This window comes from Erinaceus europaeus, chromosome 10 (genome assembly GCF_950295315.1).
Source record: "Erinaceus europaeus chromosome 10, mEriEur2.1, whole genome shotgun sequence".
NCBI lineage: Eukaryota > Metazoa > Chordata > Mammalia > Eulipotyphla > Erinaceidae > Erinaceus > Erinaceus europaeus.
The window spans coordinates 117,638,065-117,782,243 of NC_080171.1; the positions used below are offsets into that span (position 1 = coordinate 117,638,065).

Below are 144,179 nucleotides of genomic sequence, written 5' to 3' on the forward strand. Positions count from 1 at the left end.
CTGCTTAGTAGAGGCAGACATGCCATCCAGTGAGTGCACTTGATGAAGGAAAGTCTGTTATGGAATATTCCAGCCAGTCATTCCTTCTTCAGAGACATCATCATGGTTGCAAGTTAAAATGTCTCACTCTCAAATCTGAATGTCTATTAAAAGTTTCACCAACAGAAGTTTCTTCAAAGGGGTGAACAATTACTTCAACAAAGGTCTTCATGGGAAAGAGACCTGTGGAAGTTAATTTCTAGAGACCCTCATTTGTGTCACATAAGATAATCTAGATAAGATATATGTGGATGATGGAGAGGCTGTGGGGACAAAGGAACCCTTCTGCACTGCTGGTGGGAATGTCAATGGGCCCAGACCCCATGGAGAGCTGTCTGGAGAACTCTCAGAAGGCTAGAAGTGGACCTACCCTATGACCCTGCAATTTCTCTCCTGGGGATATATCCTAAGGAGCCCAACACACACATCCAGAAAGATCTGTGTACACATATGTTCATAGCAGCACAATTTGTAATAGCCAAAACCTGGAAGCAACCCAGGTGTCCAACAACAGATGAGTGGCTGAGAAAGTTGTGGTCTGTATACATAATGGAATACTACTCAGCTACTAAGAATAACAAATCCACGTTCTTCACCTTATCCTGGATGGAGCTTGAAAGAAGCATGTTAAGTGAGATAAGTAACAAAGAATGAATATGGAATGATTTCACTCATAGGCAGAAATCGAGAAATACGAGCAGAAGCAGAAACTCAGGCAGAACTTGGACTGGATTTGGTGTCTTGTACCAAAGTAAAGGACTCTGGAGCAGGGGGAGGGGGTTCAGGTCCTGGAACATGATGGCAGAGGAAGACCTAACTGCGGGGGTTAGAACTACCTCTAGGTGAATGTCTGTGAGTTAAGTGGTTATAGACCTGTCATTTATATGGTAGGTCACTGAAGTATTCTTCAACGGTGAATATTTTTCAATATAATTTTATTATATCCTCTAAAGGCACAAATTGTATTAAATAGACCCACAGGTAAAAATGTATTTTTGTGGAAGTATTTTGACCTCTGTTTATTAAACTTAGCAGACATCAAGTTAGTAGTTTCATCTGCAGAAACCCCTTCCGTACGCAGTACGACTTAACATCGATCTAAAGACAGACTGTGGTGCTCAATGCCGTCCTTGGTCATAACTGAGCGACACACTGAGTGCTTCGGCACTTCATAAAGTTCACTATTAAATACAAGTATGACTCTTGACCTTGACAATGGTTTCCAGGTTTGCAGTTTGTGACATGCAGGCTTTGGGGCAGCAGCATTTCCCTACATCAGTCTCTATTGGCAACAGGATGTGGTACTCAAATAGTACCATCTGTAAAATTGCAACAGAATGGCAGACATGACTCTTGAGCCCTTTCAGTGTCTGTGAGAAATAAATTTACAGTCTGCATAAGGTGATCCTGAGACAAATCAAGGCAGTAATTGTACAGAAACTCGGTCAAGCTGATGCGTCAGACGATAAGGGGGTCCTTACATAAAACTTGGGTTTCACCCAAGTTGAGGGTCTAACAGAGCACAAGGCTAGGCGACCCCCACCCCACTCTGGACAACCAGGTCCTGAAACACACACTCCTGGTCTCTGTGTTCATTTCTGAAGCTAGAGATGCCAGAATGAAGTTCCATCAGCTTGGTCCTAGCTAGATACCACTGGAGCCAGGCTGGAGATCCTGTGAACTGTGAAATGAACCACCACTTTAGCATTTATCCCTATTTAATTTGCTGTCACCATCCTGTACCTTTCTGCCATGGCTGGCTGGTAACAGAACTGCTTCAGGTAGATGCCAACCACCACTGTCTGCTGAGCAGGTAAGAAAGTAACATATTTTCTGCAACCACCCCAAACCAGCAGGTAACAAATATCTCTTTCCCCAACAAGTCAAAGCAACAATAGTTTAAATTACTTTAAAAAATTTTAATTACAAATACAATTGCCACTCAACATTCAAAGTTCGGATTCTCTCTCTTTCCCTTTCTTTCTTTTTTTATTCTTTTTATTTTTTATGAAGGTTGTCATCATGGTGGTGAAACTCTGTGTCTCCATATTTACATATCTACACTCAAGTCTCCTCTTTAGTTATATATATATAAAAAAATGTCTTGATGGTGATTCCAGATCCACCGCACTGGAACTCAGGTTGTGCATTTTGGGGAGCAAAGCAGTTTCCAAAGAAAACAGTGTGATGGTAGGAAGAGCTGCAGCTTAACAGCTGTTTCTTCTAAGTTCAACTTAGCCACAGAAGATTAATTTAGAGGAAGAAGAGAATTCAGCTTTCATCCCTGCTGCCTCCACCCAACAAGCTAGCTCCAAACCGTTTGCAAGCTTAAAGTGCAACTACTACCATCCTCGGGGTGCCCAGGCCAGGGATCTGACTGGATGGAGTTCAAAGCAGGAACTTCAAACAGGCTGCTCGTGACACAGGCCTGGAGGAGGCAAGGGCTGAAGAGACGAGGAACAATAGTTTGCTGGCATTCAAGTGCATCAAAAGAATAAGTCTTCTTTCTTTTAATAAAGATCTGCAGATTGTAAGGAATCCTGCTTGGAAATATAAAACTTAGGAAAACAGAAATGAACAAAAATAACTTCTATCTGAGGATGTTCCAGTGCAACACAGTCAAAAGTCCAGCAAGCAGAGCAAGAAGCAGGGGGCAGGCACTCCCCTGAGGGGCCTGGCTCCCATGCTGGGCACGCCTCTGGTCTTCAGAGAAGTCCTCCCCTCTTGGTGTTGAGGACGCGCACTGGACTAAGGGCATCTGGTAGGATGTGGCTCTCTTCTCTGGTCTGTCTGGACTGGATCCGTCGCTAGGCCTCTGGCCATTGAAGAGCAGATAGCGGCCACGGGCATCCTGCTCCATCTTGAAGATCTCATACTCTGTGTGAGGTAGTTTGATTCCCAGCGCCACACAGCCGTTGGTGTGTGTCACATCCTGCTGGACACCCACCTGCCAGGAGCCCTCAGCTCCACACTCATTCCCGTTGAAGACATTCAGGAGTGAGGCTGTGGCCACATCCATGGGGGTGACCTTCATGTGATTCACTGTGAAGGAAACAGGACAGCTCGGTGACTTGGAGGGGTCACAGAGAAAGAAAGACCTGGGCGAATGTTTACAGGATCTCGTCACCGAAGACCAACCCAGAACATGATGTATCTGGTGCGAGATGCTCAAGTAGGAAGAGAAGAGGGTGCTGATTCCAAAGGCAAACACGCCAAACGCACTACAAGTGTGACCAGAAAAAGAAATGCTCTGGGGGGACTGGGCAGTGGAGCACCTGGTTAAGAGCACATAGTACTATGAGCAAGGACCTGCATGAGGCTCTGGGTTCGAGCCCTACCTGTCTCACTACCTGCAGGGGAGCCGCTTTACAAGCAGGTCTGCATGTCTCTCTCTCTATTTCACCATCCTCTCTCAATTTCTCTATGCCCTATCCTATAAAATGGGGGGGGGGGGATCACCTCCATGATCAGTGTATTGGTACGTAGTGCAGCTCTGAGCCCCAGCGATCACTCTGGAGGCAAAACAACAGTCAAAAAAACAAACAAAAACAAAAACCTCTGGTGTATCTGAGCCCAGGTTATAGCTGATCAGGTCCGTGAAATAAAACTATGACCAAGAGTTTCCAAGTAATTGCTTTGATGACACTGACACTTTGGGACTGACAAAATATACAAAACAAGGAACAGGAATTATGATTTTTTTTTTCTATGAAAAAGTTTTGAGATTTTTTTTTTTTGCTGAGGTGTCATGCACCTAGACAAGTGTAGTATTTGTGAAGTTACCACTGACCTATAAATTGATGCATCTAAAATAAATTAACCTTGCAAGAAAAGAAAAAGGAGTGAGCGCTTGTGCAGAACTGCTTATGAAGCCTCTCCCTGAGAAGCAGATTCCATGTCTACCACAGTGGTTTTGGAGAAAATTCAGATAAAGATGGTTCATCTTGGGAGTCGGAAAGTAGCGCAGCGGGTTAAACACAGGTGGCACAAAGCGCAAGGACTGGCTTAAGGATCCCGGTTCAAGCCCCGGCTCCCTATCTGCAAGGGAGTCGCTTCACAGGCAGTGAAGCAGGTCTGCAGGTGTCTGTCTTTCCCTCCCCCTCTCTGTCTTCCCCTCCTCTCTCCATTTCTCTCTGTCCTATCCAACAATGACGACATCAATAACAACAACAATAATAACTACAGCAACAATAAAAACAACAAGGGCAACAAAAAGGAAAATAAATGAATATTTAAAAAAAAAAGATGGTTAGTCTCTTCACTATACCTATGGGAGCATTATTCACCTGAAAGCAAATCTCCTTTAATGAAATAATAACTAAGATGTTCTGGGACTTCTTTGGGTTCACAGAAATATATTTATTTTTTTCCCTATTATCTTTATTTATTGGCTAGAGATGATCAGAAATCAAGAGGAAGGGGAAGATAGAGGGATAGAGAGACAGAGAGAGAGAGAGAGGGAGAGAGAGACCTGCATCCCTGCTTCACCACTTTTGAAATGTCCCCCTGCAGATGGGGACTGGGGGCTCAAACCTGGGTCCTTGTGCATTCTACCACGTGCACTCAGTCAGCTGTGCCACCATCTGGCCCAATATTTTACACTAAGTAGCTGGAGCCATGGAATGCTATTTTGCAAAGGGCCACACACACGGGTCCAGGCTATCCCTCTTTAATTGGTTGTAGGAGGCTCAGACCATTTTAAAGATGTGTGGCTTCAATATATATGTATTTTCTAGAACTAGGCCCACCAAATTTCCCTTGCTGATAGCAGCTCAGCAACTTTAACTTTAACTTCAACTGAAGCTTTTAACTTCCTCACTTAGGTGATTATGCCCCTGGCCCTCCCACCTCTGAAGACACGCTGACTTCTCAAGCACATGCCAACTCAGGGCTGGAAACGGCCCTGCCAAGGCCCCAGCTGTGACCAGCACCTGCTCTTTATTGCCAGCTTGGAAAGCGGCAGGCAGCAAGCACGATGTCAGCCCACGGGGTGGTCAGAATCCATGTGATGAGGAGGAAGCCTGCAGACACCCTGAGTGTTCCTGAGTCGGAGCCTCAGAGGTGACTGTGATCGAAGGCCTGAAGGCACAAAGTCTTTCTCCAACCTCTTAGACGGGGGGTGGGGGGTGAGGGGGGGTGGGGGGGGTGGGGGGGGAACAAACAAACAAAATGTGTGGTCCGGGAGGTGGTGCAGTGGTTAACGTACTGGATCTCAAGCATGAGGTCCTGAGTTCAATCCCTGGCAGCACATGTACCAGAGTGATGTCTGGTTCTTCCTCTCTCTCTCTCTCTCTCTCTCTCTCTCTCTCTCCCTCTCTCTCCCCTATCTTTCTCATTAACAAATAAATAAATTCTTTAATAAAATAAAATAAAAACGAGTCACCAAGCTGCTGTTCGTCCCCTACCCGCAGGCCGTCATGCTGAGATGCCAAGTGGGAGCTTACCTTTGAACACGAACTCTGTGCCTCCCATGACCCTGGAAGAGTGGACCCCACGGCTGTAGCGGCCCTTTGCATAGATGGTGAAAGTGGGGTGCTTGCAGACCGGGTCCGAGTAGTGGTAGTAGTGTCCCTCCCAGGTGTTGTTGTTGTCGTGGAAGATGAAGTGACGTGTGAGGAAGAGCACCTCCGGCCGCACCTCGCAGCGCTGGCTCACCCACTCGCCGTGCAGACCCACGGTCAGGTCGGCCTTGGGGGGCAGGAGCGGGGGGTGGTGCTCGTCCGACCGGTGGATGATGCGGCAGGCTATGCAGGCGTGGTCGTGGTTCTAAAGCCAAAGGAACAAACAGCGTCAGAGACTACTGCCTTCCTAAATGAGCGGTGAACACCAGGCACCTTCAGCAGTGGCTCACCAACGCCAGTCACTCCTTAGGGGCTACTCGAGGCACCTGGAACCATGCTCAGGGGCCCAGACATGGAGTGAGGGTGAGAGAGAGAGAGAGAGAACTCCCAAGTGCATACGAGTGTTTGGCTGACAGCAGGACATTGGCTTTTTTTAGAACCCTATTTTGTGCGAGCTCAGACCTACGGGGATGCAGAGGTTACACAGGCTCCTGTGCTGAATATGGGCCCCAGATCAAATCAATGGGGTTTACAGTTAACAATATTTATATACTTCTTTTTTCCATATTTGGAAGCTACTCTCTGCCCAGATCTAGCTGTCTAGAACTATTCCCAACTCTGACACCATCTCCCCAGACAACACCTTTGGTCCACCTGCACATTAGCCTGTCGGGCTCAGGCAAAGATTAGTAAAGTCATGGGCCCCTTGGAATATACCTAAAATAGACCTACTAGCTTTTTCTAAAATAGAGACCCCAAATCTTCATCTGCAATATTCTTGCCTTTAGATTCCTGATTATTAAACAATTTGTTCTGCTTTATATCTTAATGCTTTTCAACCACCAAGTTGCTGATGCTACCACGACACCAACCTGACTTCCCTGGGCAGACGACCTCACCAATGTGTCCTGGAGCCCCATCTCCCCAGAACCCTGCTCCACTAGGGAAAGACAGAGACAGGCTGGGGATATGTATCCACCTGCCAATGCCCATGTCCATCAGAGAAACCATTACAGAAACCGGACGTCTCACTTTCAGCACCCCATCATGATGCTAGGTCCATACTCCCAGAGGGATAAAGAATAGGGAAGCTGGGAGTTGGGCGGTAGTGCAGTGGGTTAAGCGCAGGTAGCGCTAAGCACATGGACCGACTAAGGATCCCAGTTCGAGCCCCCAACTCCCCACCTGCAGGGGAGTCACTTCACAGGCAGTGAAGCAAGTCTGCAGGTGTCTGTCTTTCTCTCCCCCCCTGTCTTCCCCTCCTCTCTCCATTTCTCTGTCCTATCCAACAACAACATCAAATAACAACAACTACAATAATAATAAAAAACAATAAAGGCAACAAAAAATGAAAATAAATAAATAAATATAAAATTTTTTTTAAATGAATAGGGAAGCTTCCAATGGAGGGGACGGGATATGGAACTCTGGTGGTGGGAACTGTACCCCTCTTATCCTAAGGTCTTATGGGTCATTATTAAATCAATAAGAAGGAGGAGGAGGAGAAGAAGAGTAATCCTGTCTTTGTTTTCAGTTCACATGTGCTGAACACTTGATTTCAAAAGCAAAGCCTAACACCATCTCACACCCATTTGGATGGTTAATAAGTAAATAAAAAGGAAGTAACCCACAGCATTTGGAAAAAGTGAAGATAATAGAATCCTTGTGCAGCACTTATGGCAAAGTGAAATGATAAAGCTGCTATTAAAGATAACAGCCCTGCGGTCCAACTAGTCCTCTTCTGGTTTCTACCCCAAAGAGTTGAAAGCAGAGTCTGGAAGAGATATTTGCACAACCCTACTCAGAGAGGCATTGTTCAAAATAGCCAAACCGTGCAGATCCAACGTCTTATCAGTAGATAAGAGGATACAGAAAATGTGGTATGTATCCTCACAATGCATATTATTCAATTTTTCACAACATAGATTTATCTTAAGGACATTAAGCTAAGTGTTCAAATAATCCAGACACTAGAGGACAAATGCTGTGTGGTTCTGCTCACATGATGAAATGAGACCAGCCAAACTCATAGCGGTTGCCAGGGATAAAGAAAGGGAGGAATGGGGAATTTTGCTTCTTTGAAACTCTTCTTTGAAGAGTTTTGCTTCTTTTTATTTAATATTTTATTTTTTTATCATTATTATTGGATCGAGACTGGGAGAAATGAAGGCAGAGAGAGGGAAAAAAAGATACCTGCAACACAGATCCACCACACTTGAAGCTCCCTCCCCACCCCCACCCACTCGCAGGTGGGGACTATCGGCTTGAACCTGGGTCCTTGCACATTGTAACATGTGCAATCAACCAGAGGCACCACAGCCCGGCCCCAAGAGTTTCACTTTGGGAAGATGCAGAAGTCCTACACGCACATGAACAGTGCTACACAGCATGCATTTTGAATGTTTTACTTAGAAATAGCCAGGATGGTAAATTTTATGTTGTCTTCTTCCACAATTAAGTTTCTTTTCCATAAAGAATAAAACAGAGAGAGACTCAGAGAAAGACACACACACACACACACACACACACACACACACACACACAGCATTCCAATTGCTCCGGATGACAAAGGAGAGACTAGAACAAGCCTGAAGGGCAAGAGCCAGGGGCCTTAGATGACTGAGTGCACACCTGTCATCCATTTGTCTACAAGCGCCAAGATCTGACAGGTTTACTGGTTTTATGGGCTCTTAATTTGCTTCCTGCTTTAGAGCTTTAAGCCATTTAATTAGTGCAAGATAGTGGAGGCTCTGTCTCTCCAGAGCTCTGGGCTACGTCTGTTTTGTCATACTAACATGGTTTCTGGGATAAGGGGGGACTGAAGGTTCGAGGGGAGATGGTCGGGGACTATCAGCTGCCTAAATGCTGCTCGAGAGGCGCCAGACTGAAAGCAGGAAAGCTGGGTCTGTGGCCGGATCTGTCATAGCCAGGCTGTATGACTTTAGCCACAGGCCACCCCTGGGCAGGGTGGCACCTCCGTGCGGTTCTGTTCCCAGATAGAAGGTTGTTAATCAGACCGGGCTGAGAGATACTGGCCTCTAGATGTACAAGTCTTATCAGCACAATGGCTGGAGGACAACAGCTGAAGCTCCGTGTTCAGGTGCAAGGCTCTCCGACACTGGGTCTGTGTTTCCCTACTGGGGTAAGGAGGGGTGGAGGGGAGGGGGTCAGCAGTTCTTTAGTCTGGCCTCAGGCCTGCGGACACGGAACTGACCGGCAGTCATTCTTGGCAAGTACACGCTTGCTTTCTAAAGTCTGAAGTCCAGATCTATAATTTCTTTTTTTAAATATTTATTTTCCCTTTTTGTTGTCCTTGTTGTTTTTTATTGTTGTTGTAGTTATTATTGTTGTTATTGGCTTCGTTGTTGTTGTTGGATAGGACAGAGAGAAATGGAGAGAGGAGGGGAAGACAGAGAGGGGGAGAGAAAGATAGACACCTACAGACCTTCTTCACTGCCTGTGAAGCGATTCCCCTGCAGGTGGGGAGCTGGGGGCTCGAACCAGGATCCTTTAGCCGGTCCTTGCGCTTCGAGCGTTTAACCCGCTGTGCTACCACCCAACTCCCCAGATCTGCAATTTCTTCTCACTTCTAGAGCTCACTAGTGCCACGTGATGCGGCTGTGGTAGTGATGCAGTTAGTTGCTTGGCTTCCTGAGAGGGTGGATGGACAGGCCTACTAGCTACCACTGCTGCATAGCCCCTCTGGAGAAGAACTCGATGCTCACTCGATTGTTTCTGTGCCTCTGAAATGAGCCTGGAGTTGCAAGTGAGGGTAGGAGATGCTTCCTTTGCTAACATCACCTGTGGCTTGTTGGTGATGAGGTCCCATAGGCTTCAGGGTGAGAGGCAGGTGGGGGTTTCACCAGTCCAGGGTCCCAGTTCATTTGCTGTCTGTGCTTTCCAACAAATGACTGGGAGAACATGGGGTGGGGGTGGGGGGGCGGGGAGTGTCTGGTAGACTGTGGTCAGCACTGAGCTTCTGTCCACAAATCACCTCAAGAAAATGGATGACAGGGCCAGGTGGTGGCGCACCTGGTTGAGCACATGCTACAGTGTCCAAGGACCCAGGTTCGAGTCCCCGATCCCCACCTGCAGGGGGAAAGCTTCACAAGTGGTGAAGCAGGGCTACAGTTGTCTCTCTCCCTCTCTATAACCCCCTTCCCTCAATTTCTGGCTGTGTCTATCCAATAAATAAATAATAAAGATAAAAAATAAATAAATAAGAAAGAAAATGGAGGCGAGTACTCCCCCTCCTGCCCCCGCCCCGCCCACAACACATTATGCTCACACAGAAAGAGATGCACCCAGCCTGGTTCTGAGGATTCTGGGTAACCAACCCTTGCTTCCAGAAGTGACTGCCAATTAATAACCAGTGATCTTAGGCAACTCACTAACCTCTCTGTTTCAATGTCCTCCTGTAGGAAATAGGGATTGTCACAGGTACCTGCTTACCTGATGCAAGGGATGAGGGGAGGCCAGCCCCAGATCAGTACCCAACCCCACTCACTCTAGGGAGAGTCCTTCCTGGCAAGGAGCAGGGAGTGGGGGACACACACAGGCACATTCCTTGGTAAGATGACCAAGTGTGGGAGTCGGGCGGGAGTGCAGTGGGTTAAGCGCATGTGGTGCAAAGTGCAAGGACCGGGCGTAAGGATCCCAGTTCGAGCCCTTGGCTCCCCACCTGCAGGGGAGTCACTTCACAGGTGGTGAAGCAGGTCTGCAAGTGTCTATCTTTCTCTCCCCCTCTCTGTCTTCCCCTCCTCTCTCCATTTCTCTCTGTCCTATCCAACAACAACAACAATATCCAACAACAACAACAATAACAACAATAATAACAACAATAATAACTACCTTGAAAAACAAGGGCAACAAAAGGGAAATAAATTAAAAATTATATATATATATATATATATATATAAAATGATAAAGTGTGTCTCAGGGGTGTCTCTGGCTACTGTGTATGCTGTCTGTGTCTTTCAAAGGAACTTCACACTCGCTCCTCACTCTCAGGATCAGCCTTCTCTACCTGCCAGCCAGAGCCATCCTGAGCAGCACCTTACAACTCAGAGCTCACACACTCCAAGTGAAACCAGCGAGCCCAGTGCTCAGATTCAAATTTCCAAACTTACAGACAGGACGGTGGTGTTCTGGCCAGTGCCTTTCAGCGAGGTCGCTGAGATGCTCCAGCAGCCCTCTAGGGAAATCATTTAAATGATGCAGGAGGAGTTGCCCAGCCACCAGCGACCCTGCTCACTGAGGGGTTCCTCAACAGCCTGCTTCTACTTCCCTTCCTCCTATTCCCACCACCAGGTTTGCGAGCTGTAACTATTATTATTGTTATTATTTATTTTATGCCTTTGGGGTTATCGCTGGAGTTCGGTGCCAAGACTATTTTTTTTATTTTAATTTTTTTTTAAATTTTTATTTAAGAAAGGATTAATGAACAAAAACATAAGGTAGAAGGGGTACAACTCCACACAATTCTCACCACCCAATCTCCATAACCCACCCCCTCCCATGATAGCTTTCCCATTCTCTAGCCCTCTGGGAGCATGGACCCAGGGTCGTTGAGGGTTGCAGAAGGTAGAAGGTCTGGTTTCTGTAATTGCTTCCCCGCTGAACATGGGCGTTGACTGGTCGGTCCATACTCCCAGTCTGCCTCTCTCTTTCCCTAGTAGGGTGTGTCTCTAGGGAAGCTGAGCTCCAGGACACATTGGTGGGGTCTTCAGTCCAGGGAAGCCTGGCCAGCATCCTGGGGTGCCAACACTATTAATCTACTGCTGCTGGCAGCCATTTTTTCCATTTTATTGGCTAGAGACAGAGACAAACTGAGAGAAACTGAGAGGGGAGGGGAGATTAGAGAGGGAGAAAGAGCGACACCTGCAGTCCTGCTTCACCACTTATGAAGCGTTCCCCCTACAGATGGGGAGTGGGGGACCCTCACATGGGTCCTTGCTCTTAGTGCTATGTGCGCTTAACTAGGTGTGCCACCACCTGACTTCTGCAAGCTGTAGTTTTAAAAACATCAACTGCGATCACTTCACTTCTGGTTGCTCTAAAGAAGACTGTGTCTCAGTCTCTGAAAAACAAATGTGCTTGTTTCCTCAAATATCAGTATTCAGGTAAAAATGGCCTCCAGGAAGGGGAAGACAGAGAGGGGAAGAGAAAGACAGACACCTGAAGACCTGCTTCACCGCCTGTGAAACGACTCCCCTGCAGGTGGGGAGCCGGGGGCTCAAACTGGGATCCTTACACCGGTCCTCATGCTTTGTGCCATGTGTGCTTAACCCGCTGAGACTCGATTTATATCTGCTTTATATCTTAATGCTTTCCAGCCACCACGATGCAAATGCTACCATGATGCCAACCCAATGTCCTTGGGCAGACGACCTCACCAATGTGTCCTGAAACCCCACCTCTCCAGAGCCCTGACCCACTAGGGAAAGATAGAAACAGGCTGGGAGTGTGGATCGACCTGCCAACGCTCATGTCCAGCAGAGATGCAATTACAGAAGCCAGATCTCTCACCTTCTGCACCCCATAATGATCCTGGGTCCATAGTCCCAGAGGGATAAAGAATAGGGAAGCTTCCAATGGAGGGGAGGGGATGGGATATGGAACTCTGGTGGTGGGAACTGTATGGAATTGTACCCCTCATCCTACAATCTTGACAGTCACTGTTAAATCAATTAAAAAAAAAAAGTCTGGCTCTTGAGTAGAAAGACTTTAATAATGGCTTTACAGGGAGTCGGGCGGTAGTGCAGCAGGTTAAGTGCAGGCGGCGCAAAGCACAAGGACTGGTGTAAGGATCCCGGTTCGAGCCCCCGGCTCCCCACCTGTAGGGGAGTCGCTTCACAGGCAGTGAAGCAGGTCTGCAGGTGTCTATCTTTCCCTCTCTCTGTCTTCCCCTCCTCTCTCCATTTCTCTCTGTTCTATCCAACAATGAAGACATCAATAACAACAATAATAACTACAACAATAAAGAACAAGGGCAACAAAAGAGAATAAATAAATAAATAAATTTTTTAAAATCTTTAAAAAATGGCTTTATAGGATTTTATTGATCTCTATTTGATCATTTTTTCCATGTCTATAAAAAGTTAAAGTAGACTAATAGTGAAAAGTAAATTAAACTTACTATAAAACCAAGGGGCCTCAAGGTTTGGATCATTTCTCTTCCTCTCTCCCCCAAAGGCTTCAGCCAGGCCTCCAAGGCAGGAGGCATTCAGCATAGACTTCCGGAATGGTCAGCTTCCGGCATGCCCAGGCCTTCCCTCTGCCCTTTCAGCTTTCTTGCCTTTTAAGGGATGAAACATTTGCCACTTGCATTGTCCCTGACAATGAGTATTTCCTAGTCTGCTAACTTCTTAAATGAAACAACCTTGCATGCTTGCTAAAATAGTTTGGAGACAAGAATCACAGCAAACTGTTTCTGTACTAAAAGGTCATGACAGACACTGGGCAGTACAGCAGAGGCACGACACTTCATATGTCGGCCCAAATAAAATGTACAAATAAGCAAACCCAGGAGTCGGGCAGTAGTGCAGCGGGTTAAGTGCACGTGGCGCAAAGTTCAAGGACTGGCGTAAGGATCCCGGTTCAAGCCCCGACTCCCCACCTGCGGGGAGTCGCTTCACAGGTGGTGAAGCAGGTCTGCAGGTGTCTGTCTTTCTCTCCCCCTCTCTGTCTTCCCCTCCTCTCTCCATTTCTCTCTGTCCTATCCAACAATGACGACACCAACAATAATAATAACTACAACAACAATAAAAAAACAAGGGCAACAAAAAGGAAATAAATTTTAAAAACAACAAATAAGCAAACTTTTCAGTGTTAAGACCCTGCTGTGCAACCCCAACTGCTATATATATATATATATATATATATATATATATATATATCATGTATATTTGCTGCCTCATATATATATAGTGTATATTTGCTGCCTCATAGTTAACAGCTAGCTCCAGTGAGCTTGCAGTTTTTCTTTGGGACTTATCCTGATATAAAACTAATTCCCGAGGGCTGGGGAGATAGCATGAAAGGATTCAGGTTCAATACCCAGCACCTCCATAAACCAGAACTGAGTAGTGTCCTGGTAAGCGCGCGCACACACACACACACACACACACACACACACACACACACACACAGAGGTGGGGGGGATCTGAAACTGTTCTAGGTCATGATGTCTTCGATCATTCTAACAACTTATCTCCCACCCCTCTGCAAGCCCCTGTCCTTTCCCTACAATGACAAAAAGTGGACACATTTTTTTTTCATAAGTTCTAGGTCCCTTCTATTACCTTGCAGATACCCAATCAACTAGCCATCTATCCAGCAACCCTGCCAAGCATATGCCTAAGGGACCTCTTCCTGCTGGAGACACATCCCCCAAAGCTGAGCTGAAAAATATCTACTGTCTAGAGCCACTTGGTTCAAGTTTCCTCCAAAGTTACAAATAGCGCAAAGTCTCACAATTCATCTGTATTTTTTCACCTGCTCCAAAAAGGCTCTGGAGTAGACAAGCTCCCCCGACCCCCAAACAAATACTGATTCACAGTCTAGAAGACTCCACAGATGTCAAGGGAGAAAGCGTAGTGACAGTTCCCTCAAGCACAGGGGCTCACCTACTCTGAAAAACACGCTGGTGTTTTTCTCTCTCTGACGGGCAGACAGCCACAGCACTGTGTATGTGCTGGGTTAGAAAATTCAAGAAACATGGCTTGAGGAAAGTTGTCTGGGTTTCAGACAACCCCTTTGATTTATGGCTCTGTGGCTGAATCAGCACAGGGCTTTGGAGAAAGACCAGTTCCATTTGCTTATGTGCCTGATCTTGAGGCTCTGGTCCTTCCAAACAGCCCTGGCAATCATTTGCTTTTAATTACTATTTGATTCTCTTTCTACCACTGGGAGAAGAAACCTGGCTGAACTGTCAGCTGTGCAGAACCCAAGCAGAGGATTCAACGACTGCCCTTATGTTAAACTCGATTCAGGAAAAGCGTCTTCTTTCAGAGTTATTTTAGGCCGCCTCGATTTTTTTTTTAAAATGAAGAGTAGACAAATACCCTGAAAGAATCCTCCCAGCACACCTGATTCCCTTCAAACATAATTTATTTGCAAGAAGAAGAAGCAAAAGAAAAAAAAAAACCCTCAACCTCATAGCAAAGCTGCATAAAGCTTAGAAAAACAAGGTGATTTAAAGTTTCTATTTTTACATGGTGTCCCATTTCCAGAGGGGCTGAGACTCGTGGTTTCAAACTCAATTTAGCATTTAAACTAATTTTCAGCCAGGTCTCTGTGGACCTGCAATTAGGGAAGGCAGAGTTCAAAGAACGGGGGGGGGGGGGGGGGGGGGGGGGGGGCTGTGGGTGTCCTCCGGATGTGCTCCCAGCCTCCCTCCGCCCCACTCCCACACTCCCAGCAGGGCAGCGACCTGACCTGCCACAGGCAGCAAGCACCTGGAGCTTTGCGTCCGCTGTGTCTGGGACAGCGCTGGCCAAGACCATTCATTCCTTCTCCTAGTTGTCCTGGGGAAGGATCTAACAGCTTCCTGCCGGCCAAGATGGACATGCCAGGGACAACAAGAGAAGAAGGGTTTCTTTCAGCTCCCAAAGCCTTGTGGACCCAGGAGGCTGGCCCCCGAAGGCCCTCTGCTCCTAGTCCCCAGGCAAGTCAGCTGCTGGGCAGGGCTCTGGATGCCAGCCCTGAGCATTCCTCTCAGTCTAGCCACCATCTTCATCTGTGGTCACGGAACTTCACTGAGATTCAGAATTGCTCCTTTTTTTTTTAATTGAATTTTGAGTGATGATGGTGTTTAGGTATTGAAAGATCATGACACAAATTACAACATGCATGAAAAGGCACACAGTGACATGTCACTATTCCAACTGCCTCTCTTCCTTAGAGGGAATTACCGTCATTTCCTGTATACCTTTCCAGAAAAATTCCTTTATAAGCCACCTTCTTTACTATTGATTTTGAAGGATGGTACCATATTATCCATCCTCTTCTGTACCTACTAGGGTTTTGTTGTTGCTGCTATTTGTTCGTTTGTTTGTTTTTTGCTTCACAGTATCTTCTGGATAATAACTCAGTCCCTGGGACTTTCCAGCCTTATCATTTCTTAAGTCAGGGAATCATATCTAAGGTTTAAAGAGGCTCCTTGTTAGCAGTCAGGCAAAATATTCCCACAGCTGCCTTAGAGTAGAGGGGGGAAATGGAAGGAAACATTTTAAAAGTTGGGCATCATAAAACACTTGGGTAACCCTTGGCCAGCTGTCAACTGTCATTTTCATTCATGGGTCTGTCTGCACAGAAAGGGGTTTACCTCAACCCTGGTAAAGAGAGAGCTCTGTGAGTGTCCCCCTTCCAAACACCACATAGCACTCTGTCCACTAGCCTGCCCTTTGCTTTTATTTTATTATTTTTTTTCACTTTAAAAAAAAATATTTTATTTTATTTATTTATTCCCTTTTGTTGCCCTTGTTGTTTTATTGTTGTAGTTATTATTGTTGTTGTCGTTGTTGGATAGGACAGAGAGAAATGGAGAGAGGAGGGGAAGACAGAGAGGGGGAGAGAAAGACAGACACCTGCAGACCTGCTTCACCACCTGTGAAGCAACTCCCCTGCAGGTGGGGAGCCGGGGTTCGAACCGGGATCCTTATGCCGGTCCTTGTGCTTTGCGCCACCTGCGCTTAACCCACTGCGCTACAGCCCGACTCCCTGCTTTTATTTTTATCCTTTTATATAAAGGACACATGAAGGCTCCAAAAGGCTAGATAACACTACCAACAACTCACAGCTGGTGCCCAAGGGGGGGAAAAAATTAGTTTCCAGGATTAGTTAGTGTTTCCAAAGTCCATTTTGTGGCCAGTTTATCCAGACAGTGTGAAGGGATGGGGGGGGGGGGAGTTCCAACTTTGTATTTATAAAAACTCTAAGGTCAACCTACAACAGTCATCTTTAATTTCCACGTCAGTGTTTAATAATGCACTTCCAAGAGCCACAAGTATGTAACCTTGCTTTGCCAACAGACAAGCTCTGTTCAGGGATGCTGACATCCTAAGCAGGAGGAGAGACAGGGGACAAGTGGAAGGGACTCAGCTGGGTCTGCAAGTCTCAGGAAAACACTGCACCTGTCAGACCTCCTTCTGAGGAGTCAGGCCTGCTGTTCAGCAGCAAGTGCAGGATGAAAGTACTGAGTAATAAGTAAAAAAGGTGGGTAGAATGAATCCTTTTATTTTTTTTTTTAAGCTCTCAAAGAGCTTGAGGAGTCAAAAAGCCCAGGCTAAGTGTTTGCTGGTAGAGAAATAAAATCCGGGGCTGGTCAGTGGCGCACCTGGCTGAGTGCATGTTACTTTGTGCAGGGATCTGGGTTTGGGCACCCCCCATGCTACCGCCGGTTCCCACCTGCAGAGGGGGAAGCTTCACAAGTGGTGAAGCAGGGTTGCAGGAGTCTCTCTGTCTCTCTCCCTCTCTATCTCCCCCTATCTCTGAATTTTTGGCTGTCTCTATCCAACAAAAATAAAGATAATGTAAATTTTTTTTAAAAAAAGGAAAAACAACTTAGCCTGTTGGGGGGGAGGCTGGGCGGTAGGTCACCTGATTAGGCACACATAGTACTAAGCATAAAGACCCGCGCAAGGATCCAGGTTTGAGCCCCTGGCTCCCCACCTGCAGGCGCGATGCCTCACAAGCAGTGAAGCAGGTCTGCAAGTGTTTATCTTTCTCTCTTCTTTAAAAAAAATATTTTGGGAGTTGGGTGGTAGCACAGCGGGTTAAGCGCACAGGTCTGCAGGTGTCTGTCTTTCCCCCTCTCTGTCTTCCCCTCCTCTCTCCATTTCTCTCTGTCCTATCTAACGACAACGATGACATCAATAATAACAATAACTATAACAATAAAAAACAACAAGGGCAACAAAAAGGAAAATAAGTAAATAAATATAAAAATATTTTTATTATCTTTATTTATTGGATAGAGACAGTCAGAAATCAAGAGGGAAGGGGGAGGCAGAGACACCTGCAGCCCTACTCACAAAGCTTTCCCCTGCAGGTGGGACCAGGGGCTTGAACCCGGGTCCTTGTGCACTGTGACATGTGTGTTCACCCAGGTGCACCACCACCTCCACCCACCCCCTTTCTCTCTCAATTTCTCAATGTCCTAACCAATAAAATAAAAAAAGAATAACCACCAGGAGCACATTCATAGTCAGCACGGAGACCCAGTGATAACCTTGGAGGCAAAAGATAAACTAAATAAAATAAATAAAATAAAATAAAAATAACATCTTAGCCTGTATGTTTGCCTATGTCCAGCCCAAGGTGAGATACAGCGGGTGAGCGGTCCAGGCTCCAGTCCAGTTGGTTGCTCCTGGAGCAGACAGATGCTCCGTACTTAGTTTCTCTTCCGCTGCTCCCAATCTGGGTTATTTTGCTGCTCTGGAGTGTCTGTGTTGGAGGGTGAGCCTGGGTGAATGGGTTCTGCTGTTTAGTGGGTCTCCGGAGAGGCTCAGGGTGAGATAGGGGTTAGTGTTCTTGGCTCCCGTAAGATTTCTGTCTGTACTGGGGACCACTTTTTTCAAGACATTCTTACCTCCTATTTCTAGAGATAATTTGAAAGTTGGCTCAACTGTGCTCAGAGTCAGCCAAATAAATGCACATCTGCACGTTTCCTTTGCCCAGTACTATCTCCCAGAGGGGCTTTCATAAGTGTCGCTTAGCCACAGTGCTCAGTGCTCAGGGACTCTGGACCAAGTCACCAACTAGAAGGGTCCCACCAAGGAACTGGAAGCCCATTCTTGCTAACAGTTGCCCCAGGAGGTGTAAAAAAAAAGTCAGCTTAGCACTCACTTCACTCAAGTGCCAACCCTATGGCAGAATCTCTCTCTCTCTCTCTCTCTCTCTCTCTCCCCCTCTCTCTCTCCCTCTCCCTCCCTCCCTCCCTCTCTCCGCCAATTCTATCTCTCCCTCTCCCTCTATCTGTCACTCAGCTTATCACTGGGGCTTGGTGCTTACATAAAGAATCCACTGCTCCTGGAGGACTTTTTTTTTTATTACTATAGAAACAGATAAATAGGGTGAAAGAGGGAGAAAGAGGCTCCTGCAGCCTGCTCCGTTGTTTCTGAAGTTTCCTCCCTGCAAGGGGGAGACTAGGGCCTTGACCTGAGTGCCTGTGCGTGCCCACTCACGGGGCCTTGACCTGAGTGCCCGTGCGTGCCCACTCACTGGCTGCCCTACTGCCCAGCCCCCTCAGATGGTCTTCTGGAGGCCTTTGCACAGACCTGTGAAATGATCATCCTGAGAAGAGCTGATGGAGATGGGCAGGAAGCCACCTTCTCCCTTTCCTGACTCACCTGTCTTCCTCAGCGTATCTGGAATTACAAGGCAGAAATAGCACAGTGGGCCTGGCTCCTGTTCTGCCCTGGAACTACCTACCCCTCAGTGGCATTCTGAGTCATGTTCTCAGTCGTGAGCTGCCCAAATGCAGAAGCCTGGGAAGCACTGTGTCCTCAACCCGGCTTCACCTCATGCGTGGAGTCAGCTCTCTCACACACACATGGCACCGACTGTCCCTCACATATGGAAACAGGTCTCTCTCCCTGACGAGGGGCAATCAGAGGAAACAGCCTCCGCCAAGCTGGCTTCCTCAGCAGAGTTTCCATAATTATAATAAAGGCGACTTTCATTACATGAGCTCACAGTAACACAGATAAAAAGAAGATAACAGAGTGGTCTTTGGCAGGGAATGTACTCCGTGATATCTCCGCCAGCCATGAAAGAGTTCAGAGCACTAAGAAGAAAAAATAAAATGATATCTAAAAATCAAACCCTGAGACAAGTGTTCCAGAGATGAGGTCACATAAACCAGCCTGATGTGGAGAGCAGCTCTGGACACGACCGACCGCCTGCCCCCTTGGCTGGCCATGGCCAGTATCCTGTATGGACCACCTCTCCCTGCCTTGAACTTCTGTGTTGAAAAGGGTCAGGTTACATGCTGACATGGATTCGGGGTCTGTGGGAAGGAAATGCTTTGTGAATTCCAAATATAATTACTGGCCTATCATTTAAGAAAAGAGCATTATAAGGTTTTAATTGTTTCCTGACCTCTCTGGACCCTCTGTTCTCTCTTCTGACAGAACTTCACATCTCACTTTATCAAACAGATAAAAAAAGAAAAAGAAAAAAAAGAAAAAAAGGTCTGGAGAAAGAAGTTTTAGTTTTGGCACTGAAACTCACTAACCAGGGGGTCTTGGGCAGGAAACTTAACCTCTTAAACTCACTAACCAGGGGTTTTGGGCAGGAAACTTAACCTCTTAAACTTCAGGGGGTTTTTTGTTTGTTGGTTTGCCAAAAAGGCTAGTAGTATCGTCTGTACAAGTTACCTATAAAGAAAGCAGGTACGCCATCCCTCGTGTCTCTAAGGATCACATTCCAAGACCCCTCAGTAGATCTGTGGAACCATACATGGGTAGAATCCTGCACACACCGTGTTCTCTCCTCTGTGTACATACTTACGGGAAAGCTAGACTGATAAGCTAGGCGTAGTAAGAGGTGAACACACTAAATCATGATAACACAACAGGAGCTATGTGACTGTGATCTCTCCAGATGTTTTACTGCAGGCCAGGTGGTGGCACATCTGGTAGAGCACACACACTGCCAAGTGCATGGACCCAGTTTCAAACTCTTGCTTCTTCAGTGGTGTAGCAGTACTGAAGGGGTCTCTCCTGTGTCTCTTTCTCCCTCTCCCTATCTCTCTCTCTCACCCTCTAGCAGAGAGAGAGGGGTGGGAGAGGGAGAGGGAGAAGGAGAGGGAGAGGGAGAGGGAGAGGGAGACGGAGAGGGAAAGAGAGAGAGGGAGGGAGAGAGAGAGAGAGAGGGAGAAAGGAAGTCTGGAAAGCACTAAACTGTCCTTGAAAAGATACTTGGTTGTAGGTATTTTCAGACTGTAGTTGACTGTGGGTAAATGTAACTTTGGGTAGGGGGTGACTGCTGTCATGTGGAGTGGGGGGAGATCCTCAGGGTCTGCCGCCCTCTGCAGACAACAGCACTGTCACTTCCCCTCTGGTGCTGGAGTCACTGGTGTTTCCAGTCTTTCCACCGTGTGTTTAGAACACCTCCGTCCTTGTCTAATGCTTTTGACTTAGAATCACAGAAGAGCTTCCTACCATGTTAAAGCTGAATAGGGACTTATGAACTTTCCTTTTTGCTTTTTCTTTTTTGCCTCCTGGGTTATCACCGGGGCTTGGTGTCAGCACTATGAAGCCAATGTTTCTGGAGGCTATGTTTTCCATTTTGTTGCCCTTGCCGTTGTTATTGTTGTTGGATAGGACAGAGAGAAATGGAGAGAGGAGGGGAAGACAGAGAGGGGGAGAGAAAGACACAGACACCTGCAGACCTGCTTCACCGCTTGTGAAGCAACCCCCCCCCCCCATGGGGAGCCGGGGGCTCAAACAAGGATCCTTACATCAGTCCTTCCACTTCGCCCTACCTGCACTTAACCCACTGCGCTACTGCCCAGCCCCCAGAACTTTCTATTTGTAAATGCCTCTACCACACCACCAAACCCACTACTACCATCACCAAGATCAGCAAAGGACATTGTGGGTCCTTTTCAGGAGCAATGTGGCAGCTGCCAAGGTCTCTTGGCCCCAGTTCCCTGTGCCTCCCAGGCAGCCGGCCTCCCTCTCCCTTCCCACTCTGGCCCAAACTCACAAAGGGTTAGCCGTTTTGTCTAGTGGGGAGCCAGCCTGCAGCGGGAAGGGCAGCAGCTGTCACAGATACCTTGGCATTCTGCAGGGGTGGCTGGTAGCTGGATGGCCGGTAGAACATCCTCTGGGAGACGTCGGTGTGGATGTCCCCTAAGAACAGCTCCTCCACCAGGCGGTCCAGGTTATGCTGCAGATGCTGCTTCTCCACGCGGATGAGCTGCAGCTCGTGCATGGCGAAGTTCACGGCCTTGGTGCACTCACAGCCGTTCTCCTCGCGCCACAGCTCATAGGGCACGTCCTGCACCCAGGCGGCCCCCGCGGCCATGAAGCCTGGGCATGTGCGGTTCACCAGCTGGCTGAGCCTCTCTGCCACGGCCTCCGTGTGGCATATGACCTGGACGCTGTGAAGCTGGTAGTCGGCCTCGGTGCCCCCACGTATGATCCAGGAGGCCTGGCGTAAGCGGATCTTGCCCCGGATGACAAGGGTGTAGGTGGGGTTTGTGCAGCGGTTGCCCCCGTAGTAGAACTGAAAGGCTTTGAAGGTATTATTGTGGTAGAAGCTGTAAGACCGTGTGATGAACTCGGGGCCTGACCTCACCTCACAGCTGGAGAGGGAAAGGAGAAGGAAGATATTTTAAGCTTAAAAGGTTTGAAAAAAGAGGCTTACTGGGAGTCGAGCAGTAGCGTAGCAGGTGAAGTGCAGGTGGTGCAAAGCGCAAGAACTGGCGTAAGGATCCCGGTTCGAACCCCGGCTCCCTGCCTGTAGGGGAGTCGCTTCACAAGCGGTGAAGCAGGTCTGCAGGTGTCTTTCTTTCTTTCTTTTTATTTATTTACTTTTATTTATTTTTAAATATTTTATTTATTTATTTTCTCTTTTGTTGTCCTTGTTTTTCGTTGTTGTTGTAGTTATTATTGTTATTGATGTTGTCATTGTTAGGACAGAGAGAAATGGAGAGAGGAGGGGAAGACAGAGGGGGAGAGAAAGATAGACACCTGCAGACCTGCTTCACCGCCTGTGAAGCGACTCCCCTGCAGGTGGGGAGCCGGGGGCTCGAACCGGGATCCTTACGCCGACCTTGTGCTTTGCGCCACCTGCGCTTAACCCGCTGCGCTACAGCCCAACTCCCGGTGTCTATCTTTCTTTCCCCCTCTCTGTCTTCACCCATCTCTCTCCATTTCTCTTAGTCCTATCCAACAACGATGACAATAATAATAATAACTACAACAATAAAACAAGGGCAACAAAAGGGAATGAATAAATATATATTTTTTTTAAAAAAGAGGCTTATCAGAGGTAGGAAGTAATGGTAATCATCTTACAATCCTGTAAATAAGTATTAAATCATTAATAAAAAATGTAAAAGGTTTAAAAATTAAGAGAAGAAGAAAAGGAAAAAGGAGAAAAAGAAGAAGGGGGAGGAGGAAGAGAAGAGGAGGAGAAGGGGAAGAAGAGGCAGTAGGAGTAGGAGCGGTAGTGACAGTGGTTGTCAGTCGTAACGGCGATCCCGGGTGAGCGCACATGTTGTAATGCACAAGGATCCAGGTTCTAGTCCATGGTCCCCACCCGCCGGGGGAAAGCTTTGTGAGTGGTGAGGCAATGCTGCAGGTGTCTCTCTGTCTCTCTCCCTCTCTCTGTCCCCATACCCTCCTGACTTCTGGCTGTCTCTATCCAATAAATAAGTAAAATAAAAGAAAAGAAGTATTGGTAATCCTAACAAAATGCTTTCTCAGATAAGACACAGTTCAAAGACTTTTACAGACACCAGCTCCATGACTTTTCACAACAGCTTTTGTGTCAGGTGGGTATTATCAACCACATCTTCCAGATGGGAAAACCAAAGTCTGAAAGGTGAGTTATTGTGCCCAAGGCCACATAACTAGCAGCATCCCAGCCAGATCGTGAATCTGGGCAGTCTGGCTCCAGGGTCTTCACAAAGAGTCTGGCTCGCAAAGCCTTCCATGCATGCTTGGAGCAAGCCAGGAGAGCAGAAGACCCCTCCTCTTTGCTTGTTTCATGTGTGGGTCTAACTTACAGCATTATTTTTTCTGGCAGGAAGATGAGACTGCAATGCTGGCCTATAAAATAAGTGCCTTTATGTGACTGGTTTCTTGAGCCCTTCTGCTTTATGAACCTTGCCTAGAGGAGGCTAGTGCCACATGTCCTTTACCCTGGAATAGGGGCAGGTTTGGGGGAGGTGTCCATTAGAAGCAACTGAAACTCACTCTCCCATCCAGTCACCATGAATTTCTCCACTTAGCAAAGAATTATCAATCAAGGAGAGCAAAGCTACCCTAACAGAAAAAGGTTTCCTTTTGTGTGTGCTGACAATGACACAATGTTTTATGCTGTGGCATTAGATGCTAAGCCATTTAATAAATATAATACATATTTATACAATACATAATAAATACTTATACAATAAATATAATTCCTAGGCCAGAAATATTTCATCTGTGCCTACAGAGCACTAACTTCTCAAGAGGTTTGAAGACAGGCTCAGTTTTTATGCTGTTCCAAATGTTACCAATTCATAAGCATGAAGCAATAGCCCATGGGCTTTTTTTTTCCTGTCCCCAACCTTTAGCTAGATCCTAGTCTCAGCAGCGTCGTAATTTTCACCAAACCATATCAATTTTGACCTTATAACTGCTCCTGTCTATAATGTATAAATCATATACACTAAGTATAGAACATGTCTATGGAGCATATATGTATTATGTCTGTTCTGTACAATAATTGGGGCTTGTGCTGACTCTCATTTGCTAAATCAAGTTAAAATCCCCATGACTGGTGTCAGAATCTCTTAATTTCCCTATTTTAGACAACAGACCAATGAATCACCATTGTGTTGAAGCGGGTGTCTTTGATAAGAAAAGGCTCTTTATTGGTGTCAAATAATAATGTACGGACTCAATGCTGAGGTGCCTTGAGTGCCTCTCTTCCCTAAGGAAGGAGAAAGGGAAGACCCAGGGTCTCCATACACCATCCCCCTCCCTACCAGCCAAGGAAAGAGAAGTTTAGCACGAGCAGCGATTAATGATCTTAGAGGCTGAAAGAAGATCACTCAACTTCTAATGTTATAGCTAAGCATGGCCAGCTGACGATTTAGCCTTCAAAGCTCAGCGTGTCTTGAGTGCGTCCACTTTCCCCTTAACCCCTCTGCCACTCCAGCGAGGCCTCGATCTAGTCTGCTAGTTCTTTTGGGTAGAGGAACTGTCACGGCAGTCTTCTAATTGGGTATCTCCTTTGTCATACAGCGAACAGTGTCTTGTCTGATGCCCTAAGCAAAGTCCTTGCTGACAACTCTTCAATGGCTTTTCAATTCTCTGAGAATAGGAGTCAAGTTTGGCATCCTGGAGGTTATTTGTCAGGTAGAGTGTCAATACGTATGTATCATACACATACACACACACACACACACACACACACACACACACACACACACACACATTCTCTCTCTCTCTCTCTCTCTCTCTCTCTCTCTCTCTATATATATATATATATATATATATATATACACACACTATGGTTAATTTGTCATGCCCCAGGCTTCGCATGTAACAAATCAGGGCTCTTATCTTTCTCTCACACATTATTGGTTGACTTTGTTTTATTTTATTTTATTTTATTTTTTGCCTCAAGGGTTATTGCTCAGGCTTTGGGGCTAGCACTATGAATCCACTGCTCCTGGTGGCCATTTTTTCCATTTTATTGGACAGGACAGAGAGAAATCAAGAAAGGAGAAAGTGATAGAGAGAGGGAGAGAAAGATAGATACCTGCAGACCTACTGCACCGCTTATGAAGCGACCCCTCTGCTGGTAGGGAGCCGGGGGCTCAACCAAGATCCTGGTGCCGGCCCTGTGCTTCACATAATGTGCACTTAACCACCCCAACTCCCACCCTACACACATACGTAGATCTGTATCAAGTCAAACTGGAGAGGAGACCTGGAGTGCAAGGGGCCTAGAAGGTGGCTCTGCTTCCCTCTGCAGCCTCACTGGGGCTCTTTCCCCCCCCGCTCAGTCGCTCCAATCCAACTTCTGCTAGTTCTTTTGGGTAGAAAGCTTTTCTGTGACTTGGACAGCCAAAGACATCTCAGCTCAAGTGTCCTCTTCTGCGGCAGCCTTTCCTGACCCCACCCTGTCCTGGAATAGGGTCCCCTGGTATCTACCCATAGCATCTGTTGTTTTCTGATCTTCGTAGTACTACTTTGGCTGCTTACTTGTAAAACTCCTGAAGGAAGGGCTATGGATGCCTTTAGTCACTAGTCTGTACACAAAAATCTGTAATAATGCTTGGCCCATAGTCGATGTTGTGGCAGGTGTATTGCACCAAAGTCAAAGACTCTGGGGTGGGTGGGGGGAAGGGTTCACGTCCTGGAACAGGATGGCAGAGGAGGACTGAGTGGGGGTTATATTGTTATGTGGAAAACTGGGAAATGTTATGCATGTACAAGCTACTGTATTTACTGTCGACTGTAGAACATTAATCCCCCAATTTAAAGAAATAAAACAAGTGTTTGGGTACTCAGTAAATATCTGCTGAGTGAGGTGATGAATTATTTAAAAGCACATCACATAATGATGACATAAATATCTGCCATTGGTTTTCTGACAAACCCATTTTAAGGAAAAAGAAAATAAAACTTCTGTGTCTTCATCATCTTACACCATTCGTTTTATTTATTTTTTTCCCCTCTTTTCTCCCTGCTCACTTGATCTCTCCCCAGGGTACCTGGAAGCTATAATGAAATGATGAAGGTGAGATGATCAGATCCCAGGATTTGCCTTGTTAATTCCCAACAATTGAATGGGTAGGGAAAGAACCCTGCAGGTCAGCCTCTAGGCTATTTTTAAAAGCTTGAATAAAAGATAAGCTGGAGCTCAAAACTAGAATCAATCTCAGCTCCATAGCTTGGAAAATGAATCCAAGAACTACACCCTGGCTAGTGAAGGTAGCTTGAGTACCTTTCAGCTTACTCTCAGAAACCTGAAGTCATATTAAATTACCGGACTCTGGCTAGAATATTTAGACCATCAGGAGCTTGCCAGGCATGTTTCAGGGTTGGTGAAACACAGACTCCTAATTTCACTTGCTAATTGCTTTTTTTTTTTTTTTTAATATACAAGTGGTCCCACAGAGTTCTGTAAACAAGGACCTATTCACTCATGCTTGTGGTTAACAGTGGTACAATATCATCTCTACTTTCACTAAGATTTCTACAGTATGTAACTGCATTCTTCTTATTATTATTATTATGTAATTATTTTTAACCAACCAAAGTTCCAAAGAGCAGTTCTGCTTAGTTAGAACATAGACAACACCTAAATCTTTGCAGATCACAGTCCTCTCAGTATTCATGGAGAAATGATTCCTATGGGTACCAAACTCTGGATGCTCAAGTCCCTTATGTTAGTGGGATAAGGGGTCTAACCACATTACGCAACTTCCCATGTACTGTTGACCTGTACAGAAGACCAGCTGCGTACAGAGTCTGCAGGCTCACGAAAGGACTTTGCATGGAAGCACGCTCTCTGGCTTTTTCACTTTTTGCCCCATTGCTCTTACCCAGTGGATACCCAGTGGCCTTCGATCGCGGGTGGCATCTGCACAGTGATCCTTGCACCATTGTGGAGGTGTTTGAGCATATGATGGCACTGGGATTCCTTGAAAGCCCTCCAGGCGCTCTTCTCTAACGATCTCGGATGGGATCTACTGTCCGGATGAAGGAGGGCAGAAGCCTCTCCCAGCCCTGGAAAAGAAAGGTGAAGTTTAGCTGAGAGATGAGCTAGGAGCAGACATCGATCAAGTTGAAGAACCACCTCTACGGCCTGGAAATAAATAAGTGCATCTGGGAAACACTTGCTCTAAGTTTTATCAGGACCTCTGCTTTCAGAGAATTCACATTTCAAAGTGAGAAGACTGAGGCTCCAGGAGGTGACAAACACGACGTCCACAAGGCCATCTGGCTAGTTCTAGGCAAAGGAAGAGTCAAAACAATGCATCTATGAAATTACAAACAAGACTGGACATCTGAATGAGCGCTTGTGCCGCGCAGGCAAACGGAGGCAGCAGGGGTTATGGGAGAGAGAAATGGGTGTGTTTGTCGTAAAAGTCTCAAAGATCTGGAGACGGGAAATGGGGGAGAGAACAGAAAGGGGTCATGAGGAAGAGGGGACATAGTCAATGTCATGTGTGAGTGAGGAAGAGAGGGGGCAAGGACACCAGCGAAAGTGTCAAGAGCAAAGACAGATGGAGAAAAGGCCCAGGGATCAGTTCCAAAGACTGGCAGTTATGACCCCTCCCCTGAGATGGTGTCCCCCATCTCCTTATGACTAGTTGTGCATCTTCTGTTTCTCTCGGTCTCCGAGTAGATGCACTGTATGCGACTGCCCATCAATGGGGTGAAAGTCAAACATCTGCTCTGCAGTGGGACAGGAGTGTGACTTATGCCCCAATTACTTTACAAGTCTCCCCGCTGCAGAAAACTGTTACTAAATTAAGCACTTACACTTTACGATTCAGAGAAGCCACAGGAAGCTCACCTTTTCATTTTCCATGCACCGCTTTTATATTCACTACAAGCGTTATAATTGAGGTTGGCTAAACTTAGACAGGAAAAACTGCAAATAGACTATGCCCTGACTAACGCAACACAAAGAAATGGAGCTTGGAGACTCACCCTTGAAATAATTAACACAACGACACAACTTTACTATGTTTTGGCACTCTCTTAGCTAAAGACACACTTCCAGACAAATGTACAAAACCAAAACAGATACACACAAAATAAAAATGCATCCAGTAAAATGCTAGCAGTGTGGAGTGATTATTTTTATTTATTTTTTAAATTTTTTTTTATTTTTGCTTCCAAGGTTATGGTTGGGACTCGGTGCCTGCATTATGAATCCACTGCTCCTGGAGGCCATTTTCCCCCCTTTTTGTTGCATTTGTTGTTTATTGTTGCTGGATAGGACAGAGAAAAATGGAGAGAGAAGACAGAGAGGAGGAGAGAAAGACACTTGCAGACCTGCTTCTCCGCTTGTGAAGTGACCCCCCTGAAGGTGGGGTGCTGGGGACTCAAACAGGGATCCTTACGCAGGTCCTTGTGCTTCACACCACGTGTGATTAACCCACTGCACTACTGCCCGGCTCCCAAGGTGATTATATTTATATATCAGTCAACATCTGAATAAATTCTTTAGGACTCAGGCCCTATAAAAGGGCATCATTTTCATCTGAAAGTTAAGCATTAGACCCAGAATAGAGTGATTGGTGGCAACAGGATAAAATCTACTAGAGCAATTTAGATTGATAGGTTGATACCATTCAGGCATTCACAAAATTCAAATGTTTGGCATGATTCAGAGGGCTGAAGATATGGACGTTTGGGAGGTCAGAGCAATATTTCACTGGCAGGATGAGTGCCTTCCCATCTACATGGTCCAGGTTCAAACCCCAAGACCCCATGCCAGTGCCACAGCACCAGGGGGAGCTAGTACTGTGATGTCTCTGAATGAAGGAATGAATGAATGAATGAATGAGTGAGTGAGTGAATGAATGAATAAGTTGGCCAGGAAGCATTAAACTCAGCCTACATACACACACACACACACACACACACACACTGAAGTGAAAGGTGACACAGCACAGGTAGCAATAGGTGTATTGTTAGAATGAAGTGTCAACTCTCCAATAACTCCATTTAACTAAATCAAGTAAGTTACACCTGCCTCACTGAGCCAGAATAAGGAAGACAATATAAAGCAGAAATCTATGCTGAGTGGTCTCCATTACTGTGCAAGCCTGGGACACGTGGTCTCCCAGGTCCAGAAGACCCTCCCACTGCAGTGATACTCTCCACGGAGGGCATTCTCTCTCTCTGTCCTCACTCCACACACCCCCTCAACCCCCCCTCTTTTTCAGTGAAGTGGTTTAGCCCAAAGGATCCAGAAGGAAACAGGAAGTCCTTTGACTCAGCCGTGAATATTTTTCTCTTTGCAAAACTATTTGTTAACAACATGAATGTGTATTGATCTGCTTCCCTGTCCTCACAGTCTGAAAAATCAGAGGTGGGGTGGGGGTTGGGCGGCACAGCCGCTGGCGCAAAGCCCAAGGACCAGAGTAAGGATCCCGGTTCGAGACCCCGGCTCCCCACCTGTAGGGAGGTCACTTCGCAGGCAGTGAAGCAGGTCTGCAGGTGTCTGTCTTTCTCTCCCCCTCTGTCTTCCCCTCCTCTCTCTATTTCTCTCTGTCCTATCCAACTGAACAATAACAATAATAATGAACACAACAACGATAAAACAAGGAGGGCAACAAAAGGAGAAAAAAATAGCCTCCAGGAGCAGAGGATTCCTGGTGCTGGCACTAAGCCCCAGCAATAACCCTGGAGGCAAAAAAAGAAAAGAAAAATCAGAGGTAAACTATTAACTAGTTCTGTCATGAACCTGTGTCTGGACTGTGTGGGGATGGCGTCCTCTGCACAGTTCTGAAGCCTTAATGTCCATGTGCCTGGCACCTGCATATAGCTCTCAGCTGGCCTTGGACCTGAGGAGGGAGAGGTATGCTGTTCCCTGTACCTCTGACTACCCCCCAGTTGTGATGATCCTGAATTTCCTATTAGGTGACCAAGGACCAGAATGCAGTATATAGCTTTCTGTCTGCAGGGTCAGTGATGACATCAATGAGGACATGACTAACTGAAAATAGATTATTAAAAAATTGATTTTATATTTATTTTCCTTTTTGTTGCCTTGTTTTTTAAAAATATTTATTTATTCCCTTTTGTTGCCCTTGTTGTTTTATTATAGTTATTCTCGTTGTCGTCGTTGTTGGATAGGACAGAGAGAAATAGGGGGGGGAGAGAGAGAGGGGGAGAGACAGAGACAGCTGCAGACCTGCTTCACTGCCTGTGAAGCGACTCTCCTGCAGGTGGGGAGTCGGGGGCTCAAACCAGGATCCTTATGCTAGTCCTTGCGCTTTGTGCCACATGCGCTTAACCTGCTGCGCTACCGCCAGACTCCCGTCCTTGTTGTTTTATTGTTGTAGTTATTATTGTTGTTGTTATTGATGTCGTCATCGTTGTTGGATAGGACAGAGAGAAATGGAGAGAGGAAGGGAAGACAGAGAGGGGGAGAGATAGACAGACACCTGCAGACCTGCTTCAACACCTGTGAAGCGACTCTCCTGCATGTGGGGAGCCCGAGGCTCAAACCAGGCTTAAAATAGATTTCATAATGCAAGACAGGAGGCACTTGGAGTTGAAAAAAGATTCTGCTTTAAATGTGACATTCAATAAAGATGCCATCATCGGTGTTACAAATAAATACATACATCATTATTAAATTACTCTTTTAGAAAATTATTATCTTTATTTATTGGATAGTGACAGCCAGAAATCAAGAGGGAAAGGGGAGAGAGACACAGACAGACACCTGCAGCCCTGCTTCACCACTCAGTTTTTCCCCTGCAGGTGGGTTTGAACCTCGGTCCTTGGGCATTGTAACCTGTGCACTCAACCAGGTGCACCACTGCCTGACCCCTCACTATTAAATTCTTAATAAAAAGATGTCATCATTCACTATCAACCAAGCCTTGGTCAAAAAAAAAAAAAAAAAAAGATTTGCAAACCCACTGACAACCTGCAAATATTTTCCCATGACAGTAAAAGCAAGGGGCACTGGATCTGGGTAAGATCTCTAGGCTAGGCGGTTTTGAGTTTGAAACTGGATCAGCCACTTAAAAGACTTCACCCACGGCAAGACGTCAAGAACTATGAAGACACACTGTTCTTTTATTCTTGATACAGAAACACGTGCGTTTTAACAAGGACATGACACCCATCCATGGTGCACTGTCAGCCTTTGGATGCTTCCCAGAGATTGGTCAGTGTTTCTTATCTTTGTATTACTTCACACGTGACAGGTAATCTGTTTGCTTTGCATATAGCTCAGAGGGAAAATACCAACCACAAGGAGTCTCATCTTTTCACAAGGATCACATCTTCCGAAGTAACTGGCTGTGGCTGTGTGGGGAAATGAGTGCAGTTATCTCTCCAGTGATAAACACTTGTCTCACTGATGCCACAAGAACACACTCCATTTGCTCTAAAATTAGTCTGATGTTCACAGTGTCTTTCTTTTTAGTGCTGAGTGATTTATAAGTGGGGGCAGGCGGAGGGGGAACACAAGCTCTGAGATATAGGCAAAGCAAACAGATTACCTGTCACAGGCGGAGAACAAGCCTCCTTGCCTCAAATATTGACTCTGTCTTCAAAACTGGGCTATGTGAGATTGAACACAAGATCTGGTGGACCAAGGACGCACATAAAGGAAGTCACACGATGACAGCTTGAGCTGCCTTGCTGGGTTCATACAGGTAGTTAGTTGCTTTGCCTGCATGACTCCTGCCTCTGGGATGCAGGAGTCTGCATTACCCATCAACCTCAACCATCAAGGATGCAAATCCATTACAGAGAACTTCGAAAATGTGCCTCAGTATCAGTGAAACCCATTACTAGTGCTGTGACCTTAAGTTACGCTAACTTCTCCAAGGCTCAGTTATCCACCTGTAAAGAGGGGATAAGTTACTCATCTCTAGGGGTAGATTTCAGTATATATGTATTTAGCGCACTGATGTTCATATGGTTCTTATTAGATGTTAACTGTGATTATTTGAAATAATCCCTAGGCTCTTAGTCTGCCTTCACAGTTAAAATAATGGAAGAAGTGACCTAGAGCCAAAATCACCCTCAGGCTGAGCAGAGACAAAGGACCCCAGGCAGCAGTAACTAGTGACCCAGACACAGAAGAAAGTGAGACCCATGGTGGCAGGTTTGTGACTTGACAAGTTCTACTCAGTTTAACAAAACCCATTCATTATTATTCTGGATATCTTTAGGAGCATAAAAAGAAAAAGAATAAAGATAAAGGTATTCGTTTGTTTTCAGAATTTGAGGTTCTTAAGGCCTCGCTGGCCTGGATGTCAAAGAATTCAAGTAGAAACAAAGGCAAGCCAGCTTTGAGGTTGAAAGTGGGGTTTAAGGGCAAAGGACTTGCCAGGTTCATTCATGAGGCAAGAGTCACTCAGAAAGGGAGTAGCGGAAATGAAGTTTCAGGATCAGCACAATGCAGATCATTAGAAAGCAGGCAGAAGATGAAATTACTCAGCATTTCTAGAATGCAACGTCGATCTCACTAAGTGCTCTCACTGGCCAGCTAGCAGAGCTCAGGAGCCTGGCAAGGCTGTCAGTGCGGGTGAGGCTCCAAAGGTGCGGTCAGGTGGGGAGGTGCAGCTTCTCAGGACACAGGGACTCAACACAGGCTCACGGTCTTGGGTAATGTTGGAGCGGTATTTATTCCTGATTTCTCTTTTGATTCTCTTTGCTACCACCTTTTGACTACTGTTAGGGAACCACATTAAATGGATCAAATGAAAGCAAGCTTGCTTTAAGGGAGAGAATGTTGTCTGTTAGTTATCTAGTCCATGACTGGCATCAGGCTACAATACTTACTTGATTTGCCTGGTATGAAAAATGGCAGGCACTGGAGGTCATTTACTCAGCAGAGTTCATACCTCCCCATGGATAAGGATCTGGATTTGAGCCCCTGCCAACTACATGAGAGCACCATGAAAAAGGGAGCACTGTGGTGTCTCTCTTCCTCCTGTCTCTCTTTCACTTTTCTCTCACTCTGTCGGGGAACAAGGAAAAGAGTCTTCTAGCAGCAATGGAATTGCACAGATCACAGCTCCAGTGCAAAAAAAAAAAAAATTTTTTTTAATTAAGAAAACATGTGAATGGCTTTCTTGTGAGTGCTAGAAACTCAAAAAAGGGACCGGATGGTGGCGCTCCTGGTTGAGCACACACACGTTACCATGTGCAAGGACCCAGGTTCAAGCCCCCGGGTCCCTACCTGCAGGGGGGAGGTTTCAAAAGTGGTGAATCTGTGCTGCAGCTATCTTTCTCCCCCTCTCCCTCCATTTCTCTCAGTCTCTGTCCAATAATTATTTCCCTAATGAAACTATAAGAAGAAGACAACAGAATTTTGGGGCAAGATCACCTGGTTAAGCACACACAGCACAGTGCATAAGAACCCAAGTTCAAGCCCCTGGTCCCCCACACGCAGAGGAAAACTTTTGTGAGTGGTGGGAGCAGGGCTTCAGATGTCTCTCTGTCTCTCCCCCTCCCTCTCTTTCCCTTCCCTCTCAATTTCTGGCTGTCTAGATCCAATAAATAAATATTAAAAATTAAAAAAAAAAAGAAATTCAAAAGGTCATTTGAAGCACTAAGTTCAAATTCGCGCGCGGCCAAGTTCAACAGCTACCTTGTTCACATTTCCACTGTCTGGATCAATCACAATGTGTTCTCCAAGGAAACCAGACTTACACTTCTGGTCAACCTAGGGACACCTGTACCCTGCCCGTGTTCACTGCATCACCCGGACTATGTCAACTTCAAATTTGGGACCAGGTGGTGGTGCACCTGGCTGAGTGCACACATTCCAATGCGCAAGGACCCGGGGTCGAGCCCCCGGTCCCCACCTGCAAGGGGAAAGCTTCTCAAGTGGTGAAGTGTTGGTATGCATGAGACCCCTTCTGTTTCATTTGGTTTAAATCCCCCCTGCTTAACACTATTCTATTTACATAACCTCTTCATTCTATTTACATAACCGCTGTTAACAAGCACCACCCTCCCTCCAGGGCATTGGTTCAATCGCCACTGTTTCATATGTTTTTGCTCCACCCCCTCTCCTTGTCACACCCTGATCCTCTCCTTGTCACACTCTGTCACCAGTCACTTTTCTCTCCACCCTCTCTATGTCACATCCTGTTTCCACCCTACTTGGCAAGTATATATAAAGACAGCATTGTGAGTTTTACAGTACTTTACCTTGAGTTTAGCTCAGCTCGGCTTAGACTGGGCTGCATCCTGCATGAATAAAGAGATACTGCCTACAGCCCAGCCATGAGTCCCTGGTCGTCTGTTACCCGCCCGTGAAGCCAGCCCGGCGAAAACGACAGTGAAGCAGGGCTGCAGGTGTCTCTGTCTCTCTCTCCTCTATCACCTCCTTCCTCTTTGATTTCTGGCTGTCTCTATCCAATAAATATAATAATAATAATAATAAAGCAACTCATTTATTTAGTAAGATAGGATTGCAAGACACTGGTTAGGCACAGAAGCCACAAACATGGATGTCATGGTTAGGTAACAGACCAGGCTCCTAACAGGCTTAAAGAGGGGCACTTAGGCGAGAGGGTGCAGGGCAGCTCATGGGGGGGGCGGGGGGGGGGACTATACCTTAAAGACTTCAGAAGCGGTCTAGGCAGACTTAAAGTCCACTTAGCACAAGGTGGTGGGAGCGAGAGATTCCCACAGAAGGAACTAGAGAGGCTGAAGGGGACAACTCAGGTTGGTCTAGACTAGAGAAGCCGTGTTAGAGAGGCAGGGCTGTCACTGAAAATGTCACGTGTGTCATACTGAGTTTGGAACGAACTAGAAAGCTCAGTACCACCAAAAGCCTTTAAGCAGTGGAAGGGTACAACAAGAATTCCACTTGAGAATGGGCGCTGTCCTCTCTTTGAAGGGACTAGAAGCAGGAAGCTCAGTAGCCATAGCTTCTACTACGGCGGCTCAATATACTCCCTCTTCTTCCTTTTCGTTCATTCTTCTTTTTTTTTCATTTCCTTTTTATTATTTATTTATTTATTTTCCCTTCTGTTGCCCTTGTTGATTTCTGTTGTTGTTGTAGTCATTATTGTTGTTGTTATTGATGTTGTCGTTGTTGGATAGGACAGAGAGAAATGGAGAGAAGAGGGGGAAGACAGAGGGGGAGAGAAAGACACCTGCCGACCTGCTTCACCGCCTGTGAAGTGACTCCCCTGCAGGTGGGGAGCTGGGGCTCGAACCGGGATCCTTATGCCGGTCCTTGCGCTTGGCACCACGTGCGCTTAACCGTTTTCTTTTTTCCTTTTTTTTTTCTGACTAGATGAGAAAGTTAAGAAAAAGAAGTTGCTTTCAATAAATAAATAATGACTTTGTTTTATAGACTTAGAGAGGTATTGATAACATTTTGTATAGTATGAGGTATTCCTAAGAAATTATACTAAAAAAGAAATAAGGAAAGAGAACTAGAATCTATAGTGATTGAGCATTATAGCTGAAAAGAAACATTCAAAAACAGATGTTCTGTTTGAATATATCTCAAATCGTGTGACTCAGTCACCCTGGTACTTAGCAATGCAGTGCTTCAGGTGTGTGATGACTATTACCAGACTTCCTCTCTGAAGACCTATTACTTAGCACAGCAAAGGTTTTTATTATACACAATAACTTCCAGAAACCACCATTTGATTGGATTATTTGTGTAACTGAAATGTTGGCTAATCACAACATCTGGTTGTTGAAAATCTTGCCTTTGCAGGTGGAATGCAGGTCTTTCTCTGAGGATTCAGGTGGTTTTTTTTCTTCTGCAGAGTTTGTGCATACATGATACTACTAAGTGGGGTTCTGCCTTTTTACTTATTTTGACAGATAAAAGAAGAAAGGGAAAGACAAGACAGAAACATAGCAACTCTTCGCCATGGATAAAGCACTCTGGGTACCATCCAAGATATCAGGGTTTGAGCCCAGGGCCTCCTGCACGGTGATGGTGACGGTGATGGTGATGGTGACGGTGATGGGCACATCCTCCTAGGTGCACAGTCTCCTGGTTCTTGACTCAGAATCTTAATACGGTTCAAGGTCATGATTAGGGGCATCAGTACCTGTAGAAAAGGACTTTGGATACAGAGGAATTGAAGTAAAAGAAAAACAAAAGTAATAACCCTGCTTGAACTACAAACAGGATCCCCACCCCAACTTTCTTATAAATAAGAATGAAAAAGTGCACTTGAGGACACACACCACCAGCATTTTGATTAAACAAAGGATTCAAGTATTATGGTGAATTGAGAAGAATAGGAGATTGAGTTCCTATTCATTAAAGTTTTGTTGTAAATCCAAGGAAAGAGCATCTCTAAAAATTAAGCAGTAACACTTCAGAAAGAAAGCAGCAGTGAGTTTCCAGTCTTTAAAAGATGGTTTTGCGTAAGTTAAATAGGTAACTTTCTACATGACATAGAAAATATTAAAATGGTGACACCTAATATGTGTATGACACACCACAATGCATTTCATGCATCTATTATCTCATAGATCAAATGCCACTTGCAACACAGATATAGAAAGTAACTAGAGAGGCCAGGTGGTGCCGCACTTGGTTAAGCGCACGTTACAGTGCACAAGGACCTAGGTTCGAGCCCCTGGTCCCCACCTGCAGGGAGAAAGTTTCGTGAGTGGTAAAACAGGTCTCTCTCCCTCTCTACCTCCCTCTTCCTGCTTGATTTCTGGCTGTGTCTATCCAATAAATAAAGAGAATAAAAAAAATTTTTTTTTAAAGTTAAAAAAAAAAAAAGAGAGAGTAACTAGAGACCCTCTCCTTAATGTGAAGTGTTCTATAAACAGCCTGTCCAACAGAACTGGAAGTTCTCCAGAGCGCTGTTCCCATGGAATGGAATCTGAATAAGCAGGTTATCAAAATGACTCCCTATAAAATGATCTCCAACATAAGGAGTTCTGTGGCCTGAGCCCTGATAAAAAATGACTGTGTTTAAGAGGTAGTTTCTTTCAAGCAAGTACTTGGGGGGAGGGGGGGAGGTTGGAAAGTAGATTCTGAAAGGAAAAATGTTCACCCATTGAAAATATATTAATTCTCAAAGGATTTGGGGGTAGAATTTTATAGATAGACATGGACCAGAGACTAAATGGGGCTCTTAAACTCTGGAGGGCTTACCCATGTGCGTGTGTACCTGTCACACTGATTCCCAAGGAAGAAATCACTCTGCTGCAGTCATCGGAAACGACAGCAGAATGATCTCAACTACAACCAGAAGTGCAACAGTCTACCGTTAAAGAGAGTGAAAACGCCCAGTGATCATAGAAAAGGTAGCAAACGGTTGGTTATTTACACAGAGATAGACACCCTAAATCTAAGGTTGACGTACCAGGGGACTCTATACATCACTGAAAACAACAGCACATACAGATGACAGGAAGCAGTCCTTAGCACAATTCCCTGAAGACCAATTAGTGAGTTCTTGAAAAAGCATTAATTTCAAACCTATGGTGTCCTCAAAAGACAAGTTAAACAAGAATGTTTGAAGGTGGTGAGAAAGGGAAGGACTGTAGTGACATCTTGCCTTTGTGACCGTCAATATGTATCCACCTTGCAAATAATTGAGTCCCTATCTTTTTTTTAATTATGTTTATTTATTGATTGAGGTAGAGACAGCCAAAAAATTGAGAGGGGAGATGGAGATAGAGAGGGAAAGAGACAGAGAGACACCTGCAGCCCTGCTTTGCCACTTGTGAAGCTTTCCCCCTGCAGGTGGGGATTAGGGGCTTGAACCTGGGTCCTTGGACATTGTAACATGTGTGCTCAACCAGGTGTGCCACCAGCTGGCCCCTATCTTGAGTCCCTATCTTGTGCAAGTTTCTATCTTAGCTATGGACCATGGTTGACATATCAAAGTCAAAGAGTCAGGAAGATGTGCTCCATGTTCTTTATCTTAATGTCTCAATAACAGTTAAAGGTCTGAATTATCGAGATAGACTTTACATCTTTTCACCAGCTATTTATAGAACTCAACACTGAGAACCAAAAGTTCCAAATCATTTTACACACAACAAAATGTGTAATTAGTTGGGAAGGATATAGTTTTTTTTTTTTATTATTCTTATTATCTTTGTTTGAGACAGCCAGAAATCGAGACAGAAGGGAGAAATAGAAAGAGACAGAGAGACCCCTGCAGCCCTGCTTCACCACTTGTGATGCTTTCCCCCTGCAGGTGGGGACTGGGGGCTTGAACCTGGGTCCTTGGACACTGTAACATGTGCACTCAACCAGGTGCACCACCTGGCCCCAAGGATACAGTTTTTAAGTATATCTGGAACCGGACTGACATTTGATCAGGCTGGTATCTGTATCTATATGTACTTTAATGCTTTAGAATTTCTTTTAAAAGTAGAAATAAGAAATATACTAGTTGTCAAAAATACTAGTTGTCTCTGGGCAGACAGATGGTTTTGATAGACTCCTTTGTTCATTCTGCATGCTTCTGTGTTTTAGATAATGCGACATCTACTACTCTGATAATCAGAGTGAGAAAGTACTTACTCTCAAGTTGGAACTGGCAAGAGACTTAAAACAAGCAGATAAAATGAGACTGACTAGATTAAATGCAGGTAATTACTTAGCCATAAAACTGCCCTGCCCAATTAAATAAGCAGTCATTACTATAAATGCAGGCTTTGAAGTGGGTACTGGCAGATAAACTCCAGCACAGCTTTCCATGTTTTGAAGTAAGACCGTGTGTGTGTGTGTGTGTGTGTGTGTGTGTGTGTGTGTGTGTGTGTGTCACCAAAAGACTGGCTATTACTTTCATCACTATGCTTACTAGCCTTTATTGTTAATTCCTAACTTTAATTTAGGTCGAGAGTAGTGAAAGTTGCTTTGATCAATATTTACACTTCCACATTTAATTTTGTTTTCCTTTCCTGAGAAATAAAAATAAAGTCAACATTTCAGATTCATACCTTCACCTAATTTTAAAAATGAGGTGGTTTTCTGTGCAGTTTTATTTTAATGCCGTAGTCCCAAGGCGAGACATTGGGACTGACCCATCCACCCACTAAGCACACCGGCTCACAGCTGAGTGCTGTCAAGATGCATCTACACTTGGTAGCACAAGTCAGTACATGTGAGGCCCATGCACAGGTGTGGTGTGAGCACAGGGTACACACATGCCTGCTGGTGTGTAGGGCATGCTGTTTGCTGTTCAGGGTGTGTGTCTGTTTGTCTGGTATGATGTGTGAGGTTTCCTGGCAGGAAAAATATTGCAGGTAGCCACGGCATGCCATCCTCCCAGCTCTGTACTTCTAGCTTTTTTTTTTTTTTTTTTTTTTTTTAATCAGAGCACACTGCTCAGCTCTGGCTTGCAGTGGTGCAGGGGATGGAACCTGGGACTTTGGAGCCTCAGGCATGAGAGCCTGTTTGCATAACCATTATGCTATCTCCCCCTGCCCCCCACCCCCCACCCCCCAGCTCTGTAATTCTACAAGAGCTTTTCTACTTCACCTCTAGACTTCCTTCAGGACACATCAAGAAGGGGGGAGCACTTCTCTGCATGAGCCTTCTACTTAGCATGCCATGGCCACTGGTACATAGTAGGGCCTCATAGTCATCCTTACTGAATAGCTGCATGAATTAATGAATGAAAACAGAAACTCCTGCTAGAACAGAAACATGTTAGGAAAATGTCATATCTTTTCTCTAGCGTAGGTACCTAGCACAGGATTTCTCCCCAGTTAATTCCATTCCCAAACTGGAGAACTAAACAGCAGGTCTAAGGCATAAAATATTGACACAGAAGTCATGCTTGGAAATGCTCTCTTTTTTTTTAGCTAAAATTTCCTCTGAAGTTACTTCAAGTCTATATACAGAGTGTACAAAAGACCTGCCTGTGGTCCGGGAGATGGCACAGTGTTAAAGCTTTGGACTCTCAAACATGAGGTCCCGATTTCTATCCCTGGCAGCACATGTGCCAGAGTGATGTCTGGTTGTTTCTCTCTCCTGTCTTTCATATATATATATATATATATATATATATATATATATATATATATATATATCCCCTACCTATCCTGCTGCACACACTTTCAGCAGATGTACACAACCATTAACTTCGCTTTTGATATTTCTACTCGTAAGCGTTTGATGCTTCACTTTGATTCTATCAACTTCCCAGAGTTTTTGCCCTTAAACAGTATGTAACTACGCAGCCGTATCTTCCACTGATGCTTAGTTAGCTCTTTCATCACTAAGGGAGAAGAAAGAAGGAACACAGCTATTACAGAACAGCCTCACCACATGTTTGAAGTCAGTCAGTTTGTCTCTCAAGATAATATTTAACATCTGTCTAATGTCCTTGCTCCGTGTTCCGTGCAGGTGAATCATGTTTCTTTTAAAAACTTAATTTAGGACAGGGGTAGGGGGTTTGGGGGGGGGGAAGGGAGGTGCAGACACACCATTTTTTTCATGGTTTCAAAAACTCTTCACTGAGATGGCATTTCAAGGATTCTTATTTTATCCACCTTCAATGGGTCCTCACATTTTGCTATTTTTCCATCTGGCACCCTGCACACTTTTTAAAAGATTGCTAGGTTCTGCTTGAACGAAGGGTGGGCTTACCTTTCAGAAAAGTCAATGACTTGGACAGAAGTGTCAAATAAGTATCATTGGGGAATACAGTGTCTCTGCCGGCATCAGCTCCAAAGCTTAAAGATCACGTACACCCCCCCGCTAGTAAAGAGAAGCACCACTTTTTCTGGACCACCTCCGGCTAATCTGTGTTTCTGGAACTGAATGATTTTTTTGTGGCTTTTCATCTTAGCAAAGAAAACAGTGATAATGGAAATCTTCCAGCTGCATACTTTCCTGACATTCAATAGGTTTTATTTGGATTAAGAAATGCAGTTATGTTCAGGAGTTGCAGGAGACTAAAACCGACATGTCAACTTCCATGCCCTCACATTCTGAACTTAGGCCTTGCACTGCATGTACAGCATTTACAGAAACAGCAGAAACAAACAACAGACACAAATCTTGCCAGAGTCTAATTCGCTATCCAATAGTATGGAGCAGTGATTTATGACTTACAGTGAGCTGAAATACAAGAAACTAAATAGCTGCACAAGAACTGGGTGTCAAAATACGAGAGCGTCTATGACATCTGGAAGTACAGAATCTTCAGGAAGGTCTTGTGTATGTTTTCATCTTATTTATGTGAATGGTTAGAATAATAATCTCTATAACTGAAGCTCGATGCATCAACATTTTTTCACAAGTACATCTGTAACTATAAATACTAACTACTGCCTCCTATAGGTAAATGATGTCCGGTGATTAGCAACATGTCTATTTAGTGCAAAAAAAAAAAATCATTAAGACACACTATGAAGATTTCAGGTAACTTATTTTTAGACTTACACTTGCCATTAAAATATATAGTATATAAAATATATGATCAAACTCCATTTGTTACTATAGAACTCTTAAATGATTGGAAGTAGGACACTTCTGAAAATGATTTATCAGGGGCCAGGCAGTGGGACGCTTGGTTGAGAAACATGTTATAATGCACAGGGACCTGAGTTCAAGCCATCAGTCTGCACCTGCAAGAGGGAAGCTTCTAGATCAGTGAAGCAGTGCTGCAGTTCTTCCTTCCCCTTTTCTCTCAGTTTGTCTGTCTCTATCCAATAAATAATAAATAAATAAAATATGGAAAATATCTATTAAGCAGGACACATTTATCTAGCAATTCCAATTAGGTAGAGTATCATTTATTTTGCATTAAAACTACTCTAGTCAGGTAATTAGAGAAAGGCAGAGAGACTATCTATTTCTTTCTTAGTACTTTCTATGATCCCAACAAATGATGATAAGGCTTTCTTAAAGCCTAAGGATTGATACACTAAACAGTGATTTCCTTTTTATTTTCCACGCAAGGACTCAATACTCATTTATAGATCTAAGAAGATCTTTGGGCAGCTTCAGTGTTATAATTCAGCAACTGCAGGTTCACTTAGAAATTGGACAACTTTTTAAAAAAATTTTTTAAATATATCTTATTTATTTATTTTCCCTTTTGTTGCGCTTGTTTTATTGTTGTAGTTAATATTCTTGTTATTGATGTCGTCGTTGTTGGATAGGACAGAGAGAAATGGAGAGAGGAGGGGAAGACAGAGAGGGGGAGAGAAAGACAGATACCTGCAGACCTGCTTCACGGCCTGTGAAGCGACTCCCCTGCAGGTGGGGAGCTGGGGGCTCGAACCCTGATCCTTATGCTGGTCCTTGCACTCTGTGCCACGTGTGCTTAACCCTCTGCGCTACTGTCCGACTTCCTAAATTGGACAACTTTTTGTAAGATTATCCCCATCATCTTAAGCTTTGGAAGCCCACCCCCCCCCCCACACACACACACACTGAATTCTCTTTTTAATCTTACATCCTCTTTAGTACATGCATATGTAGGATATGTGACCTCCACACACACACAGCGCCATCTAGACTCACTGTCTCGCGATGTATAACATAGACCACCTTTCTCAGCCCCGCTTCCACAATGTTCTCCTCCCCATGGCTGGTTTGGACAGATTTCCCATCCCAATATCCCATGGAGTTCAGAAAAACTCAGAGTGGAATTTGGAGATTTGAGGCTACATTCAGACTTCACTAAGGATACATCTGGGCTCTTGTTACCAGTTATTACTATCTTACTACCAGCTAATACTTGGCCTGGTAAAGTAGCAAGTCTAATTACAACTTCCCACTCTCCAAAGAGGGAAAAAAACTACACCAGGTCCCATCTCTGAGGCTCAGTTTTGAAGTTTGAAGACAATGGTTTTATGCAAAACCAATCCAAAAGTTTTGCCAAAGTGAAATTTTTATTTTAATGTTAGTTGGCCGTATAATCTTTTTCCTTTACAGATATTAAAACAAAATTTTGGGGGGATAATTTTCCCTGTTTCATGTCTCTTATCCTTTTTTTTCCCCCTGGTGTGTGTGGCAGCTGCCGTTTGATCTGTTCATTGACTCTGATTTGTTTCATGTTTCAGCCAAAGATTAAAACTGCTCTATAATTCTAAGCAGATGGGCCTAGGAGAGCAACCCTATAATTACAACTTCTCTATTTGGCCCTCAGACTGCAACTACAAGCCCTCCATCCTAACTTTTCAAATCTGGGATCACTGGGGCTCAAGAGTGCACCTTGGTGATCACTCTCACACACCAAAACAATCCTCGAGAGACTGTGTAACTATGCTGTGTCAGCGGGGCCAGTCCTGGCAGGACCAAAAAGAAAGTCCCTATCACGTTGTGGATGACTTCTCTCCCTTTTCCTAGATCACCTAGGAGTCACACTGACGCTCAGTGTGGGCTGCCATGCAGTCTGAAGCTCCATCTCACTGCAGCTCTCAGACACCTTTAAGAGGAACCGAGGGATGGCAAGGGCTGATCACAGGGAGAGCTGCAAAGGTCTGGCGGTGCGGTGCTCTGGTTAAGTGCTGGGAAGCAGTGAGCCTGATGGAGACTAGACGTCAGGTGTACACTATTATGGAAAGTTCATCTAGGACGTCTGATTCAGCACAATGTGTTCTGCCATGGTCTGTTCTCATGGTCAACATGAATCCACTGAAAAAATATGCCTTGGTGAATCCGTGCTATTTTGGTACACTCAAGTTTTTAATGTGCCGGTGTTTTCTGGTGAAGACTTTACTAGAGCCTTTAGGAATATATGGCATGAGAGGTCACAAAAATAAATAAATAAGTAAATAAAGGAAACCAGAGCATTATGGAAAGGAGGTGCTGAGGCTTGAAGAACGTTGGGGATTGGTTTTCAACAGCACACTTTGGCTATTAGAAATCCCTCTAGTCCTTGAAACTGCACCCAGTCCACTTGGAAGGCAGCTCTTCTCACTCCACCACCATCTCTGCAATCCCCTCCACTTGGGAGAGGCCCCCCCACTACCAACCCCCCACCCCCCCAGCAAACACCAGTCCTCAGAAAGACAGAAAAAGCCCAGAGCTGGATTTCCCCTTAGAGGAAGGCAGTTTCTCTCTATAGCCCCATAAAATCCTGGACCACATCAGGAACCCTTCCAGCTCGCTGACACTTTGGAAAGCAGGATCGCAACGCCTTGAGCCTTCCAGACCGGCTACAGTTTGAAAATCTGACAGAGAAGATCAAAAGTTCCCCCTGGAACTCCATGCAATCGACCCAGGAGATTTTAAAAAAAAGGGGGGGAGGAGCAGTGTGTTAAGGCGGGTTTTGTTACCTTCTAGAAAGAAAACTCCAGCCCCCACCCCCCCCCGCGCCAAAAAAAAAAAAAAAAAAAAAAAAAGTCCTCTGTACCCGGGGGTGACCAAGAAGCAGGACTCGGCTGCGACCAGCCCCGGGTGGAGGCGCGAGGTGGAGGTGGCGGTGGAGACCGGCCCTTGCAAGATGGAAACCCGCTGCGCCCGCGCGGCGGCTCCAGTGCTCGCCCAGACTCACCGTGCAGCAGGAGGGCCGGGAACAGGTATGCCAGCAGGAGGCGGGGTGGGCAGCACATCTCCGGTCTTCCTGGGGCACCTCCCGCGCTCGCTGAACCGCCCGGGGCGCGGAGCGTCTGGCGACCCCGGTCCTGGGGAGCCGCTGCTGCAGCGCGCGCTCTGCCCCGCAGCCTCCAGCCCCGCAGCCCCGCAGCCCCGCAGCCTCCAGCCCGGGCCACCGGAGATCAGGGGCGGCTCGGCGCCTCGGTCCCCGCCCGCGTGCAGCCGGGCCAAGCCCGCGTTTCAGGCGGCCGCGGGGCGCCCCATGCCCGGAGGGCTGCGGCTGCGGCTGCGGCTGCGGCTGCGGCTGCGGGGCGCGCGCTCCTCCCGCGCCGTCGGGCCCCGCGCACCCGGCCCGGCCCGGCCCTCTCCGCGCTCGGCCCCTCGGCGCCCGGCCCCTACGCGCCCCTCCCCGGCCGCCTGCGCCTTGGCCGCCGCGGTGCGCACTGCTCGGAGCTGCCGTGGCCCCCGCCGCCGCCGCCGCCGCCGCCGCAGCGTCTCTTCATATTTCCCGAGCGCCGCCGGCTGGGCGGCCGGGCTGCGGGGCGGACGGAGGAGGAGCCGGGGGAGGGGCCCGGGCTGGCGACGCGGAGCCACCGCCTCCCGGGGCCGCCGGCGCTGTGCGGGCGCCAAGACTTGAAAGGGAGCGCGGGGCACCGCCTCTCCCTCCTTTTCTCTGCTCTTCCTTCCCTCGCCCTGCCCCTCCTCCAGCCTCCCCTCTCCTCCCACTCCCTCCTACCCCCTCCTCCTCCTCCTCCTTCTCATTCCTAAGGTCCTTCTCTCTCCCTCCCCGCGCGCTGAAAGGGGGTTTGTTCCGACTAGGGTGCCCCTGGCACCGCGCCCCCCGCCCCCCGCCCCCCGGCCCGCGAGGGCCTCCACCCGGGCAGCGCTCGACCGGTTCTCTTCATGGGCAGGGTGCATCCGTCGTTGGCGAAGAGTGTTTCAGAAGGAAAAGGCCGCTGCAAGGCTGGGGGTCCACAACTGGTGGGATCTGAGAAAAGTTGGCTTGGAGAGAGGGAGAGAGAGACAGACGGAGAGGGAGAGGAGCGAGAGCAGTGTGACTGTGAGTACTTATGAGCATGGGCCCTCGCTCCTGAGTGCTGCAAGAGTGCAGAAGGGGCCCCCTTCTCTGCTCCTCTCTGCCAGCCTGAATCTTGATGACGATGATGATTATTATTTTAATCTATGTTCTACGGACTGGGGGCGGTAGTGGGACAAAAAAAAATAATAAAGTGCATCCAGTTTTATTTTGACTTTTAAGACCTAAAGTCAAGAACACATTTTAGTCCCTCTCTTCACTTCCCAGGGCGGGCTGCTTTGATTAAAGAGAGAGGGGAGGGCCTAGGCTGGGATGCCCTGCCCAGGGCATCTGACTTATCTGGAAGCTCCTCCTTAAGACTCTCCCCTGACCATTCTCTGCTCCCATCTCTTCCCTTGGGCTACATGTTATCTCCTCCTCACCGTGGGATAAAAAGCAGCCCCGAACCAGATAGGAATCCAGAAAAAACATTTCTTGGTTCAGCATTGCTGGTGTTTCATAGGGACAGAAAGAAAGCAAGAGAATAGAGCTGTCCCTGCCCCCTCTGAGCGATGTAGTAATCCAACTCTTTATGCTTTAAACTTTCACAAGTAAGTCTTAGCGTCAGTGTAAAACTTAGAGAAGACAGCCTCTGAGTTTCTACTTTTTCTAACCCAACAGGGAGTCTTTTGATGTGCTGGTGCTGATACTGTTTGATGTGCTTCAGTTTTTCTCACCATCATTACTGTCTTTTCCTTCTTTAAGGGGAGGAATCATAATGTGTACCACCTGCCTAGTTTGCAACACTGTTGTGAGGATTAACTGGTGCCAGTGTTTGAAAATCTGGAAGATGAAAGGCTCTGTAAAAAAAAAAAAAAAAAGAGGGAGAGATCATCTTAATGATGGCTGGCATTCTTGTGAGCGGGCTCCTCTACACTCTGCAGCCTCCCTCAGGGTCCACTGACTTTTTTTTTTAATCTCCCTGATTGCTTTGGGTAGCAGGTCATGCTTTTGTGATTTGAATGTTGTCCAAGGGTCAATTGCGTTTAAAATAGGAGCTTGATTTCTTCACCAATATTAGAAATGATGTAAACAACGTTCTTGGTTGCTTAAGCAGAACATTAGCCTGTCACTAAGAACACACACTGGACTATGTTTATCCTTTCTATGCCTTTTAGTCTATCAGGGAATATTCGAAACAAGCAAAGATGAGTGTTAGGGATGGCGTGTTCATGTTTAAGCAATGGGGATGGATAGTCACTGAAAAATGCTGAGGTCATTTATCATGTTAGTGGAACAATTAGGTAATATATTCACTGAAATCATCATTTGATTGTTTACATATAGACTTTATATATATATTAAAGAATAACACCAACAAGCCAACTTTAATTTGCTGTCATCTTCACAGTCACTTTGATTTATTCTTTGTTTTTCCAGCTGATTTTACTGGTGTGATATAAACATAGACCCAATGATGTCTTCAGTCTGCAGTTTGTTTTGCCAGTTTGTTGACATCTAGTGTTGTGGATTTAAGTGTTCAGTCTTCCACACAGTATCCTATTGGAATCACTAGTCTCAGAAATCCCTCCATTCTCTTTTCCCTGTCTTGAGTCTAAACTATAGCTATAGGGCTCACTTTCTGCATCAATTTTACTCTTTCTGTTAGTGTGCTTGCTTTTGGAGAAGAGGGATAAAAATGTAGGTGGTCAAAGAGATGCCTCACCTGGTAATGCACCTGCTTTGCCAGGCCGCTGAGCCGGGCTTACCTCCCAGCCCTGTCACAATGGAGGAAGCTTCAGTGCTGTAGTGTCTCTCCTTCTCTCCCTCTGTTTCTCTGTCTCTGTTTAAGTCACCTTGGAGCAGTGAAACCCTTGTGGTAGATCACACACACACACACACACACACACACACACACACAAAAGCAGTATGTAATATAAATTAGTCATGGAGCAGCAATGTGTGGATTAATGCTTTAGTAGAATTGTTGTGAGGAGTATGTTTCCAAGGAGGTACTAGCATAGCTGGTCATGAGCTCACACTTAGAATCCCTTGAAATCAGCCCAGATAACTCCCCCAGAAAACTTACTGTAAGCAAGAGCTGTGTGTAGCCAGCCTTATTGGCATGGGAATGTTCCTGGTGGGTTAGCTGAATAGAATTCTAGTAAGAGAACAAACAAGTGTATTAGAATATCTGAAGCTAGTTATAAGTAACTGTTGTCATATTAATAGGGAAGAAAGGAAAAAAAAAAAAAAAACCTCAAGGGTGCTCACAGCACATAGAGATACCGTGACTAGTGAGACATCAACTCACAAACCACTCACATGTTTACTAAGTGGCCTTTCCCCAGAGTACTGTTGATCTTAACTGAGAGCCTCTATGATTGGCTCAGGCTCTGAGTTAGAGCCAGGTCTTTGCTCTTCCACAGTGACTCTGAGTCATGAGCAAATTGTCTGGAATACCCTTCTCTGGGCACAGAATAGGAGTTATTACCCTGGCTTGACTTTTGTAGGAGACCATCTTGGTTTTCAGTGAGCACAGAGAAGTATAGAGTTCGTTGCATCATTATCCTGGGAGGTACAACATCTTTTAAAGGCTTTGCTGTTTTTTGTTTCTTGGATATAGTCCTTGTGGTAACTGATCCAAAGGTATGCTTTCATAAAAGTCATTTAGAATTTAAAAGATTCACAGGTCAGGCAGTGGCACACCTGGTTAAAGCACACACACTACAATGCACAAGCACCCAGGTTCAAGCCTCCAGTCCCCACTTACAGGGTGGAAAGCTTCACACGTGATGAAGTAGAGCTGCAGGTCTCTCTCTCTCTCTCTCCTCTTCCCCTCTCAATTTCTCTTTGTCTCTATCCAATAATAAATAAAAAATAAACATTTAAGTAAATACAAGATTCCAGATCTTTCAGCTTTTGAAGAAAATGACAGTTTCATAAAAAAATCAGAATTAATTAAAACATTAATCCTGGAATAGACTCAGCCATAAATATGGTGGATGGAATTCTACTACTTCTTCGTCCTCAGAAGATGGAAAACATTTCCAGGGATAAAGGGAATTTTTTAAAAACTTGCTAAATGCCAAAACCAACTTTAAGCATTTGGAAGACAAGAAGGGTCATCTCTCAATCCCTTTCAATACCTACACCAGTCTTTCCAGTATTTTGCTCACAGTAGGATTTTAATAGATGGTCAAACCAATAAATTGGAAAAAATTAGTTTAATAAGAGAGATACAGAGAAAGAGAAAGAGAGAGAGAGAGACCGAGACCAGAGTGCTGCACAACTCTTGTTTATGGTGGTGCTGGGGATTGAACCTGAGATCTTGGAGCTCCAGGTAGGAAAGTCTTTTTTGCATAACCATTATGCTGTCTCCCCGGCCCTGGGTATGGTAGGTGAGTGCGGGGAAAAGAACAACCAAAAAGCACCATACAGACAGAAGTAGTTATTTAGCAATTGCCAGTGAACAAGTCCACACATGCATTTTCTGATAGCGGCACTTTGAAGATTCTTTATCTTGGGTAAGTGAATTAGGCAGATGTCCTACTGATGACCAGGTTAACTCAAAGAGATGAGTTGGTGGTAAATGTGTCCATGATCAGAAACTTCTGCACAACTGACCCCCGTTACTCCCTTGGCAGTCCCAATCCCACTGCTTTGTGTGATGTCGGTTTCCTTGATTTGATGACCATGGAAAGTCAGACTCTTGAGTAAGTCTACGGCACAGGGCATGGCTCTAGAAACAGAAACGTGAATTCACTGGGGAAAAAAAAAAAAGAAAAGAAAAGCACAGAAGAATGCCAGATTAAAGCGAAGTATTCTCAGCATAACTCTGGTTGGGTTTCCAGATTTTATCCCATCCTCTAAGATACATCAGAGTGCTTTCATGTCTTCCAGCTTTCTTCCTTAACAAGACAAGAATTGATGGTCTGAACTAATTTCTGCTGAAATAGAAATAATGAAGAAGTCTGAAGTGTTAGTCTTCAATTGCAGATGAAGCTGTAGATATTCATAGAATAAAACAGAAAAGGTGGGATTTCAAAAAAATATTTAGAAGTACAGTGGACCTCCCATGCACTAGCTTGAAACACCACCCTTCTAAAGCCATTCCAGAAGCCAGACCTTCCACCTTCTACACCCCATAATGACCCTGGGTCCATACTCCCAGAGGGATAAAGAATAGGAAAGCTATCAGGGGAGGGAATGGGATACAGAGTTCTGGTGGTGAGAATTGTACTCTTCTTATCCTATGCTCTTGTCAGTGTTTCCATTTTATAGATAAATAATAAACAAACAAACAAATAAATAAATAAAATGAAAATGAAAAACCACCCTTCCTTCTGAGAGTCTCAGTTGTGGATGGCCCTGGGTCTCTGTGCTTCTCTCTAAGAGGCAGTTGGCCTCCCTTTTGTAGTAGAAGTGTGGAGGGAGTGGTGGAGACTTGCCTTTGCTGTGTTTATTTTGAATCTGGGGAAGGCAGATTTCTCTTTCATTTACATTATGGCTCTGACTGTTTTATTTATTATTTCTAGCTGGGGGTGGAGAATGGTAATGTCATCAGAGTGTTGTCTTTTGGTTCTGTTTTAACTTGTAAATGTTATCAAATTATATTGTTTTCCACCTTATGTAATATAAATCCAGTATCTAAATGATCAGAATCATTAGTCGAGTTGCAAAATCTTCTTTTTTCCCATGTGAAAGCAAAGAAGTATGGAAGTTGAAGACAGATAATCACCAGAGACATCTAGTTAGAGTTGCAGGATTTATTACTGCTAAGGAGTATTTTATTTTCTACTCCCCTCTCCTACCTTCTCTCTCCTTCTTTCTCTTTCTCCCTTCTCTCCCCTCTTCACCTCTTTCTTTTCTTCTTTCACTCTCCTCCCTCCCTCCTCTCCCCTATTCTCCTCTCCTTTTAAGCTACCAACTGGCCAACTACTGTATCTTCTACAACAGATTACTGAGAAAAGTCTTGACAAAAAGTACTACTATTCATAAAACCACTAATGTTTCATCTCCCAATTTCTGGTGGCAAATTTTTCCATCATGAGCAAGTTGGGGATCAGAGATTCTGTTCCCTTGTTCTCTACAGACCTCACCACTGTGGTTTCCAAGGACAGATGGCAAGTTTCACAAACTAGATCATGAATATATTGATGTTTTTTCAGTTTGCCCCAGAACACCTTATGAAAAAGGAAAATACTGAAGACACCAGGAAGTAGCACTAGTCATGATGGAAATAAGATCTTAAGATTAAAAGTTATGATGGTAGCTTGTACCTACATTATCAGTTGCCTAAGACCCAAGAAAATTACTCTGATCTTTTAATATTGACTAAAGAAAAGATAAATGTTTATTTTTCCATCTGAAGCTTTGATATCATAAATGTATGTATAAATTTATGTTTTATGAAAATTAATGTACTTGGCATAAGAAAAGAAGTCATACTCTGAGATACACCTTATTCTAATTTATTTTGCTGTGTAAAGAGGCTTGCACAAGAAGCAAATATTTTCTTCCTGGAGTTCCAGAATAAGTTCTCAAAATTTCTCTTCTTTCTGGATACAATACTCTTTGAAGTTAAAACAAACAGAAATAAAATGACAGAAAACAAGCTGTAAAAGGAAGAATATTAGTTTGTATGGCACTAAGCCTCGTGACTTTTTAAGAGAAAGGAAATGCAAAGGAAAGTTTCTTTGAGTTCGACCAAGAGGTGGGATGTCCATGTTTATTTAAGAAGTCTCCTTTGTTTATTTTCTTCTTTCAGAGTAGAACAACTTCTTCTTGTAACGTGGAGTTGCCGCATCTTCATTTTATTAAGTTAATTTCATTTCAGCTGGAGTCTGAGTTCTTACCAAGGAAAATTACTTAACATTAACTCTTGGTTTTGGAGTTCCATTTTGACTTACGGTCCATAAAACACTCAGAATGGGGAAATGTGAAATTATGCTCACAAAGATCATTTATAATAGCATTAAATAATATTGAGTCTTGCTACGCAATGAAACCATCTTTAAGCAGCTGCTAAACAATCCAGGTGTGTGTGTGTGTGTGTGTGTGTGTGTGTGTGTATGTGCGTGTGTTTTACATGTTTCATTACTGCACAGAATACACATGGTCATATGAACAAATTGAAGAGAAACAAAATAGAATAGGACAGCTAATGCTGCCAGTTGGTTGACAATCTCTTGTGAGCATTTAAACAAGTAATAGTCACACAAAGGAAAATATTAAAGCCATATAGTACAGAACCAACAAAGAATAGATGGTGTCACTGGATGAAGCAACATTACTTTGTAAAATTAAACTGAACCATCTGCTCAAAGAGACCAGTGTGCAGGGAGGCAAGATGGGGACTTCTAGCTGCCTTAAATGACTATTCAGTGTTCTGATTGTCTATTGTTCCAGCTCTCTTATGGTTTCACCCAGTCTCAAGACAGATACCAAAGATGTTGAATTACATTGTACTAACTGGTTAAGACTGGAACAATGAAGGAAGGGTATTGATGAGATGCTTAGAAGAAATTCTGATTATATCTCTCGGTAAGAATTCACTAACTCATGACCACTAGGTCACTTTATTTATTTATTTGCCTCCAGGGTTATCACTGAGGCTTGGTGCCTGCACTAGTAGGAATCCACTGCTCATGGAGGCCATTTTTTTTTTCTCGTTGTTGTTGCTGCTATTGTTGTTGGATAGAACAAAGAGAAATTGAGAGAGGAGAGGAAGATGGGGGGGGAGAAAGAGAGACACCTGCAGACCTGCTTCACCGCTTGTGAAATGACCCCACTGCAGGTAGGTAGCTGGGGACTCGAACCAGGATCCTTGTGCAGTATACTATGTGCGCTTAACCCGGTCTGCTACTCGGTGCCCTCGGTCACTTTATTCTATGATGGGGTGTCAGGTTTTGGGAGCAGTGTGCTCCATGGCATCCTAGGAGAACATGAGACAGTGGAAAGCAGGTTTCTGTTTTGTTCTGTCCGTGTAATGAGTAACTTTTCCCCCGTCACTTCCTCCGCTGGTCACAGTCCCACCCACAGTGTTCTCAGTTGGCTGTTTTGACAGCAAAGATTTGCTTGTCTCGGTTGGGAACTACTGTGCCATGTATGAGGCCCCAGACTGGAGCCTCAGCAGCACAAGGGAGCGCCACGCCGTGTCACTGGGGGGCCAGGGCTTTGGTGCCTCTCACTCTCCGTCTCTATGTATCTGAAATGAAAAGTATGACACAGTCAGCTTAAGCTTGGTGAAGTGTGCATCCATGTGGCTACAAAATAAATGAATGAATGAATAAATAAATAAATAAAATCAGTACTGGATCAAGGGCAGTTCAGAGATAATGTTACTAATTTGCACGATAATAAATGACTGTGTCTGGAAGAGGGAGATGGGTAGGGCGCAAGGATTGCTGTGAATAAGAATGTGGACTTGGTGATTTGGGCGGCGGCACAGCAGGTTAAGCACATGGCACAAAGCCCAACGACAGGTGTAAGGATCCCGGTTCGAGGCCCTGGCTCCCCACCTGCAAGGGAGTCACTTCACAAGTGGTGAAGCAGGTCTGCAGGTGTTTCCCTGTCTCTCCTCCCCTCCTCTCTCCATTTCTCTCTGTCCTATCCAACAACAACGACATCAATAACCACAACAATGTTAAACAACAAGGGCAACAACAGGGAAAATAAAGAAAAGAAAAGAAAAGGAAAGAAAAGAAAAGAAAAGAATATGGACTTGGCACAGAGTAGACCTGGTTTCAAGTTTTTACCAAAGCTCTGTGTCTTTGGCACCCTATTTAATATTTTAAGAATGACCTGGTCTCATTTTGTACAGTGATAACAAGGACAGTACAATTCTGGTGGAGTTACTCAGAGGATTGTGTGAGATGAGCTGTCACCTCAGTGCCAGTGTCTGGTACCCAATAAATGTGTAGTTGGTGATGAAAACTGAGTAGATGCTGAGATAGACCCGACCATATAAGTTCGCAGTGATGCTAGCTCATGCTGGACTTACTTGCCTTAAAATTGCTTACTGGAAATCTCTAGCTAAGAGGCTGTAAAACAAGAGACCCATGTTAGCTAATTTGATCAGGAAGTGTAGAGCTGATCTAGACAGACCATTGTGACCATGGAACGAAGCCATTCAGTTTGCCCTGTGGACACAGTCGACACTGGACCCTAGGAATAGTCACTAGTTACTGTCCTTGTGCCTTCTGAAGTGGTCATGAGCTGCCCCTACTGCTTTCCTCTTGTCTCCATGAGTATTCGAAGTTAGGTGAGATTGTCATCCTAGGAATCACTTGAAGTTTCCCTTTAGGGAAGAGTGCGCTATTCTTATTCAGAGTGCCTGTGATAATGCCCTCTGAGATAAGACTAATCCTACTTTGTTGATCAGAACTGTACTATATTTTTATCTTTCAGCTTATGATGATCTAAGTCTACCCTCAAACTCAGAAGGCAGAAACAAAAAGACCTCCTTGCAGAATTCATCTAAGAGATCAAATGAGAAAATCAGATTGGTAATTGAAGGCATATGGGTGATGTGAATATGAAGGAATGGTTTTATTTATTCATTTGTGTGTGTGTGTGTGTGTGTGTGTGTGTGTGTGTGTGCAAGGAGGTCAGGCAAGGGGAGTATCATTGATCCAAGGCTCAAAATAGCTGGTAGTGGGTGGGGGTAGAAAGCATAATGGTTATGCAAAGAGACTCTTCATGCCTGAGGCTCTGAAGTCCCAGGTTCAATCCCCCACACCACCATAAGCCAGAGCTGAGCAATGCTCTGGTGTTTCTCTCTCTCTTTCTCTCTCTCTGTTTCTCTCTCTCTGCATCTCTCTCAAAATTAAGTAAATAAATACAATAAAATAAAGCAAAATCTACAAAAAAAAATAGCTGGTAGCAAGTGTTTCTATTACTCTCAAAGTAAAGGGGACTTAAAGTAACAAGTGAAGATGGTGAGGAAATTAGTTTCCAAAAGAAGTGAAGATGGATGTTTCCAATAAATTCAATCATTATTTGATGGTTTTGCTAAAATAATAAGAACTCCTTGTAAAACAGTTGAAAAGTACAAATTCTAAGGTGTTCGATTTAATGTCCAATCACTGAAGTAAAAATAAACTTTCTGATTCATTTGCAAAGAAACAGAACAGTATGGAGTCTTGATTGACATAAGGAAATGGAATCTTTTCTAGCCAAGCTTAATAGAAACCTTGATAAAACTGGCCAACAGAGCTGAAAAGAAATAAGTGTTATGATTTAGAACACCCAATATAAAATTTCTTCCATTTGGAGCTATGTAATTTTGAATGTTGCCTTCCTCAGTCCTCACAACTGTTACAGCCAAGAGTCAAGACATTTATTTAAATCTTTCTATCATGAGCACTAGAGCAAAATTTTCTTTCTTTTTTGGGGAGGAGTTAATTAGTTATTTAATAGTGATTAACAAGATTGTTGTGGCCAGGTGGTGGTGCACCTGCTTGAGTGCACATGTAACAGCGCACAAGGACCAGAGTTCAAGCCCCAATCTCCGCCTGCAGGGGGGAAGCTTCACAAGTGGTGAAGCAGGGCTGCAGTTGTTTCTCTGTCTCTCTCCTTCTCTATCTCCCCCTTCCTCTAAATTTCTGGCTGTCTCTATCAAATAAAGATAATAAAAAAATTTTAAAAAAAGATTGTAAGATATCAGAGATATAATTCCACACAGTTCCCACCACCAGAGTTCTATGTTCCATCCCCTCCATTGGAAGATTCCCTATTCTTTATCCCTCTGGGAGTATGGACCAAAACTCTTTATGGGATGCAGAAGGTGGGAGGTCTGGCTTCTGTAACTGCTTCTCCACTGGACATGGATGTTGGCATGGTCTATACATACCCCCAGCCTGTTTCTATCTTTCCCCAGTGGGGTAGGTAGAGCAAATTTTTCAAAGAAACATTATTGACCATTAGACAAAAAGGGCTTTGTATCATGGATAATCTTTAAGGTGTTATCTAGTAGGTACATATTTAGTAACTTAAAAAATAACGTACCTATATGCTTTATAAAAGATGTGGTAGAGACATGCTTTTATTCTTTATCTTATAAGTGTATGTGATGAATATAAGTATGGAATATTTTTTAAATTGGGAGAAATTGGATCCCTCTCTGCAGTGAGGGGAGGGCAGTTATCTTTTCCCATTGTTTTCTTTCTTTTTTATTTTTTTTAATCTTTATTTATTTATTGGATAGAGACAGCCAGAAATCAAGAAGGAAGGGGGTTATAGAGAGGGAGAGACAGAGAGACACCTGTAGCCCTGCTTCACCACTTGCAAAGCTTTTCCCATGCAGATGGGGACCGGGGGCTCGAACCTGGGTCCTTGAGCACTGCAACATGTGCGTTCAGCCAGGTGCGCCACTGCCTGGCCCCCTTTCCACTGCTTCCTTTACCCACATAAAACAAAGCTGCTCAAGGAGGCTCATTGCACTTTGCTGACTTTGTGTCTCAAAATAAAGAGTTAAGGTCAAAGTTTAAAGTATAAGTTTGAGAAAATATGTGTACTTTTATATGTTGAACTATTTTAAATATATTGAATACTAATTTTTTAAAACACAACCTCAGTAAGTGCATGAGTGATAACTGAGAGCAGTAGATTAAAGATTATAATTCAGAAATGATTGTCCATTTAAATATAAGCAAAGGAACTCTTGCCGACTTAATTAATTTTAATTTATCTTAAAGATCTTGTTTTCAGATTCTAATTTTGATACTTTCAAAATAATGCTCTACTATAAAATATGAAAAGTTTCTTAGGGACTCATAGACAATGCACTCTGTCTATGAGTATGTTTGTGGTACATTTACTTTATAACAAAGATTTATACATTTTACATGCTCAGTGCTATGGTCTCTCTCTCTCTCTCTCTCCCTGTTTCTGTATGAAAATGTTAACCCAGAGTGGTAAAGCCCCAGTGATGAGAAACAAACAAACATATATACTTGGTCCATTCTTTTCATATCCAGAAAGAAGAAAAGACAATAAATATAAAGGAGATAATATTTGCTAGCAATTTTCAGTAATTGCAACAAATTTCGAAAGGACCCAAGATGTTGGGCATCTATAATGAACCTATCACTCTTCCAGTAGTGATTAAATCACTCAATAAGTACTCGATCATAATGTAGAGCATTTTCCTATGAACTCTATTGTAGATAATTACGTGATTGTGTCTGTCCAGTAAAGTGGAACTGTAAAGCTATTTCAACAAGTAGGATCAATGAAGGTGGCCACACTGAACAGATTCCAAAAAACTTAGACTTTGTTATTAATGACTTTAAGATCATTTATATATATCTTTAAATAGTTTAATAGTTTGAATAGTTTGAATATATATGTACATCTACATATATGTACATCTACATATAAGTACATCTATGTACATATATATGTACATCTACATATATGTACATCTACATATAAGTTCATCTACGCCGATGACATCTGCTGTGCAACTCAGGCATCCAAGTTTGACATCCTCGAGGATATCTGATTACTGTAAAAAATGGCGACTAATCCCTAGCACTGCAAAAATGGTATCATCTGTTTTCCATCTACACCATGCCTCGGCCTCGCGTGAGCTTAATGTGCAGCTTGGCGATACGAGAATCCGGCATGAAGCCCAGCCAGTCTATCTTGGCGTTACTCTTGATCGCACTCTGTCATTTCATGAACATCTCATAAAAACTGCAGCAAAGGTGGGCGCGAGAAATCACATCATTGCAAGACTGGCCAGCTCCTCATGGGGCGCGAGCGCTTCCACACTACGATCATCATCTCTGGCATTATGCTATTCCACTGCAGAATACTGTGCCCCAGTATGGTTCCGTAGCCCCCATGTCCACTTGGTGGATTCCAAATTATATTCCTCCATGAGGATAATTTCTGGAACCATCCGTTCCACCCCGGTTCCATGGCTGCCAGTTCTTAGCAACATCGCCCCTCCAGATATTTGTCGGGATGCGGCATCATCTAAGTTCATTTCCCACGTCTACGCTCGACCGGACCTGCCAATATACGCGGATATCTTCGCCCACCCTGTCCAACGCTTGACGTCTCGTCATCCAATCTGGTCCCCTATGCCTACACTGAACTTCTCTGTTCCAGACTCTTGGAAACAGAGTTGGCAGTCAGCTGAGGTCAAGAACAAACACCTCATCACAGACCCCTGTGAGCGTCCACCCGGCTTTGACCTAGCACGTTATGATTGGGCCCTCCTCAATCGCTATCGAACAGGCCATGGCCGGTGCGCTGCTATGTTCCATCGCTGGGGAGCCAGAGACGACCCGAATTGCCCCTGCAGCTCCAGACAGACTATGACCCACATAGTCAACGACTGCCACCTCTCCAGATTCAAAGGAGGTCTCAAAACTTTACATCAGGCTCAACCTGACACTGTTGACTGGCTACGGAAGAAGGGCAAACGCTAGAAGAAGAAGATTCAAACTATTACCTTAGAAATGTTCTACTTAATTTTGTCCACAAATATCCTGAGCCCTTCAGAAATTCTGGGCCCTGGCTTAGAATTTGCTTCCTACTGAGGACTGACTGGGGAAGTCTTTTTCTAATCACTTCCAGATGCCTTTTCTTGACCTAAACCAGAAACTCTAGAGCATGCACACTTGTTTGGGGGGAGGGCGTCTCTTTCTGAATCAGAATTTGCTTTTTCAATGTGCCGTGAATGAAACTAACTAGACTAGTAAGGCTTGGCTATTTGATGTGGTACACATCACATCTCTTCTTCTTATATATTTGATGAATGCTAATTATTGGTTTCAGAGTTTTTTTTTTCCCCTAATGGTTTACTTTAAGAAATCTTCCCAAATGTATACTGTTGCAAGACAATACCATATTATAAAGAAAAAAAATCTGAACTGTCACATGTGGTTTACTGAAAACAATTATATTTCATTGAAAGTTTTTTTCCCATAGTTTCCCTTCCTCTTAAAATGTCAAGTAAAAATGCTACAAAAAGGCAGATAAATTATATTCACATGAACAATAAGAAGTTGCTTTAGAAAGCAGAACTATTTGTTTTACCACAATATATAAATATCAATATAAACCCACACATATACAAATACATATGTCTGCTTAGGTCTCTGTCTTCAGTCACCAAATGGCAATCACAAACTTTGAAGACTGAAACTATTAAAGCGAGAGAGAGAAAACTATAAAGGAGAAGAAAGCTTTGAAACATGTCTGTAAGCCATGTGAAATGCGTTTAGTTTTTCAAAGAGAATGAAGGCTTTCAATTTCATCAGAAGTAAATTGCTGTCATTAATAGCAGACATGTGGCAGTGTTTTTTTAATTGAGACCAAAAGTGTGGGTCCTTCCTGGTACAAAGACAGTGTAAACTTAGTCTATGAAATATACAAAATCAAATTTTAGTTCCTGGAGTTTCTTTGTAATGCTTAAAAAGTACATCATACAGTGTTTAAATTCAAGGTATTTTCATAGCCTTTTGAGGAGGAAAAAAACCATCTATCTTTAATATTAAATAAAGATAACTGAAACATAGGACTTTTAAGGAGAAAAAGGGCAAAATTCACCCATTCCAATGCTTTCAGGCAGTGTGGGAACACCTGCTCCTTTGTTATCCTCTGTCATTTTTTTCTCCTAGGCTTACACACTTCTCTGCAGAATAATCTGGGTTAAGAAACTAAACATAATTTAATACATCTATTCTTTTAATATAAGAGTTTGCAGGGCTAGCTTCGCGGGCGGGAGAGAGACGACCAGGGACTCATGGCTGAGCTGGACGCAGTTCAGTCTTTATTGATGAGTGGGGATGCAGTGCAATCAATCAAATCTCTCTTCATTAGAAAATCCTGTCCTTTATATCTCCTGAGGCAGAAGTGGTAGGGTGGAGAAAGGAAGTACGTAGGATAAGGGGGCAGAGTGGAAAAAGAGCTCGAACCAGTGGGGATTAAACAGTGGAAAACAGGGTGTGACTAGGAGAGGGAGTGGAGCCAAAAAAAAGTTCGAACCAGTGGGGTTTAAACCAGTGCCCTGTAGGCAGGGCGGGTCTCAGGTAAAGCAGTGATTATGTAAATAGACCACAGTGTTAAGCAATGCAACAGAAGGGGTCTTAGAAGCAGAATTAGAAGCATACCAACAAGAGTTAATGAACCTCTCAAAGGTTTATAAACATAGACTGATATTAAACCTGGAAAGAAAGCAAAAGAAAATGGCAATGCTGCCTTCAAAGAATTGGCAGTCAGATTGGGGAGGCAGCTAGGTCAGCAAATGGTCACACTGTCAAAGTGGTGAGTACAACACTACAAATATGGCCTTCACCTGTGTTGCTGTAGAGCCGGGATCAGCATGGCTAGTCCAGGGAGGGGTCATTGTGCTAATAAGGTCTTTGATCTCTGATTCTCACTCTTTATGGAGCATCACAGGAATGACAAGTTAAAACACAGACTGTTTGGCTCCACCCCCAGAGTTTCTGGCGAGGCTCAGGGATTTGCATTTCTGATCAGGTCACAGAGGTGTTGAAGCTGGTATTTGGGAGTTTCCCTGTTTGAGGAACACTGGACCGAACAAAGAATGTGATGCTTGTTCTGGTTTTTGTAGGAGAAAGAAATGAGAGGGCCCTGCTTGGCTTATGAAACAGCAAGGATGAAGGCCCAGTTGAGGAGCTTTTAGGGTGCTGTAAATGACTCTGGGGACTGTGGAGAATATTTAGATAGGAGGCTAACCATTTTGGTTTACTAATGACTGGGAGGTTCCTCAGAATGGTACAGTAAAGCCAAGAATGTCTTGGGTAAATGGGGTGGTTGTTCACCTGGCAACAACATGGAAAAAAGCCAGATGAGTGGGCAGATGTACTGAGTCCTACCCAAGCCAGGAGGCTTTAGCTGGAAAGCCACAGATAGTCACTAAGGGACCCCCAGCAGAGGAGAAACATAATAAGGCCATGTTTTAAGAAACTCACTTCTAAAGTGACATGGCTGATGAATTAGAAGAGGTTGAAAACTGCTGTAGTGAATTTGGTGAGAGTGCATGACCCAAGACAAGGAATGGGATGTGAGGAGGAAAAGATGGAAAATATGCCAGTTGATAGACTACACTGGACTTGCTGAGCCACTGAAAATCCTGGCCTTGAAGACTGTGGGTTCATAGGTTAAGCTCTAGGTTCATAGACTTGCACTGTTTGGATTCTAAGTATAGGTAATGTATCACTTCACAGAGGAGGAGTCTGAGACGTAGAAAATTACGTGAATATTCAAGGGCAGGGTCTCCATTAGAGGAGAGAGGATGACAACTAGCTACTAAGCACATTTCTATTACATAGATGTCTTTCTATATGACTCCATATCCTATGTTTGCTACTGACATTACATATTTTTCCCTATATTTTCATAGCTGTTAGGTAGATACAGTGTCTAGGTAGTGAGAACTAAAAGAGAGAGTGGCAGAGAGACACTACTTTCAAAATCTTGATCAGAACATCTAGTCAGTGCCAGACTAGTTCTAAGAAAAGCATTTTGCTTCTTCGAAGAGAATGAACTCTTATGTTTCCTCTGTTGTCTTCTACTCCTAAGATACCCCTGGGTGTTTTCTCTAGTCTTTGTCCCTAGTGTCACATCAGCGAATCAGTGTGTGTACTTGGCCTCTGTCAGTCTTTGGGTGTACTCTAAAATGACTAATACTGTTTTCAAACAACTTTCTGTTGCTTAAGATTAATCCCTTCTCCATGTGCTTCCAAACGTAATCTTTATAAACTGTGTTTACCTAGTGGGAGTGTCTCAAGACTGCCTGAGGAGCGCCTTCTACTTAATTTTGTTGCTAATTGGAAATAAATCCCAAGTTTCAGCATGAGTCAGAGAGCTTAATAAGAGCTCAGTGCAATTTCTATGCTATTGCTGTGCAAACAGGGGCCATGCACTTTTTGTCTCTGTTCTAGGGCCAGCTGGTTTAAAAGGTGAAGTTCTTGGAAACGACTATGAGAGTAGCATAACCAGCTAGGATGTATTCACTTTCAGTGTTCAAAAGAAGACTAAACTAGCTGCTACCTAAGCAGACCTTTTCTACTGAGTCTTCAGTGTCTGCTGTTGCTTTAGTCCAGGCATACATCCTACAGTTGCAACAGGGGCAAGACAAGTGTGATACAAGTGACTATGTGAAGACTATCAAGTCAATCATTGGGATTTATCCATTGCTCCTTTCCACATGCATATCCTTCCTTTCTTCTCCTTTTATTTGCTCATTTAATCACCTTGTTGGAGAGAATGATGATTTAAGAGACTGCTGTTAGCACATATGCAGTTATGCATGTAACATACAGCACCCCTCAGGAACACACAACTACACATTTCAGTTGTCACAGTAAGCAAAAATGTCCCAGAATGTGTCTGTCCAAAGGGTCAAATATAGTGGCTATTTGTGGCCTTTAGTGTGGGTTTATGGTGGTTGTGGATGTTGGACCTAGCAGACTTTAGGAAGATCTTTTGTCACCACTTCCCAGTCTAGAAAATATAGTAGTCTGTCTGTTATGCTATATTCCTATGTTGTGTGTTCTTACACCAACCATGTGTAAGAAAAGATAACCAACCATTCCTTTAATCTTTAAGAGGTTAGGTGTGTCTCAGGGTTTGAGAGGAGAGGAACATGATTAAGCTATAAGGAGAGATGCAGCTGGGGCTCTAGCTGTGTGTTTTGTTGCCACATGTGTTTATAAATGTAAATTGTTAGACAGAACCACCTTATCAGCAGCTTAAGCTGGTGCTGCCTAAGTCTCTGCTTGTAAAGAGTGCTTTGCCCCCAACCATCATTTTCAAACCAAATTTACAAAAACAAAAGAGATCAGAGAAATCTCAAATGTAATGATCTGGGTAAGTGTCCCAGTTGAACATCACAGCACACTGGGGAACATCCTAGCCCAGTGTGAGGAGTTCTGCTAGAGTTCACAACAAGGAAACAAAAGATCAAAAGCAGCAGGGTATGGCGTGATCTGAACATGGAAATTTTGCCAAAATATATCATTTCAGGGCCATAAAGCTGAACCCAAGCTGCAGCTTTGCTTAGTTGTGAAATGCATACTGCCTTTAAAGTGTGCTGTCTTTTTCTGGGATGTTTATGAATTCTTAGCTTATATGTTCCTTTGCGGATGTACCACTCAAGAACAGATCCTTAACCTCTACTTTTAAAGCCCTTCCAAAAGACTAAAGACACAAGAATATTCCCTTTCAGTTTCTATGAAGCCAACATCATCCTGATACCAAAAACAGACAGGGACACATCAATAAAAAAAGAAAACTACAGGCCAACATCTCTGATAAACACAGATGCTAAAATATGGAACAAAATTCTAGCCAGCCAGATATAATAGCATACTAAAAAGATTGTTCATCATGACCAAGTAGGGTTTATCCCAGGGATACAAGGTTGGTTTAATATACGTAAATCAGTCAATAAAATCACATCAACAAAAGCAAGACCAAAAGCCACATGATTATATCAACAGATGCAGAGAAAGCCTTTGACGAAATCTAACATCTCTTCATGATTAAAACATTACAAAAAATGGGAACAGATGGAGAATTCCTTAATATAGCTGAGTCTATAAACCTATAGTCAACATCATACTCAATGGTGAAAAACTGGAAGCATTTCCCTGTCAGATCAGGTACTAGACAGAGCTGCCCACTATCACCATTACTATTCAACATAGTGTTGGAGGTTCTTGCCATAGCAATCAAGCAGGAGCAAGGAATTAAAAGGATACAAATTGGAAGAGAAGATGTCAAACTCTCCCTATTTGTAGATGATATGATAGTATACATAGAAAAAACCTAAAGAATCCAGCAGGAAGCTTTTGGAAATTACCAAAATTTCCAAAATTAACATCCAAAAGGCAGTAGCATTCCTTTATGCAAACACTAAATTAGAAGAAGAATATCCTATCCAACTCTTGAAGTGGCTGATACTGGTTGTGTTCTCATGACCCATGAAATTCTTTTACTTTGACCACTTTTTACTCTTCTATTTGATTGTTCAAAATCCAGGTTCCCTTGTACCTCACTCTTTCAACCTAATTCCTCCCTGGGAAAGATTACCCTACCCTTGATTTTGGTTTCTACAGAAGGTGTTTTCTCTTTTCTGGCTCCCTTGTCTCTAAGCATCAAGTCCCAGGGGCAGTCCTCCCCAAGCTGCCACACCCAGTCTTGGCATGCAACCTCACCCACTCCAACTCAGGTGCAGTGCCCCAGGCTTTGCTGTGTGGGAGGAAGACTAGACAGAGAGTGACAGAGAACTCATGGGCTGAAAAACTGGGAGTCCAGTTCTTGCTTCTTGAGTCAGGGCAAGCAGTCTTTGGATCCTGAACATAGATCATTGTCTCCGATCCTGGGGGAGCCTGGTAAACAATGATAAAAGATACAGAAGCATCTCTAAATGACCCAAAGAACTGACCATCATTGTCTGAGCCAAAATCATTCTATGAATTGGCATTTTGCTTCTCAGGCCAAATGCCTGTCCTGGCTGACTTTTTCTGAGAGAATGTTCCCATCACCTGATGCTTGTACTTTTAAATTTAATACTCATATACTTGTGTGTAAAGTTGTCATGGTTGTAGGTGTAGATCTGCTCATAGTGATCAACAGAGACTTAATAAATAAGTCAGGAGCAATGTCTGTCTGTCCCTCTGGGACTGAGTGCCTTTCCCCAAGCCATACACCTAGAGTACATGTGTAAGGCCTGATGTTTCTTTTTCCCCAAACCCAGGAAAACTATTAGCATTGTGTGTTTAGATTTCTTCTATAAATCCCCAAATCCTTTCCATTTGAGTGTAAGGATTTGCCTTGTATTTAGAACTAATGAATAAATTAATTCCAGTTGGTAGCTAACCTTGGAACTTTGATCTTGGCATTCTCTTTTGGGTTTATCAACTTATGGAATGACTTTACTCTGCCATGAAGACCTTAGATCTGCTGATAATTGTCTTTGAGTTAAACATAAGAAAACAGTTTAACTATACAGTTAGCCCACCGGGACACAATTCTATATACATATACATATACATATACATATACATATACATATACATATACATATACATATACATATACATATACATATACATATACATATACATATGTATATACATGCGCGTGCAGCCCTACTTTGCCAGTTTGAGGATTTGCTTTTCAGGGGTGCTCAAAGTGGTATCCAATTTTTGGTATGTGGGCTGGTCTCATGGAGAGAAAATGGCATTGTCTGTGTGGTGCCTGTGACTGAGATTTGGCTTTAAATTGCAAATTTCTTTTTTATTTATTTATTTATTTATTTTTTATTTAAGAAAGGATTAATTAACAAAACCATAGGGTAGGAGGGGTACAACTCCACACAATTCCCACCGCCCAATCTCCATATCCCACCCCCTCCCCCGATAGCTTTCCCATTCTCTATCCCTCTGGGAGCATGGACCCAGGGTCATTGAGGGTTGCAGAAGGCAGAAGGTCTGGCTTCTGTAATTGCTTCCTCGCTGAACATGGGCGTTGACTGGTCGGTCCATACTCCCAGTCTGCCTCTCTCTTTCCCTAGTAGGATGGGTCTCTGGGGAAGCTGAGCTCCAGGACACATTGGTGGTGTCTTCAATCCAGGGAAGTCTGGCCGGCATCCTGATGACACCTGGAACCTGGTGACTAAAAAGAGAGTTAACATACAAAGCCAAACAAATTGTTGAGCAATCATGGACCCAAAGCTTGGAAAAGTGGAAAAATTGCAAATTTCTATGTGGTTTACCTGCAAAAAAGACAACATTTGATCTAAGAGTTATTTGTTTGTTTATATTGCCATCAGGGTTATTGCTGAGGCTCAGTGCCAGCACTATGAACCCACCACTCCCAGCAGACAATTTTCCTTTTTCTTTTCTATTTTATTTGATAGGACAGAGAGAAATTGAGAGAGGAAGGAGAGATAGAGAGGAAGAGAGAAAGATAGACATTTGCAGACCTGCTTCACCACTCCAGAAGCTTCTCCCCTATGGGTGGGGATGGGACAGGGTGGGGTTAATCCTGGGTCCTTGCACATGGTAATGGGTGCACTCAACCTAGGAGATTTACTCTTGAAGATTTGAAGCAAATATTCAGAGGGGAACTGTAAATTTGATGTCTAGCTCTCTCCAGGGACTTCTCTAACTATTGGACCCTATTCACAACCATCTGGACTTTGTTTTCTCTTTTTGCAAGGAAAGGGAGTCACACCAGAATCAGTGTTTTCAAACTGCAGGCTACCAACCATTAGTGATTTGTGAAACTGATTTCATGAATAGGAACAGCCTTTTTAATAATAGGATAGGATAAAATACAAAATAGGGAGTCGGGCAGTAGTGCAGCAGGTTAAGCGCACGTGGCGCAAAGCGCAAGGACCGGCAAAGGGATCCAGGTTCGAGCCTCGGCTCCCCACCTGCAGGGGAAGTCGCTTCACAGGTGGTGAAGCAGGTCTGCAAGTGTCTGTCTTTCTCTTCCCCTCTCTGTCTTCCCCTCCTCTCTCGATTTCTCTCTGTCCTATCCAATAAGGATGACATCAACAACAATAACTACAACTACAAAACAACAAGGGCAACAAAAGGGAAAACAAATAATAATAAAAAAGATACAAAATAAATAAGTTATATGTAGTAAATGTGTAGATTACTCCAGGAAACATTCACTTTAATGATACCATTGTCTGAGTACTGTGTTTTGATATGACATGCAGTTCTTAATAAGGACATTGGTTAAAAGGAAAGGGTTTAAAATCAACCTTTGAGCTTAGTAGTGAACCCCAGATTTCCTTCTAGTTCTGATTCTATGTCCAATGATAGTTTAAGGCTTTAAGACAAGACCAGAATAATATTTAGGTCCCCCAAAATGCACACTGATAGAAGGAATGAGTTTTACTTTTTCTCATTAAAAACAAACAAAACTTCTGTTTTTTTTTTTTTTTACTATTTTATTTATTTATTTTGAATAAGAGACTTACACACAGAGGGAGACAGGAGCACTACTCGGCTCTGGTTTATGGCAGATGGTGGTGCTGGGGACTGAATATGGTGCCTTATAGCCTCAGGCATGAAAATCTTGTAGCATAACTATTATGCTGAGCCCTCAGCCATCTTCTGTCTTTTAAATTGCAAAGGAGTTCGGTACCCAGTAACTGACCCTAAGGAATAGACTGGTAAAGGTAAGACCTTACCCTGTATTGAAGCTGTAAAGTGAGAATATGCTACCCAAGTTCAAATAAAATAAATAGGTAAATGCTGGTGAAGATGCTCAAATAGACATGTTATTGCAGGATGAAGAGTTTGAATTCTATCTTGAAAGAGATAGGAGGTTTTGCAAAGTCAGGGAGAGGTGTCAGGAAATACATGTTAAGGGGCAGGGGGTGGGGGATGGAGTGGGGTGGGGTGGTGTACTGGGTTAAGTGCACATATTACAAAGTGCAAAGACACCTGCAAGGATCCCAGTTCGAACCCTTGGCTCCTCACCTGCAGGGGTATGCTTCACAAACAGTGAAGCAGGTCTGTAAGTGTCTGTCTGTCTTTCTCTCCCTTTCTATCTCTTCTCCCCTCTCAATTTCTCCTCATTCTATCCAATAAAATGGAAAATAAATGGTCACCAGGAGCAGTGGGTTGGTAGTACAGGCACTGAGGCCCAGCAGTAACCCTTGAGGTAAGAAAGAAAGAAAGAAAGAGAGAGAGAAAGAGAGAAATACATTAAGAAAGTGCCTTTGACTGCTGGGAAGAGAGAGAAATAGGGAGAAGCCATGCAGATGTAGAGACTGGGTAGCCTCCATGTTGCCACTCAAGCAGCAACAACAGAAGCATTTGCAGTAACAAGATTGGCCACTACTCTTTAATTCAAAGCTGTCAGAATCCAGACACTTCTTAGTTGGCCATGTGATGAGAGTCACGTTTGTCTGCAGTGGTTATCACTTGGACTCTTCTCCTTGGTATTCCTAGTGTTGCATCTTAGAAGAAGGGAAACCAACATCGATTGCTTTAGGCTAATTCAAACTGACTGGCATTGGCAGAGCAATGCTTTTGAGAGAAGTATGAGAATGCTGTTATATAACAATGGTTTAGAGAAGACACAAACGACATCTCCATTTACATTAGAGCAGGGATGCCACAGCCATGCAGAAGTACACATCAGGCCTGCAATGATTTGCCAGCCAGTCAGCTGAGCTGCTGGTGGAAGCTGCAAAGATAAGTCCCAAGGTCAAAATAGCCATTTGTACTTAAAATAATTGCTTTAGAACCATCTCCAAACTACATCTGAATGCCGCTGACTTCAAAGAACTTACTGCCGCTATATTTGATGAATAGGTATTTTAATATCTGCAAAGTCACAATTCTGTGAGGTACAATAATGTAGTGAATGTTATGGACATTTCCAAATGGGAGCTCTCTAAGGACCAGAGCCTACAAATTCATGTAAGTCACCTCTAAAACACACACACACACACACACACACACACACACACACACACACACACACACACACACACCATCATCATCATAAAAAGAAATCATATGGGCCAGGTGGTGGCACACCTGCTTAAGTGCACACACTACAGTGTGCAAGGACCCAGGTTCTAAACCCCAGTCCCCACCTACAGTGGGGAGAGCTTCACAAGTGGTGGATCAGGGCTGCAGGTGTCTCTCTGTCTCTCTTCTTTTCAGTCACCCCCTTCCCTCTCTATTTCTGGCTATCCCTATCCAATAAATAAATAAAGATAATAATAAATAAAAAGAGAAATCAGACTGGGAAAGAGTGAAAAAGTTGTGCATGGAATTTATATGGAAAATTTCCAGTTTTAGTCCTTACCACCAATAGCCAGAGTCAGGCAGTCTTATGTTCAGAGAGAGAAAGAGAATGAGAGATAGATAGGTAGATAGATAGATAGTCAGGTAGGTAAATAGATAGACACCTCCTTTAAAAAAATAATAATCAGAAAGACAAATGCAATGCAAGAAAGATACTATGCCTCTTAGTATCCAGCTTCTCTATAACCAGAGTCATCACTGGCTGATGCGGGACTAAAAAATTAATATTATTATTATTATTATTTTCAGATAGAGGGAAGACAAAAGGAAGGGAGAGAAGGAGAAAGACAATGAGAGAAGGAGGGTGGGAGGGTGCCAGGCAGTGGCACACCTGGCTAAGCTCTCACATTACAGTGCACAAGGACCCAGGTTCAAGCCCTTCATCCCCACCTGTAGGGGGAAGCTTCGTGAGTGGTGAAGCAGGGCTGCAGGTATCTCTCTGTCCCTCTTCTCCTCCTCTTTTCAATTTCTCTCTGTCTTTACTCAATAATAAATAAATAATATTAAAAGAGAGAGACCGCAGCATGAAAGCTTTCTTTTTAAAATATTTTAAATCTACTTTAATTTTATTAGTGACTTAATATTGATACAAAATTATAAGAGAACAGGCATAACTCTGCACCGTTCCCACCGCGAACGTTCTGTGTCCCCACTCCCTCCATTAGAAACTGCAGCAGTTCCCCCATGATCACAGATAAATGCTGACTTATTATTTCTGTAACTGTCTGTCTATATTTATCTACATTAACAAAGTTTTCTTCAGTGCAGTGGGGACTGGGTTCAGACCTGGATTGCTCACATGGAAAAGCAGCCCACTATCCTAGTGAGCTAATTTACCAGCCTCTAAGCCACTCTTAATTGAGAAAGAAAGCAGAGCACTGCGAACATGGGCAGAACCATGTCACCCAGAAAGGTGACAGCAAGAAGGTGAATAAGAAGCTCTGAATTCAGAAAGACCACGCAGACTGTCCTAGACTGTTTGGGGAACCTGCCCCTCTTAAGTTTTACAGACCACTTACGTGGAATCCTATCACCAGGAAAAGCTTTTGACAACGTTATCTTTTTTTTTTTAATTATATTTATTTTTTCCTTTTGTTTTTGTTACCCTTGTTTTCTTTATTGTTGTTGCAGTTATTGTTGTTGATGTCATCGTTGTTACATAGGACTAAGAGAAATGGAGAGAGGAGGGGAAGACAGAGAGGGGGAGAGAAAGACAGATACCTGCAGACCTGCTTCACCGCCTGTGAAGGGACTCCCCTGCAGGTGGGGAGCCGGGGGCTTGAACCGGGATCCTTATACCGGTTTTTGCACTTTGCATCGTGTGCACTTAACCTGCTGCACTACCTCCCGACTCCCTGACAATGCTATCTTAAGACAGAAATGAAGAAAAGATTTCTCAGCATTTTTTTAAAAAAAAATTAACCAGGAAGACAAATGCAATGCAAGATTCCCCGGAGCTGGACATGACCAAAAACTTTTCCATCTCATACTTGTATGTCTTCATTTGCAATGGCCTCCTTTTATGTGAGCCCAGGGGCAAAGGAGGGCCTACACAAATGTGATATGTGACATGTAGCCAAGATCATTAGACAAAGGTACGCTGCCCACTCAGCCTTGCCTTGCAGGCACAGGGATGAGAAATTATGTGAGGAATGTGATAGCACCAAGTCTGAACACAGAGGGGATGGGACCTTGGCACAGGCCTGCTCAGTCTTGATTTCAGCCTGCAGAGGAGCTGGAGGTTGGCACAGTTCTGCTTCACAGATGGGATTGCCAGGCTGCCTGTGGCTTTTCTTTCCTCTGTCTACATAACGATACGTTTTTTGGAGCACCTATGTACAGGGCTTGCCGTTTTGAATCTGTCTTGTCCACTGTAAGATAAGGAAGAACAGATGTGACTCAATGTCAAAGCATATGTGGGGATGAGATATTAATGAGAAGGAGCCATTTGAGTGTTCCACTAGCTTGATTCTCTTCTAGAGTTTAGGTCTGTTTTAGAAGGACGACTTAAAATACGTCTAAAGGAGAGGTGGAAATCTACCTTGTCTGAGGATCTTAATATGCTTGAAAAATAATAGTTTGTAAATGTTGAAGTCTTTTCGGGAGAAAAGGGATCAATTTATTATTTTTTTTATCATTCTAAATAGCAATGGGAATCAAAGTGTAACTTCAGTATACAGAGTGTTTTCATGACTCTAGGCAGTGAAGATATGGAACAGCCCAAAGGATGGTGTATCCAAAATCTTAGCCTGACACCCTAAACCAACTCCTGAGCTGTTGTAGATGGTCCCCCCCACCCCTAGGCAAAGAGTTGCTTTTGCTAACGCCTCGAGAGAGTACATTCCTCCTGTCACCAAGGAGTGGAGACTCTGGCAGAGGTGTACCCATGTTGGGAATGCTGTGGAGGTAATCTCATTAAGAGTAACATGAAAGGGGTTTAAATGCTCAGATGGTGATGACTAAGGTGTGAATGAGTGGGAGGTGTTTCTATTGACTAGAAAGACTTCATTGACTAGTGATTCTGGTTTTTCTTTTGCTCACTAAAAATGGTCACCCAGTTTTTCTTTTCTTTTTTTTTAATTTTTAAAATTTTATTTATTTTTACTTTGAATATTTATTTGTTGTCCTTGTTGTATTGTTGTAGTTATTATTGATGTCGTTGTTGGATAGGACAGAGAGAAATGGAGAGAGGAGGGGAAGATAGAAAGGGGGAGAGAAAGACAGACACCTGCAGACCTGCTTCACCGCCTGTGAAGTGACTCCCCTGCAGATGGGGAGCCGGGGGCTCGAACCGGGATCCTTACGCCGCTCTGCGCTACGTGCGCTTAACCTGCTTGCACTACCGCCCGACTCTCTTATTTTTACTATATTGAATAGAGACAGAAAGATTGAGAGGGAAAGGGGAGCAATAAAGGGGAAAGAGAGAGAGAGAGAGACCTGTAGAATTACTTCACTGCTCATGAAGCTTCCCACTTCAAGTGGGGGCCAAGGGCTTGAACCTGGGTCCCTGCATGGCAACATGTGTGATGTGCCACTTACTGCCCTCCCCCACCTACACATTTTCTTAGCATTCACCAGTTCTTATTTAAAATATGTTTTGGTAACAGGGAACTGAAACAAGTGACACTAAGTTCTTTTTTTTTTTTTTTTTTTTTACATCAGGGATCTCTGTATTTCAGGATCAGGATTTTAACTGACTATAGATAAGTATCAGTCCGTATCCTGCACCAGTCACTCAGCTGTTTCTTGCTAATGAATTGACCATTACATCTACAAAGTTCTAAAATGGCCAACAGACCATAGGAAGACTTTTTTTAGGCTCCTGCTTGAAACCAACAGCTTCAACGAACTGCTGGTCTTGATTCAGGGCCAAGAACACTAAGTTCTTATGTTCTAAGGCTTTGTCACCTGCACCAAGAAGATTGATCACTGCACATGGTTTTTAAACCTTTCTTGTTTCAAGCATTTTCAACTCTTGCTTGTATCCAAGGATGTGAGGGCGGTGAGTGGCTGAGACACGTTCCTGCCCAAGGAGTGTTCCATGTGGGAAGAAATGCTGCTCCACTCTGGCCATCTTAGACACAGCCATCTCAGTCACAGCCATCTCAGACACAGACATCTCAGACACAGCCATTTCAGTCACAGCCATCTCAGACACAGCCATCTCAGACACAGCCATCTCAGTCACAGCCATCTCAGACACAGACATCTCAGACACAGCCATCTCAGTCACAGCCATCTCAGACACAGCCATCTCAGACACAGCCATCTCAGACACAGCCATCTCAGACACAGACATCTTCACCTCAATGGCAAGGTAATTCCAGATGATCTTGCTCCTACTGCTGCTGCAGAAGCTACTATTTAATAAGCACTCACTGTGCTCCACACCTGTGAGCATTGTGTATGCTAGCGTTCATAGCGACCAATGAGACCACTTAATAGAAAGAGCACTGAAGTGGGACAGAAATTAGCATTTTGCCAAATACCAAGAGCTAGAAGATGGGAAATGAAGATTTAAGCTTTTGGAATCTGATTAGAAAGCTGATTTTTTTTTTTTTTTTTTTGCATCCAGGGTTATTGCTGGGGCTCATTGCCTGCACTATGAATCCACTGCTCCTGGAGGCCATTTTTTCCCTTTTGTTGCCCTTGTTGTTGTTAATATTATTGTTGTTGTTGGATAGGACAGAGAGAAATTGAGAGAGGAGGGGAAGACAGAGAGGGGGAAAGAAAGATAGACACCTTCAGACCCACTTTCACCGCCTGTGAAACGACTTCCCTGCAGGTGGGGAGCCGGGGGCTCGAACCGAGATCCCTTTGCCGGTCCTTTTGCTTTGCACCACATGTGCTTAACCCACTATGCTACTGCCTAGCCCCTGCAAAGCTGATTTTTATCGAATTATGTAAGTTCTTTCTTTCTTTTTTTTAATGTGATTGGAGAATTGTCATGATTTTCCTAGATAGCTAAGATTCCCAGATCCTGGGGTGATTAGGAGAGAAGGGGCAGGAGCAAATGCTAGGTAATCCATTTGCTTTACTTCTTTACTTCAGCCAGACACATCATCAGATTGCCACGTTTTCATTGCTAGAACCTCCACTATGTTATTTTGAAAACTCTAAAAACACAGAGATGTGAAAATAGTTCAAAGGTGGCAAATTATTGTGCAAATAAATATTTGAAGGTATTTGGAATGATTTAAAAATTTTTGTTCTATTTTTGTCACAGGTCATTTAAGCTTCTCTTAGATTATGTCTGTGGGAGGTTATTTAGAATGGTAACAGCTAAATCTAAATAGTGAAGTTGCTGTCAACACAACTTTGGAGATATTGTAACAACTCACTGTGCTGCAGAAAACTGGTTCATTCACAGCCCTGCCAATACTAACTTTTATTAGATTCAAAGGAGTTCTCGAAACTTTACATCAGGCTCAACCTGACGCTGTTGACTGGCTACGGAAGAAGGGCAAACGCTAGAAGAAGAAGATTACCAGAGCACTGCTCAGTTACGACTTATGGTGGTAGGAGGGACAGAAGCTGGGCCCTCAGGCATGCAAACCCTCTGCATTACATGATAGGCTATCTCCTCTCTCTCCAATGGTAGTTTTATCATTCTTAGATGACTTTTTGTTAGGCTTATATTTATTATAACTGTGCTTAAAGAGGTATTTCCTTTACTGTGTGCTGTTAGTTTACTTTGTGAATTAATTTCACTGTGTGCTTATTTAAATAGCACTGTGGAATGCACATAACTCTTTTTGCTATCTTATTCCATAAAATAATGTTTGCATTTGGGGTTTCAGGAAAGCTAGAACATAAGAAGTAATACTAGTGCATATTTTTTAAAATGAATACTTGGTTATTAATCAGTTGTTCACTTTCATCAGCTTAGTGCATAAAACCTTCTCCTTGTACATGTCGAAAATGACATATCACATCATTCATAATTGAGGAAGCCGGAAAGGAGACCAAGGGCAGGTGGGAATGCCGAAATGGGAGTATTTGGTATTGCTGGAGTTCAGAAGTGCTTGGAACACTCTTCTTTTCCTCTGAATGTTTAAACTTGGACTCTGAGTTTACTTTACAAACAATGGATCTCAGGCTTTTGAACATCCTGAGACTGAAAATGCTGACAAGTCTGGAGAAAAGCACCCAGCTGCGGTATTTCCAAGTATAGTCCTTGATGTCAAGACACAGTGGGACAGTCCACCCCCTTATCTTGGGGAGGCTTCCTGCTCCCCCTGCAGAGGTGAGACTTCCAAGATGGGCCTGTGGAGCTGCTGAGCTGGGCTGTTAAGCTGCTTTCCTCCTGGGAAGAGGGCAGCAACAGACATACAAACAGGCTCAGGTTTGAGAGGGAACTTCTGCTTGGACAAGTTCAAGGTAATTAGAGGGTCACTCTTGCTGCGACAGACATTTACACAGGTGCTGCATGGCCAGCACCTCTGGGGTCCTTTGTCAGCTCCCCGTCAGCATTTCCTGGCTACATCAACAGATGGCCAGCAAGGGTTGGCTGGAGAAGAAAGACTTCTTGATAATGAGCTGAGCTTTCCTCCTCCTCTTCTTCCTCCTCCTCCTCCTTCTTCTTTTCTCTCACTCTCTCTCACTCTCTCTCTCTCCCCCCCTGTCTATCTCTCCATTCTGGGCTATTGCATTCCTTGGCATGAAAGCTGGAAGTGCTATTGTTTTGTCCCCCTGAGAAGCTCTGAAGAAGATAGTATGCTACTCTTCTGTGGACACCTGGTGCCCACATGTGACTGTGCACATCTGTCTGTTAACACGGCACTGTCTGAACACTTGGGCTCACACATCCCCAAGGACAGATGGATGTACCTTCTGTTTCTGCATGGGTGATGCTGCAGTAGGAGTTGTTCTTCCACACAGAAAGCAGGTTTTCAGAAGCAAACTTCAGAGTCACATGCAGAGCAAGGTACCTATCCTATCCCGACTGGTAGGTGATCAGGACCTCTGGATGAGTGGTGTGTAAGGAGGTGGGCTTCCATGGGCAATGTCTGTGGGACAAGATTTCCCTGGAGAGTCCACACTGCCTTGGAGGTTTCAATCTCAGATAGCTAGTTCTTGCATAACCTTTCCCTGTGTAGATAACAATATGCCAAAAACCTGGCTTCATGGTTGCAACACAAACTTTCTGAGTGACTTTTAGGATGCATGTCAACTTAGCCCTTGGCCTTGCTTCTTAACAAACAGTAGAGCCAAGCTTCTCATCGTCTGCCTATTTACAAAGTATTGCAGAAGCATTGCATTTAGGGGCATATAGATGGGCCCAGAACGGGTGTCTTTGTCACCCTCACCAGGAGAACTCTGCTTTCATTTTAGAGCCCTTTCTCCATTGTTATTCCTTCTTCCCTTTGATTTCAAACACTCTTCACTAGCAGTTAGTAATTGATAAAGAATCTGATAGAGCAGGATGGATTCTCATGCCGGGCATGTGCTCTCGACTGGAGCCAACCTGGGCTGCGGCTTACTCAGCGACACAGGAGAGAGACCAGTTACTCCTGGTGGAGTGGGAATACAATGTGTCTTTGTTGATCAGAGGCCACACTTTTATATATTTAGAACCGGAAGTGGCAAGTCAGAAAAGGAAATGACTAGGAAAGGGGGTGGAGAAAAGGAAAGAGCAGGAAGGTAGAAAGCTTCCATAGCAACGGTTGCTAGGGTTTTAGCTGGCGGGATTAATGTACCCTGCAGGCAGATAGATCAATGGTGGGGATCTTTCAGGCATAACAATGATTATATAAATAGATCATAGTGTCAGCAATGGAGGATGGAGCAGGGGGGCTGCCTGGCATTCTCAGAAGGGACCAGGCTGTCTAATCATCTCCAGATGCAGGTAGCAATCGGCAAAACCAAGCTTTCTCAGGGGATGGAGGTCCCTGAGTCCCTGTGACTGACATGACTAGAACTCTGGTCCCATGTTCTGATTTTCCAATATTCACATGTAAACCATGGGACAAGGTTAAAATTATCCTGAGTCATTGTGAAGCTCTAGGACCTTGTTGTCAAGATGTATTTTTATCTCCTATTTACACAAATAATGTCTTTCTATGCTTTTATTACACTGCTACATGTTTCATGTTGACCAAAAGTCTAGCCACAGAATGGAAAGATACATATAAGAGTATTTTCAGGTGGGGAGCATGGAATGAGTCACGACATGACTATTAATATGTAGTCATGAGTTATGAATAGGAATTAGCAGTTGCATTTTGTTCCCAGATTCATCGTATAGTAACTGCTTCTAATTTTACAGCATTATATGATCTGACTGTGTTTCAAGTCATAAGAATGCAATTTGAAAATCAATAGTACCTTCAAATAAATTACATTTTAAGGTAATTTTGAATTCTGACATGCTTTTTTTTATTAGTGATTTAATAATGATGAACAAGATTATAAGATAACAGGGGTACAATTCCATGCAGTTCCAGGCCCCATCCCCTCCACTGGAAGCTTTCCTTTTCTTTATCCCTTTGGGAGTATGGACCAAAATTCCTTATAGGATACAGAAGGTGGAAATTCTGCCTTCTGTAATTGCTTCTCCACTGAACATGGACGTTGGCTGGCTGGACATGCTTTTAAACTGTTTTTCCTACTTGTCACTCCCATGAATAAAATCCAAGAAATGCAACCATGCACAACTTCAAACTGGAGTGGAAACTCAGCATCTTCATTTTCCTAATTGGTCTGCAGAAGTGGAGATGAATTTAAATGGCAAGATTTGCAACCTTCTAAACAGGTGGGTCCCTGGACTACTTTCTTTTCTTCCAATGCTACCCTTTGCTTTTTCTTATCTCTCCTCCCTAGGTATTTGATTCTCTTAGTAAGGGTTCCATTCTTTTGGGTTTCTCTGAACCTTCAGGAATCTCTAGAAGGATTAGGACCGATTAGATTATTTGGAAGAGGACCATACTGGGTTTATGACTTAGCTCAAGAATTCTTGCTTAGTAAAAAGTCATGGAGAGGGCTGACAAAAAAAAAATTCAATAGCTCATATGAATAATGTGCCTGCTTTGTATAACTCAGGTTAAACCTAATGACCTCCACAGTGTTGGAGGAAGTTTCAGTGCCATGGTATTTTCACTCAGTCTCTGAAAAAAAAAAAAAAAGGCCTTATCTAGACCAATAAAACCCTGGCAGTGCCACTCTTCCAGAATGTTCAGAGAGAGAGAGTATGGAGGCAGGGGTAGATAGCATAACATAGTGGTTATGCAAAGAGATTCTTCTGCCTGAGGCCCTTTAGTTCCAGGTTCAATCCCCACACTATCAGAGCCAGAGCTAACTAGTGCTCTGGTAAAAAACAGAGGGGGGGGGGAGAGAAATAAATAGAAAGAGAGAGGGAGAGGGAGGGAAAAAGTATGTTGGGACTTCGGATTTATTCTGGGCTCAGAGGGATTTAGAGTGGGTCTTCCCACTCTCTGAGTCAATGTCCTGTGGATGAATCAGGACAGCTAATCTCATGGACAAGGCAAGCTATCCCTCCTGCACATGAGCCAGACTGCCCTGGGTTGTGGGTAACTCAGACCAGGCCATTTTGTGCCAAGAGCCAGGCTGACCTCTGCAGCAAATGGGCCAGGCCAGGCCATCCCTGTGGAGTTAAGTTGAGATGTTAGTGGTGTGGAAGCTGTTCTACAGCTCAGAAGAAAATGTTAAGTCTTAAGGGGGGGGGGTAGGTTGTTATGTGGAAAACATAAATGTTACGCATGTACAAACTATTATATTTTACTGTCAACTGTAAACCATTAATCCCCCAATAAAATTTAAAAAAGGTCTAATCTGATGACTAGATCAGAAGAAGTTGTAGGATATATATATATATATATATATATATTCACTGGAACATTAAAATTCAATTAAAATATGAGATTGTATCATTTGGAACAAAATGAATAAAACTGGAGGTGATTATATCGAGTGAAATAAATAAAGAGGTGAAGAATAGCGACTGGATGATTTCCATATATGTGGGATGCAGAGAACTAAATCAATGAACTTGCAAAGAATTTTTAAAAAAGTAAGCAAACTGTCTCTCAGACTTTGTGAGAACTATAGTGGTCAGGGGGAGAGGGGTGTCAGCACACATTTACCGTGTACGGGTGTTAAATTGTATTCCTCCAAACCTTGTAAAACTTTGTTAAGTTACTGAGAAAAACAATAAAGGAGGGAAAAATAAATTAAAGCTTAAAAAAAAAGATCTAATCTGAAAATTGGGCTTAAGGAAATGGGCATGACAGACAAGAATTTCTCTGAGGACTTTTATTTCTAATATTCTGAAGCTCTTGTAAGTTTCCTGCGGAAGGCATTCTGGGCATGTCAAGGGTGTGTGGTGTTCTGTGGGTGTTTGTGGTGGAGTGTAACCAGCTTCTTGAAAGCCTCATGAAGGGAAACCCCGTACTGCTTCAGCCTAGCCATTCATACTGCTCCCTGGGTCACATGTTACAGCTGCTCTTTTCTCTGCCTCCTGTTTAATCCCTGAAAAAAAAAAAGCAGCCTTTTTGTGTGCAGGAGATAGGGAGGGAGGCGGTGGGGACTGGCCATGCAAATCCCCCTGCATGGATGCAAAAAGGAGATTGGAGTTGCCAGGGAGTTTTCTCAGCCTTTGTGGAAATTAAGGGGCTCCTGGAAGGGGCTTATTCTTCATTTATGGTGAATTCAAGTGGCACAGTAGGTCTGTGTGGCAAAGGATTATCCAGCCAGTCACAAAGGGCTTGGAATCTTTCATCTGAAAATCAAAAATGTGCATTCTGTGTCCCCCTCCTTTGGAGGGGATGTAAAGCTAGCATGAAGAGACATTGTTTTCCTTGTGACGACACATATTTCTTGGTATGGAACTGTCACTATCGAGCACTGATATTTCACCATCTTTAGCATTGGGCTATGTAGTTACAGTCCCTCAGGATTCAACCGAGTGTGTATCCCAATGAAAGGCATGCAGGGGACAGCCTTGCAGTATCCTCAAGGACTGTGATGTCAGATAAGAGAGAAGCAGTTGGGTTGACTTCAAAGTGCAAAGGATGCTGGATGATCGAGGTGAGGCCCGGAACTTTCTAGTATAGTACATTCATTCCTTTGATGGACATGGAAGGGATGAGCTTTATTCAACTGTTCATTTCTGGCCAGTTTTCTTTCTTTCAACTAAAGATGCTTATCTGCTGGGAAGGTCAACATCTCAAAGTAGAACTAGGAAGAATAATACATAATATATAATTTACTCACAAAGTATATTACTAAGCCAGCTATGAATTCCTGCTAACTTGTTAGCTAGGATTTAGTAGATTATACATTCTTTTTTTTTTTTTTTAGATTTATTTATTCCCTTTTGTTGTCCTTGTTGTTTTACTGTTGTAGTTATTATTGTTGTTGTTATTGATGTCGTCGTTGTTGGGTAGGACAGAGAGAACTGGAGAGAGGAGGGGAAGACAGAGAGGGGGAGAGAAAGATAGACACCTGCAGACCTGCTTCACCACTTGTGAAGCAACTCCCTTGCAGTTGGGGAGCTGGGACTCGAACCGGGATCCTTCTGCCTGTCCTTGCACTTTGCGCCACATGCACTTAACCTGCTGTGCTACCGCCCGACTCCCTAGTTTATACATTCTTTTGTTTATAGGGTTAAGACCATATATTTTTCTCTGTTATATTTTCTTATTTATACATCTTTACCAGAGCACTACTCAGCTCTGGTTTATGGTGGTATAGAGTATTGAACCTGGGACTTCAGAGCCTCAGGCGTAAGAATCTTTTTGCATAACTCTGATGCTATTTCTCCTACCCAGATAAGAGTAGCTGTGTATCAGGAAGGCATTAAATTTCACCAGTGGATTTTTTCAGGACTTTGGACTTCTTTAGAGATAGCCCTTAGTTTAATGTATATATGTTACCCATCAGGCTATATGACTTTGCCTCTGTTGTCTGAAGTGTCTAATATCATCTCTGTTGTCACACAGAAGTAGCATCAATAAGGTGGGAAGTCATGTGTTTGATTGTAGGTGGTTAAACGTTTGGTTTGGGTCTGACAAGAGAGCTCACCTGGGTAATATGATGCTTTGCTATGTGCTCAACCCAGATTCAAGTCTGATCTGCACTGCATTGAAGCAAACTTCCTTGCTGTGCTATCTATCTATCTAGTCTTTCTTCTTCTTCTTTTTTTTTTAAAGTTTGGTGTTAAAAGTTAGAGAGTGGTTTTTTCTGCTCGATAAACAGTTGTCTGCAGAAAAGACTGTGACTGAAATCTAAATGTCGGTTCTGAAATCCAGAGAAAAACTAGAAAATGAGGGGGGTTTTTTTGCATAAAATCTACAGTTTAACATTTGAGAAACATATTTTCTTTCCAACATGATGGATTCTCAACTTCTGAGCTTAGGAAGCCCTTTTGCCATGTTTCCAAAATCAGCCCGTCGGATGTACCCATTGTGCTGCCCTCACCTGGAAGACTGACTGAAAGCTGAGCTCCCAGCAGGAGCACACCAGGGGCCACACAGCCTCTAGACTGTGCATTTATGTGCACAGAATGACTGAGCTTTTACCTGAGGGTGCTAGGTTGGTGTGGCAAGCAGAGACAACAGCTTTGTGCTGTGCCATCTCCTGGTTTGAGAGGGGACACTGCGACTGACACTTTCTCCAAGCCGACTGTCACCTGCTTGCTTGCGTATTTATGTAGTTAATATCTTTGTTACTGATTAATGGTATGTTATAAGATTATAAGATTATAGCGTGTAGCTCCACACCACACCAACCACCAGAGTTCTCACAAAGTGTTAGAAACAGGGAGCTGGGCGGTTAAGCGCAAGTGGTGCAAAGTGCAAGGACCAGTTTAAGGATCCCGGTTCGAGCCCCCGGCTCCCCACCTGCAGGGGAGTCGCTTCACAGGCGGTGAAGCAGGTTTGCAGGTGTCTGTCTTTCTCTCCTCCTCTCTGTCTTCCCCTCCTCTCTCCATTTCTCTCTGTCCTATCCAACAACGATGACATCAATAACAACAACAACAACTACAACAACAATAAAAAACAAGGGCAACAAAAGGGAAAATAAATAAATAAATATGAAAAATTAAAACAGAAAGTGTTAGAAAGAGCTTGCTTCCTCCGCCTCCAACCCCCACAAGTTCATGTGAATCAGCTCTCTATATTGCACATACGAGAGAAACCAGCTGGTAGCTGTCTTTCACCTCTTCACTTATTGTGTTAAGCATCATCACTTCCAATTCCATTCATTTGGTCCCAAAGGACACAATACCATCTTTTTTGACTGCAAAATAGTATTCCATGGAGTCTATAGCCTATAAAGTCTCTAGCAGGTCATGTGTTGATGGGCGTCTAGGCTGGACTTCCACTTTGGTGAATGTTGTATGCTTCTTTAACAGTGAAACCTGACAATATCCAGTGAGAAGGAGCAAGACAGAGATGGCTGACTTCATTTTTCATAAAATACATTAAAGTGACTTCTGATGTGAGAGTAGCTCTCCACAGCTGTACCAGATTTTCAGTCCAGATTTCTTCCTTCAGTTCAATTGGTCTTATCTTTGCGACTATGAATTAACTGAATGAGCACTTGTTTTTCAAGTCACAGAACAGGACAATTAGTATATCCACTGAATCTTAAAAAACATTATTTTCATTTATCTTGACAGAGGCGGGGAGAAATTGAGAAGGAAGTGGGTAGAGAGGGAGAGAAACAGCTGCAGCCTTGCTTCACTCCCATGAAGCATCCCTCTGTGGGCTTGAACTGGGAGCTCACACATAGTAGCATGTGTATGCTACCAGTGTGTCACTGCCTGGCCCAGAAATAGATAACATTTTAACTGAAAGGTAAAACAGATGGTGAAAGATGTAGCAAATTTACTATTGCAAGGGCTATTTCAACTTAAAAGAACTTTTTGTTTTGCCATGTATACAAATAGTAGAACATCCTTGCCAAGTTTTCCCAGTGAACTCAGAAGAAATCTCAGACTTCTCAGCATGACACCTCAGACAGCTTAATTAGCCCAAGAAATGGCAAGTTCATGTGAATGTTTGAAATTTTGTGTTTTAATTAGATAATATATTAGCATCATATTTTTACTCTTTTTTATATTTTATTTATTTTTCCCTTTTTGTTGCCCTTTTTATTGTTGTAGTTATTATTGTTGTTGTTATTGATGCCGTCGTTGTTGGATAGGACAGAGAGAAATGGAGAGAGGAGGGGAAGACAGAGAGGGGGAGAGAAAGACAGATACCTGCAGACCTGCTTCACCACCTGTGAAGCGACTCCCCTGTAGGTGGGGAGCTGGGGGCTCAAACCTGAATCCTTATGCTGGTCCTTGCGCTTTGTGCCACGTGCGCTTAACCTACTGCAATACCAGCTGACTCCCACATTAGCATCTTTTATAAATAGAGAAGTGAAAGAATTATGACCGAAACTATCTCCCCATTACTGTTTCTTCACTCCTGTTTTTTTCTCAGTTTTCTTCTTCCTTTTTTTTTTTTTAAATTATAACAAAGCAATAAGTAACCATCATTAACTGGGTTCTTGTTTACGCTCTCAGAAATTTTCTTTTTTAAATTTTTTTCTTTTTCTTTTTTTATTTATAAAAAGGAAATGCTGACAAAGCCATAGGATAAGAGGGGTACAACTCCACACAATTCCCACCACCAGAACTCGGTATCCCATCCCCTCCTCCAATAGCTTTCTATTCTTTATCCCTCTGGGAGTATGGACCCAGGGTCATTGTGGGATGCAGAAGGTGGAAGGTCTGGCTTCTGTAATTGCTTCCCTGCTGAACATGGGTGTTGGCAGGTGGATCCATACTCCCAGCCTGCCTCTCTCTTTCCCTAGTGGGGAAGGGTTCTGGGGAAGTGGAGCTCCAGGACACACTGGTGGGGTTGTCTGTCCAGGGAAGTCTGGTTGACATCCTGCTAGCATCTGGAACCTGGTGGCTGAAAAGAGAGTTAAAAAAAAACATATAAAGCCAAACAAATTATTGAACAATCATGGACCTAAAGGCTAGAATAGTGCAGATGAAGAGTTGGGGGAGGGGTCCTCCATTTTGTAGATAGCTAGTAGGCATATTTTAGTTATATTCTAAAGGGCCTGTGGCTGTACTAGTTTTTTTTTTCTTCCCCTGAGCCTGACATCTGATATGCAGGTGGATCCAAGTCATTGTCTGGGGAGATGATGTCATGGCTGGAAAAGGATCAGAAAGCTGGATCAAGGAAGAGAGTAGCTGCTCCCACATATGGGAAAGGTGTATAAATATTGTTGACTGTAAACCCCATTGATTTGATGTGATCTGGGGCCCATATTTAGCTTAGGAGCCTATGTGACCTCTGCATCCCTGTAGATCTGAGCTCACATTCTGTGGTAATTCCAAGCTGCCCCAATATTGACCCATCTTCCTCAGATGTAGCTTAGAATATGTTGTCCAGCCTCACTTTGGAGGATGGAACATTCTCTACCATTGTTGATCCAAGTTGAGGGCAAGGTCGTATGGGGGCCCACAAGGGGTCTATTTTGTTTTTCCTGATAGAGATGACCGGTAACAATGGAGAAAGGGATTTGAGGTCTAGGCCCATCATATCTGTTTGGGAATCTCAGGACTCCCCGAATAGGGCCCCAGCTGATGGGGTGGCCTGATAGTGACTAAAGAGTCATCGTTAAAGTATGCCAGTCTCTTGCCCTTATTCAGCTTTTGCAGTCTTTGTTTTGATAAGGTTAGCTTTGGAGTGAGTGAGGGAAGTGTAATAGGAAGTAGGTGAGGAGGGTATCTAAGTCTAAGTAGACACTATTTCATTATGAACTTTATGCTAACTCACTGAGACTATTGTGTACATTTACTTTCAGGTATATATTTTGTCCTAACTTATGGATACATGTGAACCTACCTTTGCCCTATCTCATGGGACCTGGTCTATAACTAGCTTTTGGGACTTTGTTAGGAAGTGAATCACCTGGAATGGAATTAGAGAATACTATGAAAGGAAAGGTCTCACTGGAGTAATGACGGTGAAGGGCTGACAGTCCATGCCTGAAGTCTCTGGACACAGTCTAAAGTGAAGCATGCTGAGGTGGTACTCGTTTTGTTGATTAGGTTGGGATCAGCGGATGCAATATCATTTGGTATGAATTGAAAGAAGCATGAAGGAAAGTGAGCCCCACCCTAGAGGTTCCAGGACTGGGGGAAATATAGGCTCTATAGAGGAAGCGGGAGGTTCCTGCTGTCTTAGGGTTTAAGAAGACAATAGATAGTTATTGCTATAATCACATTATTTGGCAATTGCATTAACTTTGAAGTATCCCTTTGTTAGGATTTGCTGTATCATACACAACATCACCATAATTTATGTCCTTTGACATTATTTGCATATAGCTGTGCCACCAGTTGCTTCTGTTCTCCCTGGTTTAGGCTTTTAAGAGAGTCAACATATCAAAGACTCAGCCTATGTATTAAAAAGACTTAGTCTGTGCTTTAAAAAGCTTGAGACATTCGATCAATTTTACCCTCTCATATTAATTAAAAGTGATTTATATGACTACAAATTAATAGGAGTGTACATAAACACCATTCCCACCACCAAAAGACTGTGTCCCTCCCCCTGCCCCTCCCCCCATGCCCTGCTCCGTGAAGTAGAACATTCACCCTCACCCTCACCCTAGCATTTTTACACTGGTGCCCTACGGTCTCAGAAATTTTCTTTGTGCTTACATCACTAAATACAAATATATATGCATCCTTTGAAAAGAACACCTATATTATATCTACCCCACATAACAATATATTCTCCAGATTTGACCTGGTTGATTCAAATGGAATGGAATGATTCTTCTTTGCGGTTGTACCATTGTGCGTGAAGAAGAACAAGTAGAAACGCAAAGCAGAAATTGACTGAGTTTGGAGTATGGCACCAAAGTAAGAAAGTAAGAAAGCAGAAGTACACTAGAGTTTGCAGTGAGTACCTCCCTAATACTTCCTCTCCACTTTTCCAAGCTTTGGGTCCATGATTGCTCAAAAATTTGTTTGGCTTTGTATGTTAACTCTCTTTTCAGTCACCAGGTTTCAGGTGTCATCAGGATGCCAGCCAGACTTCCCTGGATTGAAGACCCCACCAATGTGTCCTGGAGCTCAGCTTCCCCAGAGACCCATCCTACTAGGGAAAGAGAGAGGCAGACTGGGAGTATGGACCGACCAGTCAACGCCCATGTTCAGTGGGGAAGCAATTACAGAAGCCAGACCTTCCACCTTCTGCAACCCACAATGACCCTGGGTCCATGCTCCCAGAGGGATAGAGAATGGGAAAGCTATCGGGGGAGGGGGTGGGATATGGAGATTGGGTGGTGGGAATTGTGTGGAGTTGTACCCCTCCTACCCTATGGTTTTGTTAATTAATCCTTTCTTAAATAAAATAAAAAAAAAAGTGAAAAAAAAAAAGAAGTAGTAGGTGTGACTTAGAAAGGAAGAGAAGTTAGAGAAATAGGAATAAATGGGCAAATATATATATGTATATAATATATATATCTGTATATATATAGACATAGAGAACTACTGCATTTTCCAATAAAGGAAATGGAGAACCAGAAAGAAAAAAAAAAAAAAAAAAAGAAGAACATACTTACAATAATTGGTGAATGCACCCATCTCCTGCAAGTAGAGATTTGTACAGTTTACATCCTTTTATGATTATAATGATGTATTGAGTAAATTTGTACATGTATATTTTTTATAAATATATGTATATATACCACATGTTCCCAGAAATATACTGCATGGTGGGGGGGGGGGAGGATGTATTTATATTTTATTAGCTTTGTCCAAAAAACTATTCCCCAGTTGTTTCTCACATATTTCCACACTTGGCAGTTGAAACTGGAAATGAAAATTCCATTTTCCCTCATTGTCTTTTTTATTGCCCTCAAGATTGCTGCTGGGACCCTTCCTTGGATAAGAAATTTACCCCTCCTGGCAGTCTTCCCTCCCCCTAATTCTTTCTCTTTAGATAGAAATAGAGAGAAATGGAGATGAAAGTGAGATATAGAGAGGGAGAGAGAAAGAGATGCCTACAGCACTGTTTCACTCCTCATGAAGCTTCTCCCAGCAGGTGAGGATCAGAGGCTTGAACCCTGGTCCTTGTGCATGGTACAGTGCATACTGCACTGGGCGCATCACTGCTCAATCTGGCCCTTATAGTCTTAACATCATTATTTTTACCAAAGTTTTATTTTATCTTTACTAAACTACTGCACTTGAAACTCCATCTTTATGGAGTTTTATTTAGCATTTTCCTTTTTTAATTTTTTTATTATCTTTATTTATTTATTGGATAGAGACAGACAGAAATTAAGAGGGAAGGGGGTAATAGAGAGGAAGAGAGAGACACCTGCAGCCCTGCTTCACCACTCACAAAGCTTTCCCCCCCCACAGGTGGGGTCTGGAGGCTCGAACCCAAGTCCTTGAGCACAATAACGTGCGCTCAACCCAAGCACACCACCACCCAGCCCCTATTTAGCGGTTTTCTTTCTTTCTTTTTGCTTTTTAAAAGATATTTATTTGTTTCCTTTTTGTTGTCCTTGTTGTTTTTATTGTTGTAGTAGTTATTATTGTTGTTGTTGATGTCGTCATTGTTGGATAGGACAGAGAGAAATGGAGAGAGGAGAGGAAGACAAAGAGGGGGAGAGAAAGACAGACACCTGCAGACCTGCTTCATCGCTTGTGAAGTGACTCCCCTGCATGTGGGGAGCTGGGGGCTCCAATCGGGATCCTTGGTCTGGTCCTTGTGCTTTATGCCACAAGCGTGCGCTTAACCCGCTGCGCTAAAGCCAGACTCCCTATTTAGCAGTTTTCTATGAATGACATTGAGCATTTCTTCTTGTATTACAGATGCATCTCTACATTTTTGTTGGCATCATTTCTACTCCCCACCCCCTCTATTGGTAATGCATGTTACTTACAGCTAATGGTGGATGATGTATTACGTAAGAGAAGCATAATTGTTGGAGGTTATACTACTAGTCATTTCTGAGTTTAGTGTTAGGAGGACACAGAGTATCATGTCGTCATTGGGGAGAGAGTGCTTACTAGACAGGGTCATGAGGAAGCAGGAGTCCCATAGTCAGAACGAGGGGACATGGCTCTTAGCTAAAGGAACAACTCAACAAAGTCCATGGCTTATTTAGTATTAAGTTTTATCTATATGACAGGACTATAAGTCCTGTGGGGTGGAAGACAGGCTTTAAGAGCTAGAATGAAGTCAGATTATGATGCAATCAGTCTTGAATTCAGGCCAAAGAGTTTGGACTTTCTACCGACGGCAGTAGATAACACAGACAAGCTACTTAAGTAGAAAAAAAAAATCAGTGTGCTTCTTGCCCTGCTTTAGTGGCCAGTGCTGTGTGCACGGTGGTGTCCCAGACATGCTACATATGTTACTATGTAACAGAACACATTAAAGAGTAGTTTTGTGGCAGAGATTCATACTGAATCTCGGGCTGGCTGCGATTTGCTGCAGTTCACAGCATTAAGGTGTTCTGGTTCCCCAGCTCTTACAAAAGAAACCAGTGTCAGCTCTTTGTCCTAAATACCCTCCCCCACCATGAGCTGAGATGCTAAGCTACCCAGATTGAAGCCCATGAGAAGGAGCAAGCAAGTGGAAGCCACCACCCTGGCCCCCCCCCCCCCAGTTGGGAGCAATTCAATTGTAACCCTCAGGCACATTTCTTCCTAAAACCAGTTCATTAGACCAGTAGATAAAAAGAACGAGGAGAAACAAGAGACTAAGCCAACTGAAACCTCGAAGAAAAAAAATTGAGGTTTCCATTTTGCAACCCATTTTTACATAGCTTATGCAACAGAATCATTGATATCTTCTGTTTTCACACATATGAAAAAACATGTCAATTCGGATTAAGCATCCTTTCATGTATCTCCAACTTGAGTCTAGCTTTTGATTTGGCTACTGCTTTCTGTACTATCTGCCCCTTAGCCGTCCATGTGGAGAAATGTAAACTGACTTCTTACTGTGGACAGGGGTGGGGAGGGGGAGGAGGCATTTCTGAAGCCCACAGGGTCAGTCATTGTGTCCCCTCCACAAATCTCCCGTGTAGAGGATTACTAGAGAAAACGCCGGATGAGACTCACATTTTCATATAAGCATTGCCGTGCTTAAAACTGACAACGACAATGAACAGATTTTCTTTGCGATCTGGCTAGGATGACACAAACTGATTTTTCAAACCAAATTACTGAAACAAATGGAGCGCCAGCAGTCCACAAGTTGGGAAATAATGCTCTGCCCTTGGACATTTTGATGTAAATGAACATCAGGGTGTGTTACAATGTGCGTGAGCACCGGTGTCTGTGCATGTCTGCAGATGCCTCTGTAAATGTGAGCATGTCTGAGAGCACACGCGAGCACCTGTGAGTGTGTTTCTGTGTCTCTCTGTTCCTGCCTGAGGGTGTGTGTCGGTGTAAATGTTGTGTCTGTGTGTGTGAAGAGGCGCAGAACAGAGCTGGCTGCTTAGTAGTGCTCTGTTCCATGGCTACATCCTCACTTGGCATCTTTCATTACCTCCCTTGTCCTGAGGAGACAGATGGTGTCTACACTCATGCCCTGCCAGAGATAATTACACCAGCCCTCGGCCATTCTCAGAGCCTCAACTCCTCCTGGCTGTTGCAGCTGATGGTGAGGACTCCCTGGGTGGAGGAGTCTGTGAGAAGTTGGCCTTCCAATATCAAAATAATGAATAGGCTTTAATGTGATTCTGAAAAATCATTCAACCAGGAAAAGCTGGCGTAGATGTGAGAAACAGTTTTCAGTCAGCTCTCATTTACATATGGTTTTCCAACTGCATTTTCTTAGGAACACAGACCTACCAGTGACTTGCCCAACAATTGAATGAAAAATCATTCCCTTGTTTAATTTTAGATACTCTGTACCAAGTTAGCAGATTGTAAGCTTTCTGGGCTATTTATAGGTTTCTTCAAAGCGATAATTTCAGTTTATCAGATGAAAATAAAATCTGTAGTCAAGAGATCTGGTTTTCCCATCTCTCTGCACTCCTGACTCTTAGTAACCTCAGCCAAAGTATGTTCACAGAATGCGAGTGGCTCAGCAAATGTCACTTGGTCCTCAAGTAATGCTACAAATTATCAATAGTTGTAGTAATTAAAACATAAAAGACTTCCGTGAGGGTTTGGTCAGAGTTTAAAACAAGCAAAAGTTCATTCCATTGCAGTTATTTGGGTATAGCAAAGTGGGCAGTAGGGCAGAGACATAGGCTAGTCATTATGGCTGCACAGCATGAGTCTTTTTTCTTTTTCTTCTTTTTTTTTTTTTTTCCCCTCCAGGGTTATCGCTGGGGCTTGGTGCCTGCACTATGAATCCACTACTCCTGGAGACCATTTTTCCCATTTTGTTGCCTTGTTAGCCTTGTTGTTAATGTTATTGTTGCCATTGTTGTTGTTGTTGTTGGATAGGACAGAGAGAAGTCAAGAGAGGAGAAGACAGAGAGGGGGAGAGAAAGATAGACACCTGCAGACCTGCTTTACCACAGTGAGTCTTTTAAGCTAAGTTTACCAGAGCTGGGCTATGCGTGTTCTGTACCAGGAGATGTGGCATGGTGGCCCGAGAAGGAAAGCATGCAGGAACAGCTAGCTGCAGCTGGGTTTGCAGGAACCGAGAGGGCAGATCCGGAATACATGCACTTAAATAAATTCCAACACACCCACAATCCTTTGTGGGTTTGGTAAGTCCGTAGCATGCTCACAGGCTGACCTCAGCCTTATGTTAATTACGTTTGTGTCCCAATACTTCCCACTTCTGGTATAGACATGGACAAGATGCTCAGTCTGTGTTTGTGTCCCAACAAAATAGTGTCCTCTTTCAGATAATAAGACAACTTGTAACTAATATTTAGTTTCGCACTCACCACTTCATAGTGGTGTCTTCTGACTGGATTACATTCTCTATAGTAGAACGTTCTGCCATGGTACAAAATTTAAAACTAAACAAGACCTGACTCTCTTTTTCTCTCACGTCTCATTTTGACTAAAATAGCACTATTTTGCACCTGACACAATTTTTAAATGTACACAGCCGGAAGAGGGCAGGTTTATACTCACTTTTCAGTAAGAATCACAAAAAGCTATCCTCCCAACTGTGAGTATTTCTGGAATCATTTAAAAAATATTTATTTCTTCCCTTTTATTGCCTTTGTTGTTTTATTGTTGTAGTTATTAATGTTGTTGTTATTGATGTCATTGTTGTTGGATAGGACACAGAGAAATAAAGAGAGGAGGGAAAGAGAAAGATAGACACCTGCAGACCTGCTTCACCACTTGTGAAGCGACTCCCCTGCAGGTAGGAAGCAGGGGGCTCAAACCCGGATCCTCACGCGGGTCCTTGCACTTTGTGCCACGTGTGCTTAACCCAACTCCCTGGAATCATTTTCTTGTTGAACCTGAATTCCCTTCACTCTGTTACATAAGTGACTGCCTGCTTATACTCCAAATGTTTTTTTTTTTTTTTATGTTTTAAGGAATATACATACATGCAAACACTCAAATACTACAAAGGATCAATAAAGTTAGCCGTTAGTCATTTTTTTTTGTTTTAGATTTTATTTAAATGAAATATAGGACAGAGAGAAATGGAAAGAGGACGGGAAGACAGAAGGGGGAGAGAAAGACACCTGTGGACCTGCTTCACCGCCTGTGAAGCGGCGCCCCTGCAGGTGGGGAGCCAGGGGCTCAAACTGGGATCCTTGCGCAGGTCCTTGTGCTTCGCGCCACATGTGCTTAACCCGCTGCGCTACCGCCCGACTCCCATAAAATATATATAAAATGATATTGTTGCATTTAGCTTTAATCACAAGTTTAAACTTGCTCACTTCCTCTTCAAAAAGACAGTCACAAATACTACATATATACATATATATATATGTTTTATGTATTATAGGCCCCCTAAATACATATAACCACAATCAATATATACTACTGTTTTATATGTTATAGACTGATAGATAAATAGCATCATCTTAGAAAAAAATTTATAAACACAGCATCATATTTTCAAAGTCTTAATTTTGGGATGTCATCTCCAGCATGTCACATAAACAGACTGACCTTTTTCAGAGGGGAGAGGAGGTGAGGGAAGAAGAGGAGAGGAGAGGAGGGGAGGATGTGGAGAGAAACCATTTTGCACTATTTTGGTCCATATAGCTCCATGGGTTGAACCAGAAACCTTAGGCGTGTAAGTGTGAGCACTGCAGCAAGTAGAGCCGTATCGCCAGCCATGATTTCCTGGGTTAGTCCCTCAGACATGGTGGAATTGTGGTCTGGTCTCTTTCTTTCTCATTAAACAAGTACATGCATACATACGTAAAAATTATTAGTGATTTAATACTCATTTATAAAATCATCAAATAACAGGAGTATAATTCCGTACCTTTCTCATTACCAGAGTTCTGTGGCCCCGTTTCCCCCACTGGAAACTGCGTTAGTTCTGCCAAGGTGACAGATATGGTTGACTCACGTTTCTAGAACTATCTGTCTCTCTCTCTCTCTCTCTCTCCCTCTCTCTCTCTCTCTATATATATATATATATATTTCTTTTTTATCTTTTATTTACTTATTGTTGGATAGAGACAGAGGGAAATTGATACAGGAAGAGATGAGGAGAGAGAGAGATACCTGCAGCCCTGCTTTACCACTCATGAAGCTTTCCCCCTGCTGGTGGGGACCAGGGACTTGAACCTGGGTCCTAGAGCACTATGGTATGAACGTTTAACCAGGTGTGCCACCGCCTGGCCCCTTGTCCTTGTTTTTTAGAACATTAAAAATCTTGTGACACTTCCTTCTGATTTTGACAGATCACCATAAGAAATAATTTTTACTCAAGTTATTTCCATTATAGGTGGTGTGTTCTTTCATTTTTTTTTAGAAAATTTCTTTTTTCCAAAAAGTCTGATTAAGTTATCTTATCATGAAGCTTGTTAGTGTGTGTGCGTGTGTGTGCGTGTGCGTGTGTGTGCGTGTGTGTAATCTAGAGTTCACTCAGTTTGAAACGAAGTATGCATTATGAGAAAAATGCAAATAAAGATGACAATTGGATGACAATTGACCATTTCACTTCTGTAAGAAAGAATAATAACAGCAAATGTTGCGGAGGTTGTGGGGGCAAAAGCAACCCTTTAGCACTGCTGGTGGGACTGTAAGTTGTTGGTCCAACCCCTGTGGAGAGCAGTTTGGAGAACTCTCAGAAGGTTAGAAATGGACCTACCCTACCACCTGGCAATCCCTGTCCTGGGGATATATCCTAAAGTGTCAAACTCACATCTAACTATATCTGTGTATCCCTATGTTCACAGAAGCACAATTTTTTAATAGCCCAAACCTGGAAAAAACCTAGGTGTCCAACAAAGGACTACTCAGCTATTCAAAATAATTTCACCTTCTTCACCTCATCTTGGATAGAAATTGAAGCAATCATGGCAAGTGAGATAAACCAGAAGGAAAAGAATGAATATGGGATGATCTCACTCATAGACAGAAGTTGAGCAATAAGAACAGAAGGGGAAACCACAAAGCAAAACTTGGACTGGGCTTGACATTGCATAAAAGTAAAGGACTCTGGTAGAGGTAAGGGGGCTCTCAGATTTTGGTGCCTAATGGTGGAGGAGGACCTAGGTGGGGTGGGGGGTGGGGAGTTAGAGTGCTTTGCAGAAAATTGAGAAATACACTAACAACTGTATTTACTGCAAAACAATTAATCCCTCATAATAAAAGTATGCTTTTTGCCATATTTGAGTCATTACTTTATTTAAAAACTCTATTATCTTTTCAACTCTATTAGCTCTTTTCAACTCTATTATCTTTTATATCCTTTTTCTGAGGCTCTTGTGACATAAATTTTCATTGTTATTGTTCTAGTACAATAAATCCCTGAGGTTCTGTTCCCATTTTTTTTTTTTGTCTATTGTTAGAATTGACTGTTTTTTCTTTAATTTCAAGTTTCCCTGATTTTTTTTTCTGTCTTATGTATTGTTCTGCTATCTTTAAGGTTTTTGTTTCAGTTTTCATCCTTTTAAGTTCTAGTATTTCTATTTGATTTTTTACTTCTTTTCATAACTTCTATATTTTTGCCAAGACTTTGTACTTTTTATTTCTTTTAAGCATGTTGCCTGTTGGAACAATTTTATGATGTCTGTCGTAAAATCTTTGTTATATAACTTCAACATCTGTATCACTTCAGTGTTGGTCTCTGTTAATTGTCCTTTATTATTATTCAAGTTGATATTTTCCTGGTTCATTGTCTGATGAAAATTTTTCAGTTTTATCTTGAACATGGTTGGCATTATACATAAGGTTTTGGATCTTATTTAAATCTTCTGTTATACCAATCATTTGTATTTTTGCTTGTGTGTATGTAATGTTATTGTTCTTTTATTTTTAGACATGCAATAAGGTTCACATTATTTTTGCTTTAGAAATTCATTATCTTTTAAAGTATTAAAAGTAAGAAAGTTATTATACTTAACATTTTTATTATTTCTATCACCTTTCATTTCTCTATGTATATCCAAATTTCCATATGTTATTCTATTCTGTTTTTTATTCCTAAAATTAAAACTTTCTTTAACATTGTTGGCAGTGAATTCTTATGCATTTATCTAAAATAAAATCTTTATTCTGCCTTCATTTCTGTAAAATATTTCACTGAATATAGGAAGCCTGGTTGATGGATTTTTTTTTCAGTGTTTAGAAGATACTTCTTTACGTCCATTAAGCTTGATTAATATCAGATGAGGACTTGACTGTAATTATTATTTTTTTCTGTATAAATTTGATTTTATCCTCATTCTTTTACAGACTAATTACTATCTTCAGTGTAAGTTTTTCTTTTAATGTATTTAATGTTTGAATCTCTGAACTTCTTAAATCTGAAGTTTGTTGACTCTCACTAATTGAAAAGATCCTCTCAGTCCTTGCTTCTTTCAGTGTTACTACTCAGGGTCATCTCTCTGTTCACGCCAATAGTGTAAACATCACGTGGTCCTACAGATTTCAGTGTTTTGTTTGTGATTTTCTTTTTGATACTTGTATTTCACTTTGCTTTTCTCTTTACCAGTTAGCCTTCAACTTTTTTTTCTTTCAATTTTTTAGTTGATAGGACAGAGAAATTGAGTGAGGAAGGGGTGATAGAGTAGAAGAGAGAAAGACAGTTACCTGCAGACCTGCCTCACTGCTGGTGAAGTGCCCCCCTCACCACCCCTATGGGTGGGGAGTGGGACTTAAATCGAGATACTCACATATGGTAGCATGTGTGCTCCAACAGGTGAGCCACCACCTGCCTCCCTAGTCTTCACTGGTTTTTTAGGTGCCCAACAACAGATGAATGGCTGAGAAAGCTGTGGTATATATACACAATGGAATACTATGCAGCTATTAAGAACAATGAACCCACTTTCTCCGACCCATCTTGGATGGAGCTAGAAGGAATTATGTTAAGTGAGCTCAGTCAGAAAGACAAAGATGAGTATGGAATGATCCCACTCATAAACAGAAGTTGAGAAAGAAGAACAGAGAGGGAAACTCAAAGCAGGATTTGACTGAGTTTGGAGGAGGGCTCCAAAGTAAAAACCCTGGGTTAAGGGTGAGGGTGGATGTTCGGCTTCATGGGGCGGATGGGGGGTGGGTGGTGGGGGTCGGGGTGGGATTGGACACAGTCTTCTGGTGGTGGGAATGGTGTTTATATACATTCCTATTAATGTGTAGTCATATAAATCACTATTTAATTAATATGAGAGGGGGAAATTGATTGAATGTCTCAAACTTTTTAATGCACAGACCATAGGCTGAGTCTTTGATATGTTGACTCTCTTAAAAGCTTAGACTTAGTTTTTTTAATCTCATGTGTCCAGTTTGCTTGTGAGCCCACTGAAGAACTTCCTTATCTCTGTATTAGACCTTTATTGCTAGCATTTCCATGGAACTCTTTTTATAGTCCATACCTCTCTGCCATAATTCCCTATTATCCATACTTATTTTTTAACACTTAGCATATTTGTTCTAGATCCTTTAACATGTTTAGTACCTTTAAAATATTTATCTAGTTAAGTATTAAAATATTTAACCTCTTTCTGATAGTTTCAATATTGGCTTCATTTCTGGTCAAGTTTTGTTCTAATTCACCATCACTACTACAACTTAATCATAATCATATTAAGCTGGTCATAGTTAATAAGAAATAAACAAAGAGAAAGTAGTGTTGTAAAGAGAAGAGATAAACCTACATTTTTCAGACACCCTGACAATAGAAAGTCCAATAAAAGCCAAGAAAAATAATGAGAATTCAGCAAATTCAGCATAACAATGCCTGTAAAGCATCAGAAATTAACAAATCAATAACAAGAATTGTTAGGAAAAATGTTAAAGTTGAATTATAGTTTGCAAAATTGACTAATTTTTATCTTTTAACTATCCAAATATTGTTCTATAATTTCAAAACAAGCCCAATTATAGGATATGTATATACATATATATGTATATATATATGGTACTAGGCAAACTTCATTGAAAATATACATACTACATATTAACATTTAATGTTCTATTGAAGAGTTAAATCAGCTTTGAGAAATAGAGTACAGAGTGGAATTTTACCTTACAATCTATTAAGATAGTTTTCAAAGACACAGTAACAAGGCAGAATGGAACTAGTCAAGAATATAAAAATAGGTCATTGAAATAGCAGAGAAAACAAGACTCAGATTCCTGTTTATTTGAAAAATAAGCATGATACAGTAGCAGGACAGGTCAATCGAAAAAAAAAAAAGAAGAATTGAGTAGGTTACTCTATTGGGGTAATAATGAAGCAATTCTATAGGAGAAAAAAGTCCTGTTTAAAGGATTTTATCATTTCTATGGTAGAAAAACTCCCATTACAGTGGACACCAATCAACTTGCAAAAGTTCATAGCATGTAACAATTGGATTGGATCATCCCACTTTGTACAAACTAACTTCAAAATATCACTGGGGGCTTCTTTATAGAAAAAAAAACAACCAGAATTTTAAAAGTGTGTTTAATATGGGTGGAAAAAAAAAACCCTGAAAATACAGTACACGTCTAAGCTTTAACATTATCAACAAATCTAGCAGACCTTAGTGATCTTTGCATGGTGGGGCGAGCTTCTTAAAGTCAAACTTAAATGCACATAAATATAGTAGAGCACAAGCAATGATGAATGATTATATGAAATTCACAGATCTGTGTTCAGCAAGGAATGTAAAACCATAAAAAATTCTAGCAGGTGTAGTGATATTAGAGGAGATATTTGCAATGAAAAGCTAAAAATGAACTAGTACTAAGGAAGTCATTGACAGAAAAATAAAAGATTGGAGAAAGACAAATTTTATATGTGACAGAATAATAGTGCATGGAAAATAAACAAAAAAAAATGATTTCCTGATACTGACAAGTAGAGATGTTGAAAAATCACTGTGATAAGAAAAGCAGGAATTACAATGATAATTAGCAGCCATTGTGCACTGAAGTGAGAAGCAAAATTAAAAAAGAGGGAAAAATGCCAAGATTTCGGGAGATGTAGGAGAAAATAAACCTCATACTAAAATAGCACGTCATTTGACAGATGGAAGGTGCTTAGCTAATAGAAATTCAACTTCATTTAAAAAATTTAATATAAAGGCTAATGTAAATAACATGCATGTGACCTTGTTCTGTGAGTGTTGGAAGGAAAAGAGAATTAGAGGCCTGGAAACTGGATTTACAGCAGGTTGCCTGTAGCAAGGGTGGTGGGAGGGGGAGTGAGGGGTTGGAGAATCATTACAAATACATACTTTAGACTTTACACGGAGAGTGTTTATGTCCTGATTCAGCTGTTAGTGACGAGGGTATGTCTGAACTTTTGAACATTTAGCAATAGAGTCAATTATAATTTTCTTTGGAATACTATCGGGCCTGAAACCTGCTTGTTGGAATTTTTAGTTAAAAAGAGTCGTGTGGTCTGGGAGGTGGTATAGTGGATAAAGCATTGGATTTTCAGGCATGAGGTCCCGAGTTCAATCCCCGGCAGCACATGTACCAGAGTGATGTCTGGTTCTTTCTCTCTCTCCTCCTATCTTTCTCATAAATAAATAAATTCTTTAAAAAAATAAAATAAAAGAGTCGTGATTCATTCTGATTCCCGAAGAACAACTCAGATGAGATAAAGTAATTTCTAAGTTCATTTCCCACGTCTACGCTCGACCGGACCTGCCAATATACGCGGATATCTTCGCCCACCCTGTCCAACGCTTGACATCTCGTCATCCAATCTGGTCCCCTACGCCTACACTGAACTTCTCTGTTCCAGACTCTTGGAAACAGAGTTGGCAGTCAGCTGAGGTCAAGAACAAACACCTCATCACAGACCCCTGCAAGCGTCAACCCGGCTTTGACCTAGCACGTTATGATCGGGCCCTCCTCAATCGCTATCGAACAGGCCATGGCCGGTGCGCTGCTATGTTCCATCGCTGGGGAGCCAGAGACAACCCGAACTGCCCCTGCGGCTACAGACAGACTAGGACCCACATAGTCAACGACTGCCACCTCTCCAGATTCAAAGGAGGTCTCGAAACTTTACATCAGGCTCAACCTGACGCTGTTGACTGGCTACGGAAGAAGGGCAAATGCTAGAAGAATTGTTGTTGTTGTTATTATTGTTGTTGATGTCGTCACTGTTGGATAGGACAGAGAGAAATGGAGAGATGAGGGAAAGACAGAGGGGGAGAGAAAGACAGACACCTGCAGACCTGCTTCACTGCCTGTGAAGTGACTCCCCTGCATGTGGGGATCCAGGGGCTCGAACTGGGACCCTTATGCCAGTCCTTGTGCTTTACACCACGTGTGCTTAACCTGCTGCGCTACTGCCCGACTCCCCCCCTTTTATTTAAGTCTAGTAAATTTGCTGATTTTATAAAACCCTCAAAAAGCGCCTTTAAAAAAATTTTACAATAGGTCCCCAAACATGGCATATTATTCTTACATTGTTATCATGGTGCAAGATTTTAAATTCCTATTCGTTTTAAAAAAAACCCTACAGGATGATTCTGAAGTGGGGATGCTTCTGTCTTTAGACTACTCGTCGGATGATCTTTTATTCTATTTTCTTTTCAAGACTGGGTAAAAATGACCTTTAGAGACACTCTTTTTTCTCTGGTGACTGGTTTGTCTATTGGACTAACAATGACCTAGACCTTTGAGCATTCTTGTGCCTTTTAAAGACATTTGGCCAGCCAGCCATGTTTATGTTTTGGGGTTGAGCCACATGGGAATTTTCCACTAACTTCTGAGTTTTGATGTACTGTGGGCTCATGAGACACCACTGTGTGCCTTGAAGCATCACTACGCTCCCATTGTGGTTCTTGAAGATGACATTACTATAAAGTCATGAAAATGTGACTTCCTACTTGTATCTTCCTGTTTACTTTGAAGGTGCTATGACTTTGGATTGGTTATCACTAATTTCAGTAGCTAAAAGTTAAAAGTTGACAAGATAAGTCCCCTGGGAAGGTGCCTGCTTTGTTATGCATGCCTCAGGTCTGGTGCCCACCACACTGGAAGAAGGTTTGGCGTTGTGGTCTCTCTCTCTTTCTGTGTAGCTAAAAAGGCAGTCTGGAGTAGTGAAGTTGCAGTGCTGACAAGAACAACAGAAAAAGAATTAAGACAAATGTGAATTCTTAAAAAAAAACTGGTTAATGTTTTAAATAACTGGGCTTATTTGGGTTGAAAAGAGGTCTGTTTGGTCAGTCACTACTTGGAGTAAGTGCATTCATTTGTGAGAGCATATTTACTTTAGTTTCAGTAAAAACACATTTGTTTGTACAAATATAGAACAGAGTAGGAAAATGTTTACAGCATCCCCACTCGTCAACTCAGAAAGAATTCCTCCTGCAGACAAACGGATGAGTCAGCGTCCCTCTCCTCTGAGTATCCGCAGGAGAGCATTTACGGGCCATTCATGCATGACCTCTAAACACTGTAGGTACCTCGTGCAAAGAAGCCTGTTGTCATCTAGTTCCCCCATCTCAAAGCCTAAGTGTTGTTCCCAGCATCCCCAAAAGGTGCTTCTCCAGTGTCTACTGAACAAGTTCAAAGACAGGATCCCTTTCTCTTTAGAGAATGATCATTGCTTTTGTGAACAAACTTGCTAAGTTCCACAATTATGCAAGTCTAGATCCTTAAAAACTCTTCCTATCTATTCTCTCTCTCTCTCTCTCTCTATATATATATATATATATATATCATTTTATTTTATTTTTTAGTCAAACAAAACCAAACTTTCCCCCCTCCTTCAAACAATAGAACTAATATTTGAAGGAAAGTCTGCCATCTACCCTTTGTTCTTGGGCTCCAGTAAACATTTAGTTCTTAAGCATTCATATAAAAGATTTCTTCTTTTAAATCTTTTTTATTTACTAATTTATTTATTTATGCATAGAAAAAAAGAGAAGTTGAGAGGGGAGGGGAAAATAGAGAGGGAGAGAAACAGAGAGACACCTGCAGCCCTGCTTCACCACTCGTGATGCTTTTCCCCTGTAGGTGGGGACCAGGGGCTCGAACTCAGGTCCTTAGCATTCATTTTAAGACAGGCTCTGTTGTCCCTTTACCAACTAGGGTACCCTGTCCTGAACTTTGGTGGACACTCTTTCACCTTGCAGTCCTCTCCACACTCCTTCACTGTTTTTGGATTTCCTCTGATAGTTTGTAAGGACCCAGTCAACAATTCAAGTCAGAAAGCAATTATCTTTGAGCATCTATTGTTACTGTAAGATGATGAAGACGTGGGCTGGAGACACAATAACGGCTGTGCAAATGACTTTCATGACTGAGGCTCCGAGGCCCTAGGTTCAGTCCTGGGAACCTTGTCAAGTCCAAGCTGAGCAATGATCTGGATAAAAAATATATATGGGGTTCTAGGACACATTGAAGGTCATCTGTCCAGAGAAGTCAGGTTGGCATCACGGTAGCATCTGCAATTTGGTAGCTGAAAAGCATTAAGATATAAAGCAGAACACATTGTTTAATAATCAGGAACCTACAAGTAAGACTGTAGCAGATGAAACTTGGGGTCCTCAAGTTGGAAGAAGCTAGGAAGTCTATTTTGGACTAGGGGCCCATGACTTCAGTAATTTTTGCCTGAATCCAACAGCTAACATGCAGGTAAGCTAAAAGTATTGTCTGAGGAGATGGTGTCAGAGTTGTCTCATAATCTTGTCCAACATTATCAAATCAATAATTGAAAAAAAAAGAATCTAGTTATGTCAAGATTCCATACACAAAGCATCTAGTCAGTGGGTATGTTTTTTTTTTTTTTTATCATACTCTATTGCAGCAAAGGTGGGTGCGAGGAATAACATCATTGCAAGACTGGCCAGCTCCTCATGGGGCACAAGCGCTTCCACACTATGATCATCATCTCTGGCATTATGCTATTCCACTGCAGAATACTGTGCCCCAGTATGGTTCCGTAGCCCCCATGTCCACTTGGTGGATTCCAAATTATATTCCTCCATGAGGATCATTTCTGGAACCATTCGTTCCACCCCGGTTCCATGGCTGCCAGTTCTTAGCAACATCGCCCCTCCAGATATTCGTCGGGATGCGGCATCATCTAAGTTCATTTCCCACGTCTACGCTCGACCGGACCTGCCAATATACGCGGATATCTTCGCCCACCCTGTCCAACGTTTGATGTCTGGTCACCCAATCTGGTCTCCTACGCCTACACTGAACTTCTCTGTTCCAGACTCTTGGAAACAGAGTTGGCAGTCAGCTGAGGTCAAGAACAAACACCTCATCACAGACCCCTGCGAGCGTCAACCCGGCTTTGACCTAGCACGTTATGATCGGGCCCTCCTCAATCGCTATCGAACAGGCCATGGCCGGTGCGCCGCTATGTTCCATCGCTGGGGAGCCAGAGACAACCCGAACTGCCCCTGCGGCTACAGACAGACTAGGACCCACATAGTCAACGACTGCCACCTCTCCAGATTCAAAGGAGGTCTCGAAACTTTACATCAGGCTCAACCTGACGCTGTTGACTGGCTACGGAAGAAGGGCAAATGCTAGAAGAAGAATACTCTACTTACTTATTAGAGAAACTTCATGAAGAGTTCTCATTCCCTGTTAATAAAATGAAAATACTTTTAAATAAAAAATACATACGCAAATGAACCTTCCCCAAATGATCAATGTGTAACTGAGCAAGAGATGTGCTTTGTAGTTTTCCTTTTTTTAAAAAAAAATTTATTTTTTATTTAAGAAAGGATAAATTAACAAAACCATAGGGTAGGAGGGGTACAACGCCACACAATTCCCACCACCCAATCTCCATATCCCATCCCCTCCCCTGATAGCCTTCCCATTCTCTGTTCCTCTGGGAGTATGGACCGAGGGTCATTGAGGGTTGCAGAAGGTGGAAGGTCTGGCTTCTGTAATTGCTTCCCTGCTGAACATGGGCGTTGACTGGTCGGTCCATACTCCCAGTCTGCCTCTCTCTTTCCCTAGTAGGGTGGGTCTCTGGGGAAGTGGAGCTCCAGGACACACTGGTGGGGTCTTCGCTTTGTAGTTTTCAATCCAATCACACTTTAAGTTTCCCAGCACAGCCTTCGTGTGAGAGCCAGTGTACCATGTGCTCGGTCAGTCACACTCTAGGGTGCGTGCACAGTGACGTCTCATCTAACAGTACGTTTCTCAGGATGCTCAGATGTCTCTGCTGCACTTGCTGCCGCTCCTCCATCTTTTGCAGAGGCAGTGCAGCTGGCCCTGTGAAAATCTCTCTCAGGCAGATGTTTACAGTGAGGGGAGGGAGCACAGAAAGCTGTCTCCTCAGGGAGTCAAGGATAGAAAAGTTCACAAAGGCTCACAGGTGAGTTTGATGTACATACCACCTTTCCAGCACTGAGACTCTCCCACTTTTCCCACCTCCCCCACCCAGGACTTCTCAATCATGTGAGGAAAGACTTTTAATGGTCTCCTCAGGGTTCTATAAAAGGGATTCCTACTCACTGACTCAAGTGAAATCACTTCTTTACCCTGCCCCACTTTCTCAGAATATTCAGGAAAGAAAAAAAAGAAAACATAACTGTCTAAGGGTTTTGAAGCTGACTCCAGACTCTGCTGTCCACACATCAACTATTTGTTAAGAATGTCCCATCCCATGGGATGTTGGTGCCCCCAGCCGCTTTCTTCCCACTCAGTGGAGCCTGTGTGCCTTCCGGGGTCCTCTGCCAAGTTCTGCCTTGATGTTTCGGGGAGGGCCCTCAAATGATGTCCAGACTTAAGAGCAGAAGGGATCATACGGAGAGATCATTTTGAAGTTTAATGCCTTGGAACATTTTTATTTCTAATTTGTTATTTTAAGCACACATTGTGATTTAATGACTCTTTTTGGAGATTTCGGTTTCTGGTTGAGGTCTGAGCACTGAGGAATGTACGTTTAATTTTTTTCATCCTATCACCAGTATTTCATCTTAGACTAAATAGATGCACATTTTAGAAATCCCACAGAAATCACTGAAACATTGATGTTTATATAAATGTTTGCATGTTTGAGTGAATATAACAGAAAGGAAACAATCAGAGGCAGGCAAAGGCTTTGTGGAACTTAGATACGTTTTTAATTCCCTATTGACACCAACTCTTCCCTCTGTGGCCCTGTTGGATTCTATACAGAAGCATGGCAGTGGAACACATCTCAGGACACTGGGTCTTCTCTGTGGTTTCTGACCTTTTTAATTCAACAATGAGGACCCTAATACCTAACAGAGCCGGTGTTCACTTCCTGGATCAAGGCTGAATTCCAGCTGAGGTTGAGCACAGGAGGAGAACCCCACTCTCTCTCTCTCTCTCTCTGTTTCCACACCATCTGAGGGACTTGAATAAGCTTCTCTAAACACCCAGGTGGAGAACTATGGGCCACATCTGAAAATATTTTCTAAAACCTTCTTTTGTTTATTAAGCTCAGTAAACACTAATTAAAACAAAAACAAAAACCACATTGTTTTCATTTCAGGGTCGATAGCATAGAATATACCAATCATTCTAGGTCTATAAAGTGTGCACAGGATATCAATGAACACAAAGCAAATGCTTACGTTAACACACTACTTCGTGCTTAGATTGGGATGGAAAAGCCACAAGAACAGTTTCTGGGGACCTTGCAGCCACATGAATTGAAAGAAAAAAAATGAACAATATGCACATGACTTCCCAGATATGTGCACAGAAACAATGATTTCTATTCCCACTACTATATTTGAATAATCAAAAATTTGGTAGCCAAATAGTTGTAGAAAATGTACAGAAAATGAGATGTTCCAGATAAATACATACTGGCTTGAACGCTGATTCTCAAAGCAGAATACAGGCACTCAGGATGTTTAATGCTTGAAAGAACTGGTAAATTGGATGTCTGGAGAGGTTTTCTCTCTCTCTCTCTCTCTCTCTCTCTCTCAGTGCATTCTGTGACAATTGGAGGACAAATGCAATTTTTGGCAGAATTCTAACATGGGAATAGGTGGGGGAAAGAGGGTCACTCCCAGGCCCACCAATGCCAAGGGAGCTCGAGCCATTTAATGGTAGTGAGCGGAGCTCTGGATTTTAATAGTTGTGCGGTCAGAGTAAATAGCTTCCATTTCCACTGCTGCTTCCAGCTGGCCAAGCGGAGGACCACCAAAGTTGCATGTCACTAGAGGAAATGGGAAGGCAGGTTCTCTCCTTCCACAATTCTCCTACCAATTACGACCTCTTGCCTGAAATTCCATCATTAGAGTGATGGCACTTTAAAAAAAAAAAAATCTTAGCTGAAACGTAAGTACTACTTAGGAAGGAAAGTGCTTTAAACTTCTGTCAGTTTCTCCTCATGAGTGGGCTTTAGGACCTGTTTAGACGATAGGTATTGAATGGGGAAGGAGAAGAGGGCAAGGAGCTCCACTCTGGGCGCTCCATCGGGGCTGGGTCCATCTTTTTAGTGGGCTCGTTTTTTCGCTCATTACTCTTATCTCCTTCCCTAGGTGACTTGAAGCTTCCCATGTTGTGAGGCAGAGCATGTTTTCTTCTCTTGGTTTCCAAGCTTGGCTGTGGGATATGCCTTTGTCCGCTGGTATGATGAAACTGGTATTTGGGCCCGTCTTTGCACTTGTCACAAGAACTGTAGTAGCTTATGGGAAGCTAAAAGACACACAGATCAAAGCCGTATGGTACTAATCTGCTTAAGACCACCCACAGCAGCTAAACTACAGAAATAGGTAGTTTAACCACTGATATCAGTTAAACGACCTGGGGCTCATAAGCTAAGTAACATATATATCAGATCCCACTAACATTTTACTTGTTATTTGCTGTGTTATTGTGGTAAAGGGTAAATGGTCCACTGGTGGGGAAGGGATTGAGTTTGTTTCCCTAACTTATTGTTTCATGATCTCTCTCTCTCTCTCTTATTTATTTATCACTGGATAAAGACAGAGGGAAATTCAGAGGGGACGGGGAGATAGGTGACAGATAGATAGATGATAGAAAGATAGATAGATAAATAGATAGAAAGACAGTCACTTGCAGCCTTGCTCACCACTCATGAAGTTTTCCCTCTGCAGGTGGGGACCAGGGGCTTGAACCTAGGTCCTTGTGTACTATCATGTATGTGCTTAACCCGGGGCATCGCCGCTTGGTCCCTTCATGGTCTTTATGTTTTGTGTACCCCCAAACAAGAGAATATATGAACATATTATTTAGATTTTACAAAGTGACCAAAGCCAAAGCCAGCTTGCTCTTCATGGCAAAGGAGTTCTTCTCCAAATATGAATATGTGACATATATATATCTTTGATGGAGGAGTGAAAACAAATATGGAGAGAGAGAGAGACCAAGATTCCTTTGACAGCTACTCCATGCAAGGGATTGTACCATCAGTTACATAGTATCTCATCAAATCCTATTTTGACTTTGAGTTAGAAATCATTGTCTCTGTGCTAGAGATGAGAATACTGAGAGACAAAGTAACTTCACTCTGCGTATTGGTGGTGGGGTGGCGGAGGGGGGGCAAGAAACTTTTCTGTGGAGAAGCAGTAGGTATATTAGACTATGTTGATGTGTGTCCATGTCTGAAACAGATGTCACTACCATAGGTGGAATGTCCATAATGGAATGGGTGTGCTCTCATAAACGAGCGCTTCTAAGTAGGTAAGTCAATTGATAATGTCCATGTGTCTCCAAATAAGATTCTTTTTAGACTTTTTTTTTTCCCCTCCACCCATTAAAAATGTAAAAAAAAAAAAAATTCTTAGCTCATGGGCTGCACAGAAGTAGGCAGCTTTCCAGAGCTTGCCAACCCCTGTGTAAATGGCAGGGCTGAGATTCAAGCCCATAAAATTTTGTGACTGACTGGGAGGCCCAAATAATCCATGTGGAGTCTGGGTATTGCTTAAATTCTTTTACTTTTATTCCTACCTATATAAAAACAGATAAATATCGAGAAAATGTCCACAGCCACATCAGAAACTACAGACACTTTCTTTGCAGTTCTCTGGGAATCTGCTAGTTTGATCAAGAGTGTATGTGCCCGTGTTTGCACGTGCATGCAAATGAAATAAAAACAGACTCTAGGGTCATGACACCACAGTGCGCTCACACGCGCGCGCGCACACACACACACACACACACACACACACACATCATATATATGAGGTAGGTGCACATTACTATTTCTTTTACCTTTACAATGCAGCTATGGAAGCGGAGAGTTAGAGAAGTTTGGTAAACTGTATTTTCTCCCTAAAAGGAGAGAAAATTTAGTTGCCAATTGTACTTGATGCCAGAACCAACTTTGTAACCACCCACTGGTGTTCTTCATCCTACTGGGAAAAAGACAACCCCCTTTGGCCTTGGCTGTCCAGAGAAACCCTTGCCTGACATCGACTCCCTCTGATTCACATTGTGCCGAGGGCTCTCCCACCAGAAAAAAACCGGAAAATAAATAGTGATGATAAGATAAAAAAGAACAGCACGGACTGTTTAAAATCAGGAGAGGAGAGCAGACTGCTAGAAGGCAGTTTTCCTTGTGGGTCTTTGTCCCTTGTTTATGAAGTTTAGATGCTTGGTGAGGGTTAATGTCATTCCATGATAATTTGATTACTGGAAGAGAGGCTGCTCCAGTTCAGTTGTTTCACAAGATGTCATGCCCCAGGGCTGGAGTTTCACCCACAAAATAAGCCAGGACCCTGGACGATATGTCCACAGCCCTTTCTGAAGAACAAAAACACTGTCTTCTCCTACATGGTTTACTAAAGGCTTCTCCACTTTAAAGGGATCTCCATCTCCACCTGGCTGTAGATGTCCTGCCTATTTCTAGGAGACTAGGACCAGAACAAGTGGACTCTGCTGTGACCTTCCTCCCCCTGGCACTCTACTTCCCAGCACTGAGGCACAGAACACACATTAAATTGCTTGTTTTTCTCGATTCTTCTCTCTTATGCGTGATGCTGAGAAATTGGAGATCTGTAGTGTTATAAAGAAAGATTCAGGGAGTTGGGCGGTAGTGCAGCGGGTTAAGCACACATGGCACAAAGTACAAGGATCCCGGTTCGAGCCCCCGGCCCCCTACCTGCAGGGGAGTCGCTTCACAGGCGGTAAAGCAGGTCTGCAGGCATCTCTGTCTCTCTTCCTCTCTATCTCCCCCTTCTCTCTCAATTTCTCTCTGTCTCTATCCAATAACAAATAAATAAATAAATAAATAAAGTTTTAAAAAAAGAATTTAAAAAAAGAAAGATTGAGAGTGGGGGGAGATAGCATAATGGTTATGCAAAGAGACTCTCATGCCTGAGGCTGCAAAGGTGCAGATTCAATCCCCTGTATCATCATAAACCAGAGCTGAGCAGTGCTCTGGTAAAAAAAAAAAAAAAAAAATCAGAACTTTAGTCACTATTTCCCCACACATTCATTTATAAACCTTTTTGGATTTGGATAAGATCTTTCCATTTCTAAGATTTGGTATTCATCTTTGTAGACAGAGTAGTTTGAATCATGTTTATGAAAACATTTAAAAATCTCTAAGGACCCATACCTAGGAAATCAAAAATTATATCAAACCCACAGAAGGCCTGTAATGTAAAAATAGCCATCACCAGATCAAGAGACCATGAAACTAAATCTGATAGGAGTGAAATCTTGAAACCTAGAAGTCTGGTCCCTCACTTCCAAGTCCACCAGCACAATAACCTCCCTCCTTTGGACCACGGGACTGCTGCAGGCATTGTGTTACTTAAACTGCCTTAGTTCTGCAAATGCTCTCAACACTGACACAAGAACCTTTTTCAAAGCTGCAGTTCCTAGATCTCTCCAATTAAATTCCACAGCACTTCTGACTTCTCCTAAATCAACTTCAAAGAAAAGCACAGGGAACTATAAAATTTATTTTTAATTTTTTTTAATTTTATTTATTATTGGGTAGAGATTGAGAGAAATTGAGAGAGAAGGGGAGATAGAGAGGGAGAGAGACAGATACCTATAGCCCTGTTTCACCACTCATGAAGCTTTCCTCCTGCAGGTGGGGACCAGGGGCTTGAACCTGGGTCCTTGCCCACTGTAATATGTGTGTACTTAACCAAGTGTACCACCACCAGGCCCCGGAAACTATAAAATTTTAAAAGTGCAATCAATATAGGATCAAGTATTTTTAAAAATATTTATTTATTTATTTATTCCCTTTTTTTTTTATTCCCTTGTTTTTATTATTGTAGTTACTATTGTTGTTGCTGTTGGTTACGACAGAGAGAAATGGAGAGAGAAGGGGAAGACAGAGAGGAGGAGAGAAAGACAGACACCTGCAGACCTGCTTCACCGCTTGCGAAGCGACTCCCCTGCAGGTGGGGAGCCGAGGGCTCGAACCGGGATCTTTATACCGGTCCTTCCACTTTGCACCACCTGAACTTAACTTGCTACTCTACAACCTGACTCCCAGGATCAAGTATTTTTATTCATTGTCTTTTAAGAATGTTTGGTTCTTTTTAAAAAAAAAAAAGTTTTTGGGAGTCGGGCTGTAGCACAGCGGGTTAAGCGCAGGTGGCGCAAAGCACAAGGACGGGCATAAGGATCCCGGTTCGAACCCCAGCTCCCCACCTGCAGGGGAGTCGCTTCACAGGCGGTGAAGCAGGTCTGCAGGTGTCTATCTTTCTCTCCCCCTCTCTGTCTTCCCCTCCTCTCTCCGTTTCTCTCTGTCCTATCCAACAACAATGACAACAACAATAATAACTACAACAATAAAAAAGGGCAACAAAAGGGAATAAATAAAATAAAATATAAAAAAATATGTTTTTATATACATATATATTTAATTTAATTTATTTATTTGTCTCCAGGGTTATCACTGGGACTCGTTGCCTGCACTATGAATCCACTGCTCCTGGAGGCTATTTTTTTCCCTTTTGTTGCCCTTGTTGTTTATCGTTGTTGTTATTGCTGTTGTTGTTGTTGGATAGGACAGAGAGAAATGGATAGAGGAGGGGAAGACAGAGGAGGGGAGAGAAAGACAGACACCTGCAGACCTGCTTCACCGCCTGTGAAGCGACCCCCTGCAGGTGGGGAGCCGGGGGCTTGAACTGGAATCTTTGCTCAGGTTCTTGTGCTTGACACCTTGTGCGCTTAACCTGCTGCATCACCACCTAGCCCCCAGTTCTTGAAATCTAAAATAGTAATTTCATCTCAGCAAATTAAGTCATAATGAAACTCAGATTTACATTTATTTTGGGTTCTCTAGTCTCTCGAGGTTCTAGCTGTAGAGCATCTGCGCTCGTCACAGATACATCACTGATTCTGTGAAACAGCTTTGGCCTACTGAGTCAACTCAGATAGAGATATTCTTAACACACTGGAAAAGAGGTCAAGGTTGGGAGAGGAAGCATGGGTAAAATAAAAACAGATACTACCTTCTGAATCTGTCTGAAAGGTCACAGACAAGTTTGAAGTACATACACCACTGGATTAGTAGAACTTGTCTGCTTGTTAGGAGAATTTCTGAGGTAAAGAGTAGTAGACTATGGCTTGAGGGGATGAAGTCAAAAGTTAATTAGAAAATGGCTTAACGGGGTCGGGCGGTAGGGCAGTGGGTTGAGCGCACATGGCTGTGAAGCTCAAGGACCAGCGCAAGGATCTCCGTAAGGATCCCAGCTTGAGTTCCCGGCTCCCCACCTGCAGGGGAGTCACTTCACAGGCGGTGAAGCAGGTCTGCAGGTGTCTGTCTTTCTCTGCCCCTCTCTGTTGTCCCCTCCTCTCTCCAGTTCTCTCTGTCCTATCCAACAATGATGACATCAATAACCACAATAATAATTGCAACAACAATAAAAAAGAAAAGAAAAGAAAATGGCTTAAATAACTCAGCAAAGATGACTATTTAAATAAAGATAACAGGGCAAAAAAAAGGGAAGTGGATTTGATAGTTACTAAGGAATAATAAAAAGAAAAATTGAGGAGCTTAGAGATGAATGAGATGAAGAAGACAAAGAAATGCAAAGAGCTCCCAGAGTCCTACATGGGTGACATAGTGATGTCATGATAAAAGGAAGAATAAACAGAAAACCAGTCTACACACACACACACACACACACACATGTCTCCCTCATCAACACTGTCCTTTCCCTGCCAAGTTATGATTGAGTTGAATACTGATAATTAATTCCTTGTTCACTTTCTGTCTAGCTGAGGATTGGTTAATGTTGTTGTAGTCCATAGGAAACTTGAGTTAATCTTGTCTATAGCCAAGAGTCAGCACTAAATAGCTACTATAGTTTCTGGAATTGTTTGATGTCATTTCTGATTTTTCTCTTTAAAGAAACACCAGTGAACTCGATTTGTTCTTCGGCTATGTGTCCCAGTGTCCATTTTTCTCAAGCCAATAAACAGAATTTTTTATGACCGGATTAAAAGGTTCTGCACATGACATGTCCTGGGATTCAGGGACAGAGAGGCTGGGAATAATAAGCACTGATTTCACTTGCTTCTAGAAGATACAGAAAATGTGTGAGATCTTCCCTTGGGGTCTTATGTCAAGAGACTGGGGCCCCGCTGTTATGTGAGAGGCAGTTCCCACTCAGTAAGTCATAGTAATCAGTATAACACACCGAATGAGCAGAAACCTCTGTTTACATACCAGTTAAGGCGTATTGGTCAGTCAGTAAAAAAAAATCACTGTTTCTTCTCTAAAGCACAACTCAGAACAGACTCTGAACTATTAATGGAGAATCAGAGGTGTTGAGCTACATATGCACAATGTACAGATAAAGGATCCTTAATGTTTCGGGCACTAGAGACTTGAATTTTATATATGAAGATAAGTGATGTGTTGTAATGATATTTCCACTGAAACCCTTTACTGGCTACTATATAGAATCACCACTGCTTCCTAAATTGTGTTTCAAGTAACTTCACCTCATTTCTCTCTCTTTTTCTTTTTTTTGCCTCTAGGGTTATCGCTGGGGCTTGGTGCCTGCACTACAAATCCCGGGCTCCTGGCAGCCATTTTCCCCATTTTTGTTGCCCTTGTTGTTGTTATTGCTATTGTTGTTGGACAAGACAGAGAGAAATGGAGAGAGGAGGAGAAGACAGAGAGGGGGAGAGAAAGATAGACACCTGCACATCTGCTTTACCACCTCACCACCTGTGAATCGATCCCCCAGCAGGTGGGGAGCCTGGGCTCAAGCTGGGATCCTTCGCCAATCCTTGCGCTTCACACTATGTGCACTTTAGGTCTCTTTCAAAAGAAATCAGGTACTCAAAGGCCATCTATTGTGCATTTGTTTCCGAGGTAAACTGAGATCTGCCTGTTTGTTTCTTTCTACCATGTACATTTTCACACACATTCATACAGACTATAATCTGAAATCCATAAAGGGGACATTAAGAGGTTCTAAGGAATAAATGTTCAATGACAAATTGATAATAATAATAATAAAACCTTATGACTTAAAACTATTTTAGTATTGGGAAATTTATCTTAAATTCAATTGTACTATTTTTTATTCTTATACTTCTAGAGGTTCTTCTTCTTCTTTTTTTTTTTTAACCTGCTTCCAGACCCTCACTCCTATAAGTCCTCTGAGAATGCCCCATTTTCTTCCAATGCCAGAGTTCAGTTAACAGTGTCTAAGACATTCCTAACCCTGATTGGACACATGCCCCAAGTCCTGATGAGTTCACTGCCCTAAGCCTATCCAAACAATTCTAGTTTATTTTATACATTGCTTTTTTTTTTTTTTTTTAACCAGAGCATTCCACAGCTCTAACTAATGCTGGTGTGGGGTGTAAAACCTAAGACTTTGGAGCTTCAGGTATGAAATTCTTTTGCATTAACTACCCCCACCTCCACTGTTGGCTTCATTTGCTAGAAAGGCAATATATATATTTATTTATTTGTTTATTTGCCAGAGCACTGCTCATCTCTGGCTTATAGTGGTGCATGGATATTGAAGCTGGGACTTCAGAGCCTCAGGCTTGAGAGTGTCTTTGCATAACCATTATACTATCTACCCCTGCTGGGATAGCCTGAGGGTGCTTCTTCCCAAGCAAGTGCTCTCTGGGTTGGAGAGAACTCAACTGGAGCCAATGTAGGCTGCTGTGTGGGAGAGGGATCAGGAACTCGTGCTGCACTAACATCGCAGGAGAGAGACTCTGGGACTCTCGGAGAGGGAAAGCAATTCCAAGTGTGTTTACTCAGAAAAGCAGCTTGTATATATACTTCAAGTAGGGTGGAAACAGGATGTGACGTGGAGAGGGTGGAGCAAAAAGAGATTGGTGAAAATCAGGGTGTGACAAGGAGAGGGGGCGGAGCAAAAAGAGAGTATGAACCAGTGGGATTAAACCAATGCCCTGGAGGCAGGGTGGTGCTTAGTTAACAGTGGTTATGTAAATAGAATACAGTATTAAGCAGGGGGGATTAAACCAATGAAATAGAAGGGGTTTTAGAAGCAGAATTAGAAGCATACCAACATACCCCTATCCAATAACTCTTTTTTTAATCTCTATCTTTTTTTGACTAATTAAATTAAATAAGACCTCAATGGGATTAGTACAGAGATAAAGCTTTATTTCCAAAAACGCAAATGTAACTTACTAACTTGTTATTTTGGTGGAAAAGATTTATTAATGGAACAAGAGAGAATGAGGGCAACAGTGAGGAAGGAAATATACTCCATGTGGGGTGGCTGGTCCTGTAAAAGGAAACAACCATAACATTTTGATTTCTAAAGAAAATATTTTCTTCTATATTAAAGTTTGCCTTTAATACAGGTCCGGGCAGTGGGACAGCTGGTAGCATATGCACATGTTACCATGTGCAAGGTTTTGTCGTGAAGACACCAGGTCCTAGCAATAACACCAGTGGCAATAGAACAACATATTTCTAAAAAAATTTTCCTTGTATTTTGCTGATAATTTACAAGAAAAACTTACACCTGGGGAGGCTGACTCAGTGATAGACCCTAAGATGTGGAAGCATGATGCCCAGAATTCAGTCAGTGGCCCTTCATAAGCCAGACTGACGATACCCTGACCAGCTTTCTCCTTCTTATTGAGGAAATACATACATCTTTCAAAAATCCACTACGAAAATAAGGAAACAAAATAAAGCTTCAAACAGCATCGATAATAGCAACTTACCCAAAGCTTCCAGGGTGTATAGGATACTTATAGGACTTGAAGACTTATTCGAAAAGAAAAAGATGTTTTTTCTAAAACCTATTTTATGTATTTCACTTGTTGGATAGAGACAGAAAGATACTAAGATGGGTTGGGGAGAGGGAAAGGGAGAGGGAGAGACTGAGACACCTGCAGGCCTGCTTCACCACTTGTGAAGAAGCTTCCTCGCTGCAGTTGAGGACTGGGAGCTGAAACCCTTGCACGTAGTAACGTGTGAGCTCAATGGACTGCACCATTCCCCAGCCCCTCAGAAAAGATATTGTGTTTGATGCTCTTAAGTATTGAGCAAAGCTGTGTCAGAATCATGTCTAGGGAATCAGAACTTCCTTTACAGACTTCTTTCAAAAATTAAAGGAAAAAAAAAAAAGACACAAAAGGAAGTTCTATCAGTTATTTTCCTGTCATGACCTCTAGTAGAGTGTTCAAGGAGGAATGAGGTCTCATTCAACCTCCAAACTCCCCAAAGAGCATGATTTCTTCTCCAGAGTCACAAGGTCATGGATGATAACAGAAATGTCTGTAGATTGAAGGCGGGGCATGGGGACTGGTGGCACACCCATTTGAGAGCACATGTTATCATGTACAAGGATCAGGGCTCAAGGACCCCAGTTCCTACCTGCAGAGATGAAGCTCTGTGAGTGCTGAAGCAGTACTGCAGGAATCTCTCTCTATATATATATATATATACACACACACACACACACATATATTATATTCTTTTCCTTTTTTTAATTGCCTCCAGGGTTATTGCTGGAGCTCGGTGCTGGCACTATGAATCTACTGCTCTTGGTGTCACTTTATTGGACAGGGCAGAGAGAAATTGAGAGAGGAGGGGAGACAGAGAGGGAGAGAAAGATAGACACCAGGGCTGGGTGGTGGTGCACTGGGTTAAACACACATAGTACGATGCACATAGTACATAGTGCAAGGACCCAGGTTCGAGCCCCCAGCCCCCCACTTGCAGCAGGGAAGCTTCATATGCAATGAAATAAAGCTGCGTGTGTCTTTCTTCCTCTCCTTTCTATCTTATTCTCCCCTCTTAATTTCTCTCTGTACTATCCAATAAGATGGAGAGAGAGAGGGAGGAGAGAGAAAGAGAAACACCTGCAGACCTGCAGACCCGCTTGTAAAGCATCTCCCCTGCAGGTGGGGAGCCTGGGGCTCAAACTCAGATCCTTGTGCACATAACCAAGTGCACCACCGCTGGGCCCCACTATCTTTCTCTCTCTCCCTCCTCTTCCCCTCTCAATTTATCTCTGTCCTATCAAATAAAATAAATAATAGATTACCATAAAAGAGGTGGGGAGTTGGGTGGTAGTACAGCAGGTTAAGCACACATGGCACAAAGCACAAGGACCAGCACAAGGATCCCAGTTCGAGCCCCCAGTTCCCCACCTACAGGGGAGTCACTTCACAGGCGGTGAAGCAGGTCTGCAGGTGTCTGTCTTTCTCTCCCTCTCTCTGTCTTCCCCTCCTCTCTCCATTTCTCTCTGTCCTATCCAACAACAACAGCATCAACAACAACAATAATAAAAAAATTTTTTTTTAAATTAAAAAGAAAGAATGAAAGAGGTGTTGGTAGGTTGGAGCAGCTTTATACCCAAATTAGCACAATAAAGGGGCATCAGACCTGGAACAGGGATGAGCTTATCTCCTGTCTTTGCAAGTTCTTGAAACAACTCAGTGAAGTCAGGGGGCCCAAAAGAACGGTGGTGGTTCAAATAGTCTTTGTGGCCTGGCTGGCTTCAGGAAACACAATGGTGCAAGCACAGAGCTGGAGGGACATGAAACATGAAGGCAAGAAGTGACAAAAATAAATCCATGAGCCAGCTGGGATTCCACTTGACAAAGGACTCTGAGAGGTTTCTGTACTGGCTGATGCCTCACTTCCCATCAATTTTGGATTAGCCATGGCAAAGGAAGAAAGAAAACAAACAAAGGAAAGCCACAGATAATCCCCAAACCTCCATTTGAGCTAATAGTTTAAATTCCTCCTCTACCAAGTTAAGTCTTTTGTTTTGTCTTATTTTTGTTTACCAGAGTTGATAATAAAGGATAAAACAAACCAATCTTACTTCAGCCTCCCTCCGGCTCCTGTAAATGAAAAAGGGAAAGGGTTAAGGTAATTATTAGTCTGGACAAATCTCCCTGAGCCTCACCTTGGAATAGGAGATGACTTCCTCATCTGAGTCAAAACCTTCGGACACTCACTAGATCACAATCTGTTCTGACATGCCAGCTGGGTGTTTCAAGGAAGTCTGGATGAGTCTGAAGCCACCAGCCCCAACACCAGTCACAATGATGAAGAATTTCCTGTCTCCAAGCTGAGAACCTCTGGGCTTACTGGCCCTAAGGTGGCTTTCCTTACCTTGTAAGTCAACTTGACTTGCCTTTTCTTTTAAGTAATGTCATGTAAGAGGTTTCCCAACAGAACAGAAGAGCTCTGGGTCTGCGGGACTGGCCCTAGCACAGCTACTAAAGTGCCACTAAAGAAGTCAGGAACAAGGTCACCTAAGGTAAGTCACTTTTCTGCTTTGTCTCTTTTACCTCATCTGCAAGAAGGAATAACATCACTCCAGTTTACAGGACTGATGGAGGATAGAGCAACTTACCCCTTATTTTTATTTTATTTATTTAATTTTGTTCTTACTGGGGCTCAGTACTTGCACAATGGCACAACGGACCCACCACTCTGGCTAGCCATTTTTTTCTTCCTTTTATTTTTTCCCCTTTCTTTCTTTCTTTCTTTCTTTCTTTCTTTCTTTCTTTCTTCCTTCCTTCCTTCCTTCCTTCCTTCCTTCCTTCCTTCCTTTCTTCTTATTTGATAGGACAGAGAGAAATTGAGAAGCGAGGAAGAGACAGAGATGAGGGGAGGAAGAAAGATACCTGTAGCTTTATTTCACTGCTCACGAAGCTCCTCCCTGCAAGTAGGGCTTGAACCTGAGTCCTTGCACATGGTAACGTGTGTTCAACCAGGTAATATCTATATATACATATACACACAGTGGGCAATTCCTGAGTTTTACCCTCTGAACCGCTCCCTCTACTACATTTCTGTCTAGTAAACAAACCTGGAGAATACATACTAGGCACTTTTTCTTTGTCTTTCAATTTTTCCCTATTTATTTATTTTCTGTTTTGGAAGTACCATTATCCTTATGAGCACCAACACTTCCACATTTTCCCTGTTGACATTCTGATGTTTTTCAACTCTTTTTCATTTGGTAATAAGTTTGTAAATGTATTTTGGAAAAAAAAAGATGAATTAATAATATAAACAAAACCAAAAAGAAGTAGACAGGAAAGCTTCTCAGACAGTAAGAATGTTTTACTTGTATAAGTAATTAATAAAGAAGTGAAATTTTCTAGGGGCACAGAGAGTGCCATGGACAGACTGGGTCTTACATTTCAAGTGGTTTCAACAGGTCTATGTCCAATACTAATTTCTTCTAGAAAGGAGAATTCCCGAGCAAGACATGGAAGAAGGTCCTTTCCAAAGTCTTCAGGCTAGTTCTCTGTTGGTCTCTGCTTTAGTCTTTAAAGGAGCCCAATGAGCTTCTTGTCAGCTGTCAATCATTTCAGGCCCTCAAGCCATATTGCCTCTGTTTTTCTCCTGCAAAAAACCCAAAAACAAACAAACAAAAAACCGCATAAGCAAAAAAAACAAACAAATAAAAAACACTGAATACTAATTGCTAAACCCTCATAAGTTCTTAGTTTAAGTGGACAATTTAAGGTAGCACCAGGAATCTCTTCCAGTTGGTTTCAACTCCTTTCATACCACTCAGGCCCCAGGAGCACAGAACTAAATGAAATGACTGTGCTCAGATTTCTCTCTAAGGGAGAAGGGAAATGCCTTGAGGCAGGACACAGGATCAGGGATGCCAGAAAGAGCAATGCTATTCCTGAGAATCAAGTAACACTTGTACTTTGAAAATTAAAAATTAATTTATTGAGGAGGGCCGGGCATTAGCGCAGCGGGCTAAGCACACATGGCACAAAGTGTGAGAACCGGCAAAAAATAAAAAAAGTATTTGGGAGTGAGGCTATAGCACAGCGGGTTAAGCACACGTGGCGCAAAGTGCAAGGACTGGCATAAGGATCCCGGTTCCAGCCCTGGCTCCCCATCTGAAGGGGCGTCGCTTCACAGGCGGTGAAGCAGGTCTGCAGGTGTCTATCTTTCTCTCCCCCTTTTTGTCTTCCTCCTCCTCTCTCCATTTCTCTCTGTCCTATCCAACAATGACGGCAACAATAATAACTACAACAATAAAACAACAAGGGCAACAAAAGGGAATAAATAAATAATAAAAAAAATTTGAAGTATTTATTGAGACTAGCATTCACAAGCAAAGGATGTAGGCAGCTATTTAGTGAGAGAGAGCAAGCCATGGTGTGCTTCCTCTTTATTCTCCCATTCCCTTTTTGCTTATCCTCCCTTCTCTGGCTCTACTTTCCCATTTACTCCTCTCTCTCCCCTTCTCTCTCTTTTCCTTCCTACCCCCTCTCCTCACCTCTTATCCCCTCTTCCATCTTTTCCTCTCTCCTCTTTCCATTTCTCTCCTCCTTACTCCCCCCCCCCCCGCTAGTGTCTCTTCTCTTGCGTGAAGACATGCAGTGCATCACATCCACAGAATTACAACGAAGCTGTTATAATCATTACCAAGCTGTTTTAGAAAAAGGATCCTGCCTGAGAACCTCACTGGCATGCTACTGTTCTTTTATGTCACCAAGAGATTCATGCCAACACTCCCATAGATGACAGTCAACAAGGGCAGAACCACCCAGTCAAGAGAGAAGATTGTCCTGCTTAAAAATGAATCCATCCTATCTTCTAGGTATTGTATTGGCTTTGGCAATTTGGTGTCCTTGGAAGGTCACGTTATAAAGCATAAGTCCCCTTCCACCTGTGAAATTCCACCATTTTTTTTTAAGTTGCAAAAGATATATTCTTTCGCAGACCATCTGTTATTTAGTAATGTGCAAATTACCAATAAATAATTCCAGATTTCTTTTTTCTTTTTGCAAGCCTAGCTATAAACAAATCCTCTCAATGCTGAAATGGAAGTAATTTTCCCTTTGAAAAACTGTTCGGTTCTGCACAACTAGAGGAGAAGCTTCCTAGCAGATGCCAGAGAATATTGTTACAGCACTCTAATAATCACATGAAAGTCAAATACTGGCAAGTCTTTGGGAATCTTCTGTTTGCCGCTTCTGGATCTCTCATCCTGTGGCACATTCACTCCAGCAGTCTCGGCAGACTGTGTATGAGAGTTTATTCCAACCTTCAAGGCTGACTTGTATGAGATAATGTGACCTGTTCATTCAGCCAGTTAAAACATTGGCAAACCATGAGTCCTCTCCTAGGAAACAGTAGAATATCACAAATAAAAATCACAGATGACCTGTTTATTCCTACAGAGTTGTTGATAAAACAGATTTCCTAAATAGTTCACCCAGCAAGACGTTCTCATTTCATAGAAGGACACCGGCTGGCTTGTTTGCTAAAAATGGCTCTCCAAGGAGGGTTGATGGGGAGTAGGTGGAAAGTAGTGAGGACAGAACTCTGAGATGAGCAGATGTCAACGCTCTCCTCTGTTTACTCTCTGGGACCAACATACAATTTCCAGGCTCAGCTTGGACAGAATTAGTACATGGATCTTGTTGCCCTAATTGTCTTGTATTCCTTTCTCTGGTGCCTCCATGGACCACCGATTCTCCCCTGCTCCTAAGATCAGCAATCCAGGTTGAAACCAATTTATTTATTTGACCTTCTTTTCGCTAGAAATTTTGAGATTGAGAAAGAGGCCCTACTTAGACGGTCCAGATAAATAGTATAACTCCTTGAAAGGTAAGGAGTCTGAGCTTCCTGTAATGACTGAATAGCTTGGCCAAATGGACACACCCACAGGTAAGATTTCCCCAAATCTGTGGAAATAGTGGGAATGATAAAAACAAATAAATGGGAGCTGGGCGGTAGCGCAGCGGGTTAAGCGCACATGGTACAAAGCGCAAGGCGATACCAGCGTAAGGATCCCGGTTTGAGCCCCCAGCTCCCCACCTACAGGGGGGTTGCTTCACAAGCGGTGAAGCAGGTCTGCAGGTGTCTTTCTCTCCCCCTCTCTATCTTCCCCTCCTCTCTCCATTTCTCTCTGTCCTATCCAACAACAACAGCAGCTATGACAATAACAATAACAACTACAACAGGCACAACAGCAAGGGCAACAAAATGGGAAAACGGCCTCCAGGAGCAGTGAATTCATAGTGCAGGCACTGAGCCCCAGCGATAAACCTGGAAGCAAAATAAATAAATAAATAAATAAATAAATAAAAAGGAAAAGTTAAGAGGTTTAAAAAAGCAAATTAAGAAAATATATAAAGCTCACAGGATTTGAAGGGCAAATGTGCATCTAAACAACATTCCTGAAAGTCTACTCAGGGGACTTTCATCTTGGTAGTCTTCGGTTTATTTACGCAATTATGACTACAGCTGTCTTATTTAAAAGAATAAAAGCAAATTAGGATATAAAAATCTGAAGCAAACGGCTAGTAAACGAAATATAGAAAGAATTCAGTAACAGAAACTGAATGACCCCATCCAAAAATGAATAGAGGATATGAATAGAATACTCACCAAAGAAGAGATTCAGAAGATCAACAGACATAGGAAAAAATGCCCAGTCACTGATTGTGAGAAAAATACAAATAAAGACAACTAGAGATACCACCTTGCACCTGTAAGGACAGGTGTAAAAGGACAGTAACAACACATGTTGGAGAGGATGGGGGGAAGAACACTTTTACACTGCTGGTGGGAATGCAAATTGGTCCAACCCTGTGGAAAATAGTCTGGAGACTTGTAAGAACGCTGAAAATGGGCCTACCCTATAACCTAGCAGTTCACCTCTTGGGGCTATATCCAAAGGAGGCAACTGAGTAGTGTTCCATTGTTTGCCTCATCTGGTATGGAACTTGAAAGAATCATGATAAGTAAGTGAAGTCAAAAAAGAAAAGGATGAGTGGTCTGGGAGGTGGCGCAGTGGTTAAGGAACTAGACTCTCAAGCACGAGGTCCTGAGTTCAATCCCCGGCAGCACATGTACCAGAGTGATGTCTGGCTCTTTCTCTCTCTCCTCCTATCTTTCTCATTAATAAAATAAATGAAATCTTTAAAAAAAAAAAGAAAAGGATGAATACTGAATGATCTTACTTACAGGCAGAACTCAAGAAGCAATGTCAGAAAGGGAGAGCACAAAGTGAAACTTGGACTGGATCTGGTGTATTGCACCAAAACTAAGGACTCTAGGGAAGGAGGGAAGGAAGGGAGCTGGGTTGGTGGAGTGTCCTGATATGTTATGGTGTGAAAGCACCTGGGTTGGGGATGAGGGTGCTTTGCAGACATCTGTAACAGGGAGAAGAGAAATTATACACAGGTGTCAGCAATTCTATTGTAAACCATTAACCCCTCAATACAACAATTACAAGGTACACAAAGTATAATTCTAATTAAACTCTCTATGAGATAATAAAAAAAATCTGTGGAGGGGATGAGCGGTGGCTTACCTGGTAGAATGTATACATTACCATGTTCAAGGAGCATGCTCTAGGTTCAAGACCCTTAGTCCTCACCTGCAGGCAGAAAGCTTCAAGGCAGTGGAGTAGTGTTGCAGGTGTCTCTCCTCTCTGTCACACATTCTCTCTGTATCTCACCCTCTATTAAAAAAAAGTTGTTGAGAATGGTGGGTTCATATAGATACTGGGCTATAGTGATAAAGGTGGTGAAAAAGAATCTGTGAAAGGAACTCTTCTACATTGCTGCTGTGAACGCAATACTGGTACAACCACTATGGAGAACAGTATGCAGCATCCTTAGACAAATCAAATGGAAATGCCACACGTGATCCAGCAATTCTGCATCTAGACATTTAGCCAAAAGAGATACTAACATTGACTCCAAGGGATATATGTACCCCCATGTTCATAGCTGCATTATTCACAATAGCCAGAATTTGGAAGCAATAAAAATGTCCTTCGATTGATGACCAGATAAAAAAAGTTATGGGACATATACTCAACGGAGTGCTACTCAGCAATAAAAATGATGATTTTACATCCTTTGCGATAAAATAGATGGAACTTGAAAACATTATGCGTAGTGAACTAAGCAAGGAGGTAAAGGAAAACCACAGAATTGTTTCACTCAGAAGTGGAATTTACAGAACTGAACAGACATATTTGAAACAAACAAACAAATACAGCCCGTATTTAGTCTGTGGGAAACTATAGTGGTTACCTAGGGGGGAGGAGGCAGGCGTGCACAGACTTTTGGTGGTGGGAAAGGTGTGAAATTATAATCCTATTGATTTATATTCTCATAAATCACTATTAATGTGATGTGTTGGGGGAGGATACATTTAATACCTCAAGTTCTCTAACTGCCTAGGTCATAGCCCTAAGTACAAATATTTGCTTTAGCCTAAATATTTAATATCTTATATCTGTAAGATGATCACACTCTAACAATGGACTTTAAAAAAAAAAGACGTGAAAAATCTTGCATAAATAAAGTTACAACTATTGACAGAAGTCCCTGAAGACCTACCCAAAGCAAAGAGAAACTATAGGAAAAAGTAGTTCTCAAAAGGTGAGAACTGAGATGAGTGAATGTATTTTCTTTTTCTATATAGTAAGTTGACACAAATGTAGGGGCGTAAAACAATACATATATATGATCATACGGTATCTGTACATTACGGATTTGGGGACACGTGTGCTAGGTTATTTGTTGAAGTTGTCTCCAGGCTGAGATCACAAACAGTCAGGGCTATAATTCTACACAAGCACCTTTTAAGTCCAGGTCAGTGAGCTCTGGCTACAGGTCCAGGTGCTCTCCAGCTAGAGGCTGCCTGCTGTCCTTTGCCACATAGCCTTCCCCATCCCATGGAAGTAAGCTTCCTCCAGGCCAAAGGTGAACAGCTGATGGTTCTTAGCTCTGATTTCTTTTCTTTTTTTTTTAATTTTTAAAATTTATTTTCCCTTTTGTTGCCCTTGTTTTTTTTTTTTTTTCATTGTTGTTGTTATTGATGTCATAGTTGTTAGATAGGATAGAGAGAAATGGAGAGAGGAGGGGAAGACAGAGAGGAGGAGAGAAAGAGAGACACCTGCAGACCTGCTTCACCGCCTGTGAAGCGACTCCCCTGCAGGTGGGGAGCCGGGAGCTGGAACCGGGATCCTTAGTTGGTCCATGCGCTTTGCACCACCTGTGCTTAACCCACAGCGCTACCACGACTCCCATCTCTGATATCTTTTAAGGACTCACCTGATAAAAACCAGGCTCCGGTAGGGTAATCCCACCTTTAACTACGTCTCAACAGACTAAGAAGCTTCATTACAGCTGAAAAATCCCTCCATGTTTCCAACATAGTCTAATCATGACTGAAATCCCATCATATCGACAGCTCTTCTTGGCGCTTACGGGGAGGAACTTCTCCCAGCGCATGTGCACTGAGGCATATTCGGACCATCTTAGAACTCCCTCACAGTGAGTTCGAAGTGATTGATATGTTTTGCTTGTTCCTTTGCTTGACATTATCCTAATTTTCACCATAAAGACAGAGTCCAAAAAGTTAAAGGAGTCAGAAACCAGACTTCACGTCTGAAAAGGTGAGTGGTAAACTAGGAAGAAATTTCTAGAAGAGGGCGGGGATAGATAGCATAATGGCTATGTAAAGAGACTCTCATGCCTAAGGCTCTAAAGCTCCAGGTTCAATCCCCCGCACCACCATAAACCAGAGCCGAGCAGTGCTCTGGTTAAAAAAAAAAAAAAAATTCTAGAAGACAGGCTTGCATCCATGAACTACAGTCAAAATGATTTGCAATCAGTTCTCTAATTGTCTTTGATTAACAATTATATTTGTAGCTATAAATGCTTAATGTTATTGACTAAGTTAGAATGAAATATCACACCTATAATAAAAAATAGTACATTGATATATAGAAATTTTAAGTGAAGGTGATTAAAGTTTAAACAGGTAACATCCAATAGTGATAAATAAGCAATAACAAAAGGCGCTGGTGTGCTAATCTTAGGAAATCATGCCTTTAGTATTAATTTAATCTCAACATTGCTTTTTTTAAAAAGATTTTTAAAAATATTTATTTATTTATTTATTTCCTTTTTGTTGCCCCCCCCCTTTTAAAATTGTTGTTGTGGTTATTTTTGCTGTTGATGTCGTCGTTGTTGGATAGGACAGAGAGAAACGGAGAGAGGAGGGGAAGATAGAGAGGGGGAGAGAAAGACAGACACCTGCAGACCTGCTTCACCACCTGTGAAGCCACTCCCCTGCAGGTGGGGAGCCTGGGCTGGAACTGGGATCCTCACGTGGGTCTAAACATTGCTTTTTAACAGCACAATACTAACAAAGTATAACAGGGCATACATTTAGTAGAAATAATTTCATAATTTGATCTAGAATGATATACAGGAAAAGCATAAAAGTAATAAGCAGATTAATCCTAACCTCTAGAATAAAGCATTCAAAACACCCTTAATAAATGAAGGAGATGAAATGGAAAAAAGGAATGTGAAAGCATTTAGAACATTAAGCTCTACTTTTATTGGATAGAATGCATGAGAGGGTAGAGGATATATGTTGAATAATTTGCATTTACTACGCATGTTGAAGTGCCAGTAAGATAAAAACAAAATTGAGAGTGATGAGCAGCTTGTTAACTTTGTATATTAGAAAAAGTATGATCACAATAAAGAACAGAAAAACGTAACTTTGTTTACCACTGAATTTGCAAAAAACTTTTTAAAACTTATTTCCCTTTTTGTTGCCCTTATTTTGTATTGTTATTATAGATGTCGTTGTTAGATAGGACAGAGAAATGGAGAGAGGAGGGGAAGACAGAGGGGGAGAGAAAGACAGACACCTGCAGACCTGCTTCACCGCCTGTGAAGCGACTCCCCTGCAGGTGGGGAGCCGGGGGCTTGAACCCGGATCCTTAAGCCGGTCTTTGAGCTTTGTGCCACATGCACTTAACCCTCTGCGCTACCACCCAGACACCCAAAATACTTTCCACGGGATATTATACAGGTATAATAGAGTAATGTGTTGGTAAAAGTACAAACTTGCCTCCAAGTTTTAAAAAATCGGAAATCCAAAAAGATTATGATGATTCCTGTACAGTATCTAGTTTGAATTTGCTACACCGGACAGCCGGTCTCAGTGGTGTGGTGTTGATAACATTTTTCACAAACTCTCAATTCTAAGATTTCATAGATTTTTTTTCATTTGTCCAAAAGAAGCATTTCCATGAAACATTTAACACCACTGATTTTGGATATGTGATCGAATGTGAATAGAATGCTTGAAAAGTTAGATTCAGTTTAGAAAAGATATGATATGCCCTAGATGAGTTGAGAAAGGCGACAGAGCATCAGCAAATAAAAAGCTCATTGTGGCCACCGGATAAAAGGAATTTATTTTTAAATTGCATCATTCATAGTTATAAGTAGCACAAATTGTTGTTTACTGTTAATATGACTCCCCCCCTTCCCAACAGATATAGCTTTAGTTACTTCACTTTCTAAGTTTCAAAAATTGTTAATTTGGGGGGAGAAAATATGTTTTTGACATCAAAGGAAATTTTCTGTGACTAAGTACTTAAAAGGAAATGTATGTATTCTGACATCTATGATTTATCTGACAACGCTTCAGGAATCAGTATGGTAGATATACATAGAAAGATAGAGCCATCAGTGATTAAGAAGCTCTATGAACAGGTAGGTGGTGGTAGATATGTAGATGTCCACTTAGAAGTCTGTTGACTCTGGGGGCTGTGCGGTAGTGCAGCAGGTTAAGCGCACTTGGCGCCGAGCAGAGGGATCTGCTCAAGGATCCCAGTTTGAGCCCCTGGCTTCCCACCTGCAGGGGGTGGGCTCACTTCACAAGTGGTGAAGCAGGTCTGCACGTGTCTCTCTGTCTCCCCCCCTCCCCCAATTTCTTTCTGTCCTATCCAATAAAAATGAAAAAATGGCTACCCCAGGAGTGGTGGATTTGCAGTGCTGGCACTGAGCCCAAGCAAAAAAAAAAAAAAAAAAGGCTTTAACTTTGGTATTTCTGATAATTTTTTTTTTTTGGGGAAAGTAAGTTGCACATGAAACTTATATCAGTTGCTGCATTATAAGAAGTAAGTGAGAATGCTTTTATTGACCATTTTGACAGATTAAGAAGAAAAAGATTGGGCCAGAGAGAGGATTCATTGGGTAGGACATATGCCTTGAAGTGTGTGCAGCCCTGGCGCCATGTGGATAATGGTTTGCCACCAGAGCAAGCTCCTGGGCTGTGGTGTCTCTCCCTGTCACTGCCTCTTTACATCTTCAAGCCAGAGAGAGAGTGAGAGAGATTATCATAAATAACTCCCAAACTTCTTTTCTTTTCTCTTCTTTTCTTTCCTTTTCCTTTCTTTTCTTTCTTCTTTCCTTCCTTCCTTCCTTTCTTTTTGCCTCCAGGGTTATCGCTGGGGCTCGGTGCCCACCTGATGAACGCACTGCTCCTAGTGACCATCTTTTTTTCTTTTATTTTTACAGAGAAATTAAGAGAGGAAGGGAAGCTAGGGAAAGAGAAAGAAACAAGTTGCACCAGGTCACCGTCGGTGAAACTGCTCCCACTCTGCAGGGACGGGGAGACCCGTCCAGAGCCTGAACCCATGTCCCTGCTCATGGTAATGTGTGTGCTGTACGGGCATGCCACTGCCCAACTCCTCCACCCTCTTTCTATAAAGACTGCTTCTGACCTTTAATGATCAAGCTATAGCCTAGCCTTAAGCAAAGAGACAGGACAATATAGCTATTGTTCCCACCGTTCTTCATAATATTCTCAAATTTAAAACTTTGGAAGAAGAAAAAAAAAGAAGAGTACTGCAAACATAAATGATGAAAATCACCATACAAAAGGTGAAAAACTAACATGATAAAATGGAAGTAATTTACAAGGTTTTCTGTGATAAAGACCATCTATCACAAAGAGACATAAAATTTTATTTATGAATCTCAAATGTTCTCTTCAATGTTTATCGATAATCTATTTGTTATCTTCTTGGCAGAATAATTTCTCCTGGCTGAAATTTGTAAAAGTGAGTGTGATAACTGCACTGGTTCCAAAAATTCGCTTCACTTGGCATTAATGACAATAGAACACAAGTTATCCAAAACATCAGTTTTAAAAGCATAACTAGTGGATCTACTGAAAGTAAAACCAGAAAATTAATTATATGAAGTAAATATTTCACAATTTATTAACCAGAACTCTATTAGTTTATACTCCCAAACGTGGTCGACCCATTTACAGATCACTCAGACATATGTGATAACTATTAAATTCTGTTACCTTTAATAGTTGGCCAACTTTCACTCTCCACATATTTTTCAATTTAGATAAATCTACTTGAAAAATGCAACTTGCCAAAAGCATATTCTAGAAGAAGTAGAAAACCAGAATAGTCCTATTTTTAGTAAAGAACTGAATTTGCAATTAGGCACATTCTCCAGATTTCCAGGCCTTATAGGCTTTACTGGCAGATTCTTCTTACCAATCTTATATAAACTCTTCGAGAAAGACAAAGAACAGAGGGACCTACTTTCTAGTTTGTTTTATGACATTAAAATAAGAGTGAAATCTGACAGGGATGTGGGGGAAATAAACCAATCAATTGCAGAGCCTCAGCAATTAAAACATATCACAAGTATTTTTGCAGTTATAAGATTTCAGGTGTCTTGTTTTCCATTCACGTGTGTGTGTGCGTGCGTGTGCGTGTGCGTGTGCGTGTGTGTGTGTAGTTTACTGAACCCTGGGCACCCCTCCTTCCCTTCCATAGCCACTATAGTTATCACAAAGTCTAAAAGGCAGTGGCTACTTTCTAGCTCACTGTTTTATAACAGAGTACCTTCCCTACTTAGGGACATCATTTATTGAATACATTTGTTGACTGATTCTGAGAACATGGGTCAATGTTCTTATTAGAGAAAAAAAATTGGACCATGTCTATCAAAACTTGAAATTCTCCTTGGCTGTTACTAATATATTCCTACCATGTATGTTAATATATTGCAGGACTTTGTACAATTAATGTTATTTTAAAAAAAACAATATAAAAACTTCTTTTTTATTCTACCTATGGACAAACCTTTTGGGTCTCACCTACTCTATCACATGTTGGCCGCTGTGATGACTTAGAGTCAGGACAGTGTGAGTAACTGTGTGTGTTTGTGAGAGCAGATAGGTTTCGGAAGGAAAATGCACCAAGTTTGGCAACATCCACTATGCCTGGCAAGCCATGTAATGATCCCAGAGCATTATTCCACACTTTTTGAATGAGGTGAGCTTTGTTTCACAAGGAAGAAAAGAAGGCATCTTGAGTACAATTTCATGCAGTGCGTTTGAAGTTGTATCCCTAGTGAACATGGCTCACCTCCACGTCAGGATAAATATAAGCTCATTTTCTTGTATTTACCTTGAGAGTTGAAAATGAAAATCTCTGGCCTTCATTGGCTCATCTACAAACTTGGAAATGCATGTTTGGTGACTACATCATTTAGACAGAGCTGGATTCTCAGCAAACTGATCAGAGTTGGACGTGGGTGAATGGATAATAAATATCCTGTTTACTTACAAGAGAAGACTGAGAAGCAGCCCAGTGGAGTGCCGTGGGCACCTTCACCCAGGAGAATGGGTCTGGGTTGCTATCTTATAGTTCCCTTTGCCTTCTAGTCAATGGGAGAACTGCTACAAATTTCCCTTTGATGAAGGCTATCTTTGTTTATGCTCTTGGTAGGAAGAATCATGTTCAACCTTGCTTATCTTGTGAAGAAAATGCACGAAGCCTGCAATAGGCAAGGACAAAAAGCAGCATCTTTTGATGAACTAGAGACATATGGTGAGGGGCCTCTAGTCGACCATGGCACCAGATGTGTGTGTGACGGGTGGGGTGGGGGCAGAGGTGGGGCTGAGTGGGTGGGAGAAAATGTACTGTGGTGTGAGCAAGAGGTGCATTATGTGTGAACTGTTCCAACTTCTTCTAGCTTCCTGCCAGGACACTGAAATCCTTTGGCTTGTTATGGAATTTGGATCTGGGACAATTTGCTCTAAAGGGGGTTTGGCATACATAAGTCATTATTATTAATAAACACTTGGCAAATGCCAACCATATGCCTCATGCTGAAATGAAGCGTTTATTTTATTTTATTTTATTTTATTTTATTTTATTTTATCTTAGGTTGTTACCAAGTAGAGAAGAGTGCTACCAGGTTCCTTGTTACCCTGGAAAAGGCCGCTTTGCTGTCCACTGGGCATTATCCACATCTTTGAATCTCTGGGTGCCTTTTCCAAAGGCCTTTTCTCTTTTAAGAGAACATTCCAGAGCACTAGAAGTGGTGACTTTAAACTCTTCACCCCTTTAATTATGGAAAGAATGGATTTCAGAGAAGAATATAAGTGTCTTCTGACAGAGTCTTCAGTCCAACCTGCTCTTACAGGATGACTCACTTCACAGTGGCTGGCTTTTAACGTGGCATTGAGTGGGACTGTTTCTAATTGACTGATCTTGAATTACATGGATGGATCTTTAAAAATATATAGCAGAATGGGTTCTGTTTATTTTTAGTGGGTTTCTCCCAGAAAGTCTCTCTGCATGTTTCCCTGACTGTATACCAATCACATATGGGAAGCAAAGAGAAGTGTGGTTCTCTAAGGAGAGCATGCAAATGACGTTTGAAAAGGTTCCTTCCCATCCTTTCTTTCCCAGCACTGATTTGTGTTTAGGAGAATTTATTAGCAATAAATGATGTCTTGATGTGACAGTGATCCCCCATTAAAGACGATTGGGTGAGGGTTGGAAAGAGGATCAAAGAAACACATCCAACAGAGAGGAGGAGGAACAACAGATCTCCTCACGTTTTCAAGGCAATCCTCATCTCAGAACTCTAAGCACCTTGCAAACAGTCGTTCAAATGAGACTTCTCTGGCAACTCAAAAAATGAAGAGACTAGAGGAAAGCAGAAAGGTAAGTTCATATACTCTTTCGTAAAGTTTCTCTACAAAGATCGCCACACTTCTCTTAGTGCCTCTGACATGCCAGGCCCTTCCCCCATCACAGGCTGCATAAATCACTCTTGTTGGCACAACTTGAGAAGTCATGTTCAGAGTCCCTTCCCAGCGCCAAAGTCCTTCCTGGCAATTCTATCACAGTGTCTGAGAGCTTGATACTATAGAATCACTTATAATTTTTTATTTCTCTGTTTTTTTTTTTTTTTCAGATAAAAGGAGAAGTGGGGGAGGGGACACATTCCTGATGTTTCCCTTGGTAAGTCTTGTTATCTGTCCTAGTCAAACTGCTGTCTGCTTCTCTTTGTGGGAGGCAGTCCTGTTCTTCTCAGTGGTGACAACAATTTATCATCACAAATTCCATTTGTGTGACTGACATCTTTCTCTTCCAGTGGACTCTTCACATCCTAGTCCTTCATCAAGTTACCCTGTAGAAGAAGGTGATACGTTTGACATCTGGCACTTAGTAGGTACCTATTCAAGTAACATTTTAAAGTAAATCATAGGAACAGATGCATGGGATTAAATTTGGTGGTTATCATTTTCCAGGCAAGGTGTTAGAAATAAAAGGTAGGGAGTCGGGCTGTAGTACAGTGGGCTAAGCGCAGGTGGCGCAAAGCACAAAGACCGGCATAAGGATCCCGGTTCGAACCCCGGCTCCCCACCTGCAGGGGAGTCGCTTCACAGGCGGTGAAGCAGGTCTGCAGGTGTCTATCTTTCTCTCCTCCTCTCTGTCTTCCCCTCCTCTCTCCATTTCTCTCTGTCCTATCCAACAACAACAACAACAATAATAACTACAACAATAAAACAATAAGGGCAACAAAAGGGAAAAAATAAATAAAATAAATATAAAAAAATAAAAGGTAAACACATGGCGCAAAGCACAAGGACTGGCGTAAGGATCCCGGTTCAAGCCACCGGCTCCCCACCTGCAGGGGAGTCGCTTCACAGGCGGTGAAGCAGGTCTGCAGGTGTCTGTCTTTCTCTCCCCCTCTCTGTCTTCCCCTCCTCTCTCCATTTCTCTCTGTCCTATCCAACAATGACGACATCAAGAACAACAACAATAACTACAACAACAATAAAAACAAGGGAAAATTAAGTTTAAAAAAATTTAAAAAAAGAAATAAAAGGTAAAATATTCTAGAAAAAAAGCATGTAGTTGGAGTCAGACAGGCAAAGAGGCAAAGAAGTTCAATTACTGCCTAAGTGATTACTGCTGTGCGTGTAATCTCAGTAATCTTCACTCATAGAGTGACAGCCGTGAGATGGGACAGAGAGAAACTGAGAAATGAGGGGGAGACAGAGAGGGAAAGAGATAGATAGACACCTGCGGACCTGCTTCGCTGTGAGGAATGGTCCCTCCCGCAGGTGGGGAAAAGGGGCTTGAACTGGAGGCCTTGTGCATGGTAATGTGTATGCTCAGCTGAGTGTGCCACCACCCAGACGCTGACTATACTTCTATTTTATCTACTAACAAGTTGAAAAATCAAGAGTCGACATGCTTTCATTGAATAAATGACAGAGAAAGAGTCTGAGGCTAATGTCCATGCTCTTGACATGTGTAAGCTTTGGTTTTTCTCATTTTTTAAATTTTAAAAAAATTTTATATTTATTTCCTTTTTGTTGCGATTGTTTTATTGTTGTAGTTATTATTCTTGTTGTTATTGATGTTGTTGTTGGATAGGACAGAGAGAAATGGAGAGAAGAGGGGAAGACAGAGAGGGGGAGAGAAAGACAGACACCTGCAGACCTGCTTCACCGCCTGTGAAGCGACTCCCCTGCAGGTGGGGAGCCGGGGGCTAGAACTGGGATCCTTGTGCCTCGTGCCACCTGCGCTTAACCCGCTGAGCTACTGTCTGACTCCCTGGTTTTCTCATTTTGCAATGAGGAACTAATTTTTTATTAGTGATTTAATATTTATTTATAAAATTATAAGATAACAGGGGTATAATTCCTCAGCTTATCCAGAGTTTCATGTCCCCATTCCCTCCCTCCATTGGAAACTACATTAGCTCTCCCAAGATCACAGATATGAGCTGACTATTATTTCTGTAACTGTCTAACTATATGTGTGTATATTTACTGATTATCTCTATAGTCACACCTACTACTTCTCAGTGTCCTTCTTCCACCACCCCCCCCTTCTCTCTCTGGATCCTGATGAAACTGGAATTCAAAGCCCTGTCTCTGGTGATCTTCCCCTAACATTTCCCCCTCTGAGAGTATGGACCAAAATTCTTTATGGGGTGCAGAATTCTTTATAGGGTAGAAGATCTGACTTCTGTAATTGCTCCTCTGTTGGGCATGAGTACTGGCAAGTAACTATGTACCCCCAGTCTGTTTCTGTCTTTCCCTATTGCTATAGGGCTTTGGAGAGGTGAGGTTCCAGGACACATTGGTTAGGTCATTTGCCCACATAGTTCAGGATGAAATCATAGCTTCTGCAACTTGGTGGCTGAAATGTGGTAAGATATAAAGCAGGAAACATGTTTAATGAATAGGGAACATAAAGTAGGAACAGAGCATATGAGAATAGGGATTTGGGGCTGAATAGACAGAAGTTAGAAAGTCAGGGGCCGGGTGGTGGCCCACCTGGTTAAGCGCATGTAGTACAATGTGCAAGGACCCGGGTTCGAGCCCCCGGTCCCCACCTGCAGGGGGAAAGCTTTACGAGTGGTGAAGCAGGGCTGCAGGTGTCTATCTCTCTCCCTATCACCCCCCTCCCTCTTGCTTTCTGGCTGTCTCTATCAACAAATAAAGATAATCATAAATTAAAAAAGAAGTTAGAAAGTCTATTTTAGGTATGTTTCTAGCAACCTATGACTCTGGTAATTTGTGCTGAAGCTTGATAGCTAACCGGCAGGTGGACTGAAAATATTGTCTGGGAAGATGGTGTCAGAGTTGAGAATAGGACTAGAAAGCTGGATCAGTGCAGATAGTAGCTCCCAAACTTAAACAAAAATACACAATAGTCTGTAGTGAGTCAGTATCAAGTTCAAAATGAAATAATGTCTATTTGGACTTAGATACCCTCCTCACCTACTTCCTATTACAGTTCTCTCACTCACTCCAAAGCTAACCTTATCAAAGCAAGGACTGCAAAAGCTGAATAAGGGCAAGAGACTGGCATAATTTAACGATGACTCTTTAGTCACTATCAGGCCACCCCATAAGCTGGGACCCTATTTGGGGAGTCCTGAGATTCCCAAACAGACATGATGGGCCTAGATCTCGAATAAATCCCTCTCTCCATTGATACCAGTCATTTCTATCAGGAACAACAAAACAGACCCCATAGGACCTTGTCCTCAACTTGGATTAACAATGGTAGAGAATGTTCCATCCTCTGAAGGAAGGATGGACAACATACTCTATGCTACACCTGAGGAAGATGGGTCAATATTGGGGCAGCTCGGAATGTTCCTACTCATGACCATAGAATGTGACCTCAGATCTAGAAGGATGCAGAGGTCATATAAGCTCCTAAACTAATCATGGGTACCAGATCACATCAAATCGATGGGGTTTATAGTCAACAATACTTATACCCCTTTCCCATATTAGGGAGCTACTCTCTCCTGATCCAGCTTTCTGGTCCTTTTTGCAGCCATGACATCATCTCCCCAGACAATAACTTGGGACCACCTACCATTAGTAGTTTATAGTGAAGGCACAGTCCAGAAGGAGCCCACAAGAAGGTTTATGAAGATATTCCTGATGGAAGTGACCAGTGATGGTGGAGAGAGTGGTCTGTTGGAGGGCTAGATCCATTGTATTTATGTGGAAATCAATGGATTCCCTGACTAGGGCCCCAGATGATGAGGTGACCTGGCAAGAAAGCCATCATTAGGGGAGCCTATTCCAGCCATGTAGTCTCTTCTTTACCTGACAAGGTTGTTAAAGTATTGGGTGTCATTTGTTGAATCCAAACTGGTATTAGGTTCATGGGGGTCTGGTCTCAACTTAGGGAGGAAATACACCTAGGGTTTTAATATCTGCTTTGTTTTCTTTTAAAAAAATTTCTCTATTTATGATTGGGTAGAGACTGAGAGAAATTAAGAGGGCTGGGGGAGGCAGAGAGGGAAAAAGACAGAAAGACAGAGAGACAACTGCAACTCTGCTTCACTGCTCAAGAATGATCCCCCCTGCAGGTGAGGAACAGAGGCTTGAACCTGGGTCCTTGAGTGATATAATGTGAGCACTTAGCCCAGGTGTGCTACCACCTGACCCGCTCTAGAGTGTTTCTTGTAAAGATTATCAGGAGCTGAGAATAATGCTGATGCTATCAAAAGAGATTAAGCAATGCATCTTACTTTCTTTTGTGTAATTAGTTGAGTAGATCAAGTGATTGAAGGAAGTAGAGTAGGGGGTAGGAGAGGAGAGGAGGGTGTCTTAGCCTAAGTAATACACATTTGATTAGAAAATTCATGGTGCTTTCTTTAGGCCTTTTAACTAGATTGCTGAGCTAAACAGTTCCAAAGCAAATCACAGAGGACTCTTAAGGACCTTTCTTTTGAGGTATATAGTTGCTCCTAATTTACATGTACATATACCCAGTCCCCTAGGTCCTGGCCTACATCTAGAGTCTGTAACTTTGTTAGGGAGAGCACCATCTGAAGTGGAACTAGGTAGTCCCGTGTGTTAGGAAAGCTCTCACCAGATTATTGGGTTTGGAAGGCTGACATCTCTGGCTACAATCTGAAGCAAAAAGGCAATGGTGGCATAATGTAGCATGGTGACATTTTGGTTGCACTGATTTAGTTGAGGTCAGAGAGGCACTATCGCAGGGGAAGGGATCAAGAGGAGAGGCAGCAAGAAACACAAGCAAAGTCCCAGAGTTTCCAGGACTGGGAGAAATATGGATTTGAAAGAGAATGAGGAAGGCCCCTTGTAGTCTTGGGATTTTAAAAAAAGTCAGTAGATAATTATTACTATTATTATGAGGCACTGATTTTGTGAGTACTTCTGCTATGAGAGCTCATATCATCATCTTTTCTCCCCATTTCAGAACTAAGCTGAGCAGTGGATTTGTAGTGCAGGCACCAAACCCCAGTGATATACCTGGAGGCAAAAACAAACAAACAGAAAAGAATAGCAGCTATTTACTACTTCCTGTTATTCTGTTAGTTGACAGAATGGTCTTTCCACCTGTGCCAGCTGGATTCATTCATATCATTCTATTAAACCACAGAGTCAGATGAACTGGAAGGCTCCCAAAGCCTCACTGAGGTGAGTGTAAGTCTTTGCTGACTATAGCTGACTGAGTTCTGACCTTCCTGCAACAGGCCTCTCAAACATACCAAACAGGGCTTCTGAAGGTGTAGACCCAGAAGTCTTCTAGCACTACTTCCACTCACGCTATTGGCTGGGCCCAGTTGAAATACAATCTGGCTCCTAGGGATGTGGACACACCTGTGGAGGGAGAGAGGCCCAAAGTCCCACTGCAAAGAGGAATAGGAGAAATCCTCATACAACCAACGTCTTGATAAATAAATCACAATGGAGGATGGGGTATAATACCACCACCAAATACAGTATTTATAACACACCTGCCATCGATAACATGGAAAATGAAGAATAGCATGTGCTGTGATCACAGCAAATTTGAAAGCAAACCAACCGTGTATAGACTAACGCACACAATGAAAGAATAAACACAAACAAATGAAAAGAATAAGAGATTGAAACATGACTTTCACTGTGGCACCTGGCAGTTGACAGAGAAACTGTGAGACCTCTTCGATGGTGGCCTACTTGGTTGAGTGTACATGTTAATTGTAGTGTGCAAGGACCAGGGTTCAAACCGTTGGTCCCCATGGGCAGAGCAAAAGCTTCACGATTGGTGAAGCAGAGCTGCAGGTGTCTCTGTCTCTCTCCCTCTGTGTCTCCCCCCTCAGTTTCTCTCTGTCTCTATCCAATAATAAATAAGTAAGAGAATGAGAAACTGAGACTTCCTCTAGGAGATATCTCAGGGACTCCTTTTTGCTTCCAGTGCCCTGGGGTCAGAGGGCCTGATCTCTATGATTTTTTACTTGTGAAAAATCCGCTCTCAACTGTCCTTGATTCTCCCCATTATCCTCTAAAGTCAAGGGTCAGCTCTACTGTCTGGAGGCTGTTAGTACAGTTTGTTTCTCTGACCAAGCACCTTACTTGAAGTCTTCCAGAACTGTGGCCTACTCGGAAGGGCTTCTTTCAATTTCCAGAAAGAGCTACAGATGCCTTTTCAGCTCTGGGACTAGGAGTGAGGAGGTTTCCTTTAATGAAATGAAGACTTTCGAACTCCTCCCAACGTTTGTCTTTTCTTTGTGCAGCTGTCCAGCTTTATTGCTGAGAACACTGGCCCTCACTGTGCTCCCACCCCAGGGCTCCATGGGCTGCAGGATGCTGTGTTTACCTAAAAGTTTTCACTAACTGAGAGTTTTTACTTCCTTGCTTTTTGAAATAAAACAAACAAAACAACAAAACCCCCCACACATTTTGGTCTTAAAACTTTTGCCAGTTGAACTCAGTATTTTTTTATAAGTCAGATTGTTTCAACAGAACCCTGTTTTCAGTTGGTATGCAACCATGACTTTTCAGGAATAACATTCATTGGATTTGCTTATGTCTTCATGTACCCCCAAACCTAGCCCTGCATGAATCTGATTTACTTTTGTAACTATGGCAGAAACTCTTGCTTAACAGGTAGAGGTGCTGTGGGCCTGGCTTACGTGAGCGTCTCCGTGTCAGAGTGGGTCCAGCAGTTCTAGTTCGGGCAGCTCCCTGTAATGACCCTGCTTGGATGGACTCCCCTTGCAGACCTCAGTGCTGGGGGTACTGCTCTGCCTCAGACTGGGGTTTGGTTGGAGAGAAAGGAGACGAGTAGTAACATCTTCCAGATGTCAAAAAAAAAAAAAAAGATGACGTTACTTTTGCAACTTAATTGCTTGTAATAATGAAGAGGTCGAGAAAGGCAAGGAGTAATTAAAGATTTTGAGTAAAGCAGAAGTTCAGGTTTAGTGAGTTAACGACATTGGCAAACAGAGAGGACTGGGAACTGCAAAGCCACTCCACCTCCTTTTCTTGAGAAGAATGCAGTTATGGTGACTGTATTTTATAAGCCAGAAATATGGCCTGACAAAAGAATTAAAAACATGCTGTAAAAAAGGAAAACAACAACAACAAAACAATCTCATTTTTGACTAAGGAGTTCAGTTTTTATAGACTTTCACAAAGGAATAAAGGAAATCTATATATTTTTGCCTTTGAAATGGTCTTCTGGAGAAGAATACAAGTACCTACCTTTGAGAGTCCCCCAGAAAATCTGCTTTATAAGTCTGCCTCAAGAGGGGGAAGTGATAGTTTTTTTTTTTCCCCTCTGTGTGTGTTGTGTACATGAGGTTATAGGGTCTGCAGGTTCTCATTCTGTGGCAGACTCAGTCACCCACACCCTTCATCAGGTCACTGAGCTCCTGCAGCTGTAAAATGACAGAATTAAAAAAAAATCCCAACAAACCATTAGAGGGTTCAAATTCTCTGAATATGTGGGTGTCCTGATTGTTTCCTTTCCAATCTGCCTCCACCGTGTTGCTTAACAAATCACTTGGGAGGCTGAAAGACAAAGAGTAGTTTGCGGGACAGGCAGGTGCATCACCGCAGAATGACCCAGTGAAGACAAGTGCTTCATTTCTTTAGTTCACTGCTGGACTCTTGGTGACTCAACAGGGGTTGACAAACGGCGGCACTCCGTGGATACTAGGTGGCTGAGTGGGTGGATGGGTGGATGGATGGATGGATGCATGGATTAGTGTGTCAATATATTGCTACCATGTAATGTTTTCTCCAGGGCTTTTAAACATTTTATCAGAATAGTTGGTACGTTTCCAAACTGGCACTGAAGTTGTCAGCCATACAAGCTCACACAGTATATACACACCAAACTAGTCCAGACTGATTTTTTTTTTACTTTAACATGAAGTGATAGGGAAAACTACAAAGAAAACATGGAATTTATTTGGTGAGTGTTGGTATGTAGCTAGCTGAAACATTTTTTCCTTTATTGGGAGATTAATGTTTTACATTTGACAGTAAATGCAATAGTTTGTACATGCATAACATTTCCCAGTTTTCCACATAACACAACCCCCACTAGGTCCTCCGTCATCCTTTTCCAGGACCTGGACTCTCCTTCACCACCACCCACCCCAGAGACTGTTACTTAGGTGCAGTACACCACCTCCAGTCTGGAGTTTGCTTAGTGTTTTCTTTTCTGATCTTATTTAGCTGAAAAAAAAATTTAAACAATTTATTTTACTAGCATGTAAATCACAAACCATAAAGTACATCAATTGAAGGTGAAACATTTGATGGTTTTTAATAAATTTAGAGAGTGACTCAGTCTTCACAATAATTTGAGAGCATTCTCCCCACACTGAAACCCTTTTACCTGTTACCCTTAATAGTTATTTCCCATTTCTGATTATCTTCTTTCCCCACCTCCAGTCTTGAGCAACAACTAATTCTTAATTTTTTTCTTAAATTATCTTTATTTATTGATTTGATAGAGAGAGCCATAAATTGAGAGGCAGGGGAAGATAGAGAGGGAGAGAGAAGTAGAGACACCTGCAGCCCTGTTTCACTACTCTCAAAGCTTCCCTCCTGCAGGTGGCGACCAGGGACTTGAACCCAGGCCCATGAGCATGGAAACGTGCACCCAACCAGGTGTGCCGCCTCCCAGCCCCCAGCAACAACTAATTTGCTGTGACTATACAACCTACTTCTTCTTCTTCTAGTGTTTGCCCTTCTTCCGTAGCCAGACAACAGCGTCAGGTTGAGCCTGATGTAAAGTTTCGAGACCTCCTTTGAATCTGGAGAGGTGGCAGTATTCTGATCATTACATATATAGTAGCACTGAAAGATACAAGGAGTGGGTGGAGGGTAGATAGGATAATGGTTATGCAAAGAGACTCACATGCCTGAGGCTCTAAAGTTCCAGGTTCAATCTCCCACGCCGCCAGAAGCCAGAGCTGAATAGTGCTCTGGTAAAGAGAAAAAATAAAATAAAATAAAATAAAATAAAATAAAATAAAATAAAATAAAATAAAATAAATACAAGGAGTGTAAATAATTGGAGACAACTGACTTAATATTTAGTTGTGTTTCCTTCACTCTGGAGGTAAATGTTGAGTCCTCATATGCACAGCCGCAGGAATAGACTGGACGTATGTCTTGGAGAAAATATGCATGATTAGCAAGTGCTATTAAATGACTACAAAGAGCACAAACGATTACTCTTGTCATGAGGTACTCAAGTTAGGATGAGATGTTTGTCTCTTTCATTACAGGTATCTTTCTTTCTAATTTAACAGCTTTACATTTTATCTGTATTGTCTGAATCCAGTATTACAGATTTTAGTTTAAATGTGATTTGATTTGTAAGAGAATTTGAAATCTTTTCTTGGAATAGAACATGACATAGGTAAATCATATAAAAGACTGATCACTCGATTACAGATGTAAGGTGTAGTAACCTACGTGTAGTCACATATTTCAGCTGACCTTTTCCAATTTGCTGACAGGAAACACTGACTGACTTAACTTCTGTCTGCTTCCTCTTCTTATTCCATAGAGTTCTGTACATAGAAGGAAATGTCTCATATTTGGGAAATAGACCAGCCTAGAACAGTATGACACTGTTGAACAAAGGGGTCTCACTGAATCTAAAGTTCTAAGACAGGACTTCAGAGTTTACCTTCATTTTGTCATGCAGGTGTTTCTTGAACACAACAATTCAGAGCCCCAGAGTGAAAGTGCTGGGACAGAATAGACACGTGTAGCCATTCCCACCATTCTAGAGCTATTCCACACACAGATGTGGTGTTTCAAGGACTGGATTTATTTCAGGCTTGGTCTTAGAAAGAAATATTTTTATCTATTTTATTGAGGGGGCTAATGCTTTGCAGTGCAGTCACTGACATATGCACACAATTTCATTGTGTAAAAGGTCTCCAAAGTTTCCTTCCTACCCTCCCCAGAGTCCTTTGCTTTGGCTCAATACACCATGTCCAGTTCATGTTTCTCTTTGGGCTCTCCCTTTCCATCCCTACTTCATTAAATCCCACTAATAAGTGAGATTATTTGATATTAATCTTTATCTTTTTGACTTATCTCACTCAAAATGATGTCCTCTAGTTTCATCCAATAGGCTGCGAAAGAACCAGCCTCATCATTTTTAACAGCTGAGTAGTATTCCATCGTGTCTGTGCGCCATAATTTTTTTAGCCACTCATCTGATGTTGGACTTGAAGCTCTGAGTAGCTTCCAGGTTCTGGAGATTACAAACTGTGCTTTTATGAACATAGATATACACAGATGTCTTCTGACAAGTGTTTCTGTCTTTGGGGGGAGGGTAAATCCCCAGGAGAAGAATTGCTGGGCTAATGTCCCAGTAAGTTTCCAAATTGCTCTCCACATGGTTAGACTGTTTCTGCACTCCCATTTCTGTTCTTTCTTTCTGATGTGTAACAGAGAGAGAAACATTTTATCCCCAGGTATAAATTCAGAAGGCAAGTCAACACAAGTTGTTTGCTCAAGTGAGAATGTGATTATGAACATTCCAAAAAAAAAATCATATTTCTGTGTAAATTTCTTCTAATTCTATACTTAAAGGAGAATATAGCCTGCATTAGAAGGAATAATTTGGTGGCCTCTGCCTCCCCCCTTCTTCGTCAGATTCTGCCTCTAGAGACAAACTGTTGCTTTTTTTTTTTTTTTTTAAATCAAGAGCAAGAAATCTGGAAGCAGTTTCAGAGTTCAGCTTTGCATGAGTTGAGTATGTCTGTGAGCTGTGTAATTCCAAAGATTATTTCTTTTTTTAAATTTTTAATACCTATTTATTTACTCCCTTTTGTTGCCCTTGTTATTTTATTGTTGTAGTTATTATTGTTGTTGTTATTGATGTCGTTATTGGATAGGACAGAGAGAAACAGAGAGAGGAGGGGAAGCCAGAGGGGGAGAGAAAGACAGACACGTGCAGATCTGCTTCACCACCTGTGAAGCGACTTCCCTGCAGGTGGGGAGTCAGGGGCTCGGACGGGGATCCTTATGCCGGTCCTTGCGCTTTCCGCCACATACACTTAACCCCCTGCGCTACTGCCCGACTTCCCCAAAGATTCTTTCTAACACTATACATATTTTCTAGCATGATCTTCCAACAACTTAGACTATCAACATTTTTTTTTTTAATAAAAAGTATGTTTTCGGGAGTCGGGCTGTAGCGCAGCGGGTTAAGCGCAGGTGGCGCAAAGCTCAAAGACTGGCATAAGGATCCCGGTTCGAACCCCGGCTCCCCACCTGCAGGGGAGTCGCTTCACAAGTGGTGAAGCAGGTCTGCAGGTGTCTGTCTTTCTCTCCTCCTCTCTGTCTTCCCCTCCTCTCTCCATTTCTCTCTGTCCTATCCAACAACGACAACAACAATAATAGCTAAAACAATAAAACAACAAGGGCAACAAAAGGGAATAAATAAATAAAATAAATATTTTAAAAAAGTATGTTTTCTAGGGGCCAGGAGGTGGCACACCTAGTTAAGCATCCTCTATACAGTGCGCAAGGACCTGTTCAAGCCCCCGGCCCCCACCCGCAGGGGGAAAGCTTCATGAGTGCTGGAGCAGGGCTGCAGGGGTCTCTCTCTCCTTTTCTGTCTCCCCCTCTGCTCTCAGTTTCTCTCTGTGACTATCCAGTAAATAAATAAAATAAAAATTAAAAAAACAAAGTATATTTTCTACAAAGCAGACAGATCTTGGTGGAATTATGGGAAAGAGGGAGGCATGAGCATGATTCTTTCAGGTACTGATACCCTCCTGTGCTCAGACATCTCCTCTTTATTTTATTTTATTTTATTTTATTTTATTTTTTAAAATATTTTCTTTTTTTTTTTAATATTTTATTTTTTATTTATTCCCTTTTGTTGCCCTTGTTGTTTTATTGTTGTAGTCGTCGTTGTTGGATAGGACAGAGAGAAATGGAGAGAGGAGGGGAAGACAGAGAGAGAGGGGAGAGAAAGATAGACACCTGCAGACCTGCTTCACCGCCCGTGAAGCGACTCCCCTGAAGGTGGGGAGCCGGGGCTCGAACCAGGATCCTTACGCCGGTCCCTGCGCTTTGCGCCACTTGCGCTTAACCCACTGCGCCACCGCCCGACTCCCAGGAGTGTCTTTGAATAACAGGATGGGGTCTGGTCATCCAGAGATAAGGTGCTTTTTCTGAGTCTGCAACCGTGGGAACCAAAAGACCCCCTGAATGATAGATTCTACGGGAGCCTCTCGCCTGGTCCCACTTCTAAAGGTCTCACTGGCTCAAGACTCAACAACACGGGTCACCCAATAGCTCAAGTCATTCATTCCCAGGAGAAGTCCTGTGTGTTCCCATGCATTTCTGCCACTCCCAACGCTGTTGGTAACATTTAGCAGGGGAGGCGTTGGGAGGGGCTCATGCAGCAGAAAGCACACATCCTAGGATCCACGCCTGGGTCCTGGACCCTATGTGGAGACACCATGCAAAGAGGAAGCTTCACAAGTGCTGAAGTATCGTGGTGTCCCTCCTCTCCTTATGTCTCTCTCTGTCTCTCACCTTTATCTGGGGTGAGCAGAAGATTCTCTTTGGTGTGGTTCAAGAGGTGGTACAGTGGATAAAGCATTGGACTCTCAAGCAAGGGGTCCTGAGTTCTATCCCCAGCAGCACATGAACCAGAGTGATGTCTGTTTTTCTCTCTCTCCCCACCCTCTCATCCCATCTTTCAAATTAATTAATTAATTAAATCTTAAAAAAAAACATTCTGCTTGGAGTGGTAGAACAGTTCTGGCACAAAGCCCCACTGATTGGGGAAAAATATTGAATGGAGGAGAGGCTCTCACATTCACAAAGTTTACCAGAGAAGATATTTTTAATTAAGTATTTTATATATCTTTGAAATGTCATGTCTGGGAGTCGGGTAGTAGTGCAGTGGGTTAAGTGCAGGTAACGCCAAGTGCAAGAACCGGTGTAAGGATCCCAGTTCGAGCCCCTGGCTTTCCACCTGAAGGGCTTCACAGGCAGTGAAGCAGGTCTGCTGCAGGTGTCTATCTTTCTCTCCCCCTCTGTCTTCTCCTCCTCTCTCCATTTCTCTCTGTCCTATCCAACAACAATGACATCAATAATAACTACAACAATAAAACAATAAGGACAACAAAAGGGAATAAATAAAAAAAAAAGTCACGCCTGCCACTACCATCACACGCAACATGAGGTGGCTTCTGGCAGGGCCAAAGTCGACAGAGCTTACTTATGTCTTCAGTTCTTAAATCCACCTCGCCTACAATCTGACTTCCCTGAAGTAGGCTGGACACCTCCTCTCCATGGCCTACTGAATTCCATTGGCAGCACCTCCTCATTCTTTTCAAGGCCTATGCTATTGGCGCATTTCTCATATTCGTGAATGATGATTATAGTTTCGCTTAGACAGAACAATGCCAAGTGAAGTTATCTGAAGCTTAATGTCTTAGAATCCCAGGGCTGTTCTGGGAAGGAATGGCTACTCACATGGAAGTGGAGTTCCTCTCCTCCTGCTCAGGACTCACGGCTAAGCAGATGCCAGACAGCTGACTGGGAGGTTTAGATGAAAAGGTCTTGCTGTCAGTTGTAGGAGGGGAACCACTGCCAGTCCCGTTCACATCTCCTGTTCTCAGACTCATGGAGGCCAGCTCTGACCTGGGGCCCTGTGGTCACCTCAGGGTGGAGGTCCTCTACCAGGTTCAACTACTAGGCAGTTGCAAAGGTCTGGGGCTGTATGGTGCTGGCTCCCACCTTCCCCTCAGGCTGTCCTAGCACCGGTTCCTTTATGAAGGATGGTGTCTTTGAGTCTTCAGCAAATCCAAAGTGGCTACACCTAGAGCTGGAGAAATAGCTCACCAAAGTAAGGTGTGTATCTTTCCATGTGAATCCCAGGTTCTAGTCCCAGAGCCACATAGGAAGTGTCAAAGCATCAGGGGAAGCTCTGCTGCTAGTGATCTCTTTCTCTTTCTCCATCTCTCTCTGTCTCTATTTTTTTTTAAAAAAAATTTATTTATAAAAAGGAAACACTGACAAAACCATAGGATAAAAGGGGTACAACTAACTCCACACAATTCCCACCCCCAGAACTCCATATCCCATCCCCTCCCCTGATAGCTTCCCTATTCTTTATCCCTCTGGGATTATGGATCCAGGGGCATTGTGGGATGCAGAAGGTGGAAAGGTCTGGCTTCTGTAATTGCTTCCCCGCTGAACATGGGTATTGACAGGTTGACCCATACTCCCAACCTCTCTCTCTCTTTCCCTAGTGGGGAAGGGATCTGGGGAAGCAGAGCTCCAAGGCACATTGGTGGGCTGTCTGTCCAGGGAAGTCTGGTCGCATCCTGCTAGCATCTGGAACCTGGTGGAGAGTTAACATACAAAGAGAAAGACATACAAAGAGAGTTAACATACAAAGAGAGTTAACATACAAATCCAAACAAAGTGTTGAACAGTCATGGACCTAAAGGCTGGAATAGTGCAAGTGAAGTGTTGGGGGGGGGGGTCTTCCATTTTGTAGATAGCTAGTAGGCATATTTTAGTTATATTCCAAAGGGTCTGTGGCTATACTAGTTTTTTTTTTTTTTTTTGCCTGAGCCTGAAATATGATATGCAGGTAGATCCAAGTTATTGTCTGGAGAGATAATGTCATGGCTAGAAAAAGGACCAGAAAGCTGGATCAGGGAAGAGAGTAGCTCCCTAATATGGGAAAGGAGTATAAATATTGTTACTGTAAACTCTCGATTTGATGTGATCTGGGGCGCATATTCAGTTTAGCAGCCTGTGTGACCTCTGCATCCCTCTAGATCTGAGCTCACATTCTGTGGCCATGAGTAGGAACATTCCAAGCTGCCCCAATATTGATCCATCTTCCTCAGGTGTAGCATAGAGTATGTTGTCCAGCCTCCTTTCGGGAGATGGAACATTCTCTACCATTGTTGATCCAAGTTGAAGGCAAGGTCCTATGGGGAGCCCACAAAGAGGTCTGTTTTGTTGTTCCTGATAGAAAAGACTGGTATCAATGGAGAGAGGGATTTATTCGAGTTCTAGGCCCATCAAGTCTGTCTGGGAATCTCAGGATTTCCTGATTAGGGCCCCAGCTGATGGGGTGGCCTGATAGTGACTAAAGAGTCATCGTTAAATTATGCCAGTCTCTTGCCTTATTCAGCTTTTGCAGTCCTTGCTTTGCTAAGGTTAGTTTTGGTGTGAGTCTCTCTCTGTCTCTTTCTGAGTGGAAACACACATACACACGCACACGCACACACACACACACACACACAAAACTACCCTATGTGAAATCATGCATGCACACAACAACCCTGGTTCTTGGGGGGGGGGGCTACCTCCATTTTCAAATCTAAAAGCAGAGACTCTGAGATCTCAAATGCTCTCCCTGATACCATCCCAGGATGGATGGAGTGAGCATGACAGTGCTACCCAC

General features: G+C 42.9%; 1 protein-coding gene, 1 long non-coding RNA gene and 1 other non-coding gene across 3 annotated transcripts; 1 reads left to right on the forward strand and 2 right to left on the reverse strand.

The window, feature by feature from the left end:
- Positions 1-957: 957 nt before the first annotated feature.
- Positions 958-44,969, reverse strand: APCDD1 (APC down-regulated 1). The gene is made up of 5 exons (XM_007517185.3): positions 44,461-44,969; positions 26,881-27,064; positions 21,384-21,915; positions 5,484-5,805; positions 958-3,081 (listed from the first exon to the last, which is right to left on the reverse strand). Exons 1-5 carry the CDS (start codon positions 44,516-44,518, stop codon positions 2,630-2,632), a joined length of 1,548 nt encoding a protein of 515 aa, XP_007517247.2. The 5' UTR covers positions 44,519-44,969; the 3' UTR covers positions 958-2,629.
- A 26,619-nt stretch (positions 44,970-71,588) lies between these two features.
- On the reverse strand, positions 71,589-71,724 carry LOC132541120 (small nucleolar RNA SNORA2/SNORA34 family). Its single transcript, XR_009552294.1, has one exon. It is a non-coding gene; the product is annotated as a small nucleolar RNA SNORA2/SNORA34 family (small nucleolar RNA).
- Positions 71,725-114,819: 43,095 nt separating this feature from the next.
- On the forward strand, positions 114,820-128,393 carry LOC132540793 (uncharacterized). Its single transcript, XR_009551931.1, has 3 exons — positions 114,820-115,088; positions 127,407-127,508; positions 127,848-128,393. It is a non-coding gene; the product is annotated as an uncharacterized LOC132540793 (long non-coding RNA).
- Positions 128,394-144,179: the final 15,786 nt, after the last annotated feature.

Coding starts and splice junctions, on each gene's coding strand:
- APCDD1 (XM_007517185.3), bottom strand. CDS start 44,518: ATGTGCTGCCCACCCCGCCTCCTGCTGGCATACCTGTTCCCGGCCCTC. Junction 21,916..26,880: donor GGCCACTGGGTATCCACTGG/GTAAGAGCAATG, acceptor TTCCCTCTCCAG/CTGTGAGGTGAGGTCAGGCC. Junction 3,082..5,483: donor CACAGAGTTCGTGTTCAAAG/GTAAGCTCCCAC, acceptor TTTCCTTCACAG/TGAATCACATGAAGGTCACC.